The sequence below is a fragment of the Chenopodium album genome, chromosome 27 (assembly GCF_948465745.1).
Source record: "Chenopodium album chromosome 27, dcCheAlbu1.1, whole genome shotgun sequence".
Taxonomy (NCBI): Eukaryota; Viridiplantae; Streptophyta; class Magnoliopsida; order Caryophyllales; family Amaranthaceae; genus Chenopodium; species Chenopodium album.
Genome location: NC_137860.1, coordinates 19,948,270 through 20,082,174, shown reverse-complemented (window position 1 = coordinate 20,082,174; position 133,905 = coordinate 19,948,270). Strand labels below are relative to the sequence as shown.

The window sequence follows — 133,905 nt, the reverse complement described above, 5'->3', positions numbered from 1 at the left end:
AAAAGGTTCCACCTTCTTTATCTAGGGATGTGAAGCAATGGTTACTTGGTAGATCTCAAAAGGACAAGACCAAAGTTCGAAATAAGACCAATGTAAAAGATCGTCTGGGAGACAAGAAAATTCCTGCTAAGGAACGCTTAGGAGAAAAAGTTGAATTCAAGACTCCTATTATGCCTAAGAAAAATACTACTAAGAATAAAGAAAAAAGAAAAGCTGACTCTGCAGAAAAGAACGTGTGGGTAGAAAGAAGATCGGGGTGATGGCTAAAGGGGAAACTATCCATACCAAAATTGAATGCAGATCCTCTAAAGAATGTCTACTAGCAAAAGTGATGGATGATGAAGAAGATGCTGACAAGAATTGGAAGAGGGCTAGGAAAGAGAAGACAGATTAGAGCATTGCTTTACTTTCAATTTATTAGACAATTTTAATTTTGTAAGTCAATTATATTTTTAATCTTTATTTAAATTCCATCAATAATTAATGCAATTTTCTGCTTTTAAAATTAAGGGAAATTCTACATGGTGGCCTTCAGGATTCAGTTTTTCTACGTGGAAGACAAACGTTTTTCCAACTCTCTTAAGTGGCACCCAAGTTTTGAAAAATTATCCATAGTGCCCTTTTTTGGTTTCATGGCTAACCTTTAGAATTAAAATGGTTAACCATTGTTTTTTCTTATTTAAAAAAATTATTTTATAAACAATAAATTAAAAAAATTAAAAACCAATCACAAACCCGCCCACCACCACTGTAACACCCTAGAAATTCCTTTCCTTTAAATACACACTTTACTCTTTTTAAAATACGATTTAGGAATATCTAAGACATTACCGCCACCGTGAAAACGGCTAAGGCAATTATCAAAGACACACAGCGGAAGACTCAACTCAAAACCATTCAAAAACGAGTCAACTTAAAAGTCAACCAAAGTCAAACGAAGTCAAATAAAATCAACCTACAACTTGGAACCATTGAAGGCCCTTATCAAAACCAATTAAATTATGAAAACCTTTGCGTTAGTCTCATAAGCATAACATAATATAATATTTGAAAGAAATAAACCACATCTCAACTAATAGAAACTAGCATGATTCGCTATTCACTCATGCCCCGTCATGAATATGCTTCAACGCCTGAAAAGATTATCTCCACTTGTCCCCACTACTCTCCATTAAAATGGATCATCGTAGGGCCAAGATAAAGACATAGCCAGACACAAACAACACACACAATCAGCAAAGCTGAGTACATAAGCGTATTTAAACACACTAACATGCAACTCCTAGCATCACACATACTTACCTCATTGCACCTGTTTACAAGCACACACAATAAACAACAAGACTCTTTAACTGGACACTAAATAATTTATTTAGCGTTGATTACGCATCGAACGGGTTTCCAACTAAACCTTCCTCAATGAATTGAGGACCACTGACACGGGAGCTAACCGTGCCAGCATCACATGTGCCACACATTGGTGGCGGAACTCCAGCGCATAATAATAATAATAAAAGGGAATATACAGCGTCCTGTACTCCATTAGAAGTTATGGTTAAATATAAAACCCCATAACTCCCCCCATATGTTCATACTCAAGGTATATACGTTCCAAGAGTTTTGGTGCGTAATCTCTTTCACTTTACGTTGTTTACATATTATTAGACTTGGTGATGACTCTTAAAGCATAACAATTCAATCATCAATAATAATTCAACCATTCAAACATACCAATTTAATTCTTGAATATTTAGTGACCACATAATATTTAATGTTGAACCCTTTTTAATTCTACCTCAGTGTCATAGACACTGTAACCGCATAAAGCGCCAACAATCCTATCCCTCGGTGTTAAAAACACCTTAAGTGCACAAAGGCACCAACATACAATTTATTCCTTGTGTACATAGACACTTATATAGCTCCTTCTTTATGCTTAAAGCATCAATAAAAATTATATGAACTATAATAAAATTCCTTTTCAATATTCCAAACATAATTAAACAATTTGTTTAATTAAACATGCTCTCTAACATGCCATAAATAAATATGTAGTCCATATAATCATGCCAAAAATATAATTTCCAATCCATAGAGCATCACAAATAAATTCATGCTTCATAATTCAATCACCAATACTAATAATTCACAATTTAATACACAAACCTTAGCATGATGCTACTTGTAATTGATTGAAACCAAACATAGCATGATTCTACATCATCAAATATGCTAAGTACGCGAACGTACCTTAATTAAGCCCATAAAGTGGCCGAAAATACTACAACAATTCCCGAATTAAGTCTCCTACAATAAGGGACAATAATACTAAATTAATTACTCTTGTATACACAATTTCCAGCAACTTAAACTCACTTTAAACTATTTAGAATAATCTGAAAATTATTTAAGAACCCCTAATAAATCTCCTTTTTAATAGGTTATCACACCCTTTTATTAAAATCACAATTATACTACTTTTAATAAAATTCCAGCATTTTTAAACTAATCAAAACCACTTCAAAACCTCATCAAATATATTTTCATACTTAAATTATCCATAGAAAAATAAGATTATATCTTACCCTTTAAACTCAAGGATAAAATTTTAAAAAAACTTCGTTAAAAATCAAAAACTGCCCGAAAATCATACTTAGAGGCTGAATTTTGCCACGAGAGGGTGGTGCTCACTACTGATGGTAGTGAGTCTTTCTTAAAACGTTGTTTCCACATGGAAAACACTACTTTTTTGTCAAAATCGGATGAGTTTAGAACCTGATCGGGATTAAAACGGGATTAATATTAACGAACGGGAAATCTATAAATTAAAGCACGAATTTATGAGTTCAAAATAATTTGGAATTAAGTTAAACTAATTAGTAGTTATAATCACCAAAATTTCAAGACATCATTACTATAAAAGCCCTAAATCAATTGTTCATAAAAGCCCTAAAAATCAAGTCTTTAATAATTTTAAAACCCTAACTTATAATTTTATGAAATCTGAAAATAAAACACCTTATTATTTAAAATTTACAATCTTTAATCATCAAAACATAATTATGATACTAATCAAACATACTTTGAATAATTAAAATCAAAACTTATAAATAAAATCATCAAAATAGCTAGAATGAAAAGAGGAGAGAAAAATGGAAGAAAATAAGACTGACCTTTTTGTGTGGGAAATTTTGGGGATCTAGTAGATATATATAGTGTAGGGTAATTAGTGTAGGTTTGGGCTTCATATAATCATGGACTTTAAATGTTGAAATAGGTGGCCCAAAAGTAAAAATAGGGTGATTGGGTTTATAATGAAGATGGGTTACATTTAGATTAAATACTTGTTGGCCCAAATATAAATACTTGATTAATCTATAATCCAATAATTAAAATAGTTTTACCCAAAATATATTTTATAAATAAATAAATAAAATATAAAATACGTTAAAAATACGGGGTATTACAACCACTTTGCCGGAACCCTAACCCCAAAGGCCACAACCCAGCCATCGCCCCAAACCTCTCCCTCTACCTCGCGCCGACTGGCTGACCAGCCTAACCGTACCCCAACCACTCTCTTTTCCTTCCCCGGCGACTACACAACCGCAAGCCCCTCCTCTCTTACCAAAACGATTTGAACTCCCAAAACCCCCAACCTAAACTTAAAAGCCAAACCCTTACGAATTGGGGGTGGTTTGGGTTATGGGGTTTCGGGTTTGGGTTAGGGCTTTTAGTTCTGGGGTCGTCGGCTCACGGTGGAGGAAGGGAAGGTCGAATTGGGGGAGGGGCTTGAATTAGGGGAGGGGCTCGAATTGGGGGAAGGGTATCGATTGTGTGGTTAGGGAAGATGAATGGAGGGAGGGAGGGGTGGCGCCGGTGCCGGGGAGGAGAGTCTGATCGCGCCGGTGCCGGGGAGGGGAGTCTGGTCGCGCCGGTGCCAGGGGCAGTCGTGGGTGGCTGGCTGCTGGTGGTTTTCTATTTTTTTTTTAATTTTTTAATATATATATTTTTTAATTAATTATGGTTAAACAAAAACTTAAAAAGTTAGCCATGAAACCAAAAAAAGGGCACTATGGATAATTTTTCAAAACTTGGGTGCCACTTAAGAGAGTTGGAAAAACATTTGTCTTCCACGTAGAAAAATTAAATCTTGGAGGCCACCATGTAGAATTTCCCTAAAATTAAATTAACTTTTACATTTGAACTTTTTTATTAAAGTAATGAAAACATCTTGAATTATTTTCAGAAAATTATTCGAGTACTGCAGTCGAAACATTCCCGTAATACACCGAAACTCGCGCTGATTATCGCAGAAAACTGGCGCTGCAATTTTGAAATTGTCGCCAAACAACATCATTGTCGCTGTGCGCTGGATGCTGTCATTGTGCGACAAGTTTTCTGTGTTGCGCTGATCTTGTTTTCTATGCGCCGATGTTTCTGTGTTGACCCGTTGATGTGGGGATGTGAGATTTGTAAAGATTAAAGTGGCCGCACTTTGTAAAGGGTTGCCTACATATCCTTTCCTAAGGAATCAGACCAAACGTAGCTCTCTTGAGTATCCTACTCAAGTGATTATGGGTAGTACTTCTTAAGTTGGTCAAGATTTGTCATATTTGAGAATTTGTTGCCATCCATATCAGTTAGCTTTGCAGCACCTCCTGATAGGATGGTTTTGACAATATATGGTCTAGTCCAATTAGGCCTAAATTTGCCTCTTGGATCTAGAACATTTTTCCTTAATGCTTTTAACACCAAGTCTCCTACTTTGATGTTTCTTGTTTTGACTTTCTTATTGAAGTGTCTAGCCATACGAGTTTGATAGCATTGAATATGATGTAGAGCTTCTAGTCGCTTTTCATCAAGTAGAATTAGCTCTTCATATCTTTCTCAAGTCCATTCGACTTCATCGAGTTTACTTTCCAACGCAATGCGTAGGGAAGGTATTTCTAGCTCGATAGGTTGTACGTCATCCATTCCATAGACTAAGGAAAATGGCGTATTTCCTATTGATGATCGAATTGACGTGCGATAACCCCAAAGAGAGAAATGGAGTTTGTCAGGCCAATCTTTGTAATTTTCTGTCATTTTCTCGATGATGGTCTTTAAGTTTTTATTGGTTGCCTCAACTGCACCATTTACTTGAGGTCTGTATGGGGAAGTGTGATGATGTTGAATGCCATATTTTTGTAACAACTCTTCACATTCTGCTTGAAAGTGAGTTCCATTGTCACTTATCATCTCATACGGGACTCCATATTGACAAATAATGTTTCTTTTGATAAAGAGTGCTACGTGCTTTGCAGTGAGTTTTGCATATGATGCTACTTCAACCCATTTTGTGAAGTAATCTATTGCTACTAGGATGTATTCATGACCTCCTGTCCCGCGCGGGAGGAGTAATCTTTCCAATGATGTCTATTCCCCATGTTGAGAATGGTCATGGTGATGTGTAGGTGTAGAGGAGAGTTGGAGGAACATGTTGTAAGTTGGCGTATATTTGGCATTTAGGGCATCTTTTCACATATTGATGGCAGTCCCTATTCATGGTAGTCCAATAATATCCTTCGCGCATTATCTTCTGGACTAGCATCTTGCCATTCACATGAGTTCAAAACACACTCCTTCGTGGACTATTCTCATTGCCCTTTGGGCTTCCTTTTTGCCTACACATAGAAGAGCTCGACCCTTAGGTACCCTTTTTTGTAACTCATCATTTATGAGCACATATTGGGAAGCCAAAAGTCTTAAAGCTCGTTTTGCTCTTTTGTCAGCGTGGAGTGGATATTCTCCTTTGGTGACATAATTAAGGATGTATGTATACCAAGGTTCTTCTTCTTCTTGGACCACTTCATCATCCTCTATAGCTTGAATGTAAGCCGGTTTGTGCCTCTTTTCTATTGTTAAAGGCATTTGCTCGATTTCTGTAGGAATTCTAACCGTTGAGGCTAGTCTTGCCAAGGCATCAGCAAATTGATTTTCCTCTTTAGGTAGATATGTGTATTCTACCTTTTCTAGTTGGTTTGTGAGAGTTTCCAAATATGTTTGGTAAGGTGCTAAGCTTTCACTCCTTACTTTCCATCTTTTGGAGATTTGATTAATGCTCAAGGAAGAATCTCCAAATATTCAAAGTTTCTTTACTCCCAATGCCAAGGCTGTTTCGAGGCCTACCACGCATGCTTCGTATTCTGCAGCGTTATTGGTAATGTCGAAATCTAACTTTACGGAGATTGGGACATGTTCTTCCTTAGGTTATACCAGTAATACTCTTACGCCACATCGCTTTTGGTTTGAGGCTCCGTCGAAGTATAGAGTCCAAGTATCATCTTCCGTGACCATCAATCTTCGTCTGGGAAATCATTTTCGTGTATTGGTGTCGAATCTTCTATTGGAAAATCTACAAAGAAGTCCGAGACCACTGATCCTTTGATAGCCTTTTGAGGCATGAATCTTACATCGAACTGGGCTAAATTGACTATCCATCTTGATATTCGCCCATTGAGTGTAAATTTCTCGAAAAGGTATTAAAGTGGATCCATTCGAGATACTACAAAGACTGTATGCACGAGCATGTAGTGTCTTAACTTGGTTGTGGCCCACACTAATGCGAGGCACAATTTCTCAAGTGGTGTGTATCGTATTTCATACTCGAGCATCTTTTTACTCAGATAGTAGATGGTGTTCTCTTTTCCTTCTACATCTTGTGCGAGCATAGCCCCCATTGTCTCTTTTGTGACTGTTAGGTACAATCGAAGAGGAATTCCTGGGGGTGCTGGTGCTAATACAAGATGATTATCAAGGTAGGATTTTATCTTTTCAAAGGCTTTTTGGCACTCTTCGTCCCATATTACTGGCACATTCTTTTTGAGTTTCTTGAATATTGGTTCACATATTGTTATCAATTTGGATATGAACCTACTTATGTATTGCAACCGGCCAATGAGCCCTCTAATATGTTTCTCAGTCTTAAGGACATGATTGCTTTGATCTTGGTTGGGTCTATCTTTATTCCTCTAGAGCTAATGACATATCCCAAGAGTTTTCCTAAGGTGACTCCAAAAGCACACTTGGATGGATTTAACCTCATGCTGTATTTTCTTAGCCTTTCGAAGAATTTCCTTAAGGCTACTTGATGTCTTGGGCGATCTTTTGATTTCACAATCATATCATCCACATAAACTTCAACTTCTTTGTGCATCATGTCATGGAGTAAGGCAGTCGCTGCTCGTTGGTCAGTGGCACCCGCGTTTTTCAACCCGAATGGCATTACCGTGTAACAGTAAGTACCCCAAGGTGTTATGAATGTTGTCTTTTCCATGTCTTCTTCAACCATGAGAATATGGTTGTACCCTGCGTATCCATCCATAAACAAGAGAAACGTGTGATTTGCTGTATTATCTACTAGAATGTCGATGTGTGGTAAAGGGAAGTCGTCCTTTGGACTTGCCTTATTTAGATCTCGATAGTCGACACACATTCTTACCCTTCTATCCTTCTTTGGAACTAGGACCAAATTTGCGACCCATTCGGGGTATATGGATACCCTGATAAAACCTGCAGTTATTTGTTTTTGAACTTCTTCTTTTATTTTAAGAGCTACGTTGGGTTTCATTCGACGTAACTTTTGTTTTACAGGTTTCATTCCTGGAATTAGTGGAATTGTGTGTTGAGCTATTTCTCTATTTATTCCTGGCATGTCTTCGTATGACAAGGCAAATACATCGATGAATTCTTTTAGTAGATTAATTAAACCGGTTCTTTCTTCTTTATTAAGCGTTAGTCCGATTTTAACTTCTCTTTTAATGGTTAGATCTTTTGAGATATCAACCATTTCAGTATCTTCAATTAACAGTGTTTTATTCTCGAGTGTTTCTATTGCTTTAATTTTTTTCTTTGTCATTTTCATTGTTAGTTAAGCAATGGTCGTCATCTTGGGTTAGAGAATGACACGAGGAGTAAGAAAATGAAGACATATTATTAAATTCGGAAAGCATTACATCAAATAAAGAGATATCCGTTGGGACTTGACTACTAACTATCCTAGGAGTAGGTGCTAAAATAGAAGAACTAGGGAGAGGTGCTATAGCTAGGGACTTAGAAGACTCGATAGGGGAAGACTCAGACTCGGACTCAGACTCAGACGACTCTTCGAACATTGGTCCTTGTCCCGTCGTTATAGAGATCTTTCTCCCACTTTGAGTAGTCACCTTCACGGTCTTTCTCCATCCTTGAACTAATCCGTCTGCTGGAGTAATAAGCTTTAAAGGGTCGAAGTTCTCACTTTGTAGTACTGTTTGAATGAGAAAGGAGAATTGTCTTCAACATATGTTGGCTCATTCTTCTCGCGCCCAAAGAGAAGTCCCATGACATTAAAGTCAAAGCATGGAGGTGCTTTCTCCTTATGAATAGGAGTTGGGATATCATCTAAAAAGTTGCAATCCAAGAATATTTCGAACCTAGGTTGTCTTATCCCATTCCTGACATAGGGTTTTGGGAAACTCGTTACATGGGTAATCCTCACCCTCTCTTATAAATTGTCCATTTAGAGTAAGAGGATAGTGATCCATTGGGATTGTTTTCTTTTGGGTGCGAGCGTTCCTACGTGCGTTAGCCTTTTCCCGGCTCACTTGAGATCTTCTAGAGTCGGTTCAAACGAAGTCTAAAAGTATCTAACTTAGGGAGGCCAGGTAGTCCCATTCGTTTTGCTATCTCTTTCTTCTTTCCTAGAGTCATTCCAGGAAAGTGTCCTTGTTTCCTAAGTGTTTACCGTTAAATTAGAATGGAGGTCATAGCAAAGAAGAGTCCTTTCATCTTCCTCGATTAAGGAGACCTCTTCGTTCAAGCCCCATAAGTCTTCGTCGTTTTCATCGTGCTCCACATTTATGATTGGATTTTCAACTGCTTTATTTCTCATTGTGTAGACACCCAAATGTGTCTCCCCAAAACCAAACCCTGTGATGAGTATCTTTCACGTCATTTGATTATCGAAAGAAGTGAAAGTGTGGAAAGTCTTGTGATGCGGTTGTTTTTATTAAAATTCTCTCTTTCTGTTTTTGAAAATGTACTCTATTTATGAAAATAGCCAGTCCAATTTAGTTTGGTCCATAACAAGGGTCCAATAATAGTGTAGTTGGATTGGGCTCGCAAAGAGCTTTCTAACGATATATTATAAGCCTAGTTCCGATGAATAATGAGGAAATTATGGCCAAAATACTAAGTTGGGCCAAAATGATTTTTATGAGTGGCCCAATGATCTAGAGGAGGGCCTACTAATAATTAATCCTAAAGTTATTAGGATTGACTCTTAATCTTCTAGAATAATCTAGAAGGTTCCTTTTAAATTCTAATGGAATTAGGATTGATAATTATATTTTAAAGAATTCTATTTGAAATAAAACAAGTGTTTTTGATAAATATGATCTTGAAACTGTTTTTACGTGGAGTTCGTACTTAATTATATTAGGAAAAGGATTCCGTACGTAAAAGCGCGTTTTATCTTTTAAATGTCGCAAAACAACAAGCCTGTCGTCAAATGACAGGGTTTGTCGATGTGCGCTAATCTTGTCGCATGGCGACAGACATTGTCGCTGGCGACAGTGACCAGTATTATTCCGTTTAGAATTTGATCTCTTTTCAAACGATTCCGGACTATTTTCTTATAAATAGGGTCCTTATTCCCCGTTTTCAAATCATCCACAACCATCACAATTCTCTCTATTCTCTCTCTAAGCATTAACTTATTCTTTCTCTCTCTATTTCTCTTTCTAAACTAGCTTTTTACAAACACAATTCCGCATTCACAAGATCTAGACATTCCTAGCTAAGTTCGAAGTTTCCTTCGCCCTAGACGTGAAAGGTTGATAATTTCTGAGGGTTTAGTCCCAAATCTAGTCTAAAAATTTTAACTCTTTCTTTCAATTCTTTAATTTAATTGTTTAATTTAATATTTTCCTTGAAGTTACTAACGCGTGTATTTTGTTATTAGAAAGAGGTACGAGGCATCAAAGTAAGTAATTAGCTTACTCCCTATTTATTTCAATGTATAAAGCATGTTTATATTATTTTAATTCCTAACATCATGTTAAGATGCTCTTATTTGCTATCAAGTATCATGTTTAGGGTGCCTTTTATGCTTTTTCTAATATCATGTTAGTATCATGTTAGGGATGAAGCTTTGATCTTTATTTCTTAGTGACATGCTAGGATTTGTTATTAATCTTGTTAGTATCATGCCTAGGATTTTGCTAATATTATTAAGCTTTATGATTGACAATATTATTTTGATGATGATTGTTTTATCATGTTGCTTGATAATTATTATTGTTATTGCTTGATCACGCCTTTGATGCATGTTCAAAGGGAACTTGTACTTGCAATCACGCTTAATAAACTAAAGAATAATCTTGTTTAGGCTAATATGATTTTAATTCAAGTGATGGCCAATAATAGTTTTGTTTGTGCATTAATATTCAACCAACATAGATTAAACAGGCTTAGGATTAACCTATTGATTGCATGTTAGTCAGAAAGCGCACATGAATATGAGAAGAATAAAGTAGAGGTCTATTTTAGGGCGAGTTCTTTCTCTTTTAGATTGGATTCGTACCTTCATCCCCGAATATCCAGTCATAGTTCCAGACCACTATGGAGTTAGCGATCTCATGGATCGTGAAGGGGTGTAACGTTCACCCTGTGAACGGTTTACAAGTTCCTAAAACTTGTTGGCGACTCTTTTGCTCTCGTTTCTATCCCTTTGGACCCCACCATACTTAAGTGTATGATCATAGTGGGGTTCAAGTTTTGAGATGGCTGTAAATATTCCCTACAGTTTTTGGCGACTCCACTGGGGAGGAATTCTATTTTAATTCCTAAAATTTATTTTTGCAATAATTTAGAATGATTGGATGAGACTCGAAACGTTCTAAATATTCATGTGTGTAATTTTGATTAACATTATTGGCATAAGCATAAAAAAGGTCCGCATTGGAAAGACCATCCGTAATGTGTCAAAAACATAGGATTTTTTACACGTAGGAAATTTGGGAAATATCTTTCACAACTAGACTCGAAAAAACACTACGAAAAATCGGAAAACTCAAAGAACAGAAAGCTGCTGAGGCATGTAGGAACCGGCGTCGAGAAAACAGAGCCAGCGCCATGCGATGGCTCTGTCGCTGTACAACAGTTATTGTCGTCTGGCGACAGTCTCTGTTGTCTCGCGCCATGTTCTTCCAATACCGAGCCAGAAATCTATTCGACCGATTCTAGTACTGTTCGCTCGATTCTACTTTCTGATTGAGTTTTTCTCACTTTTCTAAACCCATATGTGTTCTACATATGGTCATAACCCTCTGGGAATTCACGCTCCATCTACCCAATCGAACGATCATGGCAACGAAGGGTACATCCGAGTTTGTTAATTCACCAAACCGTGGAAGCGAGTTTAACTCGCGGGGTCCCATCCATACGTGCCAACCCTTCCAAAGATAAGGCTTCCGCGCGATGCATCCGGATTCATAACCATGGACCCTCTTTGACTAACCCATATCCTTGAACTTTGGAGAACTAGAGCCATGGTTAGGTTGCAAACTCATTGCATCATATTGTGCTTACTTGACTACTTGTGCATTCTTTGCTTGTGCATACCTATATGTGTTTATACTAACCGTTTGTTTGACTTGTGAATGAGTCTAAATAAACTAATTAATGACTAAAGGACTTTGCTTAATTAATTAATTAATTAATTAATATGAGTAATTAAAGTCTAAATAAATTGATTAAACCTGACTTAGTACGACTATAGGCTTGTCCCTTTAGAATAGAACACTGGAAACAGTCCCAGACTAATGTTCCAGCAATGGCACAAACGTTTGGACTGTGGCGCAAAATGCTGGTGTCTGGCGCAAGGCGAAAATTTTGTCGTTTGGCGCTGGGCTCTAGTGTTTGGCGACAGTCCTGTTGCTTCGGCGACAGTCCAGTTTTCTGCTCGAGTCTTCACGAAATAACGACGAGTCTAATTAATCAGTTTATTAATCAGTTTAACCAATTTATTATTGGCAAAAGTCATGTTTAGTCCTTAATTGTGTCTAAGCACATAGTCTCATGGTCTTACACAAGAGTCAAAACATATCACTTGCACTGACAATTAAAGCACACACTTTATTTATATGTATCACTTTGACCATGTCTAGAGAGTCTTGCGTGCGCGTGTTTTCTGTCATTTTTTAGGGGGGTAAGTCGGATATTAATCCTCCAATTAAACCATGCTTATTTAAACCCTATGCTTGATTCCCAAAATATGCACCCTATTTTTTTTGCTTTTTTTAAAACAATTAAAGTCAAAGTCAATTTGAGTCAAATCATTAAAACGAAAATGGTTTAATTTACAGCGCTTGGTCAAGAAAGGAAGGGCGATTAATCAAGGACAATGCCTTTGTTCAAGTCTTACTTTTTGATAAACCGGTTCGTCAAAAGAGAAAGGCTAAGAAGATAATGGCAACTCAAGAAGAAGTCAATGCACTTGGGCAGGAATTGGCTAACATGACTGAAATGGTGAAGGCTACGTCACTTCAAATCAATGACCCTGCGAAACAACATCAAATGGAGTTAATGCAAGAAAGCTTGGGCAAACTCTCCAATGACTATAGATTCCACGACATTGGTTCACAAGGGGTCTCGGTGGAAAAGGAACTTCTTCCGCAGAAGTTCAATGCCAATGACATCACTAGATTCAAGCCAACTAACAATCCGTATTTCCACTTAAGGGCTTTTGAAACTATAGTGAATATTAAGGGGATTGATAGGAAAGTCTTTCACTCTTTGTTTTCTTTATCTCTTGAAACCGTTTGTCAACAGTGGTTCTTCTCCCTTGACAAGGAGAAGACCTCTACTTGGGATGCAATTGTAAACGCTTTCATTGATAGATACAAATGTAATATTCAAGTTGAAACTGATCATAGGGAACTTGAAATTTTGAAACAAAAAGAGAATGAAGGTTTTACTTCTTTCTTTAATAAGTGGAGGGAAACTTCCGCTAAAATGATTGAGGTGCCTACTGAAAAAGAATCTGTAAGGATGTTCATTAAGAATCTCCAAGAAAAGTATTCCAAGCATCTCAAATATCAAAGCAACATGGATACTTTCAAGGCCGTTTATGACATTGGAATCAATATCGAGACGACCTTGCAAAACAAAAAGCTGCTAATAATAATACCAACAGTGGCTGGAAAGGAAAGAAGAACGACAATCCTTCTTCTTACAAAACCACCAACTCAAACAATGTTAGCACCTTTAATCTGAATGAAGTCCTTGCTATGAATAATCAAGGACAAAAGAAACCATTTAGGAGAAAATTTACTCCTATTGGTATGAGTTATGACACCGCATTTGATCATCTTCATAACTCCTATTGGACCATTCGGAGATCCACCAGTCGAAAGAAGGACGGCTAGTTGGGATCCCAATGCACACTGTAAGTACCATCAAGGCAGGGGCCACTCTACTGAAAATTGTTGGAAGCTAAAGGGAGCTGAGCTATCCAAGACTTGATTGATAGCAATAAACTCCCATTGCCTCCTGCAAGCAAGAAGCCAAGTATCAATCACTAGGTGAAAAAACTCATTAATGCCACCGGTTTGAACCGGTGCCAATGTGGGGGGTGCCAATAAGTGGTTTAAAATGCCACCGGTTCAAACCGGTGCCAAAACTCGGAATTGGCACCGGTTAACCAGTGCCAAAAAATCCCAAAAAAATTTAATTCAATGATTTTGGCACCAGTGAACCGGTGCCAAAAGTGCCAAAAAATAAATTTTTTTTTTGTCTTTTTTACTTAAAAATTAAATAAACTAAATTAAATGAGAATAGAGAATATAAATCAAACATCACAATCAATATAAACGAATCTGTTCAATATATATATAATCAATAAAATTTTACAGTATAGATCAATAAAAAATTACAACATATAAATAAAAAAAAATTACGAACATATAAAATAAAAAAAACTACAATATAAATCAAAAAAAAATTACAACATCACAATCTAAAAATCCCCATATTCTTGATTCTTGATTCTTCGATTATGTATACCTGCGCCATTTAAAACATCAAAAATAAATTTATTAAAATGAATAAGTTGCGAAAAAAATTAAAAAAAACCTAGAAAATAAAAAAATCGAATTAAAATCGATTAAAATAAATTCAAAATCGAAAAAAACCCAGAAATCAAAAAAATAAATACAAAATCGAAAAAAAAATTGAAAAACCAAGAAATCGAAAAAATAAAAACAAAATCCCAGAAAAAAAAATGAAAGAACCCAGAATTCGAAAAAATAAAAATAAAATTGAACAATTAAAAACCCAGAAATCAAATAAAATAAAAACAAAAACGAAAAAAAAAATTGAAATCGAAAAAACCCAGAAAAAATCGAAAATCAAAATCGAAAAACAAAAATCAAAAATCAAAATCAAACAACAAAAATAAAAATCGAAACTTAATTAACTCAGAAATAAAAATCGAAACTTAAATAAAAAATCGAAGAACCCAGAAATCGAAAAAATAAAAACCAATTCGAAAAAACCCCAAAATCAATTCGAAAAAGCCCAAAATCGATTCGAAAAAACCCAAAATCGATTTGAAAAAAACCCCAAAATCAATTCGAAAAAACCCCAAAATCAATTCGAAAATCCATTAACCCTAAAATCAATTCTAAAAAACCCAAAATCAATTCGAAAAAAAAACAGAATAAATTAACCCATAATCAATTCGAAAAACCCCAAAATCAATTCGAAAAAACCCAAAAAAAATCGAAAATTAATTAACTCATAAACCCTAACCTCAAATAATTAAAACCAATAACATGAAATAACCTCGAACTTGGTTGCGGCGGTGGTTAGTGGCGGTGGTGGTGGTGGGCAGAAGACAGAAGACAGGTCGGAGAAGAGAGGGGAAAGAAGAAGAGAGGGAAAAGAAGAGGAGAGATAGGGGAGAGAGGTCGAAGAAGAGAGGAGATAGAAGGAGGACAGAGAAGAGAGGAGATCGCGCGAGAGAAGGACGACGACGAACTACATGCAGAGAAGTAGGAGGAGATCAGAGGAGTAGAGGAGGAGAGAGAAAGAGGAGATCAGAGGAGTAGAGGAAGAGAGAGAAGGAGGAGAGAGATGGAGTTTTAGGGTTAGGGTATATATAGGGGAGTCAGGTGGAGGCCGGTTTTTTTTTATTTAGCAAGGCCACCGGTTCAAACCGGTGCCCTTTGTATTTTTGGCACCGGTTTGAGCTGAACTAGTGCCATTGCTCTTTGTCTAAAACCCCGCCCAATTTTAGGCCGGTTTTTGGCACCGGTTTGACCTGAACCGGTGGCATTTGGGGGTTGCCTTTTTGTATTTTTCTACTAGTGAATAGTGCCCCACTGTCAGATTCCTTGGCCATCTCCGATTAGGAAAGTGATATTGACCCATCATCCTTCATCAAACCAATCAAAGAAACTCATGCCCTTGAAGAAGAGGAGGAGACCTTCTTCGACGCCATGAGTGATCTTCCTACAAACCCACAACTTGTGACTAAAGAGGAAGTAAGGGACCTTAACAAGTTAGTAAAAGAAGCAATAGTCATTTGTCGCGAGGCCCTTGACCATATAAAGATGACTCAAAATAAACATGACATTCAAGAGGCGACACCTACAAAGGCTATTAAGAGAAAACTGTTTTCTCTACAAGTAGTTGAAACACCTAAAAGGAGTGACAAGCCTTACACTCCAATTGGGACCTCGTATGCAAATATGTTCAAAATGCTCTTCGAGAGTGGCAAGATCAAACCTCTCGAGCCAAGACCATTTGAATCTTTGAAAAGAACAGATAAATTCTATTGTCCATATCATCAATCAGGTGGACATACAATAGAACATTGTTTTAAATTCAAAGATTTAATCCAAAAATTGATTGATAGCAAAAAGTTAGTCCAAATTCCACCAAAAAAAGATGTTAGCATCAATGGAGTTTGGGAAAGTGATGACGAGGACGTCTACCTCAAGGATGTGGAAGAAACCTCACTTTCCACGATATATCCAGTAGACGATATTTGGGATGAAGAAGATTCACCCATAGGCGTTCTCACAAGATCAGGGAGAATACAACCGCCCATTACCGCACAACCAATTTCCACTACTCAACAAGTTGCCATACCCATCATAGAAGACAACGATGTTGTTAAACAACTCAAAAAGACTAAGGTTGAGATGAATGTATGGAAACTATTAGCTACATCCCACGAGCATAGGGTTAGTAATGGATGCTTTGGCTAAAGTAGGAATAAATTCTGAAACCACTCCTGAGGGGTTGGCTAAATTTCTCACGAGTGATCTTCCTAGCTCTATCAACTTGATTACTTTTTCTGACAAGGATTTACCCCCAGAAGGCGACAAACATAATAAAGCTTTAAACCTTACAGTAATCTGCAAGAGAATGAATGTCCCAATGACTCTTGTAGATAATGGATCAGCAATCAGTGTTTGTCCCCTTCGAACTGCGAGAATGCTAGGAATAAGGGATGAAGACTTGTCTCCATCAACACAAGGAATAAGGTCGTATGACAATACTCGTCGTCAAACTCTTGGGATTATCACCATGAATGTGACAGCAGGAGTCATAGAACATGCTACTACTTTTCAAATGGTAGATATTAAAGCCTCTTTTAACTTATTGTTGGGACGCCCTTGGCTTCATGACCATAAGGTCGTTCCTTCATCTCTTCACCAACAAGTGAAGGCTATAGTTGGAGGAATCCCTATCACAATCGATGCTTCCCCAATGAGAATTAAGGCGGTAGAAAACCCAATCATAAATGTGGAGCACGATGAAAATGATGAAGACTTATAGGGCTTTAACGAAGAGGTATCCTTAATTGAGGAGGATGAAAGGACCCCTCTTTGCTACAACCTCCATTCAAATATGATAGTCAATGGTATACTCCGAAAACAGGGGCAATTTCCTGGAATGACTCTAGGAAAGAAGAAAGAGATATCCAAACGAATGGAACTACCTGGCCTCCCTAAGTTAGATACTTTTGGGCTTGGTTTCGAACCAACTCTAGAAGATCTTAAGCGAGCCCGGGAAAAGACCAATGCACGCAGGAATGCTCGTACCCAAAAGAAAGCAATCCCAATGGATTACTATCCTCTTACCCTAAATGGACAATTCATAAGAGAGAGCGAAGATTATCCATGTTATGAATTTCCCGAGCCCTTTGTCAAAAATGGGATAAGACAACTTGGGTTCGAAATCTTTCTGGATTGTAACTTTTTGGATGACATCCCAACTTCTATCCATGAGGAGAAAGCACCTCCATGCTTTGACTTCAATGTCATGTGACTTCTCTTTGGGCACGAAAAGAATGAGCCAAAATATATTGAAGACAATACCTAGCTCATTCAAACGGTACTACAAAGTGAAAGTTTTGACCCCTCAAAGCTTATCACTCCAGTAGAGGGTTCGGTCCAAGGGTGGAGAAAGACCGTGAAAGTAACTACTCCAAGCGGAAGGAAGATCTCTATAACAACTAGACAAGGACCTATGTTCGAAGAGTCGTCGGAGTCTGAATCTGAGTCTTCTCCCATCGAGTCCTCTAAGTCTTTAGATGTAGAACCTTCTCCTAGTCTTTCTTTAGCACCTACTCCCAGAATAGTTAGTAGTCAAGTCCCAACGGACGTCTCTTTATTTGATGTAATGATTTCCGAATTCCATAACATGTCTTCTTCTGCTTACTCCTCGTGTCATTCTTTAACCCAAGATGACGAGCATTGCTTAACTAACAATGAAAATGAAAAAGAACTAATTAAAGCAATGGAAACACTTGAAAATAAAACACTAGTAATTGAAGACACTGAAACAGTTGATATCTCAAAAGATTCCAACATTAAAAGAGAAGTTAAAATCGGATTAACTCTTAGTAAAGAAGAAAGAACCGATTTAATAAATCTACTAAAAGAGTTTATCGATGTATTCGCCTGGTCATATGAAGATATGCCAGGAATAAATAGAGAAATAGCTCAACACACGATACCACTAATTCTAGGAATGAAACCTGTAAAACAAAAGTTACGTCGAATGAAACCCGACGTAGCTCTTAAAATAAAAGAAGAAGTTCAAAAACAAATAACTGCAGGTTTTATCAGGGTACCCAAATACCCCGAATAGGTTGCAAATGTGGTCCCTGTTCCAAAGAAAGACGGAAGGGTAAGGATGTGTGTCGACTATTGAGATCTAAATAAGGCAAGTCCAAAGGACGACTTCCCTTTACCACACATTGATATTCTAGTAGATAATACAACGAATCACGCACTTCTCTCGTTCATGGATGGGTACGCAGGGTATAATCAAATTCTCATGGCTGAGGAAGATATGGAAAAGACTACCTTCATAACACCTTGGGGCACTTACTGTTACACGGTGATGCCATTCAGGTTTAAAAACGCGGGTGCCACTTACCGAAGAGCAGCGACTGCTTTACTCCATGACATGATGCACAAAGAAGTCGAAGTCTACGTGGACGACATGTTCGTAAAATCAAAAGACCGTCAAGGACACCAAGTAGCCCTAAAGAAATTCTTCGAAAGGCTAAGGAAATACAACATGAGGTTGAATCCATCTAAATGTGGAGTTACCTCAGAAAAACTACTGGGATATGTCATTAGTTCTAGAGGAATAGAAATAGATCCCACCAAAATCAAGGCAATCATGTCAATGCCGCCGCCCAAGACCGAGAAACAAATTGGAGGATTTATTGGTCGGCTGTAATACATAAGTAGGTTCATATCCAAGCTAACCACAATATGTGAACCAATATTCAAGAAGCTTAAAAAGAATGTGCCATTAATATGGGACGATGAGTGTCAAAAAGCCTTTGAAAATATCAAAGCCTATCTCGCTAATCCTCCCGTATTAACACCAGTGCTTCCAGGAATCCCCCTTAGATTATACTTGACAGTCACCAAGGAGACAATGGAGGCTATGCTTGCACAAGAAGTAGAGGGAAAAGAAAGCTATCTACTATGTAAGAAAAAAGATGCTCGAGTATGAAGTGTTGAGTAATTAGGTTTTGATGATTGTAAACTAATGATGATTATCTATCTAACGTGTTTGTTAAGTTGTGCATAGAAAGAACAAGTTATGCTTGGAACAGGATACAAGGAACCTGAGCTATGTCAAGTATATATGTAAGGAACTTTAGTAATAGAGGATAAGCAATACAGGAACAAGAACAATGATAAGTGTTATGGTTGATAAGCATGATGATGGCTAAAGAACCATGAAGGTAACTATGTAAATAGGTGTTTGCATATGTTAGCTTCATGAGGTAAGTACACTATACATACATGAGTCATATATGTGTAGGAGTATTTACATTAGCTTTAAGTTTAATTAGTTCTCTCACATGAAGTTTGTTTATGACAAACAAACTTCAATCTAATGTTTCTCTTAAGTGTTTATGTGAAGACAGGAACTGACTTAGGTGAAGTCAATGGGTTAGAACATAGAAGACTTCAAGAGGAAAAAGAGAGAATGAATGAACCTAAAGCAGGTTCTCCCATGAGAACCAAACCACGGAGGAACCTGAAGATATTCTCTAACAAGATATAGAAGGAACCTTCGGCAGGCTTTCTCACGAGAGCCGGAGCATGTTCCCTAACAGGTACATGAGGAGTTCCCTAACAGGTACATGAGGAGTTCCCTAACAGGAACTTTGCAACGGGTTGTAACGACCTGGTTCCGGTGTAATGCTGGGGCAAAACCCAAGATCTAGAATACATCAAGACTACAAGATTCCAGAACAAGATTTTGAGAGAAACAGCATGAAGACAGAGAAATCGAATTATATAGCTCTAGGATTCATGTAAGTATGTTGGACATAAAAGTAAGTCTGGAACAAGTCTAAAGAACCAAGGTGAACTCTAAACAGTCAATGAAATTAGAGTTACTGACTTGTCAGGAACTCAGAGACTGTTAGAGTTCCGAAACATAATAGGAACCTAAGTCTGCACGTCGTTAAAGGTCGGTTTTAATGATATAAATATTAACCTAATACGAGCATATCTTTTATGGATTTGGTTTTACAGAATAAAGATATTTATTTTCTAATAAATCCCTTTTGGAAACAGATAAGTTAGTTTCAGCAAAATAAGTTTTAAATAAAATCTAATTTTATGGTAAGTATATCTTTTGTAAAAAGATATGCTAGTATATTTGGAAAATATAAGATTTAAATAAAATCTGATTTTATAGTAAATATATCTTATTATTGACAGAATATTTTCTTAACTAAAAGATATATTTTTGGAAAACGTATTTTTGCAAAATATCTTTGAAACATATCTTTTGAGAAAACTTATCTTTTACGAAAAGAATAATTTGGGTGTACTATAAATATGCTCATATGTATTCATTCAAAGTTGAGGCTGACGAAGCTTAGTGGTCGTGCTTAATGGTTTCATCCTTCACCACGAAGCTAAGTCAAACCTCCAGGTCAAAGTTCCAGTCAGGTTTGGTTTCAGTTCGTATAGTAAGTTCCAGACAGATCTTAAGTGTCCAGCATATTAGTTTTATCTCTTTATTCATTGATATGTATTTAGAGTTATTCTTTGAGATCTTGTAATGGGGGAAAGGGTTTTGAGTGTTTTTATGTATTGGGGTGTGATGAGTTTGAATTCTCTAAAATTCATGTATGAGTTTGAATTCTCTAAAATTCAAGTGGTAGTTGTGAGTGCACAGTGAGTGAAAGGAACCTGAGTGTGTCTTGGGTCAAGTAAAAGGAACCTGAGTGTGTCTTAGGTCAAGTGAAAGGAAACTGAGTGTGTCTTGGGTCGGTAGGATAGGTTCCTATCAGGTAGCAAGTGTCCTTGGTGGAACTTGTGAGAAAGGTCCGTGTATAATAGGATGTAACTAGGTGTTTAGCCCTATTATAGTGAATTGGTTGTGTTGAAATCCCTTGGAGGGTCGAGGTTTTACTTCCAGTTGGGCCCTGGATGGTTTCCTCGTAAAATCCGCTTTGCATTGTCTAAGTTCCTAACAGCAATCAGTTTTATATTCCGCGAAAAGTAGGCACTAGGAACTTACTACAATTCACCCCCCTCTTGTAGTATGTCATCCGAATTAACATGAAGTACGCTACACACCACTTGAGAAATTGTGCCTCGCATTAGTGTGGGCCACAGCTAAGTTAAGACGCTACATGCTTGTGCATACAGTCTATGTAGTATCTCGAATGGATCCACTTAAGTATCTTTTCTAGAAATCTACACTAAATGGGCGAATATCAAGATGGATAGTTAACTTAGCCCAATTCGATGTAAGATTCATGCCTCAAAAAGCCATTAAAGGATCAGTGGCCTCGAAACAGCTTTGGCATTGGGAGTAAAGAAACTTCGAATATTCGGAGATTCTTCCTTAATTATCAATCAAATTTCCAAACGATGGAAAGTAAGGAGTGAAAGCTTAGCCCCTTACCAAACATATTTGGAAACTCTCACAAACCAACTGGAAAAGGTGGAATATACGTACCTACCTAGAGAGGAAAATCAATTTGCTGATGCCTTGGCAACACTAGCCTCAATGGTTAGAATTCCTACGGAAATTGAGCAAATGCCTTTAACAATAGAAAAGAGGCACAAACCAGCTTACATTCAAGCAATAGAAGATGATGAAGAGGTCCAAGAAGAGGTAGAAGAAGAAGAAGAACCTTGGTATACAGACATCCTCAACTATGTCACCAAAGGAGAATATCCACTCCATGCTGACAAAAGAGAAAAACGAGCCATAAGACTTTTGGCTTCCCAATATGTGCTCATAAATGATGAGCTACATAAAAGGGTACCTAAAGGACGAGCTCTTCTATGTGTAGGAAAAAAGGAAGCCCAAAAGGCAATGAGAATAGTCCACGAAGGAGTATGCGGAACTCATGTGAATGACAAAATGCTGGTCCAAAAGATAATGCGCGAAGGGTATTATTGGACCACCATGAATAGAGATTGCCATCATTATGTAAAAAGATGCCCTCAATGCCAAATATATGCTAACTTACAACATATCCCTCCTTCGCTCTTTTACACCTACACATCACCATGACCATTCTCAACATGGGGAATAGATATCATTGGAAAGATTACCCCTCCTGGGACAGGAGATCATGAATACATCCTAGTAGCAATCGATTACTTCACAAAATGGGTTGAAGCAACTCCTATGCAAAACTCACTGAAAAGCATGTAGCACTCTTCATCGAAAGAAACATTATTTGACGATACGGAGTCCCACATGAAATGATAAGTGACAATGGAACTCACTTTCAAGCAGAATGTGAAGAATTGTTACAAAAGTATGGCATTCAACATCATCACTCTTCCCCATATAGACCTCAAGAAAATGGTGCAGTTGAGGCGGCCAATAAAAATTTAAAGACTATCATCGAGAAAATGACATAAAACTACAAAGATTGGCCTGAAAAACTCCATTTTACTCTTTGGGATTATCGCACGTCAATCCGCTCGTCAACAGGAAATACGTCATTCTCTTTAGTCTATGGAATGGATGCCGTACAACCTGTAGAATTAGAAATACTTTCCCTACGCATTGCGTTGGAAAGTAAACTCGATGAAGTTGAATGGACTAGAGCAAGATATGAAGAGCTAATTCTACTTGATGAGAAACGACTAGAAGCTCTACATCATACTCAATGCTATCAAACTCGTATGGCTAGGGACTTTAACAAGAAGGTCAAGACAAGAAACATCAAAGTAGGAGACTTGGTGTTAAAAGCTTTAAGAAAAAATGTTCTAGACCCAAGAGGCAAATTCAGGCATAACTGGTCCGGACCATATATCGTCAAAACCATCTTATCAGGAGGTGCCGCAAAATTGACCGATATAGATGGCAGTGAATTCTCAAGTATGACGAAGCTTGACTAACTTAAGAAGTACTACCCATAAATACTTGAGTAGCATACTCAAAAGAGCTACGTTTGGCCTGATTCCTTTGGAAAGGATACGTAGGCAACCCTTTACAGGGTGCGGCCGCTTTATTTTTTACAAATCTCGTATCCCATAACTATGGCACACAAAAAACAAGTCTAGCGCAATAAGACAAGACCTGTCGCACGACGATATGGGGTAGTGCATAGCGACATGCATCATCGCTCGGCGACAATTATTTTTCTGCGGCGCCAGTTTTCTGCGATAGTCTGGGCAAATTTCGGTGTATTTCGGAAGATACTGCGACTTCCGTACTCGAGTATTTTTTCGGAATTAATTCAAGACGTTTTCATTGCTTTAATAAATTCAATGTAAAAGTTAATTAAAAAAGCTGAAAAGTAAAATTACATTATTGATGGAATTTAAACAAAGCTTAATAATAAATTGACTTAAAAATTAAATTGTCTAATAAGTTTAAAGTAAAGCAATGCTCTAATCTGTCTTCTCTTTTCTAGCGCTTTTCCAATTTTTGTCCGCTTCTTCTTCATCTTCCATCACTTTTACACTCAATTTTGGTGTTGATGGTTTCTCCAATAGCCATTACTCCAATTTTCTTCTCAACCCACACTTTCTTTTCTGATGAGTCAGCTTTTCTTTTCTCTTTATCCTTAATAGTACTTTTTTTCTTAGGCATAGTAGGAGTCTTGAATTCAACTCTTTCACCTAGACGTTCTTTACGAGGAATCCTCTTATCTCCTAGACGATCCTTCACATTGGTCTTTCGAACTTTGTTCTTATCCTTTTGAGATCTACCAAGTATCCATCGCTTCACTTCATGGGACAAAGAAGGTGGGACCCTTTGGGTAACAACTTCCCATAAAGGCCTAACACACCAATAGTCATCAAATCTCTCTATATCTTGTGCAACCGGAAATTCATATGGTCTACGAAGATCACCAGAGGGTACAGTTTGAGCAAGGCCATATTGCCTCTTCACCCTAGATGGATAATAAAAAGTCAATTTTGATAAGCTAGGAAGACGGCAAAAAGGTTGCTTATAGACACCAACCATCTTCTCAATTTTCCACCAAGGAACAACCCACTTAATGGCAAAGTCGCGAGTTTAAAAAATTCTACTCCACTACCGACGACCCATCCTTATGGAAAAGCGTTTTTTCCGTCTTACAAGTAAATTTGGTGTATATTTGTCAACATTGTCAGGGAGACTAATTAATTCAAGTCTCTCCATTAGCCACACCTGCAAATTCATATGCAATTAATTAGTATTACTATACAAAATTAAATATTTTCAATTTTTGTAATTGAAGGTATTAATTTTCTACCTATAATAAAATTGGAGAACCTCAAAGAAGTGCTTATAGATTTTTCTTCAATTCATCTGAACTGAGCATGGTTTCTCCAACAATTAATGGCATTGGATTTCTCCTTGATTTAATTTGCTCCATGACAGATATTAAAATTGCTTGACCTTCACGGATATTACAACTAGTGAGGAGATATTGGCTAAACATGCAAAAGAGGAAGGCTCTTCTCCTATAAACATGAAAAGACTCGAAGCGTGGTCTATCAAAATAAAAACGTGCAAATTCTTTCAAATTAACCACATTCCCATCCACTATATTTTTTAGATCCCTATATTTAAGATTAAGGAAATGCTCAAAATCTTTATAATAATATTCACTCACTTTTGGAATTACCGCAAGATCTAAGGAAGGGAAGCCTAGAATGGCACCAAATTCTTCCGGTAAAGGGCAAATTTCGTCATAGCCTAGTCTAAAACAATGTGTATCTGGATCCCAATACTCTAAGGCGGTATGAATAAAGTCAATATCAAGGTCTACCCCCTTAATACCATATATACCCCCCAAGTAGAAAAAGTCAAGCTCTTTTCTCTCTTTAGCAGTCAAATATCGACACCACTCACGAGTAAAACACTAAAATTCTTAGACATGATTACTTGATAAGAATTTTTAAGCTAAAGTTATTTTTAATCTGTTCGAAATATACAGATTCGTCAGATTAGGGGGCTATTTATGCATAAAGCTGGCGCAATTCAAATCCTGGTCCTGGGAGGATTCGGAATCTTGGCGCCGAGCGACAAAGTCTGTCGCATTGCGAAAAAGACTGTCGCATGGCGACAAAGCCTGTCGCGTCGCGACAGCCTAGCGCCGCCTTGACAGCAAACACGCTACTCTTTTTGAACACGTTTTTTCGATTTTGATTCAATTTGGTACTATGACTTTACGGTTTTTATCTATCTTCTTCAAAACGCCTTTTTTACTCAAAATCCAACATTACCTTAAACACTTTTTTGATTAATTTCAGCTTAAATAATTTTGGGCTTATTTAGTCAAAGTTTATTTCATTTTTCATTTTTTCTTTTGGGGGAGAAAGTCGGATACCCTCCATTAATAATAAAAATGACGGAAATTTTTGCGCAAAATTAGTCACAATTTTCACACACTCACATGCACATAAAATGAAAAATAAAAAAATGCAAAGAATAAAATAAGCATAATAAGTCATAGTTTGTATATACAATGTGTCCAATACAAGAGTCACATAATACAAATGAGCAAAGTCCTATAGTCCAAAATATAAATGCAGGTACGAGCAACCTTTACAAAGGATTTGAAGCAAAAGACGCAAATAGTGTAGCAAATCAACTAGAGTCGGCCTGATTGCAGTTGGATTGACGATCGGCCTGATGATAATCATGTTGATTGATGGAGCATATCCAAATTCTGATCAAGCACCTCATTGGGAAAAGTAATTGGTCATAACTGCAAATTTCCCAAGATGGAAGATCTCTACGGAAATTAACTTTAACTCGGTAAAATCTTGAAGGATAAGATTTACCACAAAATTTCAAGGCATAGGAAGCTATCACTTCCAAAGAGCAAACGAGCAAGAACATTCTCGGATTTTTCGAAAAACCGCGAATGCATGAAATCTTCCAAGATAAAAGGAGGTTGAGCAAAATTTACATAGATTGACAAATTAGAGATGAAGAGCTTTAATTTGCAGAATATTTGAGCGGATTTGGTTCAAAGGAAACGACCAAGTTAAAGATTCAAAGCGAAACATAACAGCAGCAGCAAGAGCAAAATAGGAAAAATTTGACCCTGTCGCTAAACGACAAAATTGTCGCGTGGCGACAACGCCTGTCGCATGGCGACAAAAGAATACTGTGGCGACAGCATGCTCTTGCGCGCGGCGGTGCAGCGACAAGATACGTGGCCCCCATAAATGATTATGTGGACCATATTCAGCAATTGTGGGTTCCTTGATACGCCAGTTAGCCCCTATAAGCAAACTGACATGATTAGTAGTCGGCTTGATTACAACGCAAAAAGTGATCGACCTGACAATGATCATCTCACTTAGCTTAAAGCGCCTAAGCATTGGCTCATCGCAAGCACCGAGGTAATGGTTCACAAAGCAAGCAAAAGCGCCAAGGTACCGGCCCATTTACAAAATGCGCCGAGGTACTGGCACAGCAAACGATTACAGAAAAAATATCTACAAAATTAAAATTCAATGCAAAGCATTGAGGATCAACAAGCGGTGGTCTTCGGTAATTTTCTTCGGAAGATTATCATTACAAAACTGAAGATAGCTACAAGCAGCAGTCTTCGACGATGTCCCTAGGTAGAGATGAGATTGTCTATAGCGGCGAGGCACAGCCGTGGCGAGGTACTACCACAACCCTGAAGATGGCTACAAGCAGTCACCTTCAACGATATTCCCAAGGTACTGTGGAGGATTGTCACAAGCAGTTGAAGATGGTTACAAGCAACGGTCTTTGACGACGGCGTTCACGAGGCACTGTGGAAGTCGTCACAACAAAAATGCAGCAATAAATCGGTTACTCTAGAGAAGTGTACTCGACGGTGCAAGATACGCGTTTCTAACTCTTTTATCTATTTAGCTAACGCTAGTTTGCAGGTATTGGTGTTACAAGAGTGATTTAGGATCGCAGAACGTTCTGAATCATTCTCCGTCCCTATCGCTACTTTGACTTTTGTTTTCGAAACTTGCGTTTCTCCAAACTCAATCGAAGTGGGGGTTTCTGTAGACACCCAAATGTGTCTCCCCAAAACCAAACCCAGTGATGAGTATCTTTCACGTCATTTGATTATCGAACGAAGTGAAAGTGTGGAAAGTCTTGTGATGCGGTTGTTTTTATTAAAATTCTCTCTTTTTGTTTTTGAAAATGTACTCTATTTATGAAAATAGCCAATCCAATTTAGTTTGGTCCATGATAAGGGTCCAATTATAGTGTAGTTGGATTGGGCTCGCAAAGAGCTTTTTAACGATATATTATAAGCCCAGTTCCGATGAATAATGAGGAAGTTATGGCCAAAATACTAAGTTGGGCCAAAATGATTTTTATGAGCAGCCCAATGATCTAGAGGAGGGCCTATTAATTATTATTCCTAAAGTTATTAGGATTGACTTTTAATCTTCTAGAATAATCTAGAAGGTTCCTTTTAAATTCTAATAGAATTAGAATTGATAATTATATTTTAAAGAATTCTATTTGAAATAAAACAAGTGTTTTTGATAAATCTGATCTTGAAACTGTTTTTACGCGGAGTTCGTACTTAATTATATTAGGAAAAGGATTCCGTACGTAAAAGCGCGTTTTATCTTTTAATTGTCGCAAAACAACAAGCCTGTCGTCAAATGACAGGTTTGTCGCTGTGCGCTAATCCTGTCGCATGGCGACAGACATTGTCGCTGGCGACAGTGACCAGTTTTATTCCATTTAGAATTTGATCTCTTTTCAAACGATTCCGGACTATTTTCTTATAAATAGGGTCCTTATTCCCCGTTTTCAAATCATCTACAACCATAACAATTCTCTTTATTCTCTCTCTAAGCATTTGCTTATTCTTTCTCTCTCTATTTCTCTTTCTAAACTAGCTTTTTACAAACACAATTCCGCATTCACAAGATGTAGACATACCTAGCCAAGTTCGAAGTTGCCTTCGCCCTAGACGTGAAAGGTTGATAATTTATGAGGGTTTGGTCCCAAATCCAGTCTAAACTTTTTATTTCTTTCTTTCAATTCTTTAATTTAATTGTTTGATTTTTTATTTTCCTTGAAGTTACTAACGCATGTATTTTGTTATTAGAAAGAGGTACAAGGCATCAAAGTAAGTAATTAGCTTACTCCCTATTTATTTCAATGTAGAAAGCATGTTTATATTATTTTAATTCCTAGCATCATGTTAGGATGCTCTTATTTGCTTTCTAGTATCATGTTTAGGGTGCCTTTTATGCTTTCTAATATCATGTTGGTATCATGGTAGGAATGAATCTTTGATCTTTATTGCTTAGTGACATGCTAGGATTCGTTATTAATCTTGTTAGTATCATGCCTAGGATCTTGCTAATATTATTAAGCTTTATGATTTGATAATATTATTTTGATGATGATTGTTTTCTCATGTGCTTGATAATTATTATTGTTATTGCATGATCACGCTTTTGATGCATGTTTAAAGGGAACTTATACTTGCAATCACGCTTAATAAGATAATTAATAATCTTGTTTAGGCTAATATGATTTTAATTCAAGTGATCGCCAATAATAATTTTGTTTGTGCATTAATATTCAACCAACATAGATTAAATAGGTTTAGGATTAACCTATTGATTGCATGTTAGTCAGAAAGCGCACATGAATATGAGAAGAATAAAGTAGAGGCCTATTTAAGGGCGAGTTCTTTCTCTTTTAGATTGGATTCGTACCTTCATCCCCGAATATCCAGTCATGGTTTCAGACCACTATGGAGTTAGTGATCTCATGGATCGTGAAGGGGTGTAATCTTCACCCTGTGAACGGTTTACAAGTTCCTAAAACTTGTTGGCAACTCTTTTGCTCTCGTTTCTTTCCCTTTGGACGCCACCATACTTAAGTGTATGATCACAGTGGGGTTCAAGTTTTGGGATGGCTTGAAATATTCCCTACACATTGGGGAAGCATCGATTGTGTTAGGAATTCCTCCAACTATATCCTTCACTTGTTGATAAAGAGATGAAAGGACGACCTTAAGGTCATGAAGCCAAGGGCGTCTCAACAATAAGTTGAAAGATGCTTTAATGTCTACCACTTGAAAAGTAGTAGCGTGTTATAACTCATGACGTTACATTCATTGTGATTGTCCCAAGAGCTTGGAGACGAGTGTTGTCTTAAGCTCTTATCCCTTGTGTTGATGGAGACAAATCTTCATCCCTTATCCTAACATCCTCGCAGTTCGAAGTGGACAAACATTAATTGCCGATCCATTATCTACAAGAGTCATTGGGACATTCATCCTCTTGCAGATTATTGTGAGATTTACGGCCTTGTTGTTTTTGTCACCTTCTGGAGGTAGATCCTTGTCGGAAAAGGTGATCAAGTTGATGGGACTAGGAAGATCACTCGTGAGAAAGTTAGCCAACCCCTCAGGAGTGGTTTCAGAATCTATTCCCACTTTAGCTATAGCATCCATTACTGCCACTCTATGTTCATGGGATGTAGCTAGTAGTTTCCATACGTTCATCTCGACCTTAGTCTTTTTAAGTTGCTTGACAACATCGTTGTCTTCTATGATGGGTATGGGAACTTGTTGAGTAGTAGGAATAGGTTGTGCAGTGATGGGAGGTTGCATTCTCCCAGATCTTGTGAGAACATCTATGGGTGAATCCTCTTCATCCAATATGTCGTCTACTGGGTGAATTGTGGAAAGTGGGGTTTCTTCCACATCTTAGAGGTAGACGTTCCCAGACTCCGTTGACTAATTCCGAAGGTAGCTCTTTGTCTAACCGAATTGGGACTAACTTTTTACTGTCAATTAATCCTTGGACTAAATCTCTGAAATTAAAACAATGTTCTATGGTATGTCCTCCGGATTGATGATATTGACAATAATATATATTTGTCTGTCCTTTTTAGCGATTCAAACGGTCTTGGCTCGAGAGGTTTGATCTTCCCACTCTTGAAGAGCATTTTGAACATTTTTGCATAAGAAATCCCAATTGGTGTGTATGGTTTGTTGCTCCTTTTGGGTGTTTCTACTACTTGGAGAGGAAATGGCTTCCTCTTAGTAGTCTCTATGGGTGTGATTTATTTACTTTGGGCCATCTTTTCTTGGTCTTCTCTTGCACGTTCAAGGGCCTCGCGACACATGTCTATTGCTTCCCTCATTGACTGTATGAGAATCCATACTTCTTCTCTAGTTACAGGTTCTTGTCCTGGAGGAAAATCACTCACGACATCGAAAAAGGTTTCCTCCTCTTCTTCGATAGCATGATTTTCTTCAATCGGTTTGATGAGAGATGATGGACATGATCCTCTTCATCAGAAATAGCCAAGGAGTCAGAAAGTGGTGCATTATTAATGCTTGGCTTTTTGCTTGCAGGAGGCAATGGAAGCTTGTTGCTACCAATCATATCCTGAATTACTTCCTTTAACTTCCAGCAATTTTCAGTAGGATGGCCCTTACCTTGATGATATTTGCAATGTGCGTTGGGGTTCCAACTAGCCGTCCTCCTTTCGACTGATGGATCTCCAAATGGACCAATAGGAGTTATAAGACCTTTTGCATGAAGGCGATCAAAAGCGGTGTCATAACTCATACCAATAGGAGTAAATTTCCTCCTAAATGGTTTCTTTTGTCCTTGACTATTCATAGCGAGGACTTCATTCAGATTAAAGGTTCTAACATTGTTTGAGTGGGTGGTTTTGTAAGAAGAAGGATTGTCGCTCTTCTTTCCTTTCCAGCCACTGTTGGAGTTATTGTTAGTAGCTTTTTGCTTTGCAAGATTGTCTTCAATATTGATTCCAATGTCATAAACGGCCTTGAAAGTATCCAAGTTGCTTTGATATTTGAGATGCTTGGAATACTTTTCTTGGAGATTCTTAATGAACATCCTTACAGATTCTTTTTCAGTAGGCACCTCAATCATTTTAGCGGAAGTTTCCCTCCACTTATTAAAGAAAGAAGTAAAACCTTCATTCTCTTTTTGTTTCAGTATTTCAAGTTCTCTATGATCAGTTTCAACTTGAATATTACATTTGTATCTATCAATGAAAGCGTTTACTATTCCATCCCAAGTTGCGGTCTTCTCCTTATCAAGAGAGAAGAACCATTGTTGGCAAACGGTTTCAATAGATAAAGAAAACAAAGAGTGAAAGACTTTCCTATCAATCCCCTTAATGTTCATTATTGTTTCAAAAGCTCTTAAGTGGAAATAAGGATTGTCGGTTGGCTTGAATTTAGGGGTGTCATTGGCATTGAACTTCTACGGAAGAAGATCCTTGTCCACTGAGACCCCTTGTGAGCTAATATCTTGGAACCTATAGTCATTCGAGAGTTTGCTCAAGCTTTCTTGCATTCTCTCCGTCTGTTGTTGTTTCACAGGGTCATTGATTTGAAGCGACATAGCATTCATCATTGCAGTTACATTAGCCAAGTTCTGCCTAAGTTTATTGACTTTTTCTTGAGACGCCATTATCTTCTTAGCTTTTCTCTTTTGTCGAATCGGTTTATCAAAAAGTAAGACTTGAACGAAGGTGTTGTCCTTGATTAATCGCCCTTCCTTTCTTGACCAAGCGCTGTAAATTAAACCATTTATTTGTTTTAATGACTTAACTCAAATTGACTTTGACTTTATTGGTTTTAAAAGCAAAAAAGCAAAAATAGGGTGTATATTTTTGGGAATCAAGTAAGGGTTCAAACAAGTATGGTTTAACTGGAGGATTAATATCCGACTTACCCCCCTAAAAAAATGACGGAAAAAAACGCACACAAGACTTTCTAAACATGGTCAAGGTGCAACATATATATATATAAAGTGTGTGCTTTAATTGTGAGTGCAAGTGACATGCTTTGACTCTTGTGTAAGACCATGGGGCTATATGCTTAGATTCAAATAAGGACTAAACATGACTTCTGCCATTAATAAACTGATAAAACTGATTAATTAGACTCGGCGCGAAGACTCAAGCAAGGAACTGGATTGTCGTCAAAGCAACAATAATGTCGCCACACAACAGGACCCAGCGCGAAATGACAGAGTTGTCGCATCGCGCCAAACACTAGTGTGTCGCGCCACAGACCAAACCTTTGCGCCATTGCTGGAACATTAGTCTGGGTCTGTTTTCAATGTTTTACTCTAAAGGGACAAGCCTATAGTCGTACTAAGTCAGGTTTGATCAGTTTATTAGACTTTAATTATTCATATTAATTAATTAAGCAAAGTCCTTTAGTCATTAATTAGTTTATTTAGACTTATTCACAAGTCAAACAAATGTTTAGTGTAAACACACGTAGGTTATGCACAAGAAAAGAATGCAAAAGTAGTCAAATAGTCACAATATGATGCAATGAGTTTGCAATCTGACCATGGCTCTAGTTCACTAAACTTCAAGGATAAGGGTTAGTCAAAGAGGGTCCATGGTTATGAGTCCGGATGCATCGTGCGGAAGTCTTACCTTTGGAAGGGTTGGCGCGTATGGATGGGACCCCGCAAGTTAAACTTGCTTCCACGGTTTGGTGAATTCACAAACTCGGATGTACCCGTCGTTGCCAGGAGCGTTCGATAGGGTAGATGGAGCGTGAATCCCCAGAGTATTATAACCATATGTAGAACAAATATGGGTTCAAAAACGAGGGAAAAACTCAATCAGGAAGTAGAACCGAGCAAATAATACTAGAACTGGTCGAAACAAGAAGGTAGATTTTTGGCTCAGTATTGGAAGAACACTACAACAAAATAAAGCAAAGGTAACAATGCAAAACCATTGCCTAATATAAAAAAGTGTTGCCTTGTAGCTAAAGGAACACATATCAGGTGTAATATATGCCCCCGTTGTCTATTCATAAGGCAACATATTTTTATTCAAAGACAATAATTTTAAAAGCCAAGGTAATAATACATAAGGCAACACTTTTACAAAGACAACAAATGAAAAATGTTGTCATCTAAGGAGAAAATTAAAATATGTTTCTAAATGTTTCCACTCCCAAGTATTTAGCAGTTGGTAGGGCTCGAACTTGTCACCTCAAAGTCACAAGGTGAATTCTCCACCAATTCCACCAAACTTGCTTTTATATACATACATATATATACATATGTATATATACATATACATAATATATATATACATATATATATGTATATATATATATACATGTATATATGTATATATATATACATGTATATATGTATATATATATATACATATATATATGTATATATATATGTATATACATATACATATATATATGTATATACATATATATATTTATATATTTATATATATATATATATATATATATATATATATATATATATATATATATATATAACACTCTCCATAATATTAATGTTACATTTTCAAACAATAGTTTTGTTATTATATATATGTATATATATATATATATATATATATATGTATATGTATATATATATATATATCTATATGTATATATATATATATCTATATGTATATATATATATATATATATATATATATATATATATATATATATATATATATATATATATATATATATATATATATATATATATATATATATATATATATATATATATATGTATGTATATATATATATATGTATATATATATATATATATATGTATATATATATATGTATATATATATATGTATATATATGTATATATATATATATATATATATATATACAACACTCTCCATAAAAGCAACATCTTAAATTATGTTGTCTTTTAAATATAAATGTTGCCATAGATGACAACATAAATATTAATGTTACATTTTCAAACAATAGTTTTGTTATTGTTATCTTTTCATGCAACAATTATTATGTTTGTTGTCTTAGGCAAGAAAAAGGTAACACTTTAAGTGGATGTATAAATGTTGCCATAGATGACAACATAAATATTAATGTTACATTTTCAAACAATAGTTTTGTTATTGTTATCTTTTCATGCAACAATTATTATGTTTGTTGTCTTAGGCAAGAAAAAGGTAACACTTTAAGTGGATGTTGCCTTATATAGTCTAGAGCACACTTTTTTTTCTGTTACTTTAGTCCAAGGTAACAAATAAAAATTGTTGCGTCAGATTATTAAAGTAACACTTCTGTAAGTGTTGTAATCTTAAGTGTTGCCTATTTTCATTTTTTTGTAGTGGAACTTAGCGCGAGACTAAAGTGCCCGTTGCCAGACGATGACCCTGTCGCCAAACGACATTGCTGTCGCAGGGCGACAGAGCCATCGCATTGCGATGGCACTGTTCGCCAGTTCCTAGATGACTCAGCAGCTTTTTTGTTCTTAGGATTTTCAATTTTTTCGCAGCGTTATTTCAATTCTAGTTGTGAAAGATTTTTCCCAAATTTCCTACGTGTAAAAATCTTATTTTTTGACGCATTACGGATGGTCTTTCCAATGCGGACCTTTTTATGCATATGCCACAATGTTAATCAAAATTACGCACATGAAATACTTAGAACTTTTCGAGTCTCATCCGCTCATTCTAAATCATTGCCAAAATAAATTTCAGGAATTAAAATAGGAATCCTCCCAAATGGAGTCGCCAAAAACTATAGGGAATAATTCAAGCATCCCAAACTTGAACCCCACTGTGATCATACACTTAAGCATGGTGGCGTCCAAAGGGAAGGAAAAAAGAGCAAAAGAGTCTCCCACAAGTTTTAGGAACATGTAAACCTTTCACAGGGTGAAGGTTACACCCCTTAACGATCCTAGAGATCGCTAACTCCATAGTGGTCTGGAACCATGACTGGATATTCGGGGATGAAGGTACGAATCCAATCTAAAAGAGAAAGAACCCGCCCTATAAAATAGGCCTCTACTTTATTCTTCTCAAATTCATGTGCGCTTTCTGACTAAGATGCAATCATTAGGTTAACCCTAAACCTGCTTAATCTATGTTGGTTGAAAATTAATGCACAAATAAATCTATTATTGGCGATCACTTGAACTAAAATCATATTAGCCTAAACAAAATTATTCATTATCTTATTAGGCGTGATTTCAAGTACAAATTCCCTTTAATCCTGCAGAAAAGGCGTGATCAAGCAATAACAACAACATATATCCAGAAACATGATATTAATCATAAATCCAACAATCATTATATTAACGATAAAGCTTAATATTTATAGCAAGATCCTAGGCATGATACTAACAAGATTAATAAAAAATCCTAGCATGTCACTAAACATTAAAGATCAAAGCTTTAGCCCTAACATGATACTAACATGATATTGATAAGATATTAGAAAGCATAAGAAGCACCTTAAACATGATACTAGGAAGCAATAATAACATCCTAACATGACACTAGGAATTAATAAAATCTAAGCATGCTTTATTAAAGAATAGAATTGGGCTTCGAACCTTAGCCCAATCCGGATTTCCTCTTTTGGGACTTGATAACACGGTCCAATGCCTCTGCATCTCAAATGTCGAGCCCTAAATCACCGGTTTGATGACTCCAACCGGCCTTGGACTACGAAAGATGGTCATGCTCCTCCAATGCTCGTAGTTGTCTAAATAATCCCGGGAAAATGCTCCAAATGTGCAACTCCCTTTAACTCAACCAAAACTACGAAAACACTAGAAAACACAAATTAGTAATAAAAGTGGCTCTAAAGAGCAAAAAGCACTACTAATTATGACCAAGAGACGAGGGTAAATCACTATATAAAATAGACATATCAGAAACACCTAATCTAACCTAATCCTCATTAGAAGAGAGATAAAAATGTAAATACTTGCTTAAAGAAGTCCAAAGAAGTCGTCCAATTTATATTAAAAAAAGAAAAAGGAGAAAAATCGGAGTTTAAAGGCAAAGAAAACCCAAAAACCTGTGCCCGTGGTGGCCGGAGCCGCGCCCGCGGGTAGGCATCTCCAACTCAAAAAGAAAATCTAGAAACCCGTAGGGCCGCGCCTGCGGGGCCAAAACTGAGCTGTAGTGTCACGGCAATTCTACCATGCCACAACGCTGTTTACCGCGACACGGTGCTGGCTATCGCGCCGTGGAGCACCCTGTAGTGCCACGGTGCTGATTTTTGCGCCACAATGGCTGCGCTACTGCTTATGCTTGCTGTCATGGCTCGTTTGCTGCTACATTGGCTTCCAGAACTTGGCTCCGTTTACTTCCTTGGTTGTGTTTGAGCTTCCTCCTCGATATTTGAATCCTAGAAAACCCGACACACCTACAAAACAAGTCAAAGAAACGGGGAAGCGAGAGAATAGCCGAGAAATGAATAAAATAATAAGAAAACTATCAAAAGCACACATTTCTCTAATCTCACACACAAGCACGCAAATCAAGCATTATTACCTAAAAACAAGACATAAAAGGCTAAAAACGTGCATAAAACTATGAAGAAATCTACCCTTTGAGTGCCATAAATGGCACTCATCAATCACTCCAAACTTTGCACCCTATTAATTTATATCACCCCCAAGTGACTTGAAACCGGTTAAAGAGGTAAACCATGCTGACTTGGGATTACTTGTACACATGTCGCAACCTGAGTGGTTAAAAAGTAAAAAAAAATTCCCCAACCCTCCCTCGGCCTTAGCATCGACCACTGATGTGTTCATTTTTTATATATATTTACCCCCGTCCCTTAGTCATAATTAGTAGTGTTTTTGGCTCTTTTGAGCTACTTTTATTACTAATTGGTGTTCTCTAGTGTTTTCGTAGTTTTGGTTGAGTTTTGTAGGGAATTGCACCTTTGGAGCATTTTCCCGGGATTTTATGGAGCAACTACGAGCATTGGAGAAGCACGACCATTCTTTGTAGCCCAAGATCGGTTAGAGTAATCAAGCCGGTGATTAAGGGCTCGGTTTATGTGATACCGGAGCATTTGGACCAAGTATTCAAGACCCGAAGAGGAAATCCAGATTGGCCCGAGGAATCGGGGCCTAATTGAAGTCCAAGCCCGGTGCAAAGAGGCTTCGCCCGAAGGCGCGCCCGACCGGGCGGCCCTTCGCCCGGTCGGGCGCGGTAGAAAGGTAATGCCGCCCGACCGGGCGCGAGAAGAAAGCTTTGGCGTAGGTTTGGTGAAAAAAGGCGCGCCCGACCGGGCGAGCCACCGCCCGATCGGGCGCGAGAAGGCATTTGAAGAGAAAAAGGCGCGCCCGGCCGGGCGAGCCACCGCCCGACCGGGCGCGTGTTGATTTTAGGAATTTAGTTTTCCGTTTTGCTTTTGTTTTAGCGGAGATCTTCTTGCTCAGTATAAATGTAATTTTATTAGGCAAGATTAGACAACTTCTTTTATTACTCTCTTACTCTAGTTTTTATTCCCCTTCTCTCTACTTAGACTTTCTCTCTCTAGACTTTTATTCTCTCTTGTTCCTTAACTCAACTGTAATTTCGCCGTCTTGGTACGATTTCTCTCTTAATTAATCTCAGTATTTTCTTCTTTCAATTTCTTCATGTCTTGCTTAATTATTATGTTTTGCTTAGTTTTAACTATGTCTGAGTAGTTTTCCTTCTAGGGTTTTTGGGGATCTAATAAATAATATGTAAGGGGTAATTTTATGATTGTTGATCATTAATGCTTAATTGATTTCCTATTGATTGTTTAAATGCTATGCAATTAGATTTGGCCAGGTTTAATTGTATGAGTTTAGCAATATTGATTCGAGATTCGAGAGATGAGAATTGACGTTTAGGCTTAGTTTCAATAGGCAGATTAATTTATAAATGGTTAGGTCGAGATTCGAGAGATGAGATTTAATACCGGTAAATTAATTCTATGATTGTAATACGTAGAGAAAGCCCTTTATGATCTGATTTATTAATGCATTGATGATTGATTGTTGTGTTTTACCCTGGAATATTGTTTATTAGTGAACCTATGCCCTAGGCTTTATTATTATTATTGTTTTCTTCCTTAATTATTCTCTTTACTCATAATCTTCGTAGTATAGTTTATAATCACAACAAATATTGGTTGTCTTAATAATTTAGACTATATTAATTAATTAGAGGTAGAAAAACTTGTTTCCCTGTGGAGATCGACCCTACTTCCCTATCTACTTTAGTTAGAGGACTTAGGTAATTACTTTTGATTAGGTGATACGACTTTAGCCTGTCAAAATTTGGCGCCGTTGCCGGGGAAACGGTTTTATTTTTATTTCTAATTATTTTTGTAGTTTAGATTATTTTCCTTTTTGCCTCAAAGGACATTAGTTCTTTGAGGTAGTTCTAATATCTGTCTTTTTAATTCTTTGTTTATGCCTAGGTGTTCCAGATCAGGTTACATTCCATTCGACCCTGAGATCGAACGCTCGTTTCATAGACAGAAGAATTTTTATAGGCAGGTTCTGGGAGTAATAATATTCTTGGAAATCCATTACCTACTTCTAGTGATTCGGAGCACTCTTCTGATTCAGAACTAGAGATGGGTACACCACCTCCACCTCGCAAGCTTAGCGATTATTCGCAACCATCCCTGACGGATTTTCCACATCTTTCTCCTACACCTGATCTCGAGGGAGTCCAGTTCGAGATCAAGCCCCAATTTATAACGATGATAGAAAGAAAGAAGTTCAGTGGAGCTAAGGGTGAAGATCCTAATCTTCACATTGCAGACTTCTGTCAATATTGCAATACTATTAGGCAGAATGGGGTAACGCAGGACCAAATCAGGGAGATTCTTTTTCCCTTTTCTTTATGTGCAAAAGCTAAATTATGGTTTAATGGTTTGAATAGAGTTGCACTTGGTATTACTAACTGGGAGACTCTTGCTCTAAATTTTTATAATAAATATTACCCTGCAGAGAAAACAGCTTTATTGAGAAGTGCCATTAAGAATTTTGCCCAGGAGACAGATGAAGCATTATATGAAGCCTGGGAAAGATTCAAGGATCTGCAGAGGGAGTGTCCCCACCACAATTTGGCAAAGTGGCAGCTAATTCAAGCTTTTTACAATGGATTAGGAAATGCATCTAGGACAATTTTAGACTCCGCAGCTAGCGGTAGATTTATGAATTTAAATGTTGATGATGCAGGTCAGGTTATTGAAGATATGGCAATCCATAATTCCCAATATGGGAATGCTAGAGGCTATGCTAACAAGGGCAAGCATCATGTTGATTCAGTAACTCTATTGCAAGCCCAGCTTACTTCTATTTGCCAGAAACTAGATAACCTTACTACTAACAATCCTAATTCTGTTGCTAATGTTTCTGCTGTTTCTAATAATGCTAATGATGCTTTCTGTGAAAATTGTGGAAGTGTAGGTCATTATGAACAAGATTGCAGGAGTTCAATGGAGCAAGTTAATGCTTTTCAAACCTACAAGCAAAATAACCCATACTCCAATTCCTACAATCCTGGCTACCGGAACCATCCCTACCTATCTTACCGTAGCACCAATGTTCAAAATCCTCCACCTCCACAACAACCACAACAAGCACCCCCTCCACAGCATAAATATTATCACCCTCATGCTAACCAGAAACCCCCATCACAAGCCCCTACTACATCTTCTGACCCTGCTTTATCAGAAATTAGGGCAATGCTGATCAGTATGCAAAAACATATGGAGAGTAGAGACCAACAAATTGACTCTATTATAGCCCATAATAAAGTCATGGACACCCAAATAGCCCAATTGTCCTCTACCCTTCAATCTCGCCAGCAGGGAGCCTTACCAGCGCAGGGAATCCAACCTACGGATCATGCTAATGCGATCACCCTAGGGAGTGGTTCACACTACGATGGGCCCCAAATGCCCAAAGAGGATGAACCTGATTTAATTAATATTGCTAATCCTGATTCCGTTGTACCAATTTCCCCTGCAGGGCTGCAGGGTAAAATTCCTGACACTAATATTTTTTATGATTCATTGCAGGGTACAACCTCAGGGAAGGATGCACCCCAGGGGAGGAGTAGGGAAGCACCACCAGTTATCAAATTACCATTCCCTAATCGCCAACTAAAGACTAAGTTGGACAAGCAGTTTGGTAAGTTTCTGGAGGTTGTTAAAAATTTGCAGGTAACGGTTCCTTTTACTGAACTTATTACACAGGTTCCTGCATATGCTAAATTTATGAAAGATATTTTGACTAGGAAGAGGGCCTTTAATGAAGTAGAAACTGTAGCTTTTACTGAGGAGTGTAGTGCATTGTTACAAAATAAATCTCCCCCGAAATTAAAGGATCCTGGTAGTTTTTCTATCCCTTGTCATATTGGTAATGTCTTCATAGATAAAGCATTATGTGATTTGGGTGCTTCTGTTAGTGTAATGCCATCGTCTATTTGTTCTAAATTGAATATGGGTGAATTAAAAATTACTAATATTACTTTGCAAATGGCAGACCGTTCTGTTAAATATCCCCTAGGTATTTTAGAGGACGTCCCTGTTAGAGTTGGTAAATTTTTCATCCCTGTTGATTTTGTGGTTTTAGACATGGCTGAGGATACACAAATACCCATTATATTAGGTAGGCCTTTTCTCCATACTGCAGGAGCCATTATAGATGTTAAAAATGGTAAACTAACCCTATCTGTTGGTGATGATAATATTACTTTTAATTTAGGGAAGGTTTTAAAAGGTCCTATGCTTGAGGAAAATTGTTGTTTGATCGATGTTATCGATATAATGGATGATATTTGTGATGATAGCTTGACACAGATTCTTGCAAGGGATCCCTTGGAAGAAATACTTTGTGGTAATTTGTCTGCAGGTGATGCGAGTGTCTGGAGCAAGGAGGTGGATATTATTGAGAAAGCTCTTGCCATAGAAAAACTTGATGACAAAGAGAATAAGAAGGTAGTAAAATTAGTTCAGGAATCAAAACCTGCAGAGGTAAAGAAACCTGAACTAAAACCTCTCCCTTCTCATTTAAAATATGTTTTTCTTGATGAGCGGGAGATGCACCCTGTGATCATTAGTACTGCACTTGATGACCCACAAACTTCCCAACTTCTAGAGGTTCTCAGAACCCATAAAAGGGCAATAGGGTACAGTATTGATGATCTCAAGGGTATAAGCCCAGATTTTTGTATGCACAGGATACACTTAGAGGACAACTACAAACCCTGCATTCAACCCCAGAGGAGGTTGAATCCCAATATGCAAGAGGTAGTCAATAAAGAGGTTATGAAATTACTTGATGCAGGTATTATCTATCCTATTTCTGACTCTAAATGGGTAAGTCATGTTCAGGTGGTTCCTAAGAAGGGTGGGATGACTGTTGTTAAAAATGATAAAAATGAATTAATTCCCACTAGAACTGTTACAGGGTGGTGTATGTGCATTGATTATCGCAGATTAAATGTCGCCACTAAAAAGGACCATTTCCCTCTCCCCTTTATTGGTCAAATGCTTGAGAGGTTAGCTAACCATAAGTTCTTTTGCTATTTGGATGGGTATTCGGGATTTTTCCAAATTTCGATCCACCCTGAAGATCAGGAAAAGACTACATTTACATGCCCTTATGGCACTTTTGCATATCGTAGAATGCCTTTTGGTTTATGTAATGCACCTGCTACTTTTCAACGTTGCATGATGAGCATATTTTCTGATTTCATAGAGTCTATCATGGAAGTCTTTATGGATGATTTTAGTGTCTATGGTTCTTCATTTGATTCATGTTTAATTAATTTAGCTAAAATCCTTAAAAGATGTGAAGAATGCAACTTGGTCTTAAATTGGGAGAAATGTCACTTTATGGTGACAGAGGGAGTAGTCTTGGGTCATATTGTTTCTGATAAGGGCATACAAGTAGACAAAGCTAAGATTTCAGTGATTGAGCAATTACCTCCCCCAGTTAATGTTAAGGGAGTTAGGAGTTTCTTAGGTCATGCGGGGTTTTATCGCCGTTTTATCAAAGATTTTTCTAAAATTACTAAACCACTGACTCAGCTTTTGCTTAAGGATGCCCCTTTTGTTTTTACTGACGAGTGTCTTGAGTCTTTCAACAGGATTAAGCAGGCTTTGATATCGGCACCCATCATATGTGCTCCCGATTGGAATCTTCCTTTCGAGATCATGTGTGATGCGAGCGACTTTGCTCTAGGAGCCGTGCTTGGACAGAGGAAGGACAAAGTTTTACATGCTATTTATTATGCTAGTAAAACTTTGGATGAGGCTCAAGTCAATTATGCCACCACGGAGAAGGAGTTTTTAGCTGTCATTTATGCTTTAGAAAAATTTAGATCATATCTAGTTGGTTCTAAAGTTATTGTTTTTACTGACCATGCAGCTCTAAAGTACTTGATAGCCAAAGCTGAATCAAAGCCTAGGCTACTCCGGTGGGTTCTCTTGCTCCAGGATTTCAACATTGAAATAAGGGACAAAAAGGGTGCAGAGAACGTAGTGGCAGATCACTTGTCACGAATCAGGTATGATGAGGGTAAGGATTTTCTCCCTATAGATGATTCATTCCCTGATGACAACCTGTATGCAGTAGTAGAGCAACACCCCTGGTACGCCGATTTTGCAAATTATTTAGTGGGTGGTTCTCTACCTCTTGACTTGTCCTACCAACAAAAAAAGAAATTCCTTTATGATGTTAAACATTATTTTTGGGATGATCCCTTTTTGTTTCGTGAGTGTGCAGATGGATTAATTCGCAGGTGTGTCCCCGAATGGGAGGTACATGGTATTCTCACTAGCTGCCACACTTCACCTTATGGAGGACATCATGGTCCCTCTAAAACAGTGGCCAAGATAAATGAGTCAAGATTTTATTGGCCCACCATGTTCAAGGATGCTAACATATTTGTGCAGGCTTGTGACTCTTGCCAGAGGACTGGCAACATCTCGCGGCGGCATGAGATGCCTCAAACTGGGATTTTGGAAGTTGAAATTTTTGATGTTTGGGGTGTTGATTACATGGGACCGTTCCCTTCTTCTAGAGGGAACCGTTATATACTAGTCGCCGTAGATTATGTATCCAAGTGGGTAGAAGCCATTGCCACTCCTACCAATGATGCCAAGGTGGTCCATAGGCTTTTCAAGAAGACTATTTTTCCTAGATTTGGAGTGCCTAGAGCCATAATCAGTGACGGAGGATCCCACTTTCATGAGCGGAAGTTAGATACCCTCCTAAAGAAGTATGGTGTTTATCATAGGACAGGGTTAGCCTACCATCCCCAAACTAGTGGCCAAGTCGAAGTGTCTAATCGTGAGATTAAAGCCATCTTAGAGAAGGTGGTAGCAAAATCTAGGAAAGATTGGAGCGATAAGTTGGATGACACCCTTTGGGCATATAGAACCGCATTTAAGACCCCAATAGGTACCACTCCTTATAGACTTGTGTACGGTAAAGCATGTCATCTTCCGGTGGAATTAGAGTACAAGGCATATTGGGCTATTAAGGAGCTCAATTTGGATGCTAAACTAGCGGGAGAAAAGAGGCTTCTGCAACTTAACCAGCTTGATGAGTTTAGGTTGATAGCCTATGATAGTGCGCGCATCTACAAGGAGAAGACCAAGAAATGGCACGACAAGATGATCCTTCCGAGAGAATTCAAAGAGGGTGATAAGGTGTTGTTGTTCAACTCTAGACTTAAACTTTTTCCAGGAAAGTTGAAGTCAAGGTGGTCGGGTCCTTTCACTGTAAAAAGGGCAAACAAGTTCGGTTCTGTGGAGTTATTTGATGAGCATGGTAACGAGTTCAAGGTCAATGGTCAGAGACTCAAGCTATATCATGAAGGGGCTACAATTGGTGCAGTTGAATTACTACACCTAACCACTTCCAGTTCACCTTGAAAGCACTATGGTAAGGAGGTCGTGCGGGACCTAGATAAACCAGCGCTTTGCGGGAGGCAACCCGTATTTTCCTTACTTTTTGTTTTTATTTTTTTCTTTTACTTATGAGAGGAGAGAGGAGGGAATTTAAAGTGTTTATTGAGTTTTTGGTACAGAGTAGAGGAAAGGAGTTAGCCAAATTTTAAAGAAAATAGGCGTCCGAGTTTGCTCTCGGGCCCGATCGGGCGAAGCTTCGCCCGACCGGGCGCGAGAGTTGGGGTAAAAAATCGTTCAAAATCGCCCGACCGGGCGCGAGAGTTGACGTATACGGACATTTATTTGGCCCGACCGGGCGCGAGAGTTGGCTTAGAATTTGTTTAAAGATCGCCCGACCGGGCGCGGGTAGAAAATTTGGAGAATAGCCAAATCGCCCGACCGGGCGGTATTGGCGCCCGACCGGGCGCGAATGGAAAAAAAAGAGAACAACTCAGATCGCCCGACCGGGCGAAGGTCCGCCCGACCTGGCGCGACCAACTCCACCGTTTTTCTTTTCTTTCTTCTTCTTCTTTCCTTCTTTTTCTTTCCTTTCCTCCATTCTTTCTCTCTCTAAAACCTTAAATTCTCTACCTTCTCTCTAAGATCTCTCCTCTATCTCTTACCCAAATTCAAAAATTTTTACATATTTCTTCTCCTCTCTTCATCCTCTACATTTCTATACCAAAATTTTACATTTTCCACAAAAATTAAATTTCGACCACTACTCCAATGGCGGCAAAACGGGCCAGAATCTTGCTCGGAGGCAGTTCAAGTGGGTCATCTCAACAATACGACCCGGCTCTACAACTTCCCCAATGGCCGACGATCAAAATCGCGACAACGGAGCAAAAAGAAAAGCTGGAGGTTCTATACGGCCGCGAGGTAATTCCCTCACGGTGGTTACACCGTCCAACTTTAGAAGCTTTAGGTATTTATGGTTTTGTTAGAAGATTTTTGAATGATATTGGTATGCGAAAATTTGTCGATATGCATTATTCTACATACCGTGAATTAACCTGTGAATTCTTGTCTTCTCTTGTTATACAAAATCATAAAAATGGTCCGAAATTAATTTTTAGGCTTAATAATAGGAACATCACTCTTTCTTTTGTGGAATTCTGTAAATTGTTTGAGTTGGAACATGACTTGGATCGACAATGGCATGCTGATTTTAATATGGAAGATGTGTATTTGGCTTTGACTGGAATTGCAAATGTAAATGCACAACATGCTAGTGCTAGACCGATCCACCACCTTGTCCCTAAAATGTGGCAAAGATTTGTCGGTGTCTGTTTCCTAGGTAGGTATGAACCCCACAACTGTCAGACCAATGAATTAGCTGTAATTGGCCATTATATGTTTGGGTACGGGAAATTGAACAAAGCCCGGTATATCATCCACCACCTAGGTAGGCACGCTACGGCCAGCAACCAGGCCACTACCCCCATCCGTCTTGGTGGCATGATCACTAGGATAGCCATCAAGAAGGCCGGCTTTGTAGAGAGTGGACCCCACCGCATGACTAACATGGGATCCGACACCTACATTACCTCTAGGTACCTTGAGGAGCTGGGGTGGTTGAGGGTAGATGGGAGCCAGGTCACCCATTGGTGCATTAGGACAGGGACTGAACAACCCTTACCCATTTTTCCTTTGCCCAACCCTGACCTGACCGCTTTTCCCCCAGGGCAAGAGTCCTACACTTATGCCCTGTTAGTTGCCCATGCTAGGGGCGAGGATCCACAACAGGCACAGGCCCAGCCACAGCCAGTAGTTCAGCCTATTCCACAGCCACCATCACCACCCCGACAGTCCTATTCCGTCCCTCATGGGGACTCTGACCTAGTTTGGGACTTGCAGAGTATTGGCCAGGCCATAGGTCGCATAGAGCAAACCCAGACTGAGTTTAGACAGATGATTGGTTCTGTCGACCATAGGCTAGGCTACCTAGAGAGGAACCAGGGTAGGGGACTCTACCCCATTTATGATGATTATGCTCGCCGGGGCAACATTCCCGACGATGTTGTCTACCCGGACTGGTTCCAGCCCCCACCTCAGGGATACGATAGGGATCCCACTGCCCATGGTATTTACACAGACTATTCTTCGTTCCATGGGTACGGCCAGGACATTCCTTTTGGGGGACCGCCGGGGGGGACTTTTCATTCTAACTATTTTGGTGGTAGTTCTTTTGGTGCAGATGGTGCAGGTTCCAGTGGTGGAGCAGGTGGGTCCACACGGATGGACCAGGATGAGGATGAGTAGCCAGCTGGGCTAGCTTCGAGCCAATGAGGACATTGTCTGATCTTGGCTTGGGGGAGATTTTTGGATTTGGTATATATTTTCTTCTTCCTTTTTCTTTATTTTTGGTGTGTTTTGTTAGTTTAGATTTATTGCTTTTTTAGATTAGTTTATTGCTTTCCCTATATGAAAAATACAAAAAAATTGAAAAAAAACAAAAAAAAATAAAAAAAATACGAACCAATGAACTGTAAATCATGCTTCCCTGTGCCCCATACTTGAGAAAATTGTTTTGATTCTTGGTATTTGATTTTGAGCATTGTGGATTTGTTGATCATGATTTGAAGTTTAATTACTTGGATTCCTAAACATGCGTCAATTTTGTCCAACTACTTGTGAATATAGTGCTTGACTAGTTGATTTGGTTAGGAATGTGTGATTAGTTCCTGGTATGTCAATAAATTTGAGTATTGGTTTGCAACGATGAGTAGTGTTTCATAACTCAATATTATGCACATGTGGAGGACGAAGGCATTTGTTCTTTTAGGTAGCCTTCAGATTTATTTAGATACATTTGTTCCCTTCTTGCTACCCATGTTGTTACCTTGACTTTTTATTGTTTTAGCCACATTACAAGCCATATTTGCCCCATTGGTTACTAGTCCCAAGCTTGGCTTGGGGGAGCTATTAGTGAGTGAGGTGAGGGAGTTTTTAATGTGCACTTTATTTGCACAATTTAGGTGGGTTTGAGAAGTTATTTGTTCTTGATCATATTTTTGTTTTGATGGGTTTTATTGTGCATATATTTGAAAAAAATAAAATAAAAGTGTGATGGAAAAAAAAAAGGAAAAAAAAAAGAGAAGTTCAAGAAAAAGAAAAGTGAGAAAATAAAAAAAAGAAAATGAACTTCTAGAAAAAAAATGAAAAAAAAGAGTAAAAAAAAAAAAAGGTTTGATGTTCAAATTATCTAAGTGAAGGTTTATCAAAAGAAAAGAAAAAAAATTGAGTTTTATTGTAAATATTTGAGTTGAGTTCAAAGTTTGTTTATTCACTCTAGTTTATATTATCATATTTTTATGAGTGAATATTGTAAGAGTTGGGATTGTTTATATTGTTTGGAGTATATTTGGTGGATTGTTATTGGAGTTGGTTATGTTGGAGATGTGTATGATCATTATTTTTGATCATGGGTTTATTTAGGATTTGGCTCCCTTAATGCATAGCTTTTCTCTCACATTTTCCCAAATTTATCCTACCCTCTTCCCTAGCCTTACATTACAAGCGTTAAAGACCTTTTGACCTTGTGCAGAGAGTTGTGTAAATGTGAAAGTGTTGTTTATCAATGCAAGTTATGACTTGACGTATTCCGAGTCGACTAATAGGTTGAGTGTATGTCTTTTTAAACACACGAGTGTTGTGAGTTTAGGAGGGCATTGTTCACATAAAGGGGTTGGGATGGAGAGCGATCGAGTACATCTTTTACTCGCCACATAAATGAGAGTTGAGTGTGTGAGCACTAGTCTTGAATTCTATATGCTCATTTGGTTTGCTCTACTTGACAATTGTTGGGGAGGAAGGGTGATTAGATGGATAGGATTGGTTGATTTTGAAGCATGTTCACTTGATTTGCCATGAATCGTTTGTGCTTGATTTTTATATTGGGGTGAGACATGTTTTATATGTTCATTGATGAGCTCTTTGCTTAGGGACAAGCAAAGGTTTGGCTTGGGGGAGTTTGATGTGTTCATTTTATATATATATATTTACCCCCGTCCCTTAGTCATAATTAGTAGTGTTTTTGGCTCTTTTGAGCTACTTTTATTACTAATTGGTGTTATCTAGTGTTTTCGTAGTTTTGGTTGAGTTTTGTAGGGAATTGCACCTTTGGAGCATTTTCCCGGGATTTTATGGAGCAACTACGAGCATTGGAGAAGCACGACCATTCTTTGTATCCCAAGATCGATTAGAGTAATCAAGCCGGTGATTAAGGGCTCGGTTTATGTGATACCGGAGCATTTGGACCAAGTATTCAAGACCCGAAGAGGAAATCCAGATTGGCCTAATTGAAGTCCAAGCCCGGTGCAAAGAGGCTTCGCCCGAAGGCGCGCCCGACCGGGCTGCCCTTCGCCCGGTCGGGCGCGGTAGAAAGGTAATGCCGCCCGACCGGGCGCGAGAAGAAAGCTTTGGCGTAGGTTTGGTGAAAAAAGGCGCGCCCGACCGGGCGAGCCACCGCCCGACCGGGCGCGAGAAGGCATTTGAAGAGAAAAAGGCGCGCCCGGCCGGGCGAGCCACCGCCCGACCGGGCGCGTGTTGATTTTAGGAATTTAGTTTTCCGTTTTGCTTTTGTTTTAGCGGAGATCTTCTTGCTCAGTATAAATGTAATTTTATTAGGCAAGATTAGACAACTTCTTTTATTACTCTCTTACTCTAGTTTTTATTCCCCTTCTCTCTACTTAGACTTTCTCTCTCTAGACTTTTATTCTCTCTTGTTCCTTAACTCAACTGTAATTTCGCCGTCTTGGTACGATTTCTCTCTTAATTAATCTCAGTATTTTCTTCTTTCAATTTCTTCATGTCTTGCTTAATTATTATGTTTTGCTTAGTTTTAACTATGTCTGAGTAGTTTTCCTTCTAGGGTTTTTGGGGATCTAATAAATAATATGTAAGGGGTAATTTTATGATTGTTGATCATTAATGCTTAATTGATTTCCTATTGATTGTTTAAATGCTATGCAATTAGATTTGGCCAGGTTTAATTGTATGAGTTTAGCAATATTGATTCGAGATTCGAGAGATGAGAATTGACGTTTAGGCTTAGTTTCAATAGGCAGATTAATTTATAAATGGTTAGGTCGAGATTCGAGAGATGAGATTTAATACCGGTAAATTAATTCTGTGATTGTAATACGTAGCGAAAGCCCTTTATGATCTGATTTATTAATGCATTGATGATTGATTGTTGTGTTTTACCCTGGAATATTGTTTATTAGTGAACCTATGCCCTAGGCTTTATTATTATTGTTTTCTTCCTTAATTATTCTCTTTACTCATAATCTTCGTAGTATAGTTTATAATCACAACAAATATTGGTTACCTTAATAATTTAGACTATATTAATTAATTAGAGGTAGAAAAACTTGTTTCCCTGTGGAGATCGACCCTACTTCCCTATCTACTTTAGTTAGAGGACTTAGGTAATTACTTTTGATTAGGTGATACGACTTTAGCCTGTCAACCACCACCACATCTCATCCCTAACCCCACTCTCGGGATCACCAAGGTGGTCGAAATTAGACGGACAAGGCAACAAAGTGGTCGGAATTTGACAGAGAAGGAGCAAGGTGGTCAAAATTCAACGGGGAAGAAGGGAAGGGGAGTTGGAATCTGGCGTGGAAGAACCCTAACCTTCGTTCCGGTAGCGGCGTAAAGGGAGTAGTGTTGGTGGTTGACATTGGGCTTGTGTTGTTGGTAGAGTTGCGGGCTAGTGTTGTTGGCGAAGTTGTGAGTTGGTGTTGTTGGCGGAGTTGCGGGCTGGGTTTTGTTGAATGCGCGAATTGTGGTGGTAGATGTTTGCGGAATTGCGGCTGATGGCTGGTGGCGAATTGAGGTGGATGGTTGCAAGCAGAGGTGGGTACGGTGTTGGCTGATGAGTTGCGCTACTTTAGAGGGGAGGGGGAGGGTTACGGGAGGTTTTAAGGGGAAAGGGGAGGCTTTTCGGACAAACGCCGACAACGGAGTAGGGGAAGGGGGTCTGGCGGCGGCCGACGCTCGAGGGGACTAGTAAAGGCAGGGGCTACCACTTGCTGGGGTATGGGTTAGGGTTTTAATTTAAAAATTTTATTTATTTTTTATTTTTAAAAAAAAACCTATCACGCATTGACACGTGTCTGGTAACCTCCTACATCAGGTTGGATGACCGGTTGGGGGTGATAAAAATTAATAGGGTGCAAAGTTAGGAGTGATAGGGAATAAACTAAAATTGGGATTAATATCGGCGGATGGAGCAAAGTTGGGATTAATGGTGGAAATTTTTCCTAAAAAAAACTAATAATTATCTTTATTTTTAAGAGCTAAAAAATATCTCGAGCTATTAAAATTTAAATTAATTTAAAAATTAATTTTTTTTTTCATATATGGGAAATATCTTTAATCTCAAACTAGCAAATATTATAAAATTTAGATATTAATAATGTACTCATCGAGACAAATAAGACTAAATCTCATACGACTATGTTTGTTCTTATACATAGACAGAAATTCACAAGATTCCCTCTAACTTTTAATAGTCGCAAGCTTCTAAATGGGATAACATTTGAAAAACAAGGATTATTTTAAAAACGCATAAGCAGAGGACTTATTTCAACCAATAAAAAGTAGATTTGTAATTTATTTTTTAATTAAAAATTTCAATCTCCAGACAAGCAAAATTAACGAGTAAGATTTGAGATTTTAATTTCAAGTGCCAAGTAAAATAAATAAAATAATGAAAGATAACTTTAGTGTTAAAAAAATGTTATCTTATGATATTAGGAATTTTATCCAATAATCCAATGAATGAAATTCATAAATATAAAAATCATGAATTAAATAAAAGGATTACAATTTAATTAAGAATTAAAATACAGCAAAATAACGAATGTATTATTAAATTGTTTTAATCATAAAAAAATAATTGTCTTTCCATGAAAAAAAATATGAGATTGTAAATTAATTTAACATTTTTTTTAAAAAATAAATTATTTTCAAGATTCTCAATAAAATTATTTTGAACATAATAACTATTGTAAGTAACTATTGTGATTTTTAAAAATCATAGCGATCCACACATCATAATAACTAAATTCGTGCATCGCACGGGCTTACATCTAGTAGAATAATAAGGAAAACTAATACTCATATTTTTTAAAACAGTTTTCTTTAAATCAAACCCTTATAAAGTTATATAATTGGACGATTATATAAAGATCCACCCCATTTATTAGACGATTCCTTTTTTTTTGAAGACAAATCCATTAGACGGATCTAATCCATTAGTTACTGTAGTGGCTAATGGTGTCAATTCGGATAACCGGATGGAGTTTTGGTCGGGTCTATTCGGGTTAGGTCCGTCGGATCGGATATGTTCACATCAAAATTATTCTTTTAACTCGGATCGGGTCGGGTCAAATTCGGGTCATGGTCTATCGATCTGGGTCGGATATGAGTCGGATTTAACCGGGTTAATTTCGGGTCGGTTGATTTTGGTTAGATGATTTCGGTTCGGTCAAGTTCGGTTTGATTAAGTTAAGGTTGATCTGATGGTTCATTAATTGGTTAGTTCGATTCGATTCAATTCCTTTCTGTGTTTGGCTGGATTTTGGTCGAGTTGACCAAATTCATATCTAAATAAGGTTATTGTTAAGCTAGAGTTATTATTGAGTTTTTACCTTTATTTTTTTTTGAAGAAGAGTTTTTACCTTATTATTGGGTTAATATCAAGTCGTATCATATATTTTTATTGTTTGATTATTTATTACCAAGTACGAAGTTTTAGTTTTCTCATTTGATCAAGATATGTGTAATGTTTATCTTTGAGGCAAATTGAGATTGAATAATTATCGATGACTTATCATACCTATATAAGTGAGACGATAAACAATGAGCTATGATATATTGACAAATGATAGTTACTTATGGTAATGTATACAAATAAAAAAGTCATCTTTTTAAGGTTATTACAACTCTTCAATTATACAATCTTATGAGGCTATGAGTTCTGTACAATTAGTTTACTTTATTACTAATTAAATTTGTATAAGATATTTGTTAGAGTTGCATATTTGCAATACAAAATTGATGTCTATTAAATTTGAAGTTAATTCATTCCAATTGTTATCACAGTATATATAATTCTCACACACTTGACAAGAAATTTTACAAGTTACAACTACCTCTCAAGTAGTTTAAGTAGTTTCATAAAGCGAAATTATTCTAATGATTTAATAATAAAATATAACTAATATTAAAACGTGTTCAAGATGCATATTAATTTAATTGAAAGGTACTTAGTATTTTTAATCACATTACAAAAATGACTTTTCCAAATAACTATAATATAATTTGAAGAAATTTTAAGAAGTACATTTTGAAAGAAGAGGTTTTAATGTTACAAATTATTTGTAACAAATTTTAGATGAGACGAATATAAAGATTAGAAAGTAATTTTATATAACTGATATGTACATGAAGTAAACTTGTTACTCGGATTATTTCTTTGTAGTAAAAAAAGTTAACTTTAATTAGTAAATATAATAGTATAAAAACTGGAATAAAAAGATCAATAATTAATTATGGTCGGGTTTAATTCGGTTTGGGTAAAAATCAAATCAAGTTAAAATTGGGTCGGGTCAATATCAGTTCAGGTCAAAACAGATCGTTTTAGATCGGTTATTTTTTGGGTAAATTTCGGATCAGGTTGAGCTTGGGTCGGGTCAAATCAGTTCGGATTGACTTCAGGTTGAGTCAAATCGGATTCGGGTTATGTTCAGTTCGGATCAAATCGGTGTCGGGTTAAGTTCAGATCGGGTCAAGTTCGATTTCGAATTGAGTTCAGTTCGGTTACATATCGGATTTGGCTCTTCAATTTCTCTGATCGGTTACAGTTGGAAAGGGATAGTTTTTTTCGAGTCGGTTTTGACACCTCTAGTATTAGTGGCCCATGGCTTTTAGTAGAGTTTTAACTCCAAGGCGTCCAACCCATTGAATTGCTCTCTCAGTCTCTCTCTCAGTTCTCCGTTGAAGCGCACTCAACGTTCTCCAATTGAAGCGCAGTTCACGTTCTCCGTTGAATCTAATATTTGCATACCCCATTGAAGCAGCTTCTGAGGTAAGTTGTTTGGTTTTTGTTATCATCATATCAATTTCACAATTTAATTTAATTGTCAATGCATTAAGTGTAGGGTTCAAAAATCTCAACTATTGGTTCTAAATTCTAAGATAACCAAAAGAAAAGAATATTATGAGCCTAATTTGATTAGTGAATCCTAAAATTATGTATTTTTCGAATCAAATTTGGTTGCTAATGTATTGCACAACCCTTGGATAATGTGTTGAATCCTATAATTATGTATTTTTCGAATCAAATTTGGTTGCTAGTGTTTGCACAACCCTTGGATAATGTATTGAATCCTCCTGTTCTGCCTCAGGGACGAACATGCCCTGCAACAGAGACGGGCATATCCGCGGGTATAAATTTGTTATAAACAATTTTGGGAGATTCTCTTCTACTGCAGAAGATCATGCTAAATTAGACGTGGATACCAAAAAATCAGTCCTTAAAGCGGCATCAAGTGTTGTGTGTCTGATTTCCTACTCAGGTACATTGGTCTTTCTGCCTTTTCTTTCTCTTGCGTTTTGTGGCCGCGTTATTACTTCAGTTAGGCACTATAGAGTTGCCTTGTAGTATGGGTGGTGGAGGCGTTTACCTCCAAATACATGTAGGCACTGCCGGCGTTTACCTCCAGTAGCTGTATATTGTTTCATATGAATGCTGGGTTGGATGATATAATATATAAAACTGGCAATATAAGTCCTCTTTCCGCTATCCTATGGAACATTATACTACCTTCGTTCCCTAATTTTGCAACAATTGAACTTTACATTCATTCACTCGCGAAAAAAAAAAAAATTAAAGATTTGTGGATCTTATTTGATTTGTCTTGGTTGATGCCAACTTTTTATATAATTTTGTGTCACTTGTGTGTTGGAAAACGTAAAACTCGTCATTTTGGCATATTAGGTGAACGTAGGAAGTATTATCAATTATCATTTTAACAATATAAGGATTAATAATCCTTGGAGCTAAACATTGCAGGATATTATCATCAAAGATTAATCTGCAATAATTATCATCTTATTGTTGCGGTTTCATGAATGTTGCCATCTTGCCGGTGTACATTTGAAATTTTCTAGAAAAAGATGATTATTGGAGGAATGAAAGAACAATAGGAAGCTATGTTTGCAAGACTCTTATTTGGGTGTCGTGTCCAACACTGTATTGAATCCTTCGACACTCCAGATTTTTAAAAATTTCATATAAGGCCACTACATATTTGGGTGTCATGTTGTGTCAAAGTATTAGAGGATCCAACACGCGTCACCAGAGTGATGTCGAAGTAACATAGATAGGAAGACTGTTTCAGAAGTTGGTGATTTACACCACAATCTCTTTCTCTGATTCTAGTTTGTTAAAGTGTAATCGATACTTGACCAATGACCATTGTGTCAGTATTATGAGATACACATTTTCTGTTCTTTGAGATGACTTATCATCGTCAGCCGCACCCCTTTGCACATTACATACCTAGTTATGATAGGTTGTAATTGTGTTACGTGAGTTGTTGGGAAATTATTTGTATTAGTTTGGGATACATGCGCTATCAATATATTGTTTTCCAAGCTTTATGCAATGAACGTGGTGGTTCAGATATCGTGGTCGGAAGGTTAATTTGATTGATAAAGCGTAAAGCTTGCGTACAACGTAAATGGCTTTAGGCCATTACTCTCCAAGAATCCTCTACAACAATATTCTGCATACTCTCTCCTTACTAGACCACACTACTTATACTACTACTACAAAGCAAGAATTGGCAACAAAGCCTTAATTACTACAAGTACTACTCTTGTCTTCTTTCCACTTTTGCACAATACAAACAAATAGCCTAAAGTTGCTTGTCTGCCCCCGGTGCTTAACGGTCCTCTCTCCTTGCTGTGGCCACGGTTTGTTGTTGTTGTTGGTCTGCTCCGCTCCTGCTGCCTTCTCTGACGCCTGCTGTAGGTGAGTGTCACGGGTGGTGGGAGTGGGTTCATTGCAATACCGCCCCCCAAAAGAGCCACCTTGTCCTCAAGGTGGAAGTCAAGAAGCTCATCAAACACCTCATCAAACACCTCACTGTATTCTGCTGGTATTCCTTGTGAAAATTCAGGTGGTTCACTCACTGACTTCTCTTTTTCATCTTCGAGCTGATTTGACTCAACCAACAACCCCCCCTTCTGTTTTCTAAAAGTCTTAAATATAGTCTTGATCTCTGTGTGAGCCAAGCCCGGATCACCCTTGATAGTCACTGTCCTCCCTTCCATCGAAAAGCTCATCTTTCCAGTTTGTCGACACCGACCCCAGTTTTTCCAGCCACTGCACGCTGAGTACTACGTCAGAATTTCCAAATATGAGGGGTAAAAATTCTTCTTCCATCGTCAATTCATCACTCATCTTTAGCTGGACCCCCACGCAATGTCCCTGCCCTTTAATAATCTCACTGTTACCCAAGGACACCCGAAGTTACCATCTCCGATCACCGAAATTCCCAATTCTTCTACTGCCCGAAGAGAAATGTAGTTGTGGGTGGCTAGCGGGGTCTATCATTACCACCACCGGTTTCCCTCATATTGCTCCAGTGAGCTTCATGATTTTCGGATTAGATATGTCGACGATTGAATTCATCGACATCGTAGTTGGCAACTCCCCTGCTGCCGACCCCTCTAGCACCATCAACTCGCTCGCATCCTCCGTTTCCTCTTCCTCCACGAGTAGAACGCTTAGACTCTTGGCTGTGCAGACGTGAGTGGGACCCGTCCACCGTCAGTCGCACTTAAAACAAAGGCCTCTCGCCCCTTTGTCTTGAAGTTCTTTCTCGGTTAAGCGTCGCACTTCCCCGCTAAATCTGGTTGAGCTTGAGTAGGTTCGATTTTGGTAGGAGTGGGTTGGAGTTTGGGTTGGGTTCGTGTGTGTGTAGGATCGGTTGGGCTGGTACTGAAATGTGTTTGTGTTTGGGTCGAAGGGCTGAGTGTTTGTAGTTAAGGTTTGGGTATTTTGTGGGTTAGATGTTGTGGGGTTAAAAACTAGGTTAGAGGATCTTGAGTTTTGGGTTGGCCCAATCCAAGAAGAGTGGAGGCTGGACTTTGATTAAAATAGGAATAGGTTCAGATTTGAGGGATGCCTACCCGTTTTCTTGTTACCACTAACCCGGTTCCTTTCTTCTACCCGAATTGCCAAATCCATGGTATCTTCTAGGGTAATCAAGTTTAGCAACCGAACCACTACCTTTACCTCCTCCTTAAGCCATTGATGAAATGTCCTCTCATCAAACTTTCTGGAATGTCCACCAAGGGGGAGGCTTTCTCGATGAAGACTCGACGGTACTCCACCACCGTGGTCGTTTGTTCCACTGCGAGCCATTGCTCGTGTAAGGTTCTGAATTGAGTAAGAACGCGCAGCTTCATGTCCTCGTAATTAATGACCGGCCGGCGGTGGTGTTCCCACTAGTACTACCTCAACACGTCGCCGTCCAAAGCCACGATCGCCGCCTGTAGCTTCTCCACATCCGAAAGCCGATAGAACTATAAATATTGTTCCCCTCGCAAGATCCACCCATCCGGATCGGACCCGTCAAACGTCAGCACGTCAAGCTTTCGGTATTTCCCATTTTCGTGATTGTCGTGGTTGTTGTTGCGGTGGTCGCTGTAGGAGTCGTTTTGGTTACCGAATCTTCCTCCATTTCCGGGTTCCTAATTGCCAAAACGGAGCCCGCTAGCGGTGGTTCCTTTAAACCACCAGCACCTCGCGGCGACTCGTTGAAGCCCACCGTATTCCGCGGTTGCTCCACCCTCCACCTCATCTTTCACCGTGATTGGTTTTTTGCCCAGATTTTTTGATGGTGGCTAAGACTCCTCGAATTTCTTCAAAAAATTTGTCCCGGTGGTTCTTTATTAACGCGTTCTGTTGTAACTGTTCGGTGCGGAACCGGTCAACTCGGCCTTCGAGCACCTCCTGACGTCGTCGATGGCGGCTCTGTTTTTGCGAGCCTCTTCGTCTTGGTTCTTCAGTAAAACATGCCCGAGAGAATTTTCTTCCTCCCCGATTTTCTCACAATTCTCCTCTACTCGTTCCTCTATCGCGATTATTCGTTCAACGGTGACTGTCGGAGCCATGGTTGCTCTGATACCAACTGCAAGGAACGTGGTGGTTTAGATAATGATAATTGGTCAGAAGGTTAATTTGATTGATAAAGCATAAAGCTTGCGTACAACGTAAATGGCTTTAGGCCATTACTCTCCAAGAATCCTCTACAACAATATTTTGCATACTCTCTCCTTACTAGACCACACTACTTATACTACTACTACAAAGCAAGAATTGGCAACAAAGCCTTAATTACTACAAGTACTACTCTCGTCTTCTTTCCACTTTAGCACAATACAAACAAATAGCCTAAAGTTTCTTGTCTGCCTCTTAACGGTCCTCTGTCTCTCCTTGCTGTGGCCACGGTTTGTTGTTGTTGTTGGTCTGCTCCTACCTGCTGCCTTCTCTGACGCCTGCTGTAGGTGAGTGTCACGGGTGGTGGGAGTGGGTTCATTGCAATATAAGGCCACTACATATTTGGGTGTCATGTTGTGTCAAAGTGTTAGAGGATCCAACACGCGTCACCAGAGTGGTGTCGAAGTAACATAGATAGGAAGACTGTTTAAGAAGTTGGTGATTTACACCACAATCTCTTTCTCTGATTCTAGTTTGTTAAAGTGTAATCGATACTTGACCAATGACCATTGTGTCAATATTATGAGATACGCATTTTCTGTTCTTTGAGATGACTTATCATCGTCAGCCGCACTCCTTTGCACATTGCATACCTAGTTATGATAGGTTGTAATTGTGTTACGTTAGTTGTTGGGAAATTATTTGTATTAGTTTGGGATACATGCGCTATCAATATATTGTTTTCCAAGTTTTACCCTTCATGCCAACAAATAAATTTAATTGATTTATTTGAGATGTCAACTTGTCCACAGGCATTTTGGAAATTATACCATATCATCTAAGTTCTAGTACACATGATTTTTATTAAGAATAAAATTAGACAGATAATTTGTATTATCTTGTTTTCGCTCAATTCTTTCATAATACTACGGTACTACCTTTGTCGTGGGATTTGGAATTTCTTTTTGAATCAAAGTTCAAAGAAGTTGTAGCTCCTCTTGGTCTACTTCATTAGTTGTTGATAATTATAACGGTATAGCCTAGTTTACAACTTCTTGTATGTGTATTTCCATGGCTTGGTGTCCTTTACTCAGTAGAGGAGGGAATAGCACATTGCTGCTACTAGGTCAGTGAGAGAATGTGTGCCTTTTCCTAACCCAGTGAGAGAATGTTAAGCACTAGGTCAGTGAGGGAAAAAAATTGTGTACGCTCTATAATTATGTTTGGATCTGCTTGAGGAAGGGGAGGATCCATTATAAGAGAGAGGGGAAAAAAAACCCGAAACTTGTATAAATTAGGGGGAACCGGCAAGGGAAAGAGTATCTAAAGAATTTATTTATTAGTTTTTTAAATTGTTAGCTTCTGGAAGAGCTCAAGCATCTTGAATGCTTGAGATTGTTATTAAAATTTGCTGATCTCTTAATTTTATTTATCTTCTGTTTGTTAATGTTCCTCTTCAAGTTTGCAGTTCATAGACGATATGTTTACTGTACAGTTCCAGTTCTTAGCTTCTTATGTCATATTTAAAATGTTTATTGTTGTGTATAACCATATAATAGTGTATTGGACCCTTTGATTTTTTGAATTAATGATTGATGAGGCTTTGTATTGAATGAGCTTATTGACTTCTCTATAAAATTTGATCCATTGCTCATTGTTGTCTCTGGTGAGCTTGCAACTTTGCAGAACAGTATATGCATCATGAGCTCCCCTTTAGAACTTTTTAATGGCTTGATCTATGTATTGATAAACACTTGATTGGCCAATTTAAGCTGATGTTAGTGGTTTGTTACTACAATATTTGCTAGCCATTAGAAATTGTATTAAAGAGTCCTGTTAGCTATCATTCATGTTGTAATAATTTCTGGACTATTAGTATTGACTATAAAACCTGTCTGTTTTGATTTAAAATTACCTGGCTCCACTTTACATTCTATATCTGTCAAGTGAACAAGTCACCTGTTATATATTTGTTTATTTATTTTTTTCAGATTGTTATTAATTGGGCATGTTGAATGTTTTATCTCCAGGTGACAAACAATTATTTATTTCTTCTGGGTTCATCATGGAGTGTGAACATAGGTGTGGCACCTTTATGGCTACTATCTTGACTTCTGCTACATCCTTACAGTGTCCAAGTGGTGCAGCTAAGGTAGCTGATGATATCAAGGTTAGTAATTATCTGTGTAGATCTTAATATACTTGTGAAGTTCAATGAGAAGCAATGTGCATGCCTTACAGTTTTTGCTTGCATGTTTTGTTGGATTTTTGAACTTTGAATCTCCTTCATTGCCCTTGCAAATGCTAGATTTGGTAGCTTTGACATACTCATATTCTTGCAGATTGTTGTGTATAAGGCAGGTGGTACATTATTTGAAGGCAAAGTCTTAGCTGTTGATTTCCATTACAACGTTGCTATGATTATGATCAACTCAGATGCACCACTACCTGCATCTATTATTAGGTTTATTGATGTCTCTCTGTCATTAGATCCTGATGAACCTGGATGTATTGAAGATCCAAAATCATCACAATTTGCTGGACATCAGGATTCAGCTTCATCATCAAATCGATTTAGTCTTCATCCTGGTGAGGAAGTTTTCGCTTTAGGGCGCTATTTTGCAGACTCCTATGATATTATGGTTGCACCTGGTAAATTCAGGTACTCTTCAAGAATCAGGAAATACTTTGGATTCTTTAATCTTAGGGCTTGTCAGTTTTCACTATTTGTGTCTTTGTCATGTTATTTTCTTTATGTTTCATCCAGCTTTGGTGATTGTAGCTTTGACTGTAAAGAGCTTCTTAGTGCAAGTTGCAATATTAAAAAGGTGCTCTTTCTTTCTCTTTTCACGTATTAATTTAGAATGCAACCCGCCTAAATACTCCCATTTTCATTTCGTTTATATCTCTATTTGTATTATGCCCGTAATGTACTTGGACATTATGTATTTCTTTGTACAAATGCATCCTTGTATAATTATCTTTATATTATGTCTTGCTATTGGTGCAATATTACAATGTTATTAATTAAAAATTCTGACAAACATTGTTTTTTTCCTCCCACTGTTAGAATGGTGTAGGCGGACCTCTTATAAATTGTTTTGGGGAAGTTATTGGAATTAATTTCTATGATGCCTCATATACTCCATTTCTTCCAATCAACATAGCGTACAAATGTTTTGGGGATCTCAAGAAACAGCGGTAATGCCAATACTCAGCTAGTTAGTGGTTTATTTGAAAGTTAGTTTTTTGGCTCATGGCTCCAAATTGACTTGTAAAATGCATTGTCTCCAGCCAAATTTTCCACGTCCTTGGATCGGATTGAGTGTCATCGATCTATATTTGGAAAGTTTGTATGAGCTGGAAAAGTTAAACCAACATTTCCCACATGTTGTCAAAGGTGCTGTCGTAAAACAGGTTTGAATATGCTTTATGCTCATAGTAAATGTTTTGATTGAAGTCATGTGCAGGTGATTGCACTGTCTTATTTACAGCTGGTTTGGTTATTATTGCAATAGATCTTGTAAATATTACAGTAAATACTTATTTTCATGTTTAATACTTCTTTGCTGTCCTTAGTTTATGCTACTTAGCCTCAATACTGTGTTTTGAATGTCACATTTGGCCATTTTTTTTAATGTTTTTGGACAACAGTTAAGGTACCAAGAGTCCATAACCATGTCAGAGACTCAGAGTGCTGTGTATCCAACAGGGGACTTATATAAAATATGGACTTCAACTGTAAGGGGATTATGACACATTTAATTGATTTATGTATCCAAAAGATCAAACAGGATGAGGAATGTAATTCTTGGGTAGAATGTAAATTACTGCTGCTACAAATTAGTTAGGAATTATAAAGGTTTTTAGGCATGTACATGAGCCCATTTAGCCTATTGGTTATGATACATGCTCTTAGGTGTGATCTTTAATTAAGTATTGAGTGTATGCAAGACAAAAAAAATAATTAAAAAAAAAAAGTGGAGCTAAGCTAACAGGAAGACATTTGGCCTAGCTGTCTTCATTTTGACTTCAGAATTAATAGTAATGAGGGGGTGTAAGAAAAAAATAGAGAAGAATGATCATCATACCTTTGTCATGGTTTTGATTTTGAGACTTGATCCTTAATGACTTCATTCTCATAGAGTTTGAAGAATTTTTTGAATAAATTGGAAAATTCAGAATTATAGAGATAAGGAAGAAGAGAATTTGTGGAAAACTGTTTTTTTTTTTTTTTTTTGGAAAACCCTTGTCTCTCCTTTATCTATTCTAAGATCCTTGGTCACTTTTTCCTGTTCATTACATTCTGCTTCTCTTAAGTGAGTGTTGTAGTATCTTCCGTCATTAAATTGAAACATCCAATTGCAGATATATCTATAAGAAAATTATGGTGGTGCGTATTTTGGTATATACCCGAGGTTTATTGCCCTTGAACCTTGATTTACCTACAGTAATTATGAAGCTTGTGTATTACACTCAAATGGGAGCTTATGCTTAGTTGGATTGATTAGTGTAAATGTGGCTTGACATCTTTTTGGCAACTGTTAATTATTTGTTTTTATTATAATATTATGTTTGGAGTTTTGTACAATGTATTTGTCTGATATTTAACTTTCTTTGTGTGTGTGTGTGTGGGTGTGGGTGTGGGTTTGCTCCACTCTTCATTTTCCTTGTTTGTACGTTTACTGATAATCTGATATAATATATCCTTATATAGAAACCCTCTCATAAATCTGAGTGGAAAATTAAAATTCTCATACTTGCTATGATACTATTATCTTATTGGCTTGTTGATGGCCTTTGTGAATATTCCTCTATTTACAGGTGCTACCAAATTCTCCGGCTTTTATTGCTGGACTACATGTTGGTGATGTTATTATTGACTGTAATGGAAGTGTTGTTGGAAGCTGCCTGGAGGTATTTATCCTTTGTTTTTTTGAGGGACCTTGGAAACAAATTTTTCTGCAGGTTTATCATATGCAAACCAAAGATACTAAATTTTACTCCCTTTCCTGAATACTTGTACCACTCTAAAGGGGCTTGATGTACTGGGATCATTCGGATTGATCCATTCCTAATTGACCGAATTGCTCTTGAAAATGCATCTTGGGTTTTTGAAACAGTTTAAATAATTTTTAGAAGACTCATTCGTCGATTTTTAAATCCTTGCAACATTTTCAATTTTAGCATAGGAAGACTATTATTTTATTGCTTATCTCTTCCACCAACCCCACTTGCTCTTTTTTCCTTCTCAATCTCCAAACAAGTATGATACCCTCATTAACCCCTCTTGCACATACATATTATCTATTTCAGCAACTACCCATAGTTCTATTTAAAACTACATGCAAACTCAAGTGTTGCAATTATTTAGGAACGTAGGGAATATAAACAAGAATTGCTGAATATAAGAAGGCATTGATTATCGCTGATGTTTGGGCAACTGTATAAGAATTGCTGAATATGTGAAGGCATTGATTTTTAGTGGGGATCTTGTGAAACTAGTGCTTTTGTCTTATAGCTTTAAGTTTAACGTATTTTTGATAAGTCTGCTTAACTGATTCCCGTGCTAAGTTTGGGATATGGTGATACTAGGTCCTTGTCCAGATCACTTGAAAAATGTCCATTGCTCTCCTTCTGATTGTCATATCATTTTTGCATTGCTCTCCTTCCTTCCATGTCTTATCACTTATGCATTGCTCCTCCTTCCATCTTCTTTCACCTTTCTCAGTTTCCTCCATTGTTTCTTAGCCTATTTCCAGCCTCTGTAATATCTGCCTCCCTTAAAATTCACAATTCTTGTTTTGCTGCCTCTTTAATATTGCAAATGATAAATTTACAGAGGCTGCCTCTGTAACAAGAATGATGGTCTGAATGTAATATTGTGAATTTACCTCTGTAATATTCAAACCATCCTTAAAATTCAATTCTTTTTTATATCCCAACCATCATCAAACATTCAAACCTCGCCTCTCTTAAAAATTTTCTTCTCAGCCTCTGTAATATCTGCCACCTTTTTGGTTCAGTTTGAATGTTTGATCACTCAGGCTCTAGATCTGGAATCTCAATGGTCAAATTGAACAAAAAGTTTGGTTGGTCTTTACTCATTAGTCATTACCAACAAACCTCCTTCTCGTGAGATATTTTATGCTTTATTTTTATTTTATTTTGATATTAGATTTGCTCTCAGCTCTAGTGACTGGTTCTTTTTGCTTTTTCTTCTTCATCTTCTTTCTGTCTTCCCCCTCTCATCTCTAGCTCTGTTATACTTTTTATTTCTTATTTATATAAATAGGATGTTTGTGGAGGTTATTATGGTGGCAATGATTAGAGTTGGTTTCAAATTTCAATGGTGGAGCAATGAAAGTGGTTGTGTTGGCAATGGTGATACTGCAAGAGTGGTGTGGTGGTTGAACGATTGATAGTGGGGGAGTTTGGAACCGTGCTTTGGTGTTGGTTTATTGGGATCAACGGAGGTAGGTGATTGTGGGTTGGCATTGGTGACGCAAGGGAATTTTTGGTGGTTTAGGTTGGATTTATTTTTAATATATATAGTTTGGGATGAAGGTATTAATTGGATGCTTAGTGGTGAAGGGTGGCTTCGGACGTAGGGACTTAGATTTGCTTTATTATTTTAAAGGTTTTTGTTTTTTTGGTTACTCCTGGATGTTTATAGGTCATTTCCTGTTTGGCAGCTCCGTATCCTCTCTTTTACTATCGAGGTAGTTGAGGCCTTGAGGGGGTCTGCTTGAGGACCAGGGCTTCTGAAAGTTATTAAAACTTGAACCAAATACAAGATTTTATACAGAACCTAAATTTCCTAGCCATTATATGGTAAACCATTAGGTTCAGACTTGTGGATTTAGGTGCAGTTTTCAGATGCTTGTTTTGAAATCCTGACCGGAATTGTGATTTAAATGACTGAACGAGTGAACGGTGGGTTGTTCTATATATGAAACACTTGAGTCTGGTAAATCGGAAAATATAGGCTCTGGGTGCAAGGATGATAATTTACTTGGGAATTTAACAATCACTTATTTAGAGAGGTTTTAATTTTAAATGTTGGGTGCAATCATGAAAGTGTCTAAGTGTTATATGAAGTACTCCGTATATGTTAATGGATGTGAGTATTTGAAGTTTTGACTACTTATGAAAGTAGTGGAAAATTGTTATGCTTCATAAACCCAGTTTGTTACTCCCTCCATTCCCAAAAGCTCTTCCCATTCGAAATCTGTATACTATTTTAAATTTATTAATACTGTAATTTACACCCACTTTTCCTTCATAAATGCATCAATTTGACTAACATACTTGCCAATGTGAGGCACCTCAATCTATTTCCAACAAGTTTCCATTATTTGTTTTAACATGATTTTCTCTGTTTGGCTTTGGTGTGACAGCTTACTGAAGAATTATGGGAAAAGGAGGGTAAACCTGTTGAGCTGGTTGTGATCAGAGCAGTCACTGGTGAACAATTGAACCTCATAGTAAAAGCTGTGAAGACTAACCCAAAAGAATATCAGTAAGAACTCGATAATTTTGTTCAATATGTTATAATAGCTTTCTATTTGAGAATTATAAGCATCTTAGTTTTTGCTTTAGATAAGCTTTTGTTCATTGTCATGTGTCAAGATTGGATCCTCTGGTGCATAGTTGTGCACCACTTGTGAGAAGGGATCACCTTTGTCAACTCTTTCCTTTCTCAACGAGTGCCGTACATTTTGGTGCTATACACCAAAGAATCATGGCCTCAATAGTACTTCTAGTTTACAGGATGAATTATTTTTGTCCAATATGTTTTTTTTACCTTCTTGTCTGATTTCTCAGGTGGCCAGTTCCAAAACCGCATATTGTGAATAAACATCCTCTTTTGGTTGCAACTCCTTGTTGAAGTGAATCTTTTTGGGCTTCTGGTTTATAATGTGGAGTACCAAACCCACCATCATAGTCTAAGTATATATTAAGTATATAGTCTAAGTCTAAGTACTCTTTACTCTCTTCCTTTAATTTTTATTATTTTGTTTTATGTGAGAATCAATTTGAAGCCAAATTGCTTGTACTGATTAGCGACTCTAATAGCTTGCCTTTGCTTTATCTACTGTGGAATTTTAATTCCCTTGCTCACATGATTGTGAATCAATTTGCTCATATTTTCCTCCTTGGGTTGACTTTTCTTTTGCATGTGAAACACTTTGAAGCTAATTCTTACTATAGGACAACTTTTGTCTATATTGCTAGCCTTTGCTGTAACACTGATACTTCTCCTTGCATGGGGTTTATTATTATGATTTATGTTCTCGAGTGGGTTTCCTTATTGAGAGCTTTTTCCATGCCTACAAATTCGGTAGCTTATGGCATATGGCTCATCTTATGCCATTATGTGTACTACCCTTGGTGCTCTTCCCATGGATTACATGGCTCTCTTGTCTATTTTGTTGCTTGGATGATGTATTCTTGTTCAATTTTTTCCATTTCTAAGCATTTGCTTGTAATTTTCATGGGATGCCTATATTTTGTTTTTGGATATGCTCTTTTTGCTAGTTTTTGGGATGATTGGGACTACTCTTTGTTCTAAGTTAAATTTTTGGTTGCTCCTTTGTAAGTTCCTTGTTTTTTCCTCTTCGTTGATTCTGCTCTTAGTGGTTATTAATATTATGCTTTGGATTTGTAGTTGCTATGTATACGGCATTTTTACCTTCCTGCATTCTTGTATTAATTTTTGCTCTCTGGGTTTGGAGTTAGATTCTCTAATTTGTGTTGCCTATAACATCCCTTTGAACCACTGTGTGCACCCTTGCTGGCACCAGGTTATAGCTTTCTTTTTCTATCCTCCCCTTCATTGCCACCCCAGACTGCTCTGGTTATAGCTTTGAACTACAATGATTGTTTCTACTCTCTTGATGCTGGTTTCTTACGTGGTTTTTTGACTAAAAACTTAGTTTTACTGTCTTATTTGGGTTGTCTTTTACTATATAGGCCACTACAAGTACATGGGTCTCACTTTCAGCACGCTGATATATCTTCCATCCAAGCACCGAATACATTAACAGGGCTGTCTTATGCATGTTCCATGTGTAATTTTATTGTTGTTTCTAGTTTGTTATATTTTCATCAAAAATGTAATTGTAAGAACACTCACTATAGTTATGGGGCTTCCAAACCCCTATGGAACCGAGTGCTTGACACTCGCTATGGATACTATGGGGCAAAGGCCTGCTACATGATGTTTACATCATCCATATGAAAATTTTAAGTTGGAACATACGAGGGGGGAAAAGGCTTGAAGCTTTAGCAGAACTAGTACATCTAAAGAATAAACACAAATCGGATATTATTTTTGTACTAGAAACCATGAGGTCCATGACAAATGCTGATAATAGTAAGAAAATCCTTAGGGCCTTACATTTTGATCACAAAATGGTAATACAACCTATTGGCCATTCAGGGGGTATATGGGTATGTTGGAATGATGAAAATATTTCTATAAATCAGACTACCTTAACAGATAGGTGTGCACATTTAAATTTCAACTTTAAGCCGTTAAATCTTGATTTCTTAATTACAGGCATCTATGCCCCAGCTCAAGAAATTGATAAAAATAATTTTCGGGATTACCTTACCTCATTTAGTTCTAATGCAAGCATCCCAGGGTTAGTTGTCTTCAGAAGACAAGATTGGGGGGAGATCTTTTCTACCCCATTACTTAAAACGACTACCAAATTTCTTAGCTACTACCTCCTCTATAGATATACCAAGTGCCCAAAATTCTATTTCTTGGAAACAACACTAATAATAGTTTAATATACGAAAAGATAGATAGGGCAATTTGTAGCTACTCCTTCCTCCAGCAATTTCCCAAGAGCCAAGTCCGTTTTGGTACTTTCACAATTTCGGACCATGCGCTGTTAATTTATGATTCTCATTATAACGATCACTTAACTTCTCATCGTCTTTTCCGTTTCCAAAATCATTGGACACTAGGGAATAAATCTCATGATATAGTCAAAAGGATTTGGCCCCATCCAATTCAAGGATCGAGGTTTTATAGAATCCAACAAAAGCTAATTCACATTAAACATGAACTAAAAAATTGGGCTCGGAAAAGATATGGAAATAATAATAACAAATTATTACTTAACGCAGAAAAAATCACTAGCCTTGAGAATTCACTGCGTGTCCAACCTTTTAATCCTATCCTAGTTAGCCACCTTAACAAAATGATTCGTCAAAGAGAAAAGCTTCTTTTATTTGGTTAACATCAATGGGGTAAGCTTTCTCGTAAAAATTGGTTGTCTCAAGGTGACAAAAACACCCTCTTCTTCCACAATAAGATGAGGAAAAAAATAGCATCTACTTCAATTTACAGGCTAAAGTCCCCAACTAAGGATTGGCTAGAGTCTCGAGACGAGATTCAAAAACTGTTAATTGACTCTTTTCAAGGTAGATTCAAGTCTGAGGTTCCAAACAATAGACATATCGACCTCTCTTTCATTACTCCAATTACCTCAAAGGAGAATTGTGATAGCCTTTTAGCCCCTGTATCTAATGAGGAAATCAAGACAGTTTTCTTTGATATGAATCCCACTAAAGCTCCTGGGTCAGACGGCTTTGGAGCAAAGTTTTTTCAATCTTATTGGCCAGTAATTGAAAAGGACATTACCCTTGCCATCCAAAGTTTCTTATCCCACGGCTGCTTACCACCGTCCCTAAACCATACCATCATTACCTTAATACCGAAAATAGAAATCCCCGAAAACCCAAATCATTTTCGCCCTATTAGTTTGGTTAATATAGTTTACTAGGCTATTTCGAAAATCATAGTTGCTCGCTTGTGTCCCATACTTCAAAGAACAATAAGCCCACTGCAAAATGTTTTCACTCCTGATCGTTCTATTCATGACAATATCCTTATAGTTCAAGAAATCATGAACACTTTCCATATATCTAAAAACAAAACGGGTTGGTGTGCTTTGAAATTGGATATGGAAAAAGCGTATAACAGGATTGAATGTGACTTTCTATGGGAAGCCCTTTCAGCCTTTGGCTTTCCTTCCAAGTGGATTCACTAGATCCGAGAATGTGTGACCAAAGTCTCCTACTCACTTAAGATAAACGGCGAAACCACCGAATGGTTTAAGCCCACAAGAGGTTTAAGACAAGGAGACCCCTTGTCACCTTATCTTTTTATTTTGTGCATGAAGGTTCTTATAAGGAAATTATCTCTAAAAAGTATGAATTGCAAATCTGGAATAGGCTTTAAGATTACACCTCGGTCTTTCAATATTCATTGCCTTCTTTTTACAGATGATAGTCTTGTCCTCTGTAAAGCCACTTCTTCTGCATGTAATAACCTAAAACGCGTACTTTATGACTTTTGTAGTATGACAGGGCAGCTTGTTAATTTTCACAAGTCCTCAATTATTTTTTCCCGGCAAATTGAAAATAGGCGACGTCAAAACCTAGCAGCCCATTTTAACATGCCGAATTCATCGCTCGGGAGATACTTGGGAGTATTTTTTAGCTCTTACTACCCTTTGAAAGAGATTTCAAAAAAGTAATTGACAACACACAAAATAGAATACAACAATGGAAAGCTGGCTACCTCTCTAAAGCAGGTTGTGACACGCTAATTCAAAGCAATTTAGAAGCGCTCTCTTCTTTTCTCTGCTCTTCCTTCCTCATCCCTACGGATATCGCTAAGAAATTAGATTCCCTCCATAGAAACTTTTTTTGGAGACAAGAAAAGGATAAAAACGGGAGTCCTCTAATAGCATGGAATAAAATTTGTAGGCCTAAAGCCCTCGGGGGCTTAGGATTAAGACAAACATTGCCTCTAAATAAAGCTTTTTTAGCCAAGTTAGGGTGGAAGATTCACTCTGAACCTTCTAATCTTCAAAATCATAAGAGATACGTATCTTCATTGATGGGCGTTAGAACGGTCACACATTCCACACTCAATCAAACACATTTATTAACAAACACCCTACAAACCAAGCATAATGATAAGTAAGAGTTCGGTCCACAAGGAACGGGATATGGTTGCTAAAGATCTTAACACTTAAGCTAATTCGAAGTCTATAGTGAATTGGGATTCGTCAAGTAGACAAACAAACTATGGTTCTAAATTAATGAATTAAAGACACTAGGGAATGAGATCCACTCAACCAAGGCAATTAGGTAAACAGGGAGGAAAATAGACAAGGTACAACAAGGACTATATGTAATCACCTCATGCAATTAGAAAACAACTCACACTACCAAACTTAGATTCCTCATTAGTTTAGCAATAGAAGATACATAATCAAATTGCAATAAGTGATGACATACTCAATTTACATTTCCATGTCAAACTAGGCATATCATGCTATCAAGCTCTTAAGTCAAGGGTAGCTAATCCTATCATGAAGAACTAACAAGCAATCTCATATAATCAATTTAATTGCAATACAAACATCAATGCTTCTCCCACATTTGCATAATTGTTGAAGCATAAAGGTTTTGATGATGAGGAACTTAAACTAAAGCAAACTCGACTAATAAAGGTTTTCAAGTGTTTGATTAGTTTAGGTGAATTTGATCATGGTGATGGAAGAAGTAGTTGGAACTAAGAAGACATGAAGAGATCTTTATAAAAGAAGTTAAACAAATCAGAAAAAGAGTTCTCTAACAAGAACTGAGTTCCCTAACAGGAACGTTCCCTAACAGGAACTTGAAGACAGCAAGCTAAGGTTCTTTGGTGGAACTCAACAAGCTTGGAGCCCAAGTAATCTGCCTGAACAAAAGCGCGGCTTAGCTATTAATTTAGTTAAGGTCTTTATCTTTCTAAATTATTGTTAATATGTTAAGTAGGTTATTGCACGAAATTTATTAGAAGCGTGACAAGTTAGCTTGGTAAATAAAATAAAACGGAAAATAATAAAAGATAGATTTTAGGAAAAGATTTTCTAAAAGTTTATTTCCTTTAAATCGGTTTGTTTAAAAAGATAATTCTTTTAACAAAATATCTTTTTATCTTTATTTTCCGGAAAAGATTTTATTCATGTGATTTACATTAAAACTGTGTTTCAAAGATAAGTTAAGTTATCTTATTTATCTTTTAGAAAACCTACTTTTTATACGAGTGTGACTTGTATAAATAGTAGAGAGCAAAATGGTTTTAGGTTTTCGTGAGTTTATGCGTGAAAAAATCACTGTGCGTAATTGAGTAAAGTTACCAAGCTTCTAACTTGTCATATTAGTTTCGGGTTTCGTGCATTGCTTGCCTAACATACTAGGTGTCGTACACTTGTATTAGGTTGGGTTATTTGGGTGAGTTTATTGTTTATTTCATACACAGTTTTGTAGGCTTCTTGGTGGGGCTAAGAGTTTGTACTTTGGCAGTACGTGTAGTACTTTGGCAGTACGAGTGAATCTGAGTGTGGTGCTTAGGTTGGGTAGGATAGGGTCCTATCAAGTAGCAATTCCAGTGAGGAACTTGTGAAATTAAAGGTCCGTGTTTAATAGGTTGTAACTTGGTGTTTGCCCTATTATAGTGGAGTTGTTTGTTTGAAATCCCTAAGGCAGGGTCGAGGTTTTACTTCCAGTTGGGCCCTGGAAGGTTTCCTCGTAAATTCTGCGTGTGCTTTTAAGTTCCTATATGCATTGTTTATTTATCCGCAAAAAGTAGTCATTAGGAACTCAATACAATTCACCCCCCCTCTTGTATTAATCGTCTCAACTAACAATAATTAACCCAAAAGGTTGAGCTTCACCCAACCCCTAGCAAGAATACTACTCACAACTCATGTTTATCAACGTGCAACCAAGTATTAGGGTTCTGACTACTTCAATAATTGGGGAAAAGTGGTTATTAATTGAAATAACTATTATCCAATAACAAATTATCAAGAACTAAAGAGATTCAAGTAACATGCAAGAACAAATAAAATCAGAAATTAATTGGAGACAAGTAGAAGGAAGTTACTAATTGAAGCTTGAAAATGTTGAATACAAAGTGCCAAATCTTGAGGATGAATCTTGAAACCAACTATTACAAATGATTAATTTGATGAAAACTAAGCTAAATTAATGTTTCAAACTAAGAGGAGTTTCTAAAAACTAGGCTATTTCTGTATCTCCTACAAATGAACTCAAGGGGAAGTATTTATACTCCCCGAAACACATAGGGAAATCCGTCAAAAGAAAACGGATTCCCAGCGAGGAGCGCCCGCTCCACAACCAGAAGCGCCCTCTCCAGCTTGCTGCATGCCCTCTCCAGCTGACTTCAGAATATAGGTAGTTTTGAAAGGTTGGGGAGGAGCGCCCGCTCCTCACAGGTACACGCCCGCTCCTCACAGGGTGCACTTGGCAGAAAGTTTGGAGCGCCCGATCCTGAGAGGTGCACGCCCGCTCCACCTGGAGCGAGCTTTCCTTTCTCTAATTTCCTTGCCTTGAACACAATCCATGCATCGAATGCTTGCCAAATTGAGTCAATAAACCTGCAAAATATGGACAAACACAAACCAAGAGGGGGCAAAGCCGAGATAAAACATTTTCATTCAAAAACGAGTTAGAAAGAAGGGAAATGAATGCAAAACCGGGTTTAAATTGACACAATAAGTGGTCAAATAAACCACTTATCAAATCCCCCCAAGCTAGCCAAATGCTTGTCCTCAAGCAATTCACATAGCCCAAAAACAAACCCAAAGATCAATTTGCTCAAAGAAAAGCACATGCATAGATACAAGAATCCTTAAGCAATAAAACTCGAGCATGAGGTATATGCCTAAGATCAACCACGGTCATGACTAGCCAAGGCCTAGCTAACCTTTTCGAAAATACTCAACTCAAGCCTATTCAACACATCTTACCGCGTCCCAATCAAAAAGTTTAAATCCCCCCTAATGGTAGTGTCTCGTGACTCCTCGAAGGAGCCGGAAAAACATAGATGAAGCGGGTTTCAAAACACTCGACATCTCAATGAACAAGTACCCTCTCCATATGCTTGTGAATCAACTCCCTCCACCGACAAAGGCTTCCACTACTCTCCTAATCATTATAAAACTCAAGGACTACGACACAAAGTTAAGGCATAAATAGAACTAGAAGTGTTTTGCAATTTGAGACAAACTAAGATGTATATCATTAAGAGCAAACCTTAAGAGGTTTCTAACCTTGACCCAAGTTACAACCATGAATGATTTTTTAAAGATACACCCCCAAGCTCGTTTAGTTGCTAGGGTGGTGACATTACATCATTTCTTTTCTTTCTCCTTTTTTTTCTTTTTTTTTTCTTTTTTTCCTTAGAAGAGTAGAATACAAACTTGGGTATTTACATCACTAACTACTAAATACAATGAACTAAAAATTGAACTATGGAAATAGTAATAATTAAAATAAGGAAAAATAATATGCCTTACCCTTTTGTGAATAAACAATTCATGACACCCTTCATCAATACTAGGAGTAGTTTAGGCCACGGTCTTGGGAGTTGAGACTCAAGTTCTCGATCTAGGTACTAAATCAAAGAGGATCCTTGCCACTCATGCAAAATGTAGTGGGCTTGAAAAATATTAGAACCTCGCTTTTTAGAACAATATGGGATCAAATACTACCTTTCGGGGATCAAATTCCTTTGAGATAGGAGACACCATCTTACCACAAACCTAGACTTTAAGTCTCGTACATTTGGGAAAGTTATTCTCACACTAGCCTAAACTAGCCAATTCTATGTTCAACTAAGGGCATCTAAACCATGCTCGAAATTTTATTACAAAAAGAAAACAAGCATCCACCACATACAATCCAATATCATCATTGCAAACCGATCAAAGGCAAACAAACTCATTTTTTTGTTTTTCAAAGCTCATTTTTCCATTTTTTTTTGAAAGCTGAAAAAGGGGGAAAGGAGAACTAATTAACGAATTTGGATATTAGGGTTTTGGATATTAGGGAATTTGGATGTTAGAGGGGTTAGAGGATAAGAAAAAGAAATTTGGATATTAGGGAAAACCATCATCATTAATCCACACTAATCATCATCAATAATCATCATCAAGAGAGAGACCAAGAGCAATACCAACCATACCATGATACCAACCATCATACAAACCAACCAAAAACATGAACATATCAAAGCTATACATAAGGATAAGATGCTCCAAAGCACACATATAAGGAGTGTAATACCCCTCATGATTGCTTTAAAAGAGTTTGATATACTACTCATATCAACAAGATGCATCTTCCTTTTAGGGAGCCCATATGCTAAGAATACTCCATAGTTAAGCGTGCTTGGCTGGGAGTAGTCTTGGGATGGGTGACCTCCTGGGAAGTTTTCCCGGGGTGCGCATGAGTGAGGACAAAATGCGCCGGAAGGACTCGAGTGAGGACAAAATGCGCCGGAAGGACTCGTGTTGGTCTGTGGGGACAGTTGTTGGCCCTCGATGCGCATTTCGTGACAATAGGCCCCTCCCTAATCTGTTTGGCGTCGGGGTGTTACAAATGGTATCAGAGCAACCTTGCGACCGCGTGCTGACCGTGGATAATTGATCCTATGTCAGTCGCCTAGCGGGGGAGAATTCTGGGGCCATATGGCCATAGCCAGACTGGATGTAACACTTTGGCTACCCAGTTGCTGTTAGGCGTAATACTGGAGTCCTCAGGCTTCCAGGCGCAACGGGGGCGTTGCCGTTCTCAAGTGGGGGTGTATGTAATACCCCTCATGATTGCTTTAAAAGAGTTTGATATACTACTCATATCAACAAGATGCATCTTCCTTTTAGGGAGCCCATATGCTAAGAATACTCCATAGTTAAGCGTGCTTGGCTGGGAGTAGTCTTGGGATGGGTGACCTCCTGGAAATTTTCCCGGGGTGCGCATGAGTGAGGACAAAATGCGCCGGAAGGACTCGTGTTGGTCTGTGGGGACAGTTGTTGGCCCTCGATGCGCATTTCGTGACAATAGGCCCCTCCCTAATCTGTTTGGGGTCGGGGTGTTACAAGGAGAAGTGAGACAAAAACATCAATATGCAATTGTTCTAGCCTAGGCATGCCATATAATCGTGAAAAGAGCAACAACCAACCTAAAATAGACATGAAAACTAGAACATAATACCATATGAATCCTATCACAAGTCCCAAAGGCTAAACTAAGCCTTTCATGCCAAACATTCCGCATACAAACTCAAACTTCTCCATACATAGCACGTAAGCATCACAAGAAAGCTCATATCCTATCAAAACCAAAACCTACTCTAGACACAAAGACCCCCTAGACCTCCCCCAAGCTAGACATTTGAATACCGTTCCCACGAAAGATAGACACAAAGAGGACAACTCTCCCCCCAAGCTAGAATTCGATACCGCCCTCGGTGTTACACATGACGGGAAAGAAGAGAAGGGAACGGTAAAAACCAATGTCTAAGGCTACTCCCGATCATCCTCCCTACTCGGCGATAGCAATAAATTGTAGTTAGGATCTACATCGCCGTAGTAGGAAGGTTGATCCATGTATGGAGGAAGATCATAGTTGGGGCTACTACGATAATGGCTGTAATCCGGCGCATTACTAGTACTCCAACCACCATCATATCCGGGTAGAAATCCGAAGTATCCCCTTTGGATGAGGTTATCGATGTCATCGGGAGTCAATCTACCACATGTCTCGGGAACGTGGTAGTAAGAGGGGTCCCCCCTAAAATCACAACCCCCGGGTTATGTAATCGTAGGGAGGGAAGGAACGTAGCTCCGAAGTGGAGCTACGGGGTCCTTGCCAATAGGGGTAGGTGGGTTGGTTGTTGTTCCAACCCGCAACCGGCCCTTCTTAAACGGGCCGGTTAGGATAGTTGACATAGGGGAGAAAGTCTCCCCTTTCAACTTGGTTTTGGTAGGACATTTGGGAGACATAGCTTTGATATTCATTTTCTTGTAAAATTCTTTGGTTAGTTAGGTTGAGGTGGTGAAAAGCCGATTCTAGGTTGAAGGAGGAAGAAGAGGAGGAGGAAGGACCGCTCATATAGCCTGGAATGGTGGATATGCTATGGCAGCGGGGTTGAGATGATTGCTCAGGGTCGGGAACATTCCAGGGGAGTCTTTAACTTGGCACTTGCCAAGTGGTTCCCACAGTGTTCATCACCGCCGCATTAGGGAGAATGCAACGGTGTTTCCCCATGACCAACCAAGAGTAGGTGGTCACATTTCCCCGGATCTCCACAATCATATTCATTGTGGCCAAACCGGCAAGGTCAAGAGCATTTTAGCCTTCCATCGGGGTTAATTTCTCAACCCAACGGGTGAAACCCAATGCCTTGGCGATGATAGTGATCATCCCACCACACTTAATCTCATATATGAAAATTTGTGTTGGCCCAACGGAAAATTTTACGAAAAGGTAATCGGTGGAAGATTGGTAATGGTCCCGACATTTATTTTTGGATAGACAAATTGGGCGACCAATAAAAGCCTACTAAAAACTCTCAAATTACAAGGACACCAAGTGGATATTGACCTAAAATTTGCAGAATTCATTTTGCCAAACAATCAGTGGGACAAAACTAAACTCACTTCCCTATTGCCAAAGCATATTGTAGCACGCATCATGGGCATTCTTCTACCCACTTCAAAAATGACGGATACGCCAGTATGGGGCCCTACCCCCTTTGGCAACTTCTCAGTGAAGTCAGCCACTTGGGTAGCACACAATCTCGAACTCGACATGCCTAAATGGCCCCATCGTTGGATTTGGAAGCTCGATATCCCCCCAACACTCTAAATCTTCCTATGGCAATTGATGCATGGTAGCATTGGAGTTAGAGATGTCCTTCACAAAAGAAAAATTATTCCCTTTAGCAACTGCAGCCTTTGTACTTTAAATTTAGAGATTTCAATTCCTAGGATGGAAGAAGATTTGAAGATTCAAGAAGACGAAGCCTTCAACAGGGGGCTTTAAGATTAAAGAGAGTCTATTGCTTGGATTTGAGAAGGACGATTTGAGATGAAGCGGCCTTCAATAGCTTTCACTATGATTGGGGAGGTTATTATTGAGAAGAACGATTCAAGATGAAGCGATCTTTGATAGCTTTCACTAAGATTGTGAAGGTTATCACTTGATTTGAGAAGATAGCACGAGATGAGCAATCTTCGACAACGCCCGCTAAGATTGTGGAAGTTGTCACCAAGATTTGAGAAGATAGCGCGAGATGAGCAATCTTCGACAACGCCCGCTAAGATTGTGGAAGTTGTCACCAAGATTTGGGAAGATAGCACGAGATGAGCGATCTTCGACGACCTTCGCTAAGATTGTGGAACTTGTCATCAAGATTTGAGAAGATAGCACGAGATGGGCGATCTTCGACGACATTCACTAAGATTGTGGAAGTTGTCACCTAGATTTGAGAAGAGCGGTTCGTGATGAGGCGGTCTTCGACGACATTCGCTAAGATTGTGAAAGTTGTCACCATGATTCAAGGAAAAGCTCGAGATGTAGCAGCAATAATAGACAGCGTTCCCTAGGATGTGGAGAGTTGTCAAAAATCTTGGAGATGGCGAAGTAAGGTCACCTTCGGCGGTCCCTCAAGGTAAAGAAGAGATTGTCTATAGCGGCGACATACTGTTGTGGCAAAGTATGGCCACACCCAGGAGATGACGACATACAGTTATTTTCGATGATGTTCCCGAAATACTGTGGAGGATTATCACCAAGAATATTGAAGGCGACGACATATGGTTATCTTCAAAGATGGCGTTCACGAGGCACAGTGGAGGTTGTCACAAACAACATATGAAGCAACAACAAAACGGTTACTTTCAGAGACATGTGCTGGACGGTGCAAGATACGCGTTTCTTAACTCTTTTATCTGTTTTAGCTAATGATTAGTTTGCATGTATCGGCGTTATAAGAATGATTTGGAATTGCAGAACATTTTGAATCATTCTCCGTCCCTATCGATACTTTGACTCTCGTTTTTCGAAACATAAGTTTCTTCAAACTCAGTCAAAGTGGGGGCTTCTGTAGACACCCATTTGTGTCTCCCCAAAACCAAACCCAGTGATGAATACCTGTCACGTCAAAACATAATCGAATGAGGTAAAAGTGTTAAAAGTCAAGTGTTGCGGTTAGTTTTTATTAAAATCCTTCTTTCTGTTTTCGAAAACCATTTCTATTTTATGAAAACGTCCAATATAGTTTATTTTGATCCATGATAAGGGTCCAATAATGGTGTAGTTGGATTGGGCTTGAAAAGACCTTTCCAACGATATATTATAAGCCCAATTCCGATGAATAATGAGGAAGTTATGGCTAAAATACTAAACTGGGCCCAAACCGGATTTTACCTACGACCCAATGATCATGAGGAGGGTCCAAAGGTTTAATCCTATTCCTAAACTAATTAGGATTGATTAGAATCTTTTATAAGATTCTAAAATATCTTAATTATCCTTTTTTGAAAAGATAAGATCATAGAATTTGATTTGAATATAAACTTTCCTTTTTTAAAACTTTCCTAATTCTATTCGGATTTAAACTTGTTCAAAGATAGTCAGATATTATTTTCGTGCCTTATAATTTTTATCCAAATTTTATATGGTTGGATAGATCTTGAAATTATCTTTCCAATGATATATTATAATAATAAATCCGAGCTATAACGAAAAAGATATTAAAGATATACGAAACTCTATCCAAAACTGACAACGTCCTACTATTTCGTCCATATCTTTTTATCTACAAAAGATTTTAATTTGATTCTAATTGCATTAGAAAGTAGACTTCAAGAGCTTTCCAACGACATATTATATGACTTATTTGGACTTCTAGATCAAAAGATATGATTAAAACAAAATCCGCAAAAAACTGTCTTGTCGCGAAACGACAGTTTTGTCGCCTCGCGAAAGACTCTGTCGCCTGGCGACAAGATAAATCTTTGGCGACAAGGTCGGTTTGATTAGCGACAGAGTGGAGTTTTATTCCTTATCAAATTCTATGATTTTCCGGACTGTTTTCTTATAAATAGGGTCCGAACCTCTGTTTTTATTCATCAACAATCAATCATCAACCTTCATGATCTCTCATCAATTCTTACTCAATTCTCTCTATCAACTCTCATCAAGAATTACTTAATTCTTATTCTCTCTCCCTCTTTTTCTAAACTACCTTTTTTACAAATACAATATTCCGCATTCACAAGATCTTGAATCTCTTAACCAAGTTCGAAGTTGCCTTCGCCCTAGACGTGAAAGGTTGATAATTTCTGAGGGTTTGGTCCAAAACTAGTCAAAACTTTATTTAATTTGATTTTAATTTGATTATTTGATTGTTCTTTATTTATTTTCATTGAAGTTTACTAACTTGTGTATTTTGTTATTAGAAAGAGGTACGAGGCTTCAAAGTAAGTAGATTAGCTTACTTCCTATTTCTTTCACAATGTAGATTGCATGCTTATTATTGTTTAATTCCTAGTATCATGTTAGGATGTTATTTTATGCTTTCTAGTGTCATGTTTAGGGTGCCTTTACTCTTTCTAATATCATGTTAGTACCATGTTAGGTTTAAAGCTTTGATTTTTATTGCTTAGTGACATGCTAGGATTCGTTATTAATCTTGTTAGTATCATGCCTAGGATCTTGCTATTATTATTAAGCTTTATTATGCCTTATCATGCTATTATCGTTATTTAATATTCTTTATTATTGTTGCTTGATTATATTTTGTTATTGCTTGATCACACCTTTTATGCATGCTTAAAGGGAATTTGTACTTGAAATCACGCTTAATAAGATAATTATTAATTTGGTTTAGGCTAATGTGATTTTAATACAAGTGATCGCCAATAATAGTATTATTTGTGCATTAATATTCAACCAACATAGATAAACAGGGTAGGTTTAATATAATGTTTGTATGTTATTCGAAAAGCGCACATGAATACGAGCAGAACAAAGTAGAGGCCTATTTTATAGGGCGGGTCCTTTCTTTTGTAGATTGGATTCGTACCCTCATCCCCGGACCCTTTTTGGTTCAAGACCTTATGGAGTATTTGACGGTCCTTTGGATTGTCTTTTGGGTACAAGTTCCTTAAAACTTATTGGCGACTCTTTTTGCTCTTTGTCTTTCCCTTTGGAACGCCACCGTACTTTAGTGTATGATCACAGTGGGGTTCAAGTTTGGGGTTATCATAATGCTTGAAATATTCCCTACAGTTTTTGGCGACTCCACTGGGGAGGATTTCTATTTATATTCCTGAAATTTATTTAATTTTGGCAATTATTTAGAATGAGCGGATGAGACTCGAAAAATTCTAAGTATTTCATGTGCGTGATTTGATTAACATTATTGTCATATGCATTAAAAGGTCCTCATGGGAGTACCCCATGAGTCAATCCATAGGAATTTTACACGTAGGAAATTTGGGAAATATCTTTCATGACTAGAATCGAAAAGATAATACGAAATCTGGAAAATTCGAAGAACACAGAAACTTGCCAAGGCATGTAGGAACTAGCGTCTAGAAAACAGGGCTTGTCGCCCGTAAAAAGTTTATGTCGCCTGGCGACAGTTCTGTCGCTTGGCGACAGGAGCTTTTTTGCGGTGACAGTCCCTGTAGTCTGGCGCCAAGTTCTTCCAATACCGAGCCAGGGGTCTGTCTTCTTGCTTTGACCATTTCTAGTGTTGTTGGCTTGATTTTGCTTATTGATTGAGTCATTTTCTCACTTTTCTGAACCCATATGTGTTCTACATATGGATATAACCCTCTGGGGGTTCCTGCTTCGCCTGCCCAATGGAATATTCCACTATCTTGTGCAAAGTTCAGATTTGGGTACGTGTAAGTTTTGTGAATCCACCAAACCATGGCGTCGAGTCCGATTTCATCTCGCACTCGCGGAATCTTGTCCATTCGCTCCAACCCTCCCGGTAGGCTTGTGTGCAATGCATGTGGATTCTTAACCATGGACCTTTTTGACTTAACCCATATCCTCGAACTTTAGAGAACTAGAGCCATGGTTAGGTTGCAAACTCATCATGTTGTGACTATGTGAACTACTTGTACCTTTTGCTTGTATATATTATATGTGTGTTAACCGTTTGTTTGACTTGTGTTAAAGACTAATAAATTGGCTAATGACTAAAAGGACTTTGTCTAATTAATTAATTAATTAATCTTGAATTAATTAAAGGCTAATAATTTAATCAATTCGACTTAGTACGGCTTTAGGCATGTCCATTTAGAGTAAAATTACTGGAAACAGTCCAGATTAATGTTCCAGCAATGGCACAGGAATTTGGACTGTGGCGCTGCAATTTAGTGTCTGTCGCCTGGCGACAATTTTGTCGTCTGGCGACAGGCTTTAAACGGTGGCGACAGTCCTGTTGTTTTAGCGACAGTCCAGTTTTCTTGCTTGAGTCACCACGACGAGTCTAATTAACAGTCTACTAATCGAATTAATCAGTTCATTGATATTTCAAACCATGTTTAAGTCTTATATTGACTTTAGGCACTTAAAGTCCAATGGTCATACACTAAGAGTCAAAGACTTTGTTTAATTAATTAATTAATTAATTTGAACTAATGAATAAGCCTAAAATCAAGTCATAGTTCCTTTAAGTCAACCCGGATTTTTATTCCCGTATACTGCACATGCGTCAACTTGTTTTGGTCATAGCCGGAGTTCTAGGAAGAACCACGAGTCGTACAACCTAAGGATCTGTAGCCCCGAGTTTTATCTTTAATTTGGCGTTGGTTTCGTCCCAATCGGAGTCACAGATTAAAAGTTATGACTAAAATACCACAGCCTGTCCAGTTTAATGCACATACGTGAAGTCTTAACTTAGTCTTTACTAGTGTCTAGTCACATAGTCTAGCCACATGGTCATGACACAGTCTTAACGTGTCACCTAAACTCACTAGCACACACTTTGCACATGTCACCATGACCATGTCTTAGGTTCATGCATGAGTCGTTTTCCGCCATTTGAGTTGGGGGTCCATTCTATTCCTATTTCTTCAATAATTCTTCCATCTACATCTTCTTCCCATTCTCCACATAATTTCTTCCATATTTCTTCATCTACATCATCTTCTCACTCTCCACATACTTTCTCCACACATATCATTCCCTTCATTCTTTCATGATCTCTTCCCATCTATGCATGTTGAATCAAGTTTGAGTCGTGTGATTGACAATAATAATAATAAAAAAAAAAAGAGTAATGATGAGACAAAATACAAGGCAAGCTTCTCACCAAGATTTCATGCTTTCTTCTTCTTTTTTTTAGACCTTTCCCCCATAAGTCTAGCATAGGCACCTTTTGTCTTCCTTAGATTTATTACATAGGTTTTATTTTTATTTATTTATTTTTTTTCCCCCTTAATAAAATGAGCGTTTCATTCCTTGCATATGATCATTGCATTGCATAATTCAAAAAAAAAAAAATCGTCGAATTAAGCACAAGGTATACCAATGATTTGAGGCACCCCTTGTAGCCATGTCATATCATCTTCACCCTTTAAATATATAATCCTTTTCTTGATAAACCACTTTGAGCCTCGTCTAACGATAGACCTTTCATTTTTCAACCCATATTTACCTAACCTTGGGATGGGATGGTGTGTAACTTATGCAAGTTTCAAATATGAAAAGCTTGAGTGATCTCAAAATAAAAAAATGATACAAAAAAAATAAATAAAAGTGTACAAAAGGGCAAGTGTTCCAATGTCTTTGATATAAAAATATCTTTGATAAGAACATGTCTCAGATTGCGTTTCTTATCGAGTGCTCGGTATCGTGCCTGAGAAACATGAATGCCAAGTGAGTGATAGACCGCATGATCGAGATTGCCCACACTTATAAAAATAAAAAAATGCAAAAGCAAAAAAAGAAAAGAGCAAAAAATAAAAAATAAAAAAAATAAAAAAAGAATGAAAGCTCAAAAGTGAGAAAAAACCTCAAGCATAAAAATACAAAGATTTAAAAGCAAGGTTGCACACCTTGGGGGCTTATCTAGGGTCTTGAGCCTTTATCCCCTTCTTCTCTAACCTTTAGCCTGACCACGTTATAACTCTTAAAAGACCTTTTTGAGGTATACATACACTTGTGCGAGGTTCGGCTAGAGCTACGTTTGGCCTGATTCCTAACGGATACGTAGGCAATCTCACATTGAGGTGCGGCCATAATAAAATTGCATTCATTTTCACATTCACACACTTACACCATGATCATATCAAGGGATCTCCTATGCTCATCCCTATTTACTTAGAGCTAGACTTGGGGGCTTGATCCTTACATCATTAGCCTACCTAGCCTAAGAGTCATCATTATTTGACTCTTATCAAATAATACTTTTCGATACACTTAGCCTTTGCAGCTTAACTTTAGTGTCACTTTCACACACATCACAGATACATGACCAAATAGACTTCCAATTAGGAACCTTTTGTCATGAAATCTTAACATAACGTTGAAGAATGCTTTGTCATATCAACATCACTCATCACTTATAATCATCATTGTATCAAAGTATGAAGTACTTAGCCTCCGCACCTAAGTTACCTAAATACTTTCATAATTGAGTCAACTAAGATAGTTTAGGATGAATTAATCCTTATACCTTGAGGGATAGTATCAAATGCATATACTTGATTAAGCTCATTCAACATGCACCATTAAACACTTCAATTCTTTTTCGCGTCTTTCTTTTTCGGGAGAAATTCGGTACCCTCTACAAAAATGACGAAAAATTTTCGTTTTTGAGTCATGTACACATCGAGTCAAGTTCACACACGAGTCATGTACATTGAGTCATGTCGTGTCATATCACATTGAGTGGAGTCTAACACATGTGTCAAACGATTTGAGTCGAGTCATGTCAAGTCAATGAGTCAAGCAACACTAAGCCTTAGGTCAACCCTAAGATAACAAACAAATACTAATAATAAAGGATTAGCAAAGTCCTATAGTCTGAAATATAAATGCAGGTACATTCCAGCGAGCAAGAATATTCCCGGATTTTTTCGAAAAAAACGCGAATATAGATGTATGAAACTTTTCCAAGATGAGAGAAGTTTGAGCAAAATTATATGAATTATGAAGAGCCTTAATTTGCAAAAGATTTGAGCAGATTTGGTTGTAAGGAAACGACCAAATAGAAAGTTCGGAGCAATATCGCGGCGACAGGCACTTTTGGCTTGCGTTGGTGCGGCGACAGGTCACGTGGCTTCATGATGTGGTCATATGGACCTAGTGCAGAAGTTCGGGTTCCTTGGTATGCCAGTTAGCCCCTCTAAGCAATTTGACATGATTTAGTAGTCGGCTTGATTACAATCACAATGAGTGATCGACCTGACAAAAGATCGTCTCACTTAACTTAAAGCGCCTAAGTATTGGCTCATCGCAAACACCAAAATAACGGTTCACAAAGATTTCAATTCCTAGGATGGAAGAAGATTTGAAGATTCAAGAAGACGAAGCCTTCAACAGGGGGCTTTAAGATTAAAGAGAGTCTATTGCTTGGATTTGAGAAGGACGATTTGAGATGAAGCGGCCTTCAATAGCTTTCACTATGATTGGGGAGGTTATTATTGAGAAGAACGATTCAAGATGAAGCGATCTTTGATAGCTTTCACTAAGATTGTGAAGGTTATCACTTGATTTGAGAAGATAGCACGAGATGAGCAATCTTCGACAACGCCCGCTAAGATTGTGGAAGTTGTCACCAAGATTTGAGAAGATAGCGCGAGATGAGCAATCTTCGACAACGCCCGCTAAGATTGTGGAAGTTGTCACCAAGATTTGGGAAGATAGCACGAGATGAGCGATCTTCGACGACCTTCGCTAAGATTGTGGAACTTGTCATCAAGATTTGAGAAGATAGCACGAGATGGGCGATCTTCGACGACATTCACTAAGATTGTGGAAGTTGTCACCTAGATTTGAGAAGAGCGGTTCGTGATGAGGCGGTCTTCGACGACATTCGCTAAGATTGTGAAAGTTGTCACCATGATTCAAGGAAAAGCTCGAGATGTAGCAGCAATAATAGACAGCGTTCCCTAGGATGTGGAGAGTTGTCAAAAATCTTGGAGATGGCGAAGTAAGGTCACCTTCGGCGGTCCCTCAAGGTAAAGAAGAGATTGTCTATAGCGGCGACATACTGTTGTGGCAAAGTATGGCCACACCCAGGAGATGACGACATACAGTTATTTTCGATGATGTTCCCGAAATACTGTGGAGGATTATCACCAAGAATATTGAAGGCGACGACATATGGTTATCTTCAAAGATGGCGTTCACGAGGCACAGTGGAGGTTGTCACAAACAACATATGAAGCAACAACAAAACGGTTACTTTCAGAGACATGTGCTGGACGGTGCAAGATACGCGTTTCTTAACTCTTTTATCTGTTTTAGCTAATGATTAGTTTGCATGTATCGGCGTTATAAGAATGATTTGGAATTGCAGAACATTTTGAATCATTCTCCGTCCCTATCGATACTTTGACTCTCGTTTTTCGAAACATAAGTTTCTTCAAACTCAGTCAAAGTGGGGGCTTCTGTAGACACCCATTTGTGTCTCCCCAAAACCAAACCCAGTGATGAATACCTGTCACGTCAAAACATAATCGAATGAGGTAAAAGTGTTAAAAGTCAAGTGTTGCGGTTAGTTTTTATTAAAATCCTTCTTTCTGTTTTCGAAAACCATTTCTATTTTATGAAAACGTCCAATATAGTTTATTTTGATCCATGATAAGGGTCCAATAATGGTGTAGTTGGATTGGGCTTGAAAAGACCTTTCCAACGATATATTATAAGCCCAATTCCGATGAATAATGAGGAAGTTATGGCTAAAATACTAAACTGGGCCCAAACCGGATTTTACCTACGACCCAATGATCATGAGGAGGGTCCAAAGGTTTAATCCTATTCCTAAACTAATTAGGATTGATTAGAATCTTTTATAAGATTCTAAAATATCTTAATTATCCTTTTTTGAAAAGATAAGATCATAGAATTTGATTTGAATATAAACTTTCCTTTTTTAAAACTTTCCTAATTCTATTCGGATTTAAACTTGTTCAAAGATAGTCAGATATTATTTTCGTGCCTTATAATTTTTATCCAAATTTTATATGGTTGGATAGATCTTGAAATTATCTTTCCAATGATATATTATAATAATAAATCCGAGCTATAACGAAAAAGATATTAAAGATATACGAAACTCTATCCAAAACTGACAACGTCCTACTATTTCGTCCATATCTTTTTATCTACAAAAGATTTTAATTTGATTCTAATTGCATTAGAAAGTAGACTTCAAGAGCTTTCCAACGACATATTATATGACTTATTTGGACTTCTAGATCAAAAGATATGATTAAAACAAAATCCGCAAAAAACTGTCTTGTCGCGAAACGACAGTTTTGTCGCCTCGCGAAAGACTCTGTCGCCTGGCGACAAGATAAATCTTTGGCGACAAGGTCGGTTTGATTAGCGACAGAGTGGAGTTTTATTCCTTATCAAATTCTATGATTTTCCGGACTGTTTTCTTATAAATAGGGTCCGAACCTCTGTTTTTATTCATCAACAATCAATCATCAACCTTCATGATCTCTCATCAATTCTTTCTCAATTCTCTCTATCAACTCTCATCAAGAATTACTTAATTCTTATTCTCTCTCCCTCTTTTTCTAAACTACCTTTTTTACAAATACAATATTCCGCATTCACAAGATCTTGAATCTCTTAACCAAGTTCGAAGTTGCCTTCGCCCTAGACGTGAAAGGTTGATAATTTCTGAGGGTTTGGTCCAAAACTAGTCAAAACTTTATTTAATTTGATTTTAATTTGATTATTTGATTGTTCTTTATTTATTTTCATTGAAGTTTACTAACTTGTGTATTTTGTTATTAGAAAGAGGTACGAGGCTTCAAAGTAAGTAGATTAGCTTACTTCCTATTTCTTTCACAATGTAGATTGCATGCTTATTATTGTTTAATTCCTAGTATCATGTTAGGATGTTATTTTATGCTTTCTAGTGTCATGTTTAGGGTGCCTTTACTCTTTCTAATATCATGTTAGTACCATGTTAGGTTTAAAGCTTTGATCTTTATTGCTTAGTGACATGCTAGGATTCGTTATTAATCTTGTTAGTATCATGCCTAGGATCTTGCTATTATTATTAAGCTTTATTATGCCTTATCATGCTATTATCGTTATTTAATATTCTTTATTATTGTTGCTTGATTATATTTTGTTATTGCTTGATCACACCTTTTATGCATGCTTAAAGGGAATTTGTACTTGAAATCACGCTTAATAAGATAATTATTAATTTGGTTTAGGCTAATGTGATTTTAATACAAGTGATCGCCAATAATAGTATTATTTGTGCATTAATATTCAACCAACATAGATAAACAGGGTAGGTTTAATATAATGTTTGTATGTTATTCGAAAAGCGCACATGAATACGAGCAGAACAAAGTAGAGGCCTATTTTATAGGGCGGGTCCTTTCTTTTGTAGATTGGATTCGTACCCTCATCCCCGGACCCTATTTGGTTCAAGACCTTATGGAGTATTTGACGGTCCTTTGGATTGTCTTTTGGGTACAAGTTCCTTAAAACTTGTTGGCGACTCTTTTTGCTCTTTGTCTTTCCCTTTGGAACGCCACCGTACTTTAGTGTATAATCACAGTGGGGTTCAAGTTTGGGGTTATCATAATGCTTGAAATATTCCCTACACCCCCCTTAAACTCTTTCAAACTCAACTTCGACGGTTCACTCAAAAACAACTCAGCATCAGCAGGTGTCATCATTAGAGACTATACTGGTTCCCTTGTCGCAGCTTGCACCATCAACCTTGGAAACACCACTGTTTTTGTCATAGAAGCTACAGCTCTCCAAAAAGGCATTCTTCTCGCTCTTCAATACGGGATTCAACATTTAGTCATCGAAGGGGATAATCTCCTAGTAATCAACGCAATCAAAGGAGTTTGGTCTGTTCCATGGCAGATCGATCACATCATCGCCGACATCCTCAATCTCCTTTAAAGGTTTCAGCAATGGGATATTAACCATGTTTACAGAGAAGCAAACAGAACAGCAGATTGGATCGCGAATGTAGGCCATCTTGTTAGTGATAACATGAAAATTACTCTTTGTACTTCCTCATATATCTTTGTACCCCTATTATTTCATATGATGCATTAGGAATTCCCCTCGTGATTAATGTTTTCTTTTTTTTACCCTTAAAAAAAATAGTCTAAGTATATAGTAATCTAAGTTGTTCACTTGCTGCTTTCAATAGCAAGTGAGCTTAGTTTTGTAGATAATTTACTCTGTAAATAATTTTTATCTGACATTAAGGAGGTTTTAATTAAAAAAGTTGTGTGCAACTGATGCGCAGTAAATTTAATGTTCGCAGTACATCTTATTGTACATATAAATGAATTGCCTTTAAAAATGTTCATCTCTAAACTTTGCCCGTAAAAATCTAGTTATAATAGAATAAGAATTATAAAGAATAATTTTAAACCCGGGTGATGCACGGATTGTTTTGAAGTTTTAACTTTTTCATCAAGGGAAACCTTTTAAATTCATAAGAGAAACATTTATCACACAAAATTCTATTTTCCTAAGAATTCATTAAACATTTATTACCAATCTATGATCCTTCATACAACTCTTTTTTTTTTTCTTTTTTGTGCAATTCATATTCTTGAATTTAGTTAAAAAAATGGCTGACATTTTTTTAAAAGATGCTCTGTAACTGTCTAATTGAGTATGCATAGAAATTTTTTTTTATCAAAAATTACCTAGAAAAGTGTATCCAATCGCTTAAATCCTAATTTTTTTATGAGAAAATTGGTTCTTATGATATATGAGATGCTCTCTAGTCTCTACCAACTAGTAGTGTTTACCTTTATATATATATATATATATATATATATTTATATATATATATATATATATATATATATATATATATATATATATATATATATATATATATATATATATATATATATATATATATATATATGTATGTATACACATATATATATATATATATGTATATATATATACATATGTATATATATATATATAGTGTATGCTAGGGTAGTTGGTTTGAACTAGGAGGATCATGAAGCCGGATTCTACTTGTTTGTGGTATGTTGGTAGTTGCTTCCTATAGTTGATTTGACACCATTGGTGAGTTTTTGCCACAACCTTGTGAGGTTACTTGTTTTTCTAGCCTTCAACATTCCTTGTATGAGCGGCGTGGATCCTTGACTATGCAAACCTAATCTAATAAAGCTTGATGTATGATTCTCAAACACGAGACCGAACTATCTAGGAAGGACAAAGGCACATTTTTCGGGGTGGTATTTTCATTTTTACTTTGTTTTGCTATTTTCTTTTATTTTTGGGTTTACATTTGCCTTCTTGCAACCATTTGAGCCTAATCCCTTCTTTTCAAGCCACATCTTTAGTTATTTGACCTTTTGTTTCATTTTCTACTTTTCTTGATTTTTGTGAAGCATTATGATCATTTGAGATGAAGTTTGTGGTGGTTAAGTTGGAAGTTTTGGTTTTTATGAAAGCGAGATTGTGTTTTGATTTCTTTGTGAATAATGGCATTTGAGTTTGAGTAAAAGTCGTCCTACATTATAAAAGGCATGGACAAATAAGTGCAAAAGTTGTAAAAGCCGTCCGAAGTTAAAAAAAGGCAAGGACTTTGCAATTACTTTACAAAAAAAAAACAAAAAAGTGTGAAAAATGAAAAATTCAAAATTATTTTGATGTATTCTTTTCTCCTACTAAGCATTGAGGACAATGCTCCATTTTAGCTTGGGGGAGAAGCGTGTACGCTTTTTGTATATATTTTTGTGAGTATAGCTTCAAGTAAGCTTGGGGGTGTTGTTTTTGTTTGGTAATTTCTTGATTGTGGTGTTAAGGATTGATCACCCTTTTGCTTCACTTTTTAGGAATATCACCAAATTTTTAAATTTTTAGCCTACCTTCACCCTTTATGCCTTACGTTACAACCTTGGGGAAAGACCTTTCGACCTAGATAGTTGAGTCACTATTCGGGGGAGGGCATCATGGGTCATTGCCTAAGGAAAGGGGATGCATAGTCAAGATGTCGAGTACCCTAATAATATTTCTTTTTCCGGTTCCTTCGAGGAATCATTGGGACACTCACTAAAGGGAGATTTGAGACTAGTGGGAAGAACGCGGTAAGATTGTTTGGGATGAAAGTGAATTGTGATAACTAGTTCCTATGCCTAGCATACCCTATGTTTCAATCAACCTTGGATATCTTGAAACGTGCATACCTTAACTACTTGAGAAAGATTGTCATTCATTTGCTTTATAGTCTTTATGTTGATTCATTTCGTAAAAGTTTGTTTTTCTTTCATTTTTCTTTCTTTTAATTCTTTGGTTTGCCTCATTGATGTTTGGTTGAGAGTTATGGGTCAAACTCTTAGGATACCCTTACGAGACCTCACTCGTCCTCATAGGCGACTTTGGGGTTTAAAGGGCTTGTTGTAGCTAAAAACAACCGTGATTCCTACGACAATGAGTATTAGTGTATATTCTTATCTTGAGTCTTTCTTTTTCGTTTTTAATAAAATTTTCATCCTCTCTTTTCCTTGCTTGGTTTTGCTCGAGGACGAGCAAAAGTTTAGCTTGGGGGAATTTGATGAGTGACATTTTTGGCACTCATTTGGTTTCTTTTTGGATGATTTTTATTTCATTTTATTTCTCTTTTCTTTAGTTTTCCTTGGTTTTATTCTTGTTTTCCTCATTTTATGCTTTTTGTAGTTTATTTCTCTTTTTCATGTCTTTTTCTAGTTTATTTGTTATTTTTCTCTTTTACTTGCTTTTTATCTTTTGCTTGTAGGTGGTAATCGATTGTCCAAGAATTCCCGAGCCTCCTCTCTACGATTTTTCATTGCTTTTATGCCTAGAGAAGGTGCAAGAAGTTTCAAGTCAAAGGTGGATCCAAGGGGCAAGCTTCAAGGCTTTGTTTATGCCTTATTCATGGCTTTCATTCTTCAAGAAGTTCAAGAAAGTTTCTGCCCACCTTGTCCTCCATCATCATCATCCTAGGTGCGTGCATCACTTGAACTAGGACGAAGAGAAGAAGGGGAGGAAACCCAGGTATGTGCGGGCGCACATAGGGAGTGTGCGGCCGCACATTGGTCGTGTGCGGCCGCACACCAGGCACTTGCGGGCGCACATGCCTGGGTGTGTCCCGTGCGCGCCTTTCTCCCTCCTCCGAGCGCCCGCACTAACGAGGGTCTATTTTTGGGCGTCATTACAGACCTCTTCCTTGTATATATAGTTATTTCTACCTATTTTTAGAAAGGAAGTTTTAGATTGAATTAGATAGTTAGTTTTTGGAGAATTTTTAGAGAGAGAAACTCAAGAACTAGAGAGAGAAACTCATGATCTTTGGTGTTTGTTCAAGAATTCATCATTGTATTTGATCTTTTGATCAAAGTTTTGTAAGGATCTTCTTCTTAATCTCAATTCAAGTTTGATTTTAGTTGATTTCATTAGTTTTTCATGTTGTTGATGATTGATTTGGTTATTGATTGAATTTTGATTGATTTTGATTGATTGTTGGTTTAATCTTTGAATTCAAGCATGTTGATGATGAATTTGATGAATGTTGTAGTTTTGATCTCCATTTCTATGGCTAGTGAGTAGTTCCCTGGCTAGGGAGATGGTGAAGCATGCATGAATGATGGAATAGTGTAATTTGGGGATAATTGATGGAGTTGATGATATGATTAAATTGGTTGATTTTTCATGTGCATGTGTGTGATTAATTGAGGTTTAGCCATCTTTGATTAATACACTAGATTGCATTGTAAGTTTGCTATGACACGGACCATTGATTAGTTGACTTGCAATTTCACGATTGAGGTGCTTTGTTATGTTCCCTAGTTAGTGTTTAGCGTAGTTGACGCTAGTTAGACCTCTAGGTGAACCGCCTTAGCATGCTCTTTTGGATACATGATAATTTTCCCTCATATCGATTGACTTAGTCGGTTTGACCTCCTAAATTACCAATTCCATTGTGAATGTATGTGGATCCATTGCCCTAGTGTTTTAGATCGATTAAATACAAGTTTGCATACCTAGTTTAGACCTAGTCCTACTTCAAACCCCTTTTGTTTCCGAAATAGCTTAATCTAGACTTCGTGCACTTAACATCATTCCCTTGGGATTCGACCTTGACTTGCCGCTACACTATTAGGGGTTGGTTAAGCTATAAATATTGTTTGATAGGGCGAGGTGGTAGCCCAACGACCTACCATTCTCCGCCACATCACTTTTAACACCTTAGAGTGTTTGGGGTCATTGACGATGTTTGTCGAATGACCACTTGTATGACGATTGAGACTTAATTGATATGCATGCATCCTTGTATTTTCTTTTCTCTTTTCCTTTTTTTTTTCCCTTCTCTTCTCTTTTCTTTTCTTATATTTCTAAAAAAACTAAAATTTGAGGCTTTGTTTTGTTATTTTACTTATGAATTGGACATAATACCAACCGACTTTTGCTTTTGAATATACGACTTCCTATGTGGTAATGGTGTTTACGGTTTGAGAGTATGCTTGGTTGACTCTAGGATGGCGTATGCTAAGGTAGTGTGTCTAGACCTAGTGGGACAATGAAGCCCGATTCTACTTGTTTGTGGCATGTTCGTAGTTGCTTCCTATAGTCGATTTGACACCAATGGTGAGTTTTTGCTACATCCATGTGAGGTTTAACTTTTTCTAGCCTTCAACATATATTTGCATGAGCGGCATGTATCCTTGACTATTGCATACCTTATCTAGAATCTTGACTTATAGCTCCCAAGACCGAGACCGAACCATTTTAGGGTTTACATTTTCCTACTTGCTAACCATTTGAGCCATATCCCTTCTTTTCAAGCCACCATCTTTAGAATTTTGAGCCTTTTGTTTCATTTTTGTTTCCATCCTTTAGCGAACGCACGAAGCATCGAGAAAACCGAAGAAACCCAGAAGAGCGCAGGCGCGCAACCCACGGGAGCAGGCACGCATCCCTCTGTGCGGGCGCGCGTCCCTGCTGTGCGGGCGCTCCTCTTTAGGTTTTCGGCTTCCCACGTCTTCATTTCGCGCCTCTTATAAATACCATTTTAGAACCCGATTTTTGTAAGCAAGTTTAGACATAATTTTCATCCTATTCTTAGCTTAGTTGAGAGTTTCTCTCTCTAGTTTTAGGGTTAGTTTAGGAGTAGATTTAGAGAGAGAAAGTGAGGAATTTCAATGGTGCTTAAGAGATTTATGGTGCAAGGGTGACAATTGTGTTGAAGATCCTCTCTATTATCAATGAGCATTTCTAACTCTATCTCATTTTATTACTTTGTTTAATATTCATGTTTATTTGGTTTGATTTTGATGTTTGATTCATGATTAGTGTAGTTGTTCTAGATATATTGTTGATTCTTGATTTCCTTAGTTGTTTGTTGATTAGATGATGATGTTAGAGTAGTTGTTTTGCTAGGGATAAGGTGAAACTTGTATGATGGATTGATTGTGCTTAATTTGGGGATTGTGTTGATTAATTGTTGAGATTAAAGTGATTAATGGAAATTGTGCATGTGTGTAATTTGATTAGGCGTTGAGAATTATGATAGATTGCATTGTAGTTTCTAATGATACGAACCATTGATTTAGGAATTGTAATTATCGATTGGCCTGGTTTGGATTGTGTTTCTTCTAGTTTGTTATCCGTAGAGACCACTAGTCTAACGATTAGGAGATAGCTCTTTGATTCCAATTTATTGCTCTTATCATTAGTCTTCGCAACCATTGATTTTCATGTTGTTCCCGAGTTGTTGCAATTGTCATGATTACTTGTTGATCCCCATTCCCTAGTACTTTATTTGTTTGTTTCTTTGCTTTAGTAGTTGTTAGTGTTACCTCTTTACTCTTGGCTTTGACCTAGCTTAGGCGCATAATTGAGAGCACTTGAACATAACCGTTCCTAGTGGTGTGACCCTTGACTTACCTCTATACTTGTATTTAGGCTTGTTGAGTGATTATAAATTTTGTTTGGCTTAAAGAAATTTCCTCACTTAAGGGTGGTTTTATCTTCAAAAAAAGGGTGGTTTTTATCTCTTTTTTTTTAATTTTAATTTTTATATTTCTCATTTGGATTTTGGAGTTGTATTTTCTAAAATTAAAATGGTCCACTCAAATTTGGTTTTCTGTTATTAGTCCTTGCCTTTGGGACAATGATTCAGGTTTGATGGTCTGCTGTATAAGTAGTCATTGGGTTGGGTATTAATATTTACTTAATAAAAAATTATAAGATTAGTTTGACAACATTTCTTTGTGAATTTAGACATTAAGGTGGGTATCTGACAAATTATATCTAGTAGTCATTTCTAGGGGTGATATCAAGCTGAGTATACCTTGAGCTTTGACTGGCATGGTTTAATTCCCAACAATTCAGACTTTTTCTTGAGCTTGAGGATTTGGGCCTTAGTTTCAAGTCTTGCAACTTGACTTTGCTTTTAATTTGGGGTCTGTGTGTGTATGGTCAACTTTTTACAAACTAAAGGCAAAAGATTGTAAAATGATATTTAAAAATATGTCTTGTTCACAAAATCTCAAGCTTTTCGAGTCCAGCCTATATCTCTTCAGCTTATCTTGGCAAGGTCATGAGCCAAACTTGGGTTCAAGTTAGATCTCAGTCTTCTCACTCTACCAAAGCTTTGACCTTGCCATGAAGATCATGGGCAAGGGGGGTTTATAATCACCTTGTGTCATTACTTTCTGGTTCTTTCTTTCCAAAACAAGTATCTTCTAACATTAATATTATGCATAGATGTTAGTTATTGCACCGTGTGAACGGACATATTGAACTGGAATAGTGAGGTTGATTTAATGCAAAAGGATGGTGATTATGATTGATAAACAGGAAGTTTTAGCAAGTAACAAATATTTAGGAGCATTTAAGAGGCTTGGTCTCTCCCAGAATACAAATTTAAAACTAAGTGAGAACTCTCATTGACATTTAATATAATAATCTCTCCCTCATCCCCTCTTATATTGCAAATTAATTGCCTGCTTTCTCTCCAAGCTGTTCTTGACAAATTTACTATGCAGTTATGCACTACCTATACCGTGCCTCCCCTTAGGTCGGTTCATTAGACATTGATATATAAAAGGGACATCCAATATTGCAGCGGTATATTAGATGCACATGAAGTAGAGCTTGATCACTTTTAAGTGATTATGGAATAAGAAAAGTCAAGTGGAAGCTTTTTTTGCGAAGGAAATGTTACTTTTGTGGGTACTTCGCAGATTTTCTTAGGTTTAAATGAATTATGTTGCTTGTCTTGTCCTTTGTTCTTCAGATTTTTTCTAAAAATCAAATTTTTGTAGACAATGTCACTATTGAAGTATGCATATGTTGTTTTATCAGGTAGAATCAAGATCTCCTGCTTCAGATGCCGGGATTTCCCCTGATAATATCGTAATTCAGATTGATGGAATACATGTTGAAAGTTCCCTGAAGGTATCTCTTTTAGTGTTTTGGTATTAGGATTTAAGATACTGTTGCTGCTACTGCAAATTATTCTTTTCCGTATACACTTCTAGTTAATGGTGAGAGTAGGAGATCACAAATCAGGGGAGGGAGAAAGAGATGAATAAAAGGAAAAGAGCAACTGAAGGAAAAAACGAGGGGAAAGGGTAGGAAATGGGTTCATTTAATGTCATTTGACATGCCCATGGGGTGGTCAATTCCAGACTTTCGTTTCAACAATAATCTGGCCAAAGGTAGTATCTTACAAGTTACAACATAAAGTGTTTAAAAGGTACAGTAGTTAATTACAACATGTTTTAAAGTTCCTCCGTTTGGTTCTATTTGCAACGTTTAGAAAATTGCACTATTCAAATTTTTATATTTTGTTACCTATCTTTAATTAGAGATATCAAGAGTTGAAATTATGCATTGACAAGCTTAAAAGTCAAAATGTTGCAACTAAAAGAGAACGGGGGAGTATAAAATATATTCTCACAAAATCTCAATTTTATAAGGTGGTTTTGACTAAATTTCTTTAATATCAAGTATGAAATGACTTTATCTCCTTGAATGCTATATTTTAACTTATATGTATTTTTTTACTTGCTAAAATTTGCATGACAAAAACAAGCCATATACTCGTATGTGTCTATGCAATACTGCAATCAGTAGTGCAAGACGTATTACTATCAAGGGAAATTGAGGAAAACTAAAAAAGAAAATAAAAAAATAAAAAATTGAATAAGGTAAAGGAAATATGCAAGCAATAATTTGAAAAAAAAAATCCCGTGGGCTCAATCCTTGAATAACTAATATGATGCAATATTAACTCATACCTAGTTGATGTAGTGCTTTAATATAGTTAAGGACATTGCTCATTTCATTGTGTATTTTCAATTTTTTTTTGTTGCACAGTTTACTAGTGTACTATTGGACAAGGCTAAGGAGCCCTTCGAATTGGTTGTTAAGAGAGTCGGTAGCAGTACACCTTTGACACTGCCTGTACTTCCTTTGAATTTCAGAAAATTGAATCGGTAATCGTTTTCAGATTTATGTGGTCTGCTTACAATGTGAAAAGAAATATTGTTTAGCACTTCCATGATTGTATTTTACAAATGTATTTAATAGTTGATTATTGGAAAGTATATTTCCATGTAAGAGTGTTGAAAATAATCATGGGAGTGCTCAATCATATCCTCAAAGATAGGTGACCTTTAGTAAGTTTGTTCTTTGCTTCATGCTTGAGATCGATGCTTCTGCTATAATTATGTTATGACCTTTTGCGTGCCTGTCATGCTACATTTGATCATAGCAAACCTACTAATATGTGTACCGTTGTTTTCTGTTTAGATGGCCATTACCAGAGGAATTTAATTTATGAAAGCCTTGCTTATCGATGAGAAGTGTGCCTTAATGAGCTTCTTGACAGGCTGCAGATTTTCTCATTGGCCTGTGTACTTTAAAGTACCTCCTATTACTTCCTCGGTGCACTTATTGTTCTCCATTGCTGTACTTTAAAGTTTGATGTAAATATCTCTAATTATACATTGTTAAAAAATATAGGGAATTTCTACATGGTGGCCTCCAGGATTCAGTTTTTCTACGTGGAAGACAAACGTTTTTCCAACTCTCTTAAGTGGCACCCAAGTTTTGAAAAATTATCCATAGTGCCCTTTTTTTGGTTTCATGGCTAACTTTTTAAGTTTTTGGTTAACCATAATTAATTACAAAATATATATATTAAAAAAAAATAGAAAACCACCAGCAGCCAGCCAGCCACCCACGACTGCCCCTGGCACCGGCGCGACCAGACTCCCCTCCCCGGCGCCGGCGCGACCAGACTCTCCTCTCCGGCGCCGGCGCTACCCCTCCCTCCCTCCATTCATCTTCCCTAACCACACAATCGATACCTTTCCCCCAATTCGAGCCCCTCCCCTAATTCAAGCCCCTCCCCCAATTCGACCTTCCCTTCCTCCACCGTGAGCCGGCGACCCCAGAACTAAAAGCCCTAACCCAAACCCGAAACCCCATAACCCAAACCACCCCCAATTCGTAAGGGTTTGGCTTTTAAGTTTAGGTTGGGGGTTTTGGGAGTTCAAATCGTTTTGGTAAGAGAGGAGGGGCTTGCGGTTGTGTAGTCGCCGGGGAAGGGAAAGAGAGTGGTTGGGGTACGGTTGGGCTGGTCAGCCAGCCGGCGCGAGGTAGAGGGAGAGGTTTGGGGCGATGGCTGGGTTGTGGCCTTTGGGGTTAGGGTTCCGGCGAAGTGGTGGTGGGCGGGTTTGTGATTGTTTTTTAATTTTTTTAATTTATTGTTTATAAAATAATTTTTTTAAATAAAAAAAACAATGGTTAACCATTTTAATTCTAAAGGTTAGCCATGAAACAAAAAAAAGGGCACTATGAATAATTTTTCAAAACTTGGGTGCCACTTAAGAGAGTTGGAAAAACGTTTGTCTTCCACGTAGAAAAACTGAATCCTGGAGGCCACCATGTAGAATTTCCCAAAAATATATATGAAGTTAATATTTTGAAATTACACATTGAAATGAGGCTAACAAGATAATCATGATTATTTTTTCTTATATGTTAATGAGATTTTATGGTAAAAATTGAAGTTTGGCTTTTGAAAGTGAAATGGTGAAACTATTAGTAAACAGAGGAAGGTAGGATTATTAAATGTCAATTAGTATTTGTCACTTGTTCTTGATGTGTATTTAAAAAGCCTTTTATGGGAGGTTAGGTAGTAGTTTTGCGTAAATTTTCCTTTTTATTTTGGAATACTAGATGAAAGCCCGTGCAATCGCACGGTATTTTCATCTAAGTTTTTAAATATTTGATTTATATTATTTAATAATTTCAGACAAAATTACAAAAGTTTAATTTTAATTTTTTTTACTGTAATTCATAATAAACTTATCAAATATAAATAAATTGTAAATATATAGTTTATCCGTTATATAACATCTTAAATGTGAAAAGATACATTTTTAATATTTTTAATAATTTAAATCTTAAATCATTATTCATTGTTTTAGGATATCTTTTATTTCGATATAATCACTAACTTCGTTTACAATCAACCTACTCCATCTATGGAAAAATTGAACCATGACATGTTAGCAAAACTGAGTTGATATAAAATTATCTTTACATATATATATAATAAATCAATATATTTACCTAGTATGAAATTGATTCAAATTTTAATTTAATTATAATTAACGAATAATTTTTATTTCTTATCATAAATACTATGATAAATTTATCTTATAATGTCGAACTTTATTATAAAGGGGGTAAATTTGATTTCTTAATAACAAGGGTAAGAACGTAATTTAGATTATTAATGCGGTCGTTAGTTGGAGATTCGAGTGCGACGATTAGCGTTAATTTAAAATCTTTTCCTACATTTTTTAGCGTTGATTTAATTGGAGATTTTTCTTTTCCTATATTTTTTTGGATTTGTTATTCTTGTAGTATTGATTAAATAAATTTATCTTTTTCTATAATTTTACTTTCTTTTTTTCATTAAAATAATTTAATTCGTGGATTATAATCTACGTGACATTAAAATTTTAAATGTATCAAATCTAATTCGTTGCTTTTATCTAGATGTCGATATAAATTTTTAATTCAAAATTAAAATACAGATTTTTTTTTCTTATTGGTTGAAATAAGTATATTTCTTACGTGGCGCTCCGAATGCTCTCCAAATCTACGTGGCATTAAAATTTTATAATGTATCAAATGAAATTCGTTGTTTTTAATCTGGGCGTCGATATAAATTTTTAATTCAAAAATATAATACAGATCTTTTTTCTTATTGGTTGAAATAAGTATATTTCTTACGTGGCACTCCGAATGCTCTCCAAACATGTCTACTTTATTTATATATACAGGCTAAGAAACGGACAAAAATTCGTGCGTGTGATATAAGTAATCTATCAAGCTCGATTCTCTAATTTTTTATTTTATTTTTTTAAGATCGAAGGTTTTTTTTTCAGATGGTAGTTTTTTTTTTTATGTGGTAAGTTTTTTTTTTTTTTTAAAATGGTAGTTTTTTTTTTAAAAAAAGACAAAAATAAGAAGGGTATTTTTGGAAAGTGAAATTTATCACCCAAAACACCTTTCACTTTATATATAGGATAATTAGATATTAGATTAGATTAGATTATATATCAATTAGTATTTTTACTCAATAAAAAAAAGTATCAATTTGTATTTGTGACTCAGTTTTTGGTGTATTAAAATAAATCTATTAGGGGAGTTAGTAGTTTTGCGTAATTTTTTTTTCTTTTTTTGTCATTAAGAAAAAGGGCATGATCGAGCCAAAAGCAAGTCTCTGTACCATTAAAATTTAATACAAGTAGTACTACTTAATGACCGTTGAATCTTGAAAGCAATAAAATAAATTGCTAGAGAGTAAACTAGGTTTCTTAATTAATATATAATATATATATATATATATATATATATATATATATATATATATATATATATATATATATATATATAACCGAGAAAGCTAAGGAGAATTTATAATAAATCTGAAAAATTAAGATAAAAAGAGAAATAAAACGGGCAAACTGTCTTAATTACTCGGCCAAGCTCGGACATGTTGCTTAGGGCATGGTTGCAAAATTGGAAGTTAGTAACTTTTAACTTGTTTTTCTTCGGTGAGGCAATGATGTGCCAAAATTAGGCACGGGAGTGTCTTCTCAACATTAATTAGGCAACAGCCTGACATCAAGTTTCTTCGCTCAGGCATTGTCACTGTTGTACGTCTTTATTGTCGAGGCATGAACTCGCTCACTTGCAACATGGGTGGCGGATGTAGAATATTTAGTGTGGAGGGGCATCTAAATAATTAAAAAAATGCTTTGTATAAAGACTTGATCTTAAGACTTTTTGCATAAACTCAATGCATTACCACTATGACAAAGCTAAATTGATGTTATTTATTGCATTAAAATTGTATTAACCTATAAATTTACACCTTTACCTAAATAAAATAAAAAAGAATTAATTTTGGGAGGGGGGGGGGGGGGGTTGGGAGGCCAGTGCCACCCAGGACCCTTAATAGGTCCGGTTGACGGTCGTGCCTCCTTTAAAACTTAAAATTAGAACATTCTGCCCCACTTTTCTTCATTTGGCATGTCCATACCATGAGCAACATGGACATGTCATATTGTTTTTTTTTGGTGGAAAACGAGGGACAAGCCCCAAAATTGTACTTTTGACATTCTTGACTTTAGCTTCGATCATCAAGCTTTGTGAAGGTTCGTGAGCTATGAGCAAAATGGATATATCCGTATAGTCCCCAAAGTAGCCTGGTTATCCCTAAAATATATTAAAAAAAACAATAAAGCTACCCATAAAAGCATTGTATGACCACAGCTAGACCAATATATAGCTATATTAAGCAAAGAACAACTAAACTTTGTAGTTTTTAGATCCCAAATTTACTAACAACTTAAAAATACTATGTGATGTATTATTCTATTTACAAATATAGTATTTAGTGGTCTTTGGGCCTGTTCTCATACGTTTATTTTCAGTTCAGTTCAGTTCAGTTTATGTCTAATTATATTGCTAATGATATAAAGCCAAATTTCATTCTTTTAAACTCTTATTACAACGACGACGACAATAATAATAATAATAATAATAATAATAATAATAATAATAATAATAATAATAATAATAATAATAATAATAATAATAATAATAATAATAATAATCGATCACTAATCCGTAAATAAGTTCAGTTCAATTCAGTTCAGTTCAGCTCAGTTCAGTCAATGAGAACAGACCCTTATTCTTGAGTAGCAATATAATGACATGAATATCATTTTACTATAAGACTACAAAAAGCATGTTTCTCAAATACGGAGTGTATTTCCATAATACTTATTGCTCTTATATAAATAAATGATATCATGTCAAAGTATTTGATGACACCAAAATGAATTATGTGCCTTTAGAACAATACATATAAAATTTGACATTCAAATTAAAAAGTTTATTTTAAAAATTTTATGAACAATTCAAGGCATCGCACAGACACAAAACTAAAATATTTTAACATCATACTTGCATCAAGTTAAAAGTTACCCAAAACAGGTAAAAAGTTCTACCATTTTAGCTAAAGGTTTGAGTCGGGTCATGCTTGAGTCAGGTCACGTCGGGTTTAGGTCGGGTCATGCTTGAGTCAAGTCACGTCGGGTCATATACCTTATCGAGTTTGGGTCGGGTTTAGGTCGGGTAAATAACAAACTGGGTTATTACATTCAAGTCGGGTGAATAATAGATCGGGTTTAATTCGGGTTTTAACATGTTAAACAGTGTTAGGGGTCATTCTTAGGTTCGAGTCGAACTTAGCTCAAATTAATAATTTACGGGTTATAATCAGGTCAGGTCATGTTAGAGTTCGAGTCTCGAATAGAAGGGTATAGCCTTATACAGTTACACCAATTCAAAAAACTTAGTAAGTACAAAACTACAAACCAATAAACTTCTAACACTACCTGGGGTACTAATGTCATAACACAATAATTAGGACAGTAGTTTTATCAAAAGTTACTGGAAAGTCTGGAATGGGTTGGCTGTAATAAAAAATTACTTCCTCAAAAAAAAAAAAAAAAATGGAAATCCTCGTCACCGGAAGTCTGGAAAACTGAGCCAAAAACCGAAATCTCGAAGGTGGATTGCGAATTCGAAGCACTAGTTTGCAAATTCGTCGTTCTTCTGAGTAGTGTCAAGTAAAGCTAAAACTTCAAATTAGAGGATTTTCAAATTGAAGTTACGTATTAAGGAATTTGCGAAACAAAGGTGGTCGGGTCAATTGGTGGAAGAGGAGATGGAAAGCGGACGCAAAAGGGCAGCGAAGGGTTCTCACGGTGTTGTATCAAAGGTTTGTCTTTAGATCAATTAACTATTTGGTCGGTTTGATTATTTGAAAGAGTATTATGAAGTTGGTAGTCATTTTGGGTTGTTTTTTCTTTTAATTAATTGAATCTGTGCAACTATTGTTTGATTTCGTAATCTAATTCCTTTTGCAAGTTGGGTTTTTTGTGCGCATGTAGTAGTTATACACTTATACTCCATATTCTTGGTGAGTATAAGACTTGTTTGGATACAATTAGTGTTGAACAAAACCTGATGGCGTAAGGTCATCTCAAAAACAATCCAATTCATCCTTTTGTCCAAAAAAAACATCATCCTGAAACAAAACATGATGGTAGAGGTGGCCACCGTGCGGGGATTAGGTGGGTCATGGGTTGGGGTAGGTTGACATAGGACCGGCCCGGGTTGGGGTAGGGTGGGTCAAAGAAAATGAACATGCTAGGGCTGGGTTTGTGGGTTAGGTGGGTCGCGTTGGGTCAAGGTGGGTTCGTGGGTTAGGTGGGTCAAGTTGGGTTCATGGGTTAGGGGAGTCGCGGGGTGGGTCAAGCTGGATTCATGGTTTAAGTGGGTCGAGCTGGGTTCTGTGTTAAGTGCTACTTTATTATAACGTTCACCATTTCTTTATTGTAAATGAAAGGTGTACCTCCACCTAGCATATGACTCATATACGGATATACCATTGTGTTTGGACTGGCAACCCACTTCCTGACCGAGGACCACTTAAAAACAACTCGTGTTTGTTTACCAAATGTTGCTTTAAGGTTCTGGTTCATCTCCCATTTTCCATATATGACTTGTTTGGTTTTACACCTTGTTGCTTGCAAATTAGGCAAGTACACTGGAACCTCTTTTGTTCACCGGGTTGCCTAGTCAGCTTTGGGATTTCAATTCGTTCATAATGTTGCAGCACCCAAGAAGTTTGTCCTCGATCTTAAATTCGGGATGTGAATCATCATCACCGCCACCTTTCATAAATCATAATTATTCAAGATAACTTATAAACGCTACATGAAAATTAGCTTTCAAATTTTAAATGTCTAAACATACTAATCTTCTAATTTTTAATTATATAAACTAATTCATTCATACTAATAAAAATTCATAGCAAAATGGAAACATAAACCAACTTTATCAATCATTTATAATAGTATTTAAATATTCTTACAGAAAAATTACCTTGAGATGAAGGTGGCATAGTTAAACTTGATGATTGGTGGGAGAAAGGTTGTGGTGGAGACATTTGACTCCAATGCAAGACATGAAAAAGTCTTTAAGTATTCAATCCATATTCAATCAAATTTCATAACCAGGTTACAAATATTGTAATGTAAATACTCAATCCATAATCCAATCTAAATCCAAAATAAATATTATTTACTATTCACTCCAAATTTAATCAAAAAAATTGAAATATAACTTGTAAGCCATTCATCGTCTCCAAGAGCACTTGACTCGATTACTATAGTCCAATTCACCTCATGAGCTCAAACTCCTCTTTTGTCAAATTGTCATAGAAAACATTGTGTAGCGCTTATTTAAATTCCTGGCATTTTGCATACTTGCCCATTTTCAAACAAAACTTCGTAAGAATATGCTACAAACACCACTGATGGTTGCATAAGGCATTGAAACTGTCAAAGCCTTCCTCATTGCCACCCAACCCATGCATAATTACTAGTTGTTAAACACCACACAAAAGTATCCGTGAGTTTCTAGCTCAAAGTATGATCTGCCCGTGGTGAATTTTTTCCTTACAAAATTAGCATAAGGAAGCTCATATTCACTAGTCACGTAAGTCGAGTTAAAATACACAACATCCCCAAACTCTTCATAAGCTACCCTACTCTGTGCATCAACCCACATGACATCAGTCAACTTGTTTTCATAATCTAATCTGTTATCGTGGAAAAAGCTCTTCAGCACTCATTTTATCAGAATAAGCTAGCATGGTAGCATCACATTAGCATCCCCACCATTCAGCTCGAACTTCTCCTTGGCAAGGACATTCCTTAAGTCCCTCTCGGCAATGGCCATGTGTTGTACTCCATCCCTCTCTTTCGCCAAACTACGATGAATTTGTGTCACCTTCGTACCAGTGCTATAATCATTAAACAACTTTCTCTCTCTCTCTCTCTCTCTCTCTTTTTGAAAAAAGTAAACAACTTTCTCCTCATTACAGTAGTAATTTCATCTTACAAAAACATTGAGATATATCGTGACTTTCATGGCACAGAATTAAGTGTTCTATAACTGCCTTCCTAACCTCCCATGCACCCGGTTTACAAACTACATACATATGCACTGGACACCCACATTTCATCGTCTTCCTGCTCTTTAGGTCCAAAGAATTGTAAACCCCTTTTCCATTTACTCTGGGTCTTAGATCTGGCATCCCAGCACATTCACACTTCCATGTGTAGCTCCTCCTCTTATTTCTACCTTACTCTGCACAAAATACTCTATTCCCTTGTAGCTTCCTATCCTCTCTTTCACCTGATGGTGTAAGGTCATCCTCAAACTGTAATAAACTGAAATTAATCGGTGTAATAACAGTACAACGATGGATATAACTCAGAAATTTGGTTAAACAAATTAATGGTTTTACAACGATAGTAGTAGGTTTAGCCTACAGAGCTCCAATAGTGAGTTTAGGTCACAACTCTCCTAAGAAACTACTCCAAAATTCTGCCTACTACTTCCTTCTCTCCTTTACCTATTTATACTAAGGCTAACAACTACAAACCTAATAATACTAGACTTAACTACTAACATACTAAACTACCCATAATACCCTCCCCTAAGTCAGTTCATTACACAAACACAAGTCCACCCCTTAACTCAGCTTCAGATTCAACCTAGGAACCAAATTACATAAGTTAGGAAGCAAAACCATTTACAAATATCAGAACATAAGTCCAGCGGTCCAGCCAATACATCCAAAACTAATATTCATTAACATACATTCTCCAATAAACACATTTTTTCCTATCAAGTCTACAACCATACATTAATTTCCATCCTGAATTTATATTCAAGGAACATAAAGATTAAACTAGAATTATAAAGTTTTGCTAAACAAGAATGACATGATCAAGAAATAACCAAGAATTATCATTCTCTTACAAGATCTCACTGAAGTATATAATCCAAATAACAAGCAACATAATAGATAAGCTTCTGCCATAAAAAATAATGAAGTTAGCAGGCTTACAGATAGATAAGTCAAAATCCATCTTATTTTTATCCTCTTTTGTTTTTGGAGCATCTTTTTTTTTTTTTTTTGAAAATGGTAAAAAAATATTATTAATGAAACAAAAACAGAATACAACACCAAGGCTACAAAAATTAGCCACCTGCAATGGACTAGCGTGGTTCGAATAAGAAAAGTGGTCGGAAGGTTGATTGATAGATAAAGCACAAAGCTTGCGTACAACGTAAATGGCTTTAGGCCATTACTCTCCAAGAATTCCCTACAATAAGTTTCTGCATACCCTGTCTAACTTAGGCTAGCTCTACTTATCCTACTTGCTTGTACTAAATACGTGGCCTACTGCCTTAATTGTTACACAACTACTCCCTTGTCTTCTTGCTAAGTTACTTTAGTGGAAGCTAATAAGCCAAACACTGACTGCTCCTTAGTGAACCGTGACTGCTGCCCTTGGTGGCGAAGTGTTGTGAGCCTTCCCCTTTCCCCTGCTACTGCTGCTACTTTCCCCTGCTGCTGCTACTTTTTCCTGTTGCTGCTGCTTTTGGCCCCTGCTGGCTGGTGGTGGCTGTAGGTTCATTGCACCACCCTAGCTACACAAAAACCCGAACCAACAACACAAACAAAAACAGCTATACAAAGAAAAGCTACCAAGCTATACATTCAAACACTTCAGCCATTCCCTATTCTTCCTGCTCTTTTTCTTTGGCATAATTTGGCTAATTCTCTGATACACCTCCCACACCAGCTTCTGAACCACTAACTTAGGACTCCTGGACAGCCTTAGTTCTTTGCTGCCAAACTACATACAGAATCCCTGCATAGCAGCTCTGCACTACCTGTCTTCTGAACCTGCCTGTAATGCCTTTGCAGCTTCAAATTGCATTCTTCCAGGGATCTAGGACTACACTTACTACCTGTAATCTGATCCACTAAGTCACAACATTCTTTACTGTAATGACACTCAAAAAATAAGTGCTTTACAGTTTCATCCCTGTCACCACACAGATCTAATCATCAATTTAAATCTTCCTTTTCTTCTATCCCTCCTCTTTGAATTTTCCTCTACCCCTCAAAATTTCCAAATTACAATCTAACCATCCAAAGTAATCATATATTTTACTCATTGAGTATATAGCTAAAGATATTTTTTCTACTTCACATTAAGTACAAAGTTGCATAAAAATGCAAATTCAAGTTATTCTACCCCTTACAATTCAAAGAGATCCGTTTTCCATCACATAATCATAAACCTACATCAAATTCAAATACTTCTTTTGAGTATGGCTACTGTCCTATCTATGTTTACCCAAAATTTACAGCTGTCTAAATAAGAGAAAATTTTACACTCCTTTAACTCTTTGGACAAACAAGCAGCTATTGGAAAATGTTTATATTGATACAAGTCTTCACTTCTGATTTCACTTCAGCTTTCACAAGAAATCCGCGCCAAACTTTAGCCTATGTCCTTTCCCCCAATTTTATTTCACTTTAAAAAATTTAGAGAAACAGTCTTTACAAAATTCTTCCTCTACTTATCCCCATTATACTCGAAACTTTATTAGGAGGAGAGAATAGATTAGTGATAAACATGCAATCAATTAGTGGTGCCTTAGCACTCACATGGATTGATCATGATAGTTTATACAGTCAGCTATTATATAGTGTAACAATTAATAAAATTGAGAGGTTTATTACATTACTTTTTATGGTTTGATTTATTTATATTTCAACATGTTATTAAAATGTCATTGAAACATGTCTGTTATGTATTGTAATACTATTTTATTACACTAATATGTTTCTTTATTGTATAATTTTAGGAAAAGGATGGACCATTACGATATTCAGAAGATATAGTTGGTGGGAAGTTGTCCGAAAAGCAAAGAACACGATTTTACAAGAAAATGGCTCATGTAGTTGTTAAGGTAGAAGTGTACGACTCGGAAATCCTCATGTTTGATTGGGAAGGAGCTGGTGTATTTATTTCTAAGGAAGGACACATATTGACCTTATCACATATACTTTGTGGAAAAAATGAGAGTGCTAAAATAAAAGTGATCACAAAGGAGGAGCTAACATATGATGCTTATGTGATGTCGATTGATGAATCATTAGGTCTTGCCATCCTTTCCGTTTCTGAATCAGATACTCAAATTTCTTATGCAAAGATTGGTGAAAATGTATCTCTTGGAGAAGAGGTTTATCCTATTGGTCATCCATTTTTCTTTGGTTTTTCTTATCCAATTGGACATGTTTCATTTTCTTGTCGGACAAATAGAGAGTTCTGTGAATCTATAAGAGAAGATTTGTTGACAAAGGATATGTTAAACGAAAGAGCTGAACAGAGTTCTGACCCTAGTGCAAAATATATATGTCATGTCGACAACTTAGAGCACTTACAGACCCTATCTCCGTCGGTGTTGTTTGTTCAAGTAAACAATGTTCATGGTGATGGCATGGGTGGAGCAAGTGGTATGCCATTATTTAACTGTCATGGGGAAATTATTGGCATGTACTATGTTGTAGCATATGATCAATGTTTTGGAATTCATGCCAAAACACTCAACTATTTTCTTAAAAGGTACTTTTCATTTTTTTTTTGCCCTTTTTTGTATTGTATCTCTTTTAAATCTTATAAATTGTAACTTTGTATCTTCTATATGCGCAGGGTTTTTCCGGACGGTTTGTCTCAAAAGAAAAAGAAAAAGAAAACTTGGAAACACAAAGGTGAAATAGCTTTCAATTTATTTCCTACCTATATTTATACAAAGTATTTCCTTTCTTCAAATGCATGTATACTTAGTAACTATAATTCTTAGCCTCTTAACTTGGTATCTCTTTAGTTTTTATACAATAACCTTTAATGATATTCAACATAATCTACAAGATGTCATCCTTAATTTCGTAAATTATTTCCCTTTTATCATATTATCCGACTTTATTGTGTCTTATTGGCACCATACATCAGCCAATCGACATTTTACTTTGATGTTTAGAAGAAAAGATGATTTTATAAGGATTAATTAATTATTTGCGTTTACTTTTATGTAAGATAATGTAAAACTGAACTTCTAAGATCATTAAGCAATGTTAGGTATAAGATATGATTTGCATTCAGTGAAAATCGAATTCAAGTAGTAGCGAATTGATGATGCGATTGACATTGAATGTGTTGTTTAAATAGTATGTGAAATATTGCTGAATTTGCTGACATCTATTCATACACACTCTAGGGGAGACGAGCACAAAATAACAAGTTATATACGACTTTTTTGTGGGAGGAGCCTCATTGAAGGTAACAATATTACTGCCACACTCTCTTTCCCTTTTCCCTTTTTGTAACAGATTACGGATGGTATATTGAGCTTGGAAAGTTAGCTTGTCCATATATTCTCTATGTTTGAACTTGATAAAAATAATCACTTCCCATGTTTAATGATGTATATACGTGAAATAAGATTCTTCCTTAGTCTCTTAAGAGAAACAAAGCTACACATATTAGAGATTCATCATCGATTCTGTAGCAACAAAGATGGTTGATGTTGGACTGTTCTTACCCTTTAATCAAGTGTGCCAACTACACGTGCAAAGAGCCCTTATGAGCTTATTTCTCTCTCTTCTTCTTTCTTGATTACTCTCTTTCTCTAATTAAAGCATACTACAAATTCTCCTTTGAAGCGTCTTCTGTGCTTTGTTTCCTTCATTTAATCCTAACTTTAATGGAACGCTTAGCATCTTTTCATAACTTTGCATCACAAGAAGTTCTTTGGTGGCATCAAATCAAGGCTTTATCATCAGCTTAATCATGCTTTCCGTGGGGAGGGGTTAGAGAGGGTGGAGATCACGCATTGAGGTTATATAAAGAATTTTACAAAAATACTCTTGCATAATGCTAATGTAATGCAGTATTATAGATACTACTTGCAACATTTGCTTGCATAGGTTCATATAATCATAGAAATAGAGGCTTATGAGTATGGTTTTGCTCCTTTATCTGTCTTTGTTCATTAATGTTGTTTGCTACAGTTTTTCCTAATCTGCCTGCTATTTTTTTGTTTTTAAGCACACACATGTTTACTTCTCAACAACACATTACCCGTACAAACCGATCAACCGAACCTAAAACCGAACCGCAAACCCGATTGACACCCCTATGTGTTTGTATGTTTTCCAGGAGTTTACCCTTCTCTTAGTGTATTTTCTCGACAATTCCCTCCCTTTTATTCTGAATGTCTCTTTTATTCTGAATTCTGAACAATTGCAAAGTTGAAATTGCATAATTGTGAGCTGAATATGTCCTCTCTACTATACATACAATTGCCTTCCTTATGGGAGTTATGGTTTACTGACGCTTTTTTGGATGAGGTTTTAATGTCTTGTTGTACATTTTTAAGTACTACATGCCTCTTTACTATCTTTTTGTATTGGTATTTTTGGATTTTTCATGGCTTCTTACCTCCTCTATTTCGTTCTCATCGACTATTCCTACTAATTTTATTGTCTTTATCGTATTTATTTTTTGTGGGTTTCCTTTGTTTTTAATTTGATAACTATAACTTCTTTCTCTGGATTAGTACTCATCATTCTTATGCTGTTGCATATTATACTGCTAATTTTTTGACTTTGCTTTTTTATGCAGTCCTGTATCTCTGTAGATTAATATTTTATGCTCCACTTACTCTTATGTTTAATCCTATTGATAAGTCTCTTATAATAGACTTTCTTTTACCTCTTTATTTTTGTTATTCTACTCATTTTAAGTTTACCTTCCCCTTTTTTATGTTTTGCAGGAGTTACATCTCTCCGTTTTCAAAGTCTAAGCTTGCTCAATGGTTTACTCTCTTGGTTTTCATGACTAGCTGCACCTCTCCGTATTGCACTTTTAATATGTTGGTGTATGTTCCCGTTGGAACTTATGACCTTGGTCTATTTAACACTTGGCTTTTGTTAGTACTTGTACTAGTTGTTCTTGATTCTTTCTATTGTACATTTTTTAACATGAGCTATCTTCTTTCCTTTTTTTATTTATTACGAAGATTATTAGTTGGAATGTAAGGGGTGCAAAGCGATCTCAGGCCATTGTGAGATTATTTTTCTACGAAAGAGAAGTAATCCTAATATATATATTTATTGCAATCGAGACTATGATTTCTCCTGCAAATAGTCATCGTTTCCATAAATTTTTAAGTTACATCATAGAATTGCCTCATTACTTAATCATGATTTAGAACATGATTTTGTTTTTATACTTTTTTCAATACTAGGGTGACCCGCGCGCGCGTAGCGCGCAATGCTAGTGTGAAGCGTAGCATGTTATTCTTGCATAGAATGATCTGAGGCAATGCGGGACCTTTACGTGTTAGTTTTTCGTATTTGTTTTGAGTTTAGATTAAAAATTTGGACGGCCGTTTTAAATAAGTAATAATAATGGCGCTTTATGTAAAGTGAAATATTTATGGTGCTATAAGCAACATATGTTTATTAAAGGTTTTAGTGTTATTCTTTGATAATAAAAGGTGATCGGGTTGAATGGACTTTGGTTTAATTGGGTTATTATTTGATTTATAATTGTTTGTCTTATTAAGAAAAAATTATAGCAACATTGTATATTTTTATTTGTAATTGTGGTATGGGCCAATGTTTGGGCTTTTACAAATTTGATAGGTAAATTTTGAGATGAATTGCAAAGAGTGTGGTTGTCAATTGTAATGTAACGAAGTAATCATTGTTACAAAAAAAAAAAAAAAAAAAAAATATTTGTTTATTTTTATTTTTATTTTTGGGGTATCATGATTTTAGCGAATTGTATGTAAGAAAGATAACTAACCCCTTCCCAACATTTAAGTTAAAAGAACGGGTATCATGATTTTACCTCTCTTAAGCTGTCTCTCTAACTCATTGTTTCTTCTCTCCCTTTCCTAGGCTAATTGCCCTAAATTTTTCTCCTAAACTAATTGTTTATAATTGCCCTAGTTTCTTAAGTTATCTTTCTTTATTTAGTGACCTTTTTTCTTGAGTGATCTTTCTTTTTCTTGAGTGATTTTTCTTTCTTAAGTGGTCTCTCTCACTAATGGTTTCTTTCTTTACTCTCCTAAACTAATTGACCTAAGATTCTCACTTAAATAATTGCCCTGAGTTTTAAGCTATCTTTTTTTCCTTTAGTGATCTTTCTTCTTGAGTTATTTTTCTTCGTGATTGATATTTCTTAAGTGACTTTCTTTTTTTTTTAGCATTTTAGTAACAATTTTTTTCTAAGCTAATTATTCTGATTTTCATAAGTAATCTTTCAAGTGGTTTCTCTCTTTTTGTTAAGTGAGATTTCTAAAGTGGTCTCTCTCAAATGATTTTCTTAAATGGTCTCTCTCTCTCTCTCTCTCTAGCTGGTCACTTCCTAAGCTAGTTGCCCTGATTTTAATTTCTTAAGTGGTTTTTCCTTAGAGAGACCACTCTCTCTCTCTCTCTCTTTTTCTCTTTCTATCTCTTTCACTAATTTTAGTAACCTTTTTTCTAAGCTAATTGTTTTTTCTTAAGCTAATTGCCTTAATTTTCTCAAATGATCCTTTCTTATAAGTGCCCAATTTCTCTTTCTCTCTTTCTCTCTAGTAGGTCGCTTCCTAAGCTAATTGCGTTGATTTTAATTTTTAAGTGGTTTTTCCTTAGTAGTCTCTCTCTCTCTCTCTCTCTCTCTCTCTCTCTCTCTCTCTCTCTCTCATTTAAGCTGATTGTGTTTCCTAAGCTAATTGCCTCAATTTCCTTAAGTGATCTTTCTAAGAGGATCCTCTCTCTCTCTCTCTCTCTCTCTCTCTCTCTCTCTCTTTTATAAGCTAATTGCCTCGATTTTTGTGTATGATCTTTATTAATTGGTCTCTCACCTTTCCAAAGGCAATTGACCTTACTTTCAAAAATGATATTTCTTAAGTGGTTGTTTTCTCTTTTTATCTCTTAAGACAGTTGCCTTGGTTTTCTTAAGTGGTATTTTATGTACTCTCTTTTTTCTCTCGCATTATAGTAAGTCTTTTTCCTAAACTAATGTGTTTTCATAAGCTAATCATCCTAATAGGTTATGAACCATTCTTAAGTTGTTTCTCTCACTCGTGGTTTCTTTCTCTCCTTCTCCTAAGATAATTGTTCTAAGTTTTATCCTAAACTATTTGTTTATAATTACCCTAGTTTCTTAGGTTATCTTTCTTTCTTTAGTGATCTTTTTTCTTGAGTGATCTTTCTTTTCCTTGAGTGAGTTTTCTTTCTTAAGTGGTCTCTCTTTCTTTCTAGCAATTTAGTAGGTCGCTTCCTAAGCTATTCCACTGATTTCAATTTCTTAAATGGTTTTTCCTCAATGGTCTCTCTCGTTAATGCTCTCTCTCTCTCTCTCTCTCTCTCCCCCCCCCCCCCCCCTAAGATAATTGCCTAAATTTTCCTTCTTAAGCTAACTTTCCTAATTATCCTTTTCTTAAGTGATCTCTTGATTGTCTTAAGTAAATTTTTCTTTTCTTAAATGAGTGATCAAATGAGTGATCTTTCTTCTTAATTGATTTTTCTTAAGTGGTCTTATTCTCTCTAGCATTTAATTAGTAACTCTTTAGTCTAAGCTAATTTCTCATAATTTATTAAGTGATCTTTGTTAAGTAGTCCCTTTTTTTTAATGATATTTCTTAAGTGGTCCTTCCCCAATGATCTTTCTCTCTCTCTCTCTCAAGTGATTGTTTCTTAAGAAATTAGCTTAAGAAAATGTAATTAGCTAAACTGGTCATCATTTCATCAGTAGGCTTCTTCCTAAGCTAATTGCTCTAATTCTTAAGCGTTCCTTCCCTCTCTCTTTCTCTCCCTCTCATATTAGTAATTAAGCATTTTCCTTATCTAAGCTAATAATTGTGTGTTTCTGAGCTAATTGCTGTAATTTTCTTAAGTGATTTTTTTAAAGTGGTTTCCTCTTTCTATTCTCAGCTAATTGCCTTACTTTTTGTGATCATTCTTAATTGGTCTTTCATCTCTCTAAAGCCAATTAACCCTGTTTTCAAAAGTTATTTTTCTAAAAGAACCCCTTTTTTCTCTATCGCATTTTTATAAGCCTTTTTCCTAAACTAATTGCGTTTTCCTAAGTTAATTTTCCTAAAAAATCACTTAAGAAGCAAAATCACCCAAGAAAAAGAAAGATTACTCAAGAAGAAAAGCAAAGATGAACACTTTAATTACCCACCTTGTCATATACATTCATACACGTTGTCACCCACCCTTACACGTGGTCAGTGAATTGGCAGCAATGATGCACATGGTTTTTTCGAGGGCAAATCAGTCAGAACACTGTAGATAAGGAATACCAAGCACAAATACAGGGGCAATTAAGTCAATTACTTACTTAAATCCTTACTAATTAGGAGTAAAAAAGTATTGCAATTAATTGAATTAAGATGAAAGTCAAATGTTATACTATGTAATTTGAAATGACGATACTGTCAAAGTTTTAAGATATCTCATGGTTATCTCCAATTCTCCATTATAAACAAATCATACTTCGTATATATTTAACTTATTTAGAATATTCAAAAGATAAATGGCAAGTACATGATTGAGCTTGTGATTTGATGATGCCATGATAATAAGATCTTTGAATTTATTATAGTTGATGAGATTAAATATATTATCAAAGTTGTTGAACAAAGGTGAACAAACACGAATGATGAGTTGATAAGTAAGTTTTTCTCGGAAATAAATTAATAAGTCATCATTTGATTAATTTAATTTAAATATGGAAAGATTATAACAAAGCCAACATCGTTTGATAGAAAATTTTATTTACATCATTATAGTTGCATTCAGGTTAATACAATAATAGTAATAAGTCATCATCTTTATGTAATTAGATCATACACTTACAATAATCAGTCTGTTAGCATAAAATTCCAGGAAAAACAATCAAATCTTAACTCAAAATAAGTAAACCTTGTTTTGAAATGCACCAAGGACACTTAATCCACAGTATGAAATGGTCACAGATCACTCTTGGCCTAACTAACTGTCCTGTTTCGATACACTTGAAGGAGTTGATCACAGATTTGTCGCGTAGTTGGTCTTTAGCAGGGTAAGTCTTGGTGCACATGAGTGCAATTTCAAGAACCTTGAATGCAGCACATTCTTCATTAGGAGGGAGTGGCATCAAGTTGGGGTCGATAAGCTTCTCTCGATCTATCCTTCCATTTCGATACGTGTCTCTACCCATCTCACCATGTCTATATCTATATCTGTACCGAAACTTCCATCTGTTGGCATTTTTCCACTAATAAGTTCCATCAGTACAATTCCCATGCTATACACATCACTCTTTTCTGTGGCCTTCAATGAGTGCATATTCTGGCAAATTTAAGACAACAAATTAAAAAACCCAAATTTTATGTTAGATATTATAATCATAATCTAAGATATCTTTGTATAATGTTTGCTGAAACATAATGATATATACAAAGTCAACTATGGTTTATTAATATGATACAACAAATAAAAGGCTATAATAAAGATTATCATAATTTGAAGTATAAGTAACAATAAGCAGATCAATTAATGAGAAATTGTTTTTTGAATTTACCTGGGGCAATGTATCCATAAGATCCAGCAAACCAAATACTGGATTCTATTTCATTGATTTCTATTTCATTGATAGAATCATAATTGCAATGGATCTGCTTCGCTAGTCCGAAATCTCCTAAATGAGCTTCCATGTTAGAATCCAGCAGCACATTACTTGTCTTAATGTCTCTATGCATGATCTTCGGCACACAATCATGGTGCAAGTACTCCACTCCTTGAGCTAACCCCACAGCTATTCTTAATCTTGTTTCCCAATCGAGTCCCTTCGTTCCAGCCTTCTTATTGATACTTTCTTGTCCATGGAGCCAGTCTCAGACACTTCCGTTCTCCATGTAATCGTATATCAGCAGATTCGAGGCTGCTCCTTTGTTGGTGCAGTACCCAATCAACTTCACCATATGCCTGTGCCTTATTCTCCCAAGAGTTTTTATCTCTCTGGCAAAGCTCTTGTCTAACATGAGATCATCTTTTCGGGCTATTTTCTTCACTGCTACTGTCTCTCCAAATGCTAAGTCGGCCTTGTAGATTGTACCAGAACCTCCTGAACCAATTATGAAAGTGTCACTCAGATTCTTTGTTGCTTCTATAATGTCATCCCATCTGTACTCTGAATGTCTTCAAGGGGATATTGAATTGAGTAATCGCCGATTTGTATTGGAAGAACTGCTGTATGAGCTGCTTCCCGTTTTTTTGGATCTTTTGATCATATATCTTCGCCGTCTGATGCAGATGGCCACTCCAAGTATTAAGACAATAGCTGCAACAACGGTCAGAAATGAAGAGAGTACCAATGCTAAGGTTGCATGCTTATGGCTGCCTTGATTGGCTACACTGCAGAGTTGAAGAGGCCTCCCACAGAGGAGCTTATTGCCCTTGAAAACATCAGCTGGCCAACGCGAGAACTGCTTATCAAGTTTCCCTCCAAGGTGGTTGTATGAGAGGTTGAGCATGCTCAAACTGCTCATTCCTCCAATCTAGGGGGGGGGGGGGGGGGGGGGGGGGGGGGGGCCTCACTAGTGAACTGATTGTGAGATAAGGTGAGAGCTTCGAGCTTAGTAAGCGATCCGATTTGTGGTGGAATTTGTCTAGTGAGATTGTTGAAACTGAGGTCCAGCATGACTTGCAGATTCTGGAGCTGAGAAATCTCAACTGGAATCTCACCATTAAGATGGTTATTTGATAGTTGAAGCTCATAGAGTTTTCTAAGTTGGCCTATCCAGGCTGGGATCGAGCCAGAAAGTCGGTTTTTAGTGATCCTAAGGACATTAAGAGAAGTAAGATTGCTAATTTCTGATGGTAGGGTACCATTCAGCTGATTGTCCTCCAGAGAAAGAACAAGGACTTTAGAACAGTTGAATAACTGAGGTGGTAAAGGACCAAAGAATGAATTTGAGGACAGTTTGATTTCGCCAAGCTGGAATATAACCTCATCAACAAGGAGAGAACAAATATTGTAAGCATTTTGGCATAAGCATCAGAAACTGCTGAAGTGTCTGCATTGCTCACAGTTTGACCAGCACCAACAGAAGCATCCAACCAAACTGTTGGAGTTCTTGAAGCCTTAGTACTGGCACTTTTTTTTGTACACAACAACCAGTACTGTCTTAATTATGACAACCTCCACACATAATGCCCCTGCATTTCAAAAAGCAACATAAATATCAAATTTCTTTATGGCACTTTTTGACTTGCAGTTGAAAGTAATGTTCTTTCACAATACTTGATTGCTATCATAAACCCAATTCTGCTAACTCCTGTACTAGTTATTTGCCATCCCAACCAAATCTGCATAACATCTCAACTTCATCTAAGATTTCACTCGTTTCAAATGCATTTCTCAATCAAGCACTTCAGAAGTTTTATTTCAAATTAAGGCTTCTTTCATAAAAACCCTTAGCTGAATTTGTCATAGACCTTACTCAAACTTTTATTTCCTTCTTTTAACATTCTTGGTGCTAATCTTATATTCTTACAGTAAGAGAACAAAGTTTAATTCATTACCAATATCTATCTTTCGTTCTTTCTGAATAACAAGCTTCTACATCAGAATCAAACTCATATGCTCACACACTAAACACAAAGAATTTTCCTACAAGAACCTTAAGCGAATTTATACATCCTATCTGCTACAATACTTGCAACTGCCGAAAGTGATTCAACTATTAAAATATAAGAACCAAAGGCTTTTCTTAGAATACTTACACGAATGAACAAACAGACTTTTTGTACTTCTTCTTCCTAGGAGCTTTTTTCCTCTTAGGAGGTTGTAGGACAACTTTGATAGCAGTATCAAAAACAGCTTTGACATTCTAAACAAGAAATCAGAAATTTGGTTAAAATTCATTATATTCATAATACTTTTGCAAAGTATTGTGCTGTGAGGCCACGAGCCGGTGTAATTTACCTGCTGAGTCTTAGAGCTGCACTCAATATAAGCTGCAGCACCAATTTGCTTCCTTAACTCTTCTCCCTGTATAATTACATGTTCATTAGCCTTCAACTCGTAGTTTTTGTGTGCATATTATAGATTGTAATATAATAAGGAGACAGTATTTTGAAAGGGAACATAACATACTTGAGCAGGAGTATGATATTTGATCCAGTAGGATCAGCATACCCTCTTTCATCCCTAAGATCTGAGAGATAACACAAAATAAATTATAATTTCAATCTTCTATTACAGAACACATATAGTTAAGCAAATCATTATAGTTCTTGCAAATGCATTGGTTCGAATAAGGCCATATATTTACCTAGTTTTGTTCCAACAAGTACAATTGGAACATTGGGGGCAAATCTACGAAGTTCCGGCATCCACTGAAAGATTATGAAACAGTGCACATTCATAAGCATCAATGTACACAAAATTAAGCTATGAATTTGTATTAAGGACAATAATCATGCAATTTCAACAACTTTTGGAGGGTGTCAAATGTCAATAATTAAGGGATAATATAAGACATACTGCATTATACAATCAAGATTATTAGGTCCATAAATGTACACAAAATTAAGTTATGAATTTGTATCAAGAACAATAATCATGCAGTCTCATCAATTTTTGGAGGGAGTCAATAATAAAGGGATATTTTAAGACATAGAAGTATTATTAAATCATGATTATTAAGTCCTTAAACATAAACGAATTTCTAATTTGTAACAGACAGTAAAGGGGATGTAGGCTCAGTTTTGAGTCAGAAAGAAAGGTCCCAACTTTTGTTAAACTTGATGTTAATTTAATGATATAATCATACACTAAACATTATTAAAAGACAAATTTTACCCACATTTCATCAGAAAATCAATAAGTACCTTCTTAAGGACATTTTCATAACTTGCCCTGCTAATCAAAGAAAATGCCAACACAAATATGTCTGCACCCCTGTAACTCAATGGCCTTAACCTGCTATAATCTTCCTGACCTGAAATTTTCAAGCATATAACACCACTTCTCAAACACGGCAACGGTAAAAAAGACGTGTTTTAGAGACCGTAAAAAGTCAAATAGACCAAACAAAAAAGGGACATAGGGAGTTATTAATTTGTTATACCAGCAGTATTCCAAAGTCCCAAGTTGACAATGCTTCCATCAACAGCCACATTAGCACTAAAATTATCAAATACAGTAGGAATGTAATCCTGCCAGAAAAGGAAAAGTATCATTAATTAGCATAAAGAGTAACCTTTAAGGTAACATATCCCAAATTCCCAAGTGATATCAAACTCAAAATCCCAACCAATAATATTCATTTTATAATTAAATAATTATCAATTAAGCATTTTGTTTTTGAAATGGGTTTTTGAGAAATGAAAATGAAAACATAGAATCAGCTTATTTGAGCACAAAATGCAAATAAAAAATATTAAATTTAAATACCCATTGACGTAAACGACAAGAAAACAGCTCAAATTCAAGCAAATGCACCAAAAAAAAATGCAAGAAAGTAAGAATCTTTAAGTAAGAAAATGAGAAAAACTTACAGTAGGAAATTTGTTACTGGTATAACAAATGAGCATACATGTTTTTCCAACAGCTCCAATTGAAGAATTAGAGCCATACTTATTTGAGAAATAACAGCCAATTGATTTTGTTTTGATTTGAAACCAAACAGCAGATTAATCTTTTTAAAATTAAAACCTTAACCGTACTTCCCAACACTTGAGCAAACCAAACAGTAGATTAATCTTTTTTAAAACCTTAATCCCACTTCCCAAAACTTGAGCAGAAGCTGTAAAAGAGAAACACTCTTACACAGCATGCAAAACAATAGACCTACAGAGAACTAAGCGGCTCATCATAAAAAGGAACAAACAATTTAGTCCTCCCAATTATGCGACAAATGCCAATCCTTTCTCGATAAAATCTGAGAAAGAGGACATTTTCTCAAATGCCAGGTGAAGTTTTTCAGTCGTGTGTAGCTAATGAAAACTAAAGAGGACATTTTCGCTAATCTACCCCTAATCAAAATCGAAGAAGGGGTTTTGCATACTACTCGTACACCAAATCAATTGAAATAAAAACAAAATTAAAACAAAAGGGAATTGAAGAAAGAGGAGTTACAGATTCATCAACAAAATTTAAAATTAAAACAAATACGGAGTAAAAATTAATCAAAAAACAAAATTAAAAAAGAAAAAGAATCGCACTACTGAAGCAGCTTCTTATAGATCACTACTTTTTTTTTTTTTTACTTTTTTTTTTGAAAAATCTTATAGACTACATCTTATATACCACTCCAATAAAATTAAAAACAAAATTTAAACAAGAAAAATCAACGAAAGTGGAGTACCAGATTCATCCAAACGATCGAGATTTTGATGAGTTACTCCCAAAACGACGGCTGATGTGCCCAAAACTACGGCTGAAGAGGAGAAGAAGAATGAGACTGATGATACTGTATACCCACCCCTACACGTGGCCAGTGAGTTGGCAGGTGCTTGCACATGCATTTTTTCGAGGGCAAATCAGTCACAGCACTGTAGATAAGGAAATGGTAGTACAAATATAGGGGCAAATTGGACAGTACACTGTTCATAAGGAAACCCATTTTTTTGAGTGTTGGTGCTTTTATAGGGTAAGGATATGCTCTGGCTCAAGCTACTCAAAAACCTTTAATTTGGTCAAATCTCTTTGATCTTAATTCTGCTTCCCCGCTTCCTTTTTTTGTTGTTGACACATGCTTCTCCGCTTCCTTGGTGTATTATAGGTGATTTCAATGACCTATATTTACTAAATGAAATGATAAATAAGGCGTATTATAGGTGATTTCAATGACCTCTTTGATCTTATTTCTACTTCTCCATTTCCTTTTTTTTTTTTGTCACATTGCTTCTCCGCTTCCTTGGTGTATTATAGGTGATTTCAATGACCTATATTTAAAATAAGGTGGAAAGCCCCTACTTCTGCTAGATGTTTTAGATTACAAAGATTTGCTCAATTTACTGATATCCCTACAACTGGTAATTCTTTCTCTTGGAAATGCTCGTTTAGCTCTCACATTGTATATGAAAAGTTAGATCGTTCTTTTGTTAACTCTCAATTGTATTCTTTATATCCTCTGCTTGATGCATATTTTTGACGGTTTTAATTTGATGGAAGGATTTGAGTGATTTTAATGGTGGAAATTAGAAGGATAGTCTTAGAAGGCAACGACTTCTAAGTTTGATCGTCAACTAGTTTGAACCTTAACCAAGTTATCTTCAAGCAAAAGCTCAATAAACTCAATTTTTTATTATTAAACATCCTATTAAAATAATTGACATAAGACTAATATATACTAGATTAATACTCGTGCGATGCACGATTTCAGAAATTTTTATTAATATTATATTATTAATTAATTGATTGCTTTTGCAACAAATCATATAAAAGAGTACTTTTATGAAGAAAAAAGTCATTAATGCGTAGTTAGTAATTGATACACATACTTTTATTTATTTTTTAAAAAATAATCTTTCTAATATTTGAATTTATTTGTTGGAAAGATAAAAAAAATTGGAAAAAAAATAATTGAAAAAAATGATGATGTCATACTCAATTTTGGAGGGAAAATTTATAATTAAAAAATGACATGTGTACAAAGATGAAGTTTGCGGTTTTAACTTTAGTAATAGTTATAGATAGGAAAAATAAATCTATCCTACTTGTTCCGCAAGCAAACTAAATAAAATTCCTAACAATTAATTTAGTCCACTAACCAATTAACACAACTTTGGATGTCCAATGTCCCATAACTATAACAATTTTTTCCCTAGACTCTAGTTTATGCAATTCTCCCTACATCCCCTTCTAAACTAAAAGGTTTTTCTTTCGTTATGTTTCGCAAGTTTCATTTTTTTTATTTTTTTTTCTTTCCTTATTTACTACTTTAATTTGCAGAGCTGTGTAAACATTTTAACATAGCTAATTTGTTTGTTTTCTCTCTCCTCTTTTTTAGTGAATTTATTTTCTCTCTCCTCTTTTTTTTTATTATTTTTTTTTTTTGTTTTTCAATATCCTCTCTTCTTCCATGAAGATTTCTAGCATAATTTTTTTTAATCATGATTGTGAGTAATTCGTATTTTTAATGATAATCTAATCAATCGATTTTGTTTTTTTGATTTTGATAATACTCTGTTTTTCTATTGTAATTGTTCGATTATCATTATTTGATTTTATAGTTTTCACTGTAATGATTTTAAATTGATGATCCTAACTTATATTCAATTAATTCAACAAGCTAAGCAAATTACAAGCCTAATCGAAGCAATATCAAGCAAATAGCACAGGAATAGTATAGAGAATTTAAGCCAAAATTCCCTAGTTTTGGTTGGGATGAAGATATGCATAAAGGTTGTCACGATGATGATTTTTAATTGCTAATGTTGTATTGTGGCGGCGGCGATGACGACAATTATTGTGGCTGAAGTTGAAGTTGAAGTTGCGTTAAACAAAACATCTACATATTAAAGGACTGATGAGGAGGATAGAAGTAGATGAGTAAAGCTCCAACCACCATATATTTATGTTCAGCTTGTGACCTTGAAAATGAACATATGTAGCCTTGTAAATGTACAAATAATGTAGGTCTCTTAAAATGAGCATGTTCATTATAAATCTATAAGCAATTCTTATACGATGTAAGTATATTTATTACAATGCATACAAACTATTCACCAAAAAAAAAAAAATTAAATGAATGATAGTAAACTATCTAGAGTATATTATCGTGTTTTTAGATTTATAATGAGAGATGTGGTAACGTTACTTCAAAGAAACTAGCTAGGCGGTCATTGTGTTTCATATTAAGACACTACTCTTTATAATAACATGTTTTTGTGCGGCTGGTCATATCATGTGTGTATATATATATATATATATATATATATATATATATATATATATATATATATATATATATATATATATATATATATATATATATATATATATATATATATATATATCCTTATATATATATATATATATATATATATATATCCTTATATATATATATATATATATATATATATATATATATATATATATATATATATATATATATATATATATATAAGGATAAAAAGAGATGAATATTTTAATTTATAAATGTTCATATGATTTTATAGAGATGAACATTTGACTCTTTAAGAAAATGAGCATATTGATATATCTAAATGAACATTTATAAATGAATTGATCATGTATTAGAATGAAAATGAACATTTTTTAATATAAATATGTACATAGATAAAAGTGAGAATAAATTTTATAATTGGCACAAATTAAAGTATTAATATATGATTATTTATATATATATGAATAATCTGTATTAATATAACACATGATTATTCATTTTATCAATATGTGAATAATCATGTATCATTGCAATGACGAGAATTGATTAGAATGAGATGATCATGTATTGGAATGAAAATGAACATTTATAAATTAAATATGAAATTATAAATGAATAAAAGTGGAAGAATTTTGAAATAGTCGTGTAGTGACGTCTTAGGCCATCCTAACTCTTAAAGTTTAGTTTATATATGTTCTACTTCACCAACTTTCCATTTAGGTGTTTTAATATACATAAGATTTTTCCTTATAGTATTTAACCTTTAGATTTATACGAATATTAAAAATGAAATTAACTCTTTAACGTGCATAATGTTGTGCTCCCATAAATGTTCAATTCATTATACAAAAATTTCTATGTACATAAACATAATATAGTTTTCTAGAACATCAATTATTTTTTCAAACATTATATAATATCTTCCTTGCTAGCTAGATAGAAGAATAAATCTTAGTATATGTATCTTTGTTTCTATTTTTAACAATCCTCCTTTTTTGATCTATATATACTATTTGATCATTATTTATGTATCCAAATGAAAATGAACACCTATTAATACAATAATGAAGATTCAACATTGACCACTATTAATGCTCAATCACCAAATCAAGTAATTATGAACATTTACTTTTTTGTTTATGAACATGTTGCTTTCCTAATGTGAACTTTTTATATATGCTAGCTAGATGTCTATTTCTGAAGGATGTGATTTTTCCTTATAGTATTCAAGGTTATTTCCTTCTTAACAAAATCAAAGTAAAATTGTATACAACAAAAATTGAAGTATTAGATATTAAATATACAATACAATTCCACGCAAAATATCAAACACAAAAAATTTCTCAATCCAAATTAAAAAACTTCAAGCTTTTCTTATTAGTTCATGTTGCTTGCATGCCTTCTTGGTTTCCTTCTTTTTGTCGTCTTCCTAGTGTGTGGTCTAACTCACTATATCCACAACTCGTTATTAACCTGATAGACAAGATATATAAATTATTGGATTTGAACAATAATTAGTGTTGAAATGAACCAATTTTATATGAAAATGAACATGAGTGATGTTTTGGGTAAATTTACCCTTTCCACGTGGGCTAATCAATGGTCGACACGTGTCATACCCTCATTGATCCTAATGGGACCAAAATCATCATTTGACACGTGTCACCCCATAACTTGGGAGAAAAAGGCGGCCTTCAGGCCCAATTTGTAACACCCCGACCCCAAACAAATTAGGGAGGGGCCTATTGTCACGAAATGCGCATCGAGGGCCAACAACTATCCCCACAGACCAACACAAGTCCTTCCGGCGCATTTTGTCCTCACTCATGCGCACCCCGGGAAAACTTCCCAGGAGGTCACCCATCCCAAGACTACTCCCAGCCAAGCACGCTTAAATATGGAGTATTCTTAGCATATGAGCTCCCTAAAAGGAAGATGCATCTTGTTGATATGAGTAGTATATCAAACTCCTTTAAAGCAATCATGAGGGGTATTACAATAGTCATCAAATCTTTCTACATCTTGTGAAACAGGAAATTCATAAGGGCGACGAAGATCCCCGGAAAGAACGGTTTGAGGAAGGCCATATTGCCTTTTTACTCTAGAAGGGTAGAAAAAGGTTAACTTGGACAAACTTGGAAGACAGTAAAAAGGTTGATTATTGACACCAACTATCTTCTCAATTTTCCACCAAGGAACAACCCAATTGATGGCAAAGTCGCGAGTTTCAAAGATTCTACTCCACTCCCGGCAGCCCATCTTTATGGAAAAACGCTTCTTCCTTCTCACGAGACAATTTGGTGTATACTTTTCCATATTGTCAGGAGGGCTAATTAATTCAAGCCTTTCCATTAGCCAAATCTATAAAAATTCACTGCAAATAATTAGTATTACTATACAAAATTAAATTTATTTTATTTCTGTAATTTAAAGTATTGATTTTCTACCTGCAATAAAATTGGAGAACCTCGAAGATGTGCTTTTGGGTCCTTCTTTAATTCATCTAAACTAAGCATAGTTTCTCCAACAATTAATTGCATTGGATTTCTCCCTAATTTAATTTGCTCCATGACAGATACTAATATTGATTGACCTTTATGAATATTACCACTAGTGAGGAGATATTGGCTAAACATGCAAAAGAGGAAAGCCCTCCTCTGATAAACATGCAAAAGAGGAAAGCCCTCCTCCTATAAACATGGTCTATCAAAATAAAAACGTGCAAATTCTTTCAAATTGACTACATTCCCATGCACTATGTCTTTTAAGTCCCTATCCCTAAGGTTAAGGAAACACTCAAAATCTTTATAATAATATTCGCTCACCTTAGGAATTACCGCAAGATATAGAGAAGGAAAGCCAAGAATGACACCAAATTCTTCCGGTAAAGGGCAAATTTCATCCCAATATTCTAAGACGGTATGAAGAAAGTCTATGTCAAGATCTACCCCCTTAATGCCATATGAACCCCCCAAGTGGAAAAAGTCAAGCTCTTTCCTCTCCTTAGCAGTCAAAGACCGACACCACTCACAAGTAAAATCACTAAAATTCTTAGACATAACTACTTAGTTGAAAATTAAAAGCTAAAGCATTTTTAATCTGTTTGAATTATACAGTGATCAACAGATTTGGGGGCTATTTATAACAGAATTGGCGCAAACCGAATCCTTAAAAATCTGGAAAAATAAAACCATCGCGCCGCGATGACTTGGTTCTTACCGCGTCAGAACAACGTGCTATGCTGACCGCGTTTTTCCAACTTCGGCTCGGATTTGCACTTTGACTTTACGGTTTTACACCTTTTCAAAGCCTAATCCAACATTAATTTTGGCAAATATCCTTCAAACACTTATCCCATATTTGGTTATTTTGAGTTTAATTAATTTTAAGCTTAATTAGTTAAACTCGATTTTATTTTTCAATTTTTCTTTTTGGGGAAGTCGGATACCCTCCATTAATAATAAAAATGACAGATTTTTTTTGCGCAAAATTAGTCTTAATTTTTTCACACACTCACATGCACATAAGATGAAAAATAAAAATGCAAAAAGATAAAATAGACATTAGTAATCATAAGATGTATATACAACATGTCTAACATCAGTGTTAAGTCATACAATGCAATAAAGCAAAAGTCCTACATAGTCAAATAAAAAGCACAGGTACAACTACGGTGTCGGAGGATGTAACTGTCGAGGAACTCCGAATTGTATCCAAAAACTGCATAGTCCGCGGAGTCAATCCCTCACTTGCCTCGAGATCACTGATTATCGGGAGCGAAAGAGTAGGGCCAGCTCATCCTACCTCACCCTACTGCTGCAGTCCCGGCTGCTGCGACGACGAGCCAACCTCGTACATCCCACCGCCCGCAAAAGGAGTCGATGTCACGCTTCCCTGGCCACTTGGCCTCCCCGATGCACCCTCGGAAGAAGAGCCGGAACCCTCCAATACCACAGTCTGGTGCGACTCCACTCGACCACCCTGGTTCCCAGCCGAAGTACGACGACGCCTCGAGCCAAATCCGGATCTCTCTCTCCTATCCTCGGGTCTCATACGAGTACGTGACGGCGGAACAGGTTGAAATAGAAAAGCAAGCTAAGTCAAATACAAGAAAAATAAGCAAATAGAGCAAACATAAGCAAAAGTCAAAGAGAAATACCTCCATGCCATCATTCCCACGATGACAAGTAGCTCAGTGACTCAACCTCACGAGCTGATAATGAAAGGCGTCAATACCTCTCGCCATCCTCGTCATCACCAAGCAATAAATAGGAACAATCAAGAATATACAAGAAAACAAAATAAGTAACAGATGACTCGCCCAGGTCTTGTGACAAGGTATCGACCTCTCCACGAAGCGCCAATCCTCAGGGGCCAGAGGAATCATCTCCTCAATAGGGTCGAAAGACCCTTGATAGGTAATGGACGCTGGAGATGACGAGGTACGGTCACCTTCGACGATGTTCCCGAGGTATTGTGGAAGATTGTCACAAACAGATGAAGATAGCGAAGCACTGTTACCTCCATATGGCATTCACGAGGTACTATGGAGGTCGTCACAACAAAATGCAGCAACAAAATCGGTTACCCCAGAGGCGTGTGCTCGACGGTGCAAGATACGCGTTTCTTAACTCTTTTATCTGCTTAACTAACGCTAATTTGCAAGTATCGACGTTTCTCCGTCTTTATCGCTACTTTGACTTTTGTTTTCGAAACTTACGTTTCTCCAAACGCACTCAAAGTGGGGGCTTCTATAGACACCCGGTTGTGTCTCCCCAAAAACCAAACCCAGTGATGAATATCTTTCATGTCACTGATTATCTAACGAGGTGAAATGTGACAGAGTCTCGTGAATGCTTCCGTTTTTAAAATACTTCTTTCTGTTTTCGAAAATATTTCTTTTCGTACTCTATTTATGAGAAACGTCCAGTCCAATTTAGTTTGTTCTATGATAAGGGTCTAATAATAGTGTAGTTGTATTGGGCTCAAAAAGAGTTTTCCAACGATATATTATAAGCCCAATTCCAATAAATAATGAGGAAGTTATGGCCAAAATACTAAATTAGGCCCGAAATGAATTTTATATACGGCCCAATGATCAAGTGGAGGGCCCATTAATTATTATTCCTAGAATCATTAGGATTGAATTTTATTTTCTAGAATAATCTAGAAGGCTCCCTTTAAATTCTAGTGGAATCAGGATTAATAATTATATTTTTAGAAAATAAAGAATTTTATTTGGAATAAAACAAGTATTTTTAATGATAAATATTGTTTTAATTATGATAAAAACGGAGTTTAATTACTTAATTATATTAGGAAAAGGACTTCGTATAACGTTTTATCTTTTCAGTACCATCGCGAAACGACAGCTCCATCGCGTCGCAATGAAGCCATCGCGCCGCGATGGGAGCAGTTTTACTCCGAAACGAATTCGATCTTTTCTGATCATTTTCGGGACTGTTTTCTCTATAAATAGGGTCTTTATTCCCGTTTTCAATTCACCAACAACTCTTATCTCTTCTATCTCTTAAGCAATAGCTTATTCTTTCTCTCTCATGATTTCTAGCCTAACCCTTTTACAAACACAATACCGCATTCACAAGTTCTAGACACACCTAGCCAAGTTTGAAGTTGCCTTCGCCCTCGACGTGAAAGGTTGATACTTTCTGAGGGTTTGGTCCCAAATCCCTATTTCAATTATTTAATTCAATTGTTTGATTTAATATTTTATTGAAGTTTACTAACGAGTGTATTTTGTTATTAGAAAGAGGTACGAGGCATCAAAGTAAGTAATTAACTTACTTCCTATTCTTGTAGAAAGCATGCTTAGATTATTTTATTAATTCCTAGTATCATGTTAGGATGTCTTTATTGCCTTCTAGTATCATGTTTAGGTTGCTTCCTATTCTTTCTAATTTCACGCTAGTATCATGTTAGGGATAAAGCTTTGATCTTTATTGTTTAGTGTTATGCTAGGAATTGTTATTAATCATGTTAGTATCATGCCTAGGATCTTGCTATTATTATAATGCTTTATTGAGATTATTATGATGATTTTTTGTGTTTATATATTATCACGTTGCTTGATATACATTATTGTTATTGCTTGATACGCCCTCTCTTGCAAGATTAAAGGGAATTTGTACTTGAAATCACGCCTAAAAAGATAATTAATAATTTGATTTAGGCTAATATGATTTTAATTCAAGTGATCGCAAATAATAGTTTCATTTGTGCATTAATATTCAACCAACATAGATTAAACAGGTTTAGAATTAACCTAATGATTGTATGTTAGTCAGAAAGCGCACAAGAATATGAGAAGAATAAAGTAGAGGCCTATTTTTAGGGCGGGTTCTATCTCTTTTAAGTTGGATTTGTACCTTCATCCCCAAATATCCAGTCCTAGTTCCAGACCACTATGGAGTTAGCGATCTCTAGGATCGTGAAGGGGTGTAACCTTCACCTTGTGAACGGTTTACAAGTTCCTAAAACTTGTTGGCGACTCTTTTGCTCTAGCTTCCTTCCCTTTAGACGCCACCATGCTTAAGTGTATGATTACAGTGGGGTTCAAGTTTGGAATGCTTAATACAGAGGCTAACCACATTACCTATCGCTAAAGCTCGAAGAAGGAGCTTGTGCCAAGAGCGAGGAATAACAGCTAGCAACCCATATTTCTCTTGCAGCAGCACATTCAAATGTAGCATGGATCACGGTCTCAACACCATTTCCACAGATCGAACACGTCCCACTATCAACCAAGTGACGGTAATGTAGTATTTCTCTCATAGCTAGGAAGCCCTTACACACCCTCTGAAGGAGTTATGTCTTCGATAAGTGCAATTACTAGATATATCAAGGATCACTACTATGGAGATAATAAGTTCGTTCTTTTGGGTCGTCATTATTTGTTGCTAGACTATGATCAATGATCTTTGGGCTAGTCAAATAGTCCAAAGCCCACTAGAATGGATCCTATAAGGTCACACAACAAGGGTATTGGGTTAAGCAAGTTAGAGGCCCATTAATGGGCCTCATGAGCACTTAATCGATCATGAATAGGAAAAGAGTTAGACTAGTTAGATTGGGATTAGGATTTGGGCTTAAGACATGGACTCTTATTTGTGGATGGGATCTATAAATAAGATCCATGCCTAGGGTTGCAAGCAAGCAGTCATAATTCACACACTGTGTATTTTGACATCAAGGCAACCAATCCCAAAACCCTAACTCCCTCTCTACCTCACGGCTCTCTCTCTCTCCTCACCTAGTTCTCACGGCCGGCCACCCTAGGTGGCGCGTGTGGTTGTTCGTGGTAGTTCGTGGTTGGTTCGTTGCTCGTTCTTCTCCATAGAAGGTCAATTGAAGGGTTCAATTGCAACTAACTAGCATTAGTGGAGGTCTTAATCTGTGCCCGTGGACCAAGTAGAGGAATCATGTTTGGGGTTCTTTATCTCCCTTGTTCTTGTTCGTGTTCGATCACTTGTGGAATCACGCTTCAAAGGTATTAATTCTAATTCTTTATGTGTTATGCATGATCTTGGGTTTTAGGTGCTTCATGAATATGATTCATGTATTTTCCGCATATTGTACCTATAAGTTCCTTCAGTGGTATCAGTTAGCCTATGCATGTACATATATTGAATATTAATTCTTTGATAGCCCACAATTTTAATTCAATTAGGAGGGAGATAATTTAATTATGGGTCAATTATTATATTAAATGTGATTTAACAATATAGAATCATTAAAAGTTGTTTAATTTGCTCCATATTAATTATCAAAGGTCCGAAAATTGCCCTATAATGTTCGAAAAATTCGAACACCCTACCCCTATTTTATTTAAAATTCGAAACCTTAAACCCTAATTTGTGAAATTTGTGTTTTGGTTTTGATCTAATTCGTTTCCCATGTTTTAATGAATTTAATCTATTTGATTTCATGTTAAATTATGAATTTTCATGATCAAATTATTTAATTTAAGAGTTAAATTGAATTGGGGATTAATTTCATGAAGAACCCTAATTTCAAGATTGAATATGATTTAATTTTGGAATTAATTGAACCAAATTAAGTTAATTTAATTTTATCAAAAATTGTTTTGTTTAAAATTATATTAAAATAAAAAAAAAAAAACAAATTTCTGCAGCAGCAACCGCGGCTGGGTGGCGCAGCCACGGCGGCTGCCGCTGCAGGTGGTTCAGGCGGCGGGGCAGGGAGGGCAATAGGAGGACAGCAACAGCAGCAGCAGCATACACAAGCGTTGTGTGGGCTGCTGCCGCCTGCTTCCAGCGTCGCTGAACTAGCAGCGTACACCCTACGGTGTACGACCACGGTGGCTGGCTTCGGTTGGCCACACCACGGTGGCTAGCGCTGTTTTAATAAAAAAAAATTATTTTATTTTAATAAAATCAGTTTTTCAAAAATTAAAATTAAAGTGATAAGTTTTAATTTTGAAAAAGATAAGTTCAAATATTAAAGTTGTTATTTTGATGATTATCCTAAATTAAGTTGTTAATTTTGGATAAAGTTTGTTAAGATTGGATAATGATGGAGCAAAAGATTCTATTTGGATAATAATTGATTTAATAATGTGATTATCCCATAATTAATTTTGGATAATAATTGATTTAAAATATGTGATTGGCTAGTAATTAGGATAGAATCTCCTAAGTTAGTTAGGATAATCATGGATTTTAAATATGATTTATCTTCCATAATTAAAATAAGATTTGATTCTATCTCATACCTAAAATAAAATATATGATATTTCATGATTGGTATTGAATAATATATGATATTATCTAATTACAAGTAATTTAATTAAAATATGAGATATTTAGAGCCATGTTTCCTTAATTGTGAACATTGATGTTGTAGTTTAGGAAAGCATGATGAGTGATTTATTACATGGCATTTTATAATATATGATATTATTTATTGCTATGTATAGACTAGTATGGCCCATAGATTATAAATACGATCTGCGCATCGTTTCGTATTTTTGTAATCTAAATACGGTCTGCGTACCGTTAAGTATTTTTGTAATCTATTTTATTTTATTAAAGTTGTAGATTGAAATAGAATAGTATTACAGGTTGCAGTTGATCCAAGAAGCAAATGAAGTGAAGGCCCAAAGGAATAGATGGATGGGATCCATGAAGATTCAAGTGGGAGCTTTATTGCTTTATTAGTCTTCTTAGGATTAAGGGGCCATACTATGTCATGTTTTATTTATGCATTAGTAGATTATGCATGATTAGATTTTATTTATGTTGATTGATGATGCGTTAGAGTTCACTAAATAATCACAACATAATAAATCTAGATCCCAGTAATATTGAGGTTGCTTTTCCAATCAAAAACCCGACGAAACCTTCGATCTTTTGTGATGGGTCATGCCAAAGCTGAGTGTCATATTATATCTTGGGGAAATGGGGTAAAACAAATTTTACAATTTTGATTGGTTATACTCAACAAGGTTACCTAAAGAGTTTAGAACCTTGAAGCTAAGTGTAATAATTAAACATGTGATGATTAATTATTCAACCAAGAATTACAAGAGTTGTAATCAGTAAAGAGTTTACTCACCTTGAAAATGTAATGCTTGATGGTAAGGCCAAAGTCCGGTCAACTATTACACAAATAAAGGGTCTTGGAATCATTAAATTCAATAGGGATCATTTAAATTGAATTAATGTTTTTAAAGTTACCAATATAATATCGATTATGGTACTTTAAAATTTATTAAACATAATTATTGAACTTTGCCTCGTTTTGTTTTTGTTTGTAGATGAATAACTCTATTGACGACACTATTTTGCCAATGAAACTAAATTTAAGGCTAAATCTCAGAAACTTTAGGGAATGGGAAAATGAGCTGAGAAATGTTCTCAAAAGCCAAAAGCTTGAAGCTCGGTTATACATACCCATTGAGAGCAAATACACTGTTGGTTCTACTCCTGAAAGGCATGTGAAAGATGTTTCGGATGCAGAGAAAATCAGGAATCTCATATTAGGATCTATTCCAAATGGTTGGAGAACAAGGTTCAGGAAATATGAGTTGACCAATTTGTATGAGTGTCTTCGTGCCATCTGTCGAGGTGGCATTGGGGCGCTAGGAAGTGGAGGAATCTTCAACGATCATAATGTAAGAGATGTCGTTAATTCGATACCTCAGATTTACTATTCCTGGATTGACAGCGTAAGGTATGAGGCTTACAAAGTGCATTGTAAGATAATGGCTAAGAAACTCATACCTGGTCAGTCAGTGAGGACCCATGTACTGGAACTGATTGATTTATTCAATCAGATGGATGTCCTAGGGAAGCCGTTTGATGATGACTCCGCCCATGATGTTATCTTGTTCTCACTTCATGATGTATATGATGTAGTTAGACTTTCTCATAATGATGAGGGGTCATCGGTGACATTAGTCAACCTTCTACTCAACCATGCTGAAGAGTACCTGAAGAGGAGAGGAAGAGAATACTTCTTTTGCGGTGGTTGGCCTAGCCATACACCAGGGTGTCCCCATCATACACCAGTGAAAACAGAAGGTAATGAGTTACTTGATGTTTTTGTTGTAGAAATTAATCTTACTTCATCTTCCACTTGGGTATTCGATACCGTTTGTGGTGCTCACATTGTTAATAACATGCAGGGCTTGAAAGTGAGTAAGAAGTTAGCAAAAGGGGAAGTAACGCTTCGAGTAGGAAATGGAGCAAGTGTTGCTGCACTTGCTATTGGAAGCTATCACTTGAGACTTCCCTCTGGACTTGTTTTGGTGCTTAATAACTGTTATTATGTACCAACAATTACTAAGAACATTATTTCAGTTTCCGTTTTAGATACTGAAGGTTTTTCTTTTGAAATAAGAGACAAAGGTTGTTTTTTTTTCTAAAGAAAATATGTTATATGCTAACGCTAAATTAATTAATGGTTTGTATATTTTAGACTATGCAACTCATATCTACAACATTGATCATAAAAAGCAAAGAACAGATGGTTCAAACCCAACTTACCTATGGCATTGTAGGCTTGGTCATATTAACCAAAAGCGCATCCAGAAATTACATAAGGATGGACTCCTATCTTCTTTTGATTATGAATCATTTGAAAATTGTGAGTCATGCTTGCTTGGTAAAATGATTAAGTCACCCTTTACGGGTATAGGTGAAAGAGCTAGTGACCTTTTGGGACTCATACATACAGATGTATGTGGACCAATGAGTTCAAAAGCTAGGGGTGGTTTTAATTACTTCATTACTTTTACTGATGATTTAAGTAGATAGGGTTATATTTACTTAATGAAGAATAAGTCGGAAGCCTTTGAAAAGTTCAAAGAATTCCAGAATGAAGTACAAAACCAACTTGGGAAACCAATTAAAGCATTACGATCTGATCGTGGTGGTGAATATTTAACCCAAGAATTTGATGAACATCTGATTAATTGTGGAATACTTTCACAATTAACCCCTCCAGGGACGCCTCAATTAAATGATGTGTCAGAAAGGAGGAATAGGACCCTACTAGATATGGTTAGGTCCATGATGAGCTTTACTGATCTTCACATATCATTTTGGGGATACGCATTAGAATCAGCTGCCAGAGTACTAAACAGAAGCCCATCCAAAGCAGTTGAGAAAACGTCATATGAGTTATGGACTGGAAAAGTTCCAAATTTGTCTTATCTCAAGATTTGGGGATGTGAAACCTATGTAAAACGTTTACAAGGCGATAAAATACACCCTAAATCAGACAAATGTTTCTTTGTGGGTTATCCCAAAGAAACAAAAGGGTATTACTTCTACAATCGCGAAGAGAACAAAGTGTTTGTTGCTCGCGATGGTGTCTTTCTAGAAAAGGAATTCCTCTCTAGAAAGCCAAGTGGGAGTAAAGTAGTTCTCGAAGAAATTCGAGACGAGCAAAAAATGAATGTGGATGACTCCACATCAGAGGCGAGGGCGCATGAATCGATTAATCATGCGTCGGAGCAAGCTAATTCGACTAGCGAAACTCCTATCGTCCCACTTGAATCTAATTCACGCGAAAATCTTCAAAGAGTTGAAGAGAACATTTCTATTGTTGCTCCTACCCCTCGTAGGTCTACCAGAATCAGAAACAAACAGTTTGTTGATGTTCTGTTAACTGAGGATTCTAAAATCTTCTTATTGGAGAATGAGGAACCCACAACCTACAAGTAAGCTTTGATGAGCCCCAACTCAGATAAATGGCTTGAGGCCATGAAATCCGAAATGGAATCGATGTCTGAAAATGAAGTGTGGACCCTAGTAGACTTGCCTGA

The 133,905-nt window shown here is 36.5% G+C and overlaps 2 protein-coding genes, 1 non-coding gene and 1 pseudogene across 7 annotated transcripts; 2 read left to right on the top strand and 2 right to left on the bottom strand.

Annotated features, from left to right (window-relative positions):
• Positions 1 to 38,809: 38,809 nt before the first annotated feature.
• LOC145621763 (small nucleolar RNA R71) lies at positions 38,810 to 38,916 on the bottom strand. Its single transcript, XR_014108562.1, has one exon. It is a non-coding gene; the product is annotated as a small nucleolar RNA R71 (small nucleolar RNA).
• Positions 38,917 to 59,048: 20,132 nt separating this feature from the next.
• On the top strand, positions 59,049 to 65,237 carry LOC145621466 (putative protease Do-like 14). 3 transcript variants are annotated; one of them, XM_081676197.1, is made up of 6 exons: positions 59,049 to 59,178; positions 59,351 to 59,670; positions 59,776 to 59,836; positions 60,079 to 60,209; positions 60,303 to 60,425; positions 61,833 to 61,925. In XM_081676197.1, the coding sequence occupies exons 1-5, from the start codon at positions 59,074 to 59,076 to the stop codon at positions 60,331 to 60,333; spliced, it is 648 nt and encodes a 215-aa protein (XP_081532323.1). In that variant the 5' UTR covers positions 59,049 to 59,073; the 3' UTR covers positions 60,334 to 60,425; positions 61,833 to 61,925. The 3 variants fall into 3 exon arrangements, with proteins under 3 accessions (XP_081532323.1, XP_081532322.1, XP_081532326.1); XM_081676200.1 differs by lacking the exon at positions 59,049 to 59,178 and adding exons at positions 64,409 to 64,530; positions 64,836 to 65,237 and having other exon boundaries at positions 59,535 to 59,836; XM_081676196.1 differs by having other exon boundaries at positions 59,351 to 59,836.
• A 35,924-nt stretch (positions 65,238 to 101,161) lies between these two features.
• On the top strand, positions 101,162 to 109,745 carry LOC145621287 (uncharacterized). 2 transcript variants are annotated; one of them, XM_081676031.1, is made up of 5 exons: positions 101,162 to 101,475; positions 106,497 to 107,257; positions 107,345 to 107,403; positions 107,910 to 107,971; positions 109,467 to 109,745. In XM_081676031.1, the coding sequence occupies exons 1-4, from the start codon at positions 101,422 to 101,424 to the stop codon at positions 107,927 to 107,929; spliced, it is 894 nt and encodes a 297-aa protein (XP_081532157.1). In that variant the 5' UTR covers positions 101,162 to 101,421; the 3' UTR covers positions 107,930 to 107,971; positions 109,467 to 109,745. The 2 variants fall into 2 exon arrangements, with proteins under 2 accessions (XP_081532157.1, XP_081532156.1); XM_081676030.1 differs by lacking the exons at positions 107,910 to 107,971; positions 109,467 to 109,745 and having other exon boundaries at positions 107,345 to 107,603.
• A 5,592-nt stretch (positions 109,746 to 115,337) lies between these two features.
• Positions 115,338 to 119,208, bottom strand: LOC145619744 (rac-like GTP-binding protein ARAC7; annotated as a pseudogene). The gene is made up of 10 exons (XR_014108173.1): positions 119,049 to 119,208; positions 118,456 to 118,487; positions 118,240 to 118,347; positions 117,810 to 117,897; positions 117,571 to 117,680; positions 117,012 to 117,075; positions 116,834 to 116,894; positions 116,663 to 116,728; positions 116,461 to 116,567; positions 115,338 to 115,893 (listed from the first exon to the last, which is right to left on the bottom strand). The product of XR_014108173.1 is annotated as a rac-like GTP-binding protein ARAC7 (transcript).
• Positions 119,209 to 133,905: the final 14,697 nt, after the last annotated feature.

What these genes read in the sequence shown, in the direction of transcription:
- LOC145621466 (XM_081676196.1), top strand. Translation starts at nt 59,074, where the DNA reads ATGGAGTGTGAACATAGGTGTGGCACCTTTATGGCTACTATCTTGACT. An exon ending in CAAGTTGCAATATTAAAAAG is followed by an intron (nt 59,837 to 60,078) that starts GTGCTCTTTCTT and finishes TCCCACTGTTAG; the next exon opens with AATGGTGTAGGCGGACCTCT. An exon ending in GGGGATCTCAAGAAACAGCG is followed by an intron (nt 60,210 to 60,302) that starts GTAATGCCAATA and finishes CATTGTCTCCAG; the next exon opens with CCAAATTTTCCACGTCCTTG.
- LOC145621287 (XM_081676030.1), top strand. Translation starts at nt 101,422, where the DNA reads ATGGAAAGCGGACGCAAAAGGGCAGCGAAGGGTTCTCACGGTGTTGTA. An exon ending in CTCACGGTGTTGTATCAAAG is followed by an intron (nt 101,476 to 106,496) that starts GTTTGTCTTTAG and finishes GTATAATTTTAG; the next exon opens with GAAAAGGATGGACCATTACG. An exon ending in CTCAACTATTTTCTTAAAAG is followed by an intron (nt 107,258 to 107,344) that starts GTACTTTTCATT and finishes CTATATGCGCAG; the next exon opens with GGTTTTTCCGGACGGTTTGT.